The following is a 144,179-nucleotide window of genomic DNA, read 5'->3' on the forward strand; positions in this document are numbered from 1 at the left end:
ACCATGCGTTTTGATTTTTATCTAATTTCCAAGATAAACAAAATGGTCTCCATATATTTTTATCATGCTACAAAATACTGGGGAAAATTTCCAAGAATGATCCTTGAAAGAAGAAAAGTTTTCCACAATTTTTACATTGTGCTAATTAATTTTACTTACTGATGCTTTCTATGCTTAGCCAGAGTAAGCCTATATTCAAGTGTATTAGTGAAAAGAAAATTACCAGACCCTTCTGCCTTGGTGTAAGTGAAGGACAAATTTTCATGCCTTTTTATTGTCTTTTGAAATATCATTGCCTATAACAAAACTTAAGGTACTTCATTTCTGGTAAGCTGCCTACATCATTCCTATGAGTCCACACCAATAAATAAAGTTTACTGGTGATGAAGGTCATTACCCCTCCTACCTTCTCCCACTGTATCTTCTCCCCTGGCCACTCCCAGGCTACTGAAAAAAGGCTTGAGATGGCCCTCTGAAGCTGTGCTGTCCAATAGAACTTTCCATGATGGTGAAAATATTCTATATTTGCAGTGTCCTATATCGTAGTCCCTAGCCAAGTGTGGCTACTGAGCATGTGAAATGTGGTTATTGCAACTCAGAAACTAAATTTTAAATATCATTTTATTTTCATTAATTTAAATAGTCCATACGTGGCTAGTGGCTAACACAGACAGAACATTTCTATCATTGCAGAAAATTTTATTGGACAATGTGGATCTAAAGTGTCTATACACGAGCAAGAGTCTTGAGATTTACCCCATACCTGACCATGAGCCTGGCTTCATCATTTGCACTGAGCTGAAAGGGGCCTCCAAGAGGTTTTGTTTCTGTTTTTAAATACTATAGCATCAGGATAAAAGGAGCTGGGACAGGGTAGGGGCACATTTCTAAAGCGTTGACATCTGTAGTCGTCTCTGACCACATCAGCATTTTCATTGGCCTCTGTACCATAGAGGCCCAGAATATTTAACCAGGAAGGAACCATAAGGACTTCCAGTTCAACTGCCCCTCTTTACAGAGTAGCAAGCTGAGGAGCAGTGACTTAGTGACGTGGGAAAGCTAACACCCCAGTTAGTAACTGAGTTGGTCTGCTAACTCCCAAACCAGCCAGTCCTCTTACCTGGCTGGGTGCAGACCCATTCTGGGAGGCCAGGGCAAATCATTTTTTTCTTTCATTCCTTCAAAACGTATGTATCGTGTGTTTCCTGTGTGCAAGGATTGTCATGTGTAGGGCAGACAGGGTGGAAGACATGAGTTGCCTCTTGGTGGAGGGGGTGGTGTTTGTCATCTGGTCAAAAAGGGCCATATAGTGTGTGACCCATCATCCCAGTTTGCCCGGGACTGTGCCAGTTTTAGCACTAAATGTCCCACATCCCAAGAAACTCCTCATTTTCAAGCAAATCAGGATAGTCCATCCTAAGATTGATTGATAACATCACTGATCTCCTGGCATCCAGATGAAGCAAAGACTCAAGTCAAGTACCACACTTGGGTGGGTGGCTCATGCTTTCGCTTTATAGACCCGAAGAAAAAGATGTTTCCTGGGGGTAATGGCCTGGCATTTTCTCCTTCATCTGCATTCAATTGTTCTCATCAACCAGCAACCTGCTGGCAGCCCTGCTTTTAAATGGACCATGCCTCCTTGCAGAACATTACCTCTTAAAACATACCTTTAAAAAAACCAATAACATGATTTTAAAGAGAGATATGAAGTGATTAATCCACAATGTAGGACTCTGTTCTGGAGGCTGAGAATGGCTGTTACAAGGTAAAGGCATTTATACTGTCGTCAGTCGTCTGCATCGAAAACTGCTTTAGTTGAGGTCTGGGGATTTCTAATGGCCTCTTTAAGAACGTCCTGTTTCCACTAGAGTTGGTCCTAGACAGAAGCACTATTCAGATGCCCATTAAACACCTGGCTACAACAACAAATGGCCAAACCTCAGGATGAGGGAGACGGCAGCGCATAATAGAAAGAGTCCTAGGTTAGGAGGCAGGAATCTGGGTGCTAGTTTTAATTCTGCCGTTAACTGGGCTGTGTGACCTTGGGAAAGCCACTTGCACTCTCTGAGCCTCAGTTTCATCATCTTTGAAAGGGAGATACCAATACCTGCTCTGGCTGCTCTCAGAGGGAGATTGTAAAGAGCCAGTGAAGGAAGGAATGTGAAAAGGCTTTGAAAAGTACAAATTATTGTACAAGGGCAAGATTTATAGAGCAGGTCCTCCATTAGGTGAATCTGACCTTTGGAAAATGTACTGGTGAGTGGAGATGAGGCACAATTACTGGGCCTTGAGATAAATCTTCATTTAAATCACTCACCTTGCTGAAGGGCGAGAAAGGAGACATAAGAAGGCAGAAACGAAACAGCATAAACAAGCACGAGTTTAGAGAAAATATATCGACCGTTTGCATGAAGTCCATACGACCACCATGTCTCATCCTGGCATTTTCTTTTGTAAAAAAGATATAACCTTAATGTAGGCCATTTAAAACCAAACACCAGAATGAGGATAAGATCCCAGAAAGGCAGAAATATGCATTAGACACAGGCTCTGTTAGTATGCGTGTGTCTAGATTCCCTAGCATTGGAATATATGTCTCGAAGTGACGATAAGATATTTCTTTCTTGCTATTTTTGCTTGAATAACAGACATCACAACAATCAGATCATCCTTATCTGAAGCTCAAATCTAATTCCTTTTGCTATATTTTTTTTTACTGATAGTCCCTGTGTCCGTTAGCTACTGCCACGATAATAATACTGCATACCAACCAACCGCCAAACCTCAGAGTCGTGCACCAATAAATATTTACTTTTGCTGTTGAGCCAATGGGTGGTTCTGATGGTCTAGGTTGGGCTCACTCATACGTCTCAAATGGAGCCCAGGTGGTACAGTGGTTAAGCATTCCACCGCTAACCAAAAGGTTGGCAGTTGGGATCCATCAGCCACTCCTTGAAAACCCTGTGGGGCAGTTGTACTTTGTCCTATAGGGTTGCTATGAGTCAGAATTGACTCGATGGCAATGGGGTAATGTCCCAAATGTTTGTAGAATCTAACAGCTCTATCTGCGTATCTCTCCTTTCCCTCTAGCAGGCTAGCCCAGGCATGTCCCCATGGTGAGCAAGGGAGTGATCAGTGAAGACATGCACTGCCTCTTGAGGCCCAAACCAAGAACTGGCACTTCCATTGTGTCCCATTGGCCAAAGCAAGTCACAAGGCCCAGCCCAGATTCAAGGATTATAAACTCACATTGAGAAGGACATGAATATAGGAAAGGGGAAAAATTAGAGCCATTTTTACAATCAATCTACCACAGCTCCCAGTGGCAAAATCCCATCGAAAGATGTAGGCACAAAATCTTAAAAGAAAATGTGCTCAAATGTCACCTGTCCATTCTATCCAAAGACAGAGAGTGGCTTAATGGAGTGTTATGGGCACATGCCTGTGGGGGCGAAGACCTAAATTCTAGCCTGGATTTCATAAATAATTTCCTTTGTGTTCTCGGGCAGATCCCTCGTTCTCTGAGGCTCAGTTTCTTCATCTATAAAATGGTAAATTTGTACTCTTGGGGCCTTACGGCTCTAGGATTCACTGTTCTTGAATATTTTAACTCAAGCAGCTTGGATTCTTCCATCATTTCCCTACAGCAAACTCTTCGAGGCTAATCGTCTTTATGACTATATTAGCAATGGTATAATTTAAAACAGCCCATTATGGTCCTCATTGACTGCGCCTGTATTCAAAGTAAATTTAATCACCAATACATACCCAGTAAAAAAATGGAAATCTCCAGGCCAAGGGGACATCAGCTTCTGGTAAGGAACAAGCCTCTTGAATAAATAAATCTGCTTTGCCCAATATTTCCCCCTTTTGATTTGAAGAGAGACAGTAACCCTTTTTCTGTCATTGAATTAATGTGCTAGAAGTGGCTGTAATTTCTATATAAATCCTGAGATTGCTTCTAATTTACATGTTATATATGAATGTTTATGCATGTGGTGCCGGCCTAATGTTCTCTAGGGATACTCTTGGAAACTGCATGAATCATGTAAACAAAATTAGGCTGAAATAAAAAGAATGTATGATATTTTCTTCACTAGCACTAATTTTTTTTTTTAAGTTTGGTTTTCTCCATAATGGTCTTCCTGCTAACTTTAATTATATTTATGGCACAATTATCCTGTGCCGGGCACATTTTCATGTGCCCACTGCTCATCTGGCAACTGTCTGGCTTGGGGGATGCCTTGAGAGGTGGTGTGCCCCATATGCTATTTGTTGTCCTTGGGGGTGGTAAGGAGGAAGGGGGATAGAAGTATTATAGTGGTATCTGCATGGCCTTTTCTCTCTCCCCTATCCCACCTCCTTTCTCTTCTATGAGGATGAATTCAGGTCATGGGCAAAACTAAAACCAGGTCCAGTGAACTTCCTTTTCCTGTGGTCTCCCCAAAGCACTACTGGAAGACCATTACAGCTGTTAATTAGTGATTTGCCAGCTATCTGCACTAATTTATAGTATAAATGAATGCACATGCATTCTGCTTCTGTCTGCTTTAGCAAAGCATACAGGCTCCATTCTAAACCCAACATGACAAACGTCAAATATGAATTAATTTTTCCCGTCTCTGTATTCAGCCAAAGGTCTGCTCAGTGAGAAGGTTCTGTCTGTGCAGTCACAGTGTGGCCTCTGCCCCATCACACATTGGCAGGGACATCTCCTTCTGAAGCTCTATTTTTCTGGAAGATTCCATCAGAACCAGGGCCTTGAAGGGAGCAGGCTGTTGCTCTTATTCCAGGGGTAATTATCAGCTCAATAGCCTCAATGGTAAGGCCACAGTTCTTTTCAGAAAATTATTGCATTGCTTAACTGTTCCGGGTTGCCTTCATTTTTGTCACGAGAAGATGTCAGAATCTCCTTGGGGCCCCATCCTTGTCTGAATCTCATTTCTACATTAACTGTGTTTGTGATTGCTTTCAATAAGTGAGGCCAATCCCTTCCACAGTTCATCCTAGAGACTACAGATACGCAGGAGTAGAAGTTTGGATTGGCTCATCTCCAAGGTCTAACCTGAGATTCCATTTTGGGGGATATTTTATCATAAATAACTTGCTTTCCATCACTTTCCTTTCAAGCATCACTTCTCTAGGCTAATTCACATAAGGACCAGTTAGAGAAATCTGCCTGTCGTAAAGTAGGATAAAGTTTAAACCAAGTGCTGCTGAATTGATTCTGACTCTGTCAGTGATAGGATAATATCCACACGCCTACAAGGAAGACCAGTTAATACATCTATTATTGAAATTTACACGCCAACCACTAAGGCCAAACTGAAGATTTTTACCAGCTTCTGCAGTTTGAAATTGATTGAATGTGCCATCAGGATGCATTGATAATTACTGGTGATTGGAATGTGAAAGTTGGAAATGAAGAATAAGGATTGGTAGTTGGAAAACATGGCCTTGGTGATAGAAATGATGCTGGAGATCACATGATAGAATTTTGCAAGACCAATGACTTCTTCACCTCAAATACCTTTTTTCACCAGCATGAACGGCGACTATACACATAGACCTCACCAGATGGAATACATAGGAATCAAATTGACTACATCTGTGGAAAGAGACAATGCAAAATCTCAATATCATCAGCCAGAACAAGGCCAGGGGCCAACTGTGGAACAGACCATCAATTGCTCACGTGCAATTTCAAGGTGAAACTAAAGTAAATTAAAACAAGTCCACGAGAGCCAAAGTACAACCTTGAGTATATCCCACTTGAATTTAGAGACCATTCTAAGAAAAGATTTGACATGTTTAACTGTAATGATGGAAGACCAGATGAGTTGTGGAATGACATCAAGGACAGCATACATGAAGAAAGTAAGAGGTCACTAAAAAGACAGGAAAGAAAGAAAAGACCAAGATGGATGTCACAGAGATTCTGAAACTTGCTGTTGAACATTGAGCAAGTAAAGCAAAAGGAAGAAATGATAAAAGAACTGAACAGAAGTAAAAGTAAAAGAACTGAACAGAAGATTTCAAAGGGTGGCTTGAAAAGACAAAGGAAAGTATTATAATGACATGTGCAAAGAGCTGGAGATAGAAAACTAAAAGGGAAGAACACGGTTATTTCTCAAGATGAAAGAACTGAAGAAAAAAATTAAAGCCTCGGTTGCAATAGTGAAGGATTCTACGGGGAAAATATTAAACAATGCAGGAAGCATCAAAAGAAGATGGAAGGAATACAGAGTCATTATATCAAAAAGAATTGTTCAATGTTCAACCATTTCAAGAGGTGGCATATGATCAGGAACAGATGGGACTGAAGGAAGAAGTCCAAGCTGCACTGGAGGCATTGATGAAAAACAAGGCTCCAGGGATTGAGGGAATATCAATTGAGATGTTTTGACAAATGAATGCAGCACTGGAAGTGCTCACTCATCTATGCCAAGAAATCTGGAAGACAGTTACCTGGCCAACTGACTGGAAGAGATCCATATTTATCCCTATTCCCAGAAAAGGTGATCCAATAGGATGTGAAAATTGTCGAACAGTATCATTAATATCACATGCAAGCAAAATTTTGCTGAAGATCGTTCAAAAGCAGCTGCAGCAGTATATGGACAGGGAACTACCAGAAATTCAGGCCGGATTCAGAAGAGGACGTGGAACCAGGGATATCACTGCTGATGTTTGATGGATCCTGGCTGAAAGCAGAGAATACCAGAAAGATGGATACCTGTGTTTCATTGACTATGCAAACGCATTGGATCATAAAAAATTATGGATAATATTGTGAATTCCAGAAAACATAATTGTGCTCATGAGGAACCTACACATAGATCAAGAGGCAGTTCAGACAGAACAAGGGGATACTTCGTCGTTTAAATTCAGGAAAGGTGTGTGTCGGTTGTATTCTTTCACCATGCTTATTCAATCTGTATGCTGAGCAACTAATCTGAGAAGCTGGACTATATGAAGAAGAGTGGGGCATCAGGATTGGAGGAAGACTCATTAACAACCTGCTTTATGCGGATGACACAGCCTTCCTTGCTGAAAGTGAAGAGGACTTGAAGAACTTACTCATGAAGATCAAAGGCCACAGCCTTCAGTATGGATTACACCTCAACATAAAGAAAACAAAAATCTTCATGACTGGACCAATAAGCAACATCATGATAAATGGAGAAAAGATTGAATTTGTCAAGGATTTCATTTTACTTGGATCCACGATCATGGAAGCAGCAGTCAAGAAATCAAAAGACGCATTGCATTGGGCAAATCTGCTGCAAAAGACCTCTTTAAAGTGTTGAAAAGCAAAGACGTCACCTTGAAGACTAAGGTACACCTAACCCAAGCCATGGTATTTTCAATCACATCATATGCATGCAAAAGATGGACGATGAGTAAGGAAGAACGAAGAATTGATGCCTTTGAACTGTGGTGTTGGTGAAGGGTATTGACTATACCATGGGCTGCCAAAAGAACGAACAAATTTGTCTTGGAAGAAGTAAAACTGGAATGCTCCTTAGAAGCAAGGATGGTGAGACTGAGTCTTACATACTTTGGACATGTTATCAGGAGGGATCAGTCCCTGGAGAAGGACGTCATGCTTGATAAAGTAGAGGTGAGTGGAAAAAAGGAAGACCCTCAATGAGATGGATTGACATAGTGGCTACAACAATGGACTCAAGCATAACACCGATTGTGAGCATGGCGCAGGACCAGGCAGTGTTTTGTTCTGTGGTACAGGGTCACTACGAGTCAGAACCAACTCTACGGAACCTAACGACAACGACATGGTGACCCCACGTGTGTCAGAGTAGAACTGTGCTTCACAGGGTTTTCAATAGATGTGATCTTTCAGAAGTAGATTGTCAGGCTTTTCTTTCAAGGCACACCAAAATCCAGGGGTGTTTGGAGCTTCATTGCAGCACACACTTCAGCCAGGAGTCTGGCTGGGTTGAATTTGGGGTTTGTTTGCATCATTAGACTTTGTGCCACTAGATAAAACCTTGGACTTCTAGAACATTATTGAATTTTCCATCATCGTTACATACCCTTTTTCATATGTGGATATTTGTGACAAGTTTCCATTTTTATTAGCCTCTTCTTCTAGAAAGATTTAGCCTTCCAATCATTCGCAGTTTTTAAAAACCAGTTCCTGGAGTTTTCATGAAATTTTAAAGTACCTATCAAGTTTTTTAACTAGAAAGGTCAGATGTAAGATGGAAATGGAAGAATCCATTAAAATATCACCATAGGAAGAGAAATTCTCGGCACTTTTTCCAAAGTCTACCCACCAGAAATGTAATTGCCCTCCCCTGCCCATGTCTAATTATGGCTCCCTATCAAAACCCACCCACCCAGTGACTCTGCAGCAGAAGGTCCTGGCAATTTGCTTCCGTAGATATTATAGCCAAGAAAACTCTACGGAGCACAGTTCTGTGTAACATACGGGGCTGCCAAGCATGCAGAATTGACTGGATGGCAACGGATATCAAGATCCAAGGGCAGACAGAGAGGTGTCAGGGGAAGCATAGCCTGACAGTCCTAGTCCTCAGCGTTGGTCGTGGGTACATACATACATGCAGTGGTCTAGTGCTCCCAGTCCTTGCAGGCCACCCCCACCTCAGCTTCATCCCTGCCCAATCCACCACCCCACTGCCTTGGAGAAACGGAGTACTCACCCCGAGCCTCCTAAATCCTTTTTTTTTTTTTTCGTCAAAATTTAGACATTTCCACAACCCAATATCTTTCAGACCACGCCAACTTTCTTTTAAGCTCCAGGTCTGTTCTCTAAGACTGGCTAATTAGCCTGCCTATACCAGAAGTACCCGTTTTTTATGACCTTTAGAAAACAAAGCCAGGTTTGAGGAAGTGTTGCATGTAAGCTGTCTCCAAAGCCTCAGGAAGGGAACCCCCACCTTCTATACCCACCCCCTCCATCCCAGTGAGATTTGTGGTCTGGTTAGAAGGACCATTTAGATGATGAAAGAAACCAGTGGACAGCCCTTGATTTATAACCAGTGTGATTTTTTTTAATATCCACCAAATTAATATTTTTATGTCTCTTCCCCCATCAAGTTGCTTCGGTTTGAATTTCAACAAGGGGAGCCTGCCAAGATCATGTAGTAAAATACAAACTGGATCATAAATCCCAGCAGGGGTGGGAGAACGTAAGACAGATTGCTAACACCTTAAAAAAAAAAAATTAAACAAAAAAGGCAGGAATTTGCTTTTAAGTATGCCAGGCCCAGCAGGGACTGGGAGAGACAGAGCCTCTGAACGTCTGAATGTGGTTGCTTGGTTTGCCTTCCCAATAACACTTTTCCAAGGACCCTAACCCACAGAAAGCCATCCTGGCAGGCATATCAGGCCCATGGACATTTCAGTGAGTGCCAATGCTGTCCCCTGAAATGTGTGGTAGAGATAAGGCAGAAAGACTCTCCAATGAGCACCTACCAAAAAGTCATCTTTCTGCATCCCTCTCTTTGGAGTTCCCACTCACACAGCTCATCAAAGTCCCCTTTCATTAGTGCCAGGCCAAGGCAAATAAAGGCAGCTGGCAAGAGGGAGTTTGAAGCTGTAAGAAGAAAGCCATGTGTTTCCTTCCTAAGGTTAAAATCATTTCCCGACGAGGCATAAAGAGCTTTAAAAACTTTCTGGATGAATATGCCTTGGAGGGAAACAAGTTGATTACTCTCACACCCTCACTGGGTACCAGCAGGAGAAACAGAAGTCCTTATTTGGTTGGTTTTTATAACAGGTTTACTCTATTTGAGCATATATGGCAAAGTAAACGCCCTTATAACCTAGCTTATTATTACACTGATTTGGATAAACCACAGGTCAAATCATGTCAGCCGAAACATAACCACCACCCAGAGCAGAAGTCTGATATAACTCGGTGGAGAGCCTATAAAACAAATGTTAGTCCTGACTGTCACCACCAGTGTTACAAAGGTGTTTCACTAATCCTCCTCGGTGGACAACACTAAATCCTTGGGCGATGTTGTCTTTTCATACTGTGACTTGCGTATCGCTGGGTCTTAGGACACACAATTTGATCAGGGAAGCCAGATGCCCGACACTTTGCAGCTGTAATGCATGACATCGCCAGCTGTACAACTTCTCCAAGAATGGAGTTTCACAGGGCACACTGATGGGCCGAATTGCCCTATCTCACAACCATGTTGAGGGATGGACTCTTGTTTTACTCACCCTGGTTCCAGAGCGGAATCCATCGCTGAGACTTTTAGAAACTTTGCAGGAAAATAGAAAGGTTCAGCTCCCAGGAAGAACCAAAGGGGTATGTGAAGAGAATTAAGCTGAACTGAAACGCATAGAGGAACTAGGAATCTTCTTTTACTTTCAGGACATAAACATTTCAAATTTACCAGTTATGGCCATTTAGTTACAACTTTAGAAAGAGACCACCACTCGTCTGTCCATTTGTTGTACTGTGGTGGCTTGGTTATTGCTGTGATGCCGGAAGTTATGCCATCAGTATTTCAAGTACCAGCAGGGTCACCTATGGTGGACAGGTTTCAGTGGAGCTTCCAGACTGAGAAAGACTAGGAAGAAGGTCCTGGTGGTCTACTTCTAAAAAAATTGGCCAGTGAAAACCTTCTGAATAGCAGCAGAACATTGTCTGACGTAGTGCCAGAAGATGAGGCCCTCGGGTTGGAAGGCACTCAGACAATGACTGAGAAAGTGTTGCCTCCTCAAAGTAGAGTCGGCCTTAATGACGTGGGTGGGGTCAAGCTTTCAGGACCTTCGCTTGCTGATGTGGCACGACTCAAAATGAGAAGAAACGGCTGGAAACATCCATTAATCATCAGAATGTGGAATGCACAAAATATGAATCTAGGAAAATTGGGAGTCATCAAAAATGAAATGGAACTCTTGAAGATGGATATCTTAGGCATTAGTCAGCTGAAATGGACTGGCGAATTGGCTATTTTGAATTGGACAATCATATGGTCTTCTATGCTGGTAAAGACAAATTGAAGAGGAATGGCATCGCATTCATCATCAAAAAGAACCTTTCAAGATCTATCCTGAAGTACAATGTTGTTAGTGATAGGATAATATCCATATCCCTACAAGGAAGACCAGTTAATACAACTATTATTCAAATTTATGCATCAACCACTAATGCCAAAGATGAAGAAATTGAAGATATTTACCAATTTCTGCAGTCTGAAATTCATCAAACATGCAATCAAGATACATTGGTAATTACTGGTGATTGGAATGCAAAAGTGGGGAACAAACAAGAAGGATCAGTGACAGGAAACTATGGCCTCAGTGATAGAAATGACGCCAGAGATCAAATGAGAGAATGTTGCAAGACCAGCAACTTATTCATTGGAAATGCCTTTATTCAACAACATAAATGGTGACTATACACATGGACCTCGCCGGAAGAAATGCACAGAAATCAAATCAGCTACATCTGAGGAAAGAGAGAATGGAGATGCTCGATACCATCAGTCAGAACAAGGCATGGGGCCAACTGCAGAAGAGACCATCAATTGCTCATATGTAAGTTGAAGTTGAAGAAAATTAAAAGAAGTCTGCAAGAGCCAAAGTGTGACCTTCAGGATATCCCACCTGAATTTAGAACTCATCTCAAGAATAGGTTTGACTCATTGAACACTAAAAGGCAAAGACCAGACAAGTAGTGGGATAGCATTAAGGATATCATACATGAAGAAAGGTCATTAAAAAGGCAGGAAAGAGAAAAAAAGACCAAAACGGATATCAGAAGAGGCTCTGAAACTAGCTTTTGAACGTAGAGTAGCTAAAGCAAACAAAAGAGATGAGCAGAGAATTTTAAAGGGCAGCTCAAGAAGACAAAGTAAAGTATTACAATGAAATGTTCAAAGACCTGGAGTTATAGAACCAAAACAGAAGAACATGCTCGGCATTACTCAACCTGAAAGAGCTGGAAAAAAAAATTCAAGCCTCAAGTTGTAATATTAAAGAATTCTACGGGCAAAGTATTGAACAATAGAGAAAGCATCAAAAGAAGAGGGAAGGAATATAGAGTCACTGTACCAAAAAAAAAAAAAAAATTGGTTGGCGTTCAATCATTTCAGGCGATAGCATATGATCAAGAACGAACGGTATTGAAGGAAGAAGTCCCAAACTGCACTGAAGGCACTGGGGAAAACAAGGCTCCAGGAATCAATGGAATACTAATTGAGATGTTTCAACAAACAGTGCAATGCTGGAGGTGCTCACTTGTCTATGCCAAGAAATTTGGAAGACACTTACCTGGCCAACCAACTGCAAGAGATCCATAGTTACGTCTATTCCCAAGAAAGGTGATCCAACAGAATGTGGAAATTATCGGACGATATCATTAATGTCACACAGAAAGATCATTCTGGAGATCATTCAAAAGTGGTTGCAACAGTACATTCCCAGGGAACTGCCAGAAATTCATGCCCAATTCAGAAGAGGACATGGAACAAGGAATATCATTGCTGATGTTAGGTGGATCCTGGCTAAAAGCAGAGGATACCAGAAAGATGTTTACCTGTGTTTTATTGACTATGCAAAAGCCATTTGACTTTGCAGATCATAACAAATTATGGATAACATTGTGAAGAATGGGTATTCCAGAACACTTAATTGTGCTCATAAGGAACCTGTACATAGCTCAAGAGGCAGTCATTCAAACAGAACAAGGAGATACTGTGTGGTTTAAAGTCAGGAAAGATTTGGTCAGGGTTGAATGTTTTCAGTATATTTATTCGATCTGTATGCTGAACAAATAATCCAAGAAGCTGGACTATATGGAGAAGAATGGGCATCAGGATTGGCGGAAGACTCATTAAAAACCTGCTCTTTGCAGATGACACAACCTTGCTTGCTGAAAGTGAAAAGGACTTGAGGCACTTACTGATGAAGATCAAAGACCACAGCCTTCAGTATGGATTACACCTCAACATAAAGAAAACAAAGATCTTCACAACTGGATCAATAAGCAACATCATGACAAATGGAGAAAAGATTGAAGTTGTCAAGGATTTTGTTTTACTTGGATCCACAATCAACACCCATGGAAGCAGCAGTCAAGGAATCAAATGATGTATTGCGTTGGGCAAATCCGCTGCAAAAGACCTCTTTAAAGTGCTAAAAAGCAAAGATGTCACTCTCATACGCATGCAAACACTGGGCGATGAATAAGGAATAACGAAGAAGAGTTGACGCCTTTCAATTGTGTTGGTGGAGAAGAATATGGAATATACCATGGACTGCCAAAAGAACAAACAAATCTGTCTTGGAAGAAGTATAACCAACATGTTCCTTAGAAGCAAGGATGGCAAGACTACATCTCACGTACTTTGGACATGTTATTAGGAGGGATCAGTCCCTGGAGAAGGATATCATGCTTGATAAAGGAGAAGGTGAACAAAAAAGAGGAAGATCCTCAACAAGATGGATTGACACAGTGGCTCAAGCATAACAATGATTGTGAGGATGGTGCACAACTGGGCATTGTTTCATTCCATTGTACGTGGGGTCTCTGTGAGTCTGAACTGACCTGAGGGCATTTAACAATAACAACAAAACATGCATGCAAAAGCTGGACAATGAATAAGGAAGACTGAAGAAGAATTGATGCACTGAATTATTGTGCTGGTGAAGAATATTGAATATGCCATGTACCACCAAAAGAATGAACAAATCTATCTTGGAAGAAGGGAAGATGGTAAGACTTTGTCTCACATACTTTGAACATGTTATAAGGAGGGAGCAGTCCTTGGTGAACGACATCATAGTTGGTAAAGTAGGGGGTCAGCAAAAAAGAGGAAGACCCTCAATGAGATGGATTGACACAGTAACTGTAACAACCGGCTCAAACATAGCAAAGATTGAGAGGATGGGGCAGGACTGAGCAGTTGTTCTGTTGTACATAGGATCACTATGAGTCAGAACCAACTTGACAGCACCTAACAACAACAACATAGAAAGATAATTTTATAATTAGCCTATGTATATATAAGTTACACATATAATAATATAGTATATATATTAATATATATTTATGTATTTTGAAAAATAATTATGTTTAGTTTTTAGTTTAATAACCTGAAACTTCAACACACTCAGCTCTCTCACATAAGTCTCCAAATCCGAATGCAGGTGAAAAAAAAATTTTTTTTTTGTTATAAAGGACATTAGTAGGACAATTATTGAACTGAATAAGGTCTGTAAGTTAGATAATAATATTGTGTCAATGTTAATTTCCTGAAATTGATAACAACACTATGGTGATGTAAATGAACTTGGGAAATACACACTGAAGTATTTAGTTAAAAGTGCAGCATGTTCACAAAAAAAAAATAATAATAACACACCCACAGAGAAATGATAAAGCAAACATGGTAAAATGTTAACATTTGGGGAATGTAGATGAAGGGTATACAGGAATTCTTGGTACAATTTTTGCAACTTTTATGTGGATCTAAAATTATTTCTAAATAAAAAGTCTTTTTTTTTTTTTTTTTTATGTCTTCCTGATCAGGCCCTTGAAGCCACTGTCTCTTATTTAAAATCAGAGTCTGTACTGTAGACTGTATCTGTAAGTTCCTCTGGTTGCTTCCTCATATCAGTCTAAAAAGGATTTGATGTAGGTTCTTACTATTTCAAATATCATTTAGAACCCTGAAATGTGAAGGAAAACAGAGGGGTGGGGAGCCAGCTACAAGACTGGAACCATACCAGTTGCTGTCAGTTAAGTGAATGCCCAGAGAAGATTCGGGAAGCAGAAGACCTGGACTCTAGACCTCTGGAGTTCCAAACTATAGGGCATTTACCTCTATGGACCTCAATTTCCTCATCTCTAAAATGTTGTTGTTAGTTGCGGTCAAGTCGCACCCAACTCATGGTGATCCCATGCACAGTGGAACAAAATGCTACCCTATCCTACACCATCCCCATGATGTTGCCAATTGGACTGATGTGATCCATAGGGCTTTCACTGGCTGATTTTTGGAATTAGATCACCAGGCCTTTCTTCCTAGTCTTTCTTAGCCTGGAAGCTCTGCTAAAGCCTGTTCAGCATCATAGCAACACGCAAGTCTCCAGTGACCAACAGGTGGTGGCTGTGAATGAGCTGCATTGGCAGCGCACAGAACCTGGGTCTCCCACATGGAAGGCAAGGATTCTACCACTGAACCACACAGCCTCATCATCTTTAAAATAAGGGGTATAAAAGCAGGGCACTGAAGACCATCAATGTAGGATGTTTTGTAAGGTGGCTGACCATTAACACATGCTTGGTCAGTGGTTTCTGGTCTCAGCTTTGCCACCTCTCCCAGCCTCAGCTTCCTCTCTGGAGCAATGGGACATGGTAGGGGTCGAAGTCAGCTCTGCATTTTCTGAGTGTCTACAAAAGTCCAGTGGGGAAGGCATTGACCCCCAGGGCTCTGTGTGGACACCTGGAGGGACCTTCTTCACACCCTTCATGCAGTCTCTGTGTGTTTTTCTTCCGTAATGGAAACATCCCAACCGCACTCCTTTCTCCTGATCAAATCCCATTTGAGCTGAAGGCCTGCTGACATTTATAGCCCAAATCTGCTTTTCAGAGGGAATATACCATGGCTTTGAGCTAAACATGTGGGCTCCAGCCTTGAATTGAAATGAAGATTGTGCTTTCTTCTTTCTCTCTCTGACCGCAAACATTCTGCCGCCATCAGAAATGGATGCATCTGAGTGCAAAATGTCTGTTCCCTGCACCCTTCAAACGAACATGGTCCAGGTTGTGAACATAAGTGCTCATGTGTGTCACACAAGCACGTTCACACACATACACACCCGCACATTCTCAGCACAGTGGATTAACCAGTAAGCAAGTTACGCGTGGGCTAACTTGTGTATTTACTGGTCTGTAGTTCACAATTTCAAATGGTTTTTTTCCACCACATTTAACGTGGTGAATAAAAACATGAATTTGGGCACTACGGATTAGTAAATAAACACAAGTAAGCCCAAGTGTACCTTGCATATTGGATCATCCTTCCCGGATTCTCAGCTTGTAAAAGTCAACCACCCCGTTGAATACCTGAACACCGGCTGCTCAGCGAGCACGGTCCCCTTTCTGTAACTTTTGGGGATGCAGACAGTGGCCTGTCGTTCAGCACGTGTGTAGCTTGAACCGGCGATAAACTGAGGTGTTAATCCTGATGCAGGACAGCACCTGCAGCACGGGGAAGAACGTCTCGGTAGACGACACACATATAAATCACATTTATTTTCATAGCACATTTAAATAACGTTTTGGCCCTGGGGATTTTTTGCCAAGTAATGAAGCATCATCCAATGAGCATCTGCGACGTTGCTGAAATCTGCAGTGCACCCTCACGGCAGAGGCACAAACCCGTGATTTATACGGATGTCGTCGGGTGGTACAGGGGCTTCCTTTCCTTTGCAAAAGACATCGCTGTGCATCCGGATTAGAGATGAGATTTATCTGCAAAATAAACAAAGACCAGGTCCCTGTTTTCTCCCTTAATCACACAAGACATGAAGCACACCCATGCGGTCTCCCGCACCACACACCCGCTCCACCACGCAAGCAAGCACGCACGCACGCACACAACACAGGCGTACTATGAGATTAAAAAAAAATCAAATCCGTTATTGTTAAGTCGGTTCTAACTCATAGCGCTCCCATGTGTTAAAGGAGCAGCACCGTTCCATTTCTTGGCTGCAATCTTTTCGGAAGCAGAATGCTAGGCCCTTCTTCCATGGCACTGCTGGGTGGGTTGAATTGACAACGTTTCAGTTTGCAGATGAGTGCAAGCCATTTGCACCACCGAGAGACCTTTGTTATGAGATAAACCAAAAACCAAGCCAAACCCATTGCCCTCCAGTCGACTCTCACCCATACCAACCCTACAGGACAGAGTGGAACTGCCCCCACAGTTTCCAAGGAGCGCCTGGTGGATTGAACTGCTGACTTCTTGGTTAGCAGCCTTAGCCGTTAACCACTACGCCACCAGGGTGACAGGAGAGCAAAAAATAATGATAAAAGATGATCATATGTAAGTTGATAAGGAATTCTTTTTTTTTTTTGTTTTCCACAGCAGTTCCTTGGAGGAGGGTTCTAGTTTCTGGGCCTCAGCTGCACCTCTACACGGATGCTCGGCACACATGAGCGTGGACCGCAGCCTCCAGATGTTTGAAAGGGCCACAAAGCGGAGAGAAATCAAATCCCTTCCACACTTTGCAAGGTGGTGGTGCAATTCTAGTTCACCTGCCACTTTCTATTTTGTTGTTTTGAGGAAAAATATGACCTCATTCTAACAAGATTTCCCTTCGGAAGATCATGTGGGCGGTTGCCCTGACCCACTTCTATGATGAATTGCAAACTGTTCTGTTGAAACCCTCCTGGGTTCTTGTGAAATCAATCTCTCTCTGTCTTTCTCCATCTCCCTCTCTCTCTTCCTTTCTTTTCCTCCTGCCTTCTTTCCTGCCTTCCTGGGCAGTCATTTATTCTCTAGGGCTCACCAGGACTTCGTAACCTCTTAACTTGAACCTACCACCTACCTTACTAAGCGTAGGTGGGTTCTGAGGGTTAGAGGAATATGTAAACTATATTTCAGTGGAGAATAACCCTGTTAAAACATGATTTATCATACATGGATTTAGATATGCTACAGTTCAATCCGCAACTGCCAAAAAACTTCAACTCCATCCAGAAGACACCGAAATGAGAATAATAACTCACGGTGATACAGCACTTTACAGTTAAGAAAATTCATCCCACAAACCTAGGTGGTTGGTAGGGCAGTAGGTAGTAATCTTAAAAATAAGATTACTTTTTACTGTTCAATCACAATCTTAAAAGTAGTCCTTGTGCTTAGAGAAATCACTGCTGCTCCTTGGGCAGAAGGCACTTTACTTTTTGCCTCAAGTGCAGGTGTTTTGGGATCACTGGAGAAGGCAAAAGCAGAAAGTCTCGTGCTTTAATACGGAAGACCACTCCTTGGCTAGCCAAGAGCGGATAACGGACGGCTGGGGGCAGCCCCGAAGGCAGGGATACCAAGCAGCCAGTTTCACTTGACTCAGCCTGGAGTTGAGGTCAGGCTCTCTGCACACCACCTGGATATTTCCAAATAAGCCTTATTTCCGAGAAAACCAAGTTCACATATTTACTGATGTGTACTCCGTTTTCAAGCCAAAGGGTGAACTTTTCATTTGCTCAACCTGACTTTTGTAGAATGGAGAGAGCTTATAATATTATTTTGTGCAAAGTTTGCTGTGCCTTGGGTGAAAATCAGAAGATTTTCGGTTTTTTGTCCAGGTTACAGGTTTGGAGTAAAGAAATGCCAGCCCAAATTTCCCTGTAAACTTTGCAGAAGCCATGTCAAAAAAAGCCCCAAGCAGCCACATCTGTCTTTACATAAATATACGTTTTGCTTCTTGTCATTTGAATTTCACAAATTTCCTCCGGAGAGGCACAGCAGCAATCATACAGCAAGGAAAAAATTAATTTAAGAAGATTATTGCCCTAAATTAACATTTCAAAAATAAATAAATAAGGAAAGCAGCATTGCCTAGCAAGACTAACCCATGACTAGTGGAGAGGGGTTGGCTTGCCCCTAAAAGTAGGGTGACCATGCTTTGCGGTTTGCCTGGGGCAGTTCTAGCTTATGGTGTTGCCCTGGTTTAATTATTAACAGCCTCCTTTTCACACTCACAATTGTCCCAGTTTGGATGCTAAATTACATAGTCACTTTACCTGACAGCTGTGCGAACACTCAGTTGAAATAGGTCTAATTCTTTTAAGGACTTTGAAGACAACCTGAAAGCGAAACTGGAGAAGTTGGAAAAAAAAAAAAAAAGAAGAATTTGTTCAGTCAATTCAATTGTTCAGCCATACAAGATTTGGTGAGATTGTATCTGTTTTGTTCATGTAATTCTAATTATGAACTAATAATGTGGAATAGAACTAATTTTATTATAGCCACTAGTATGCAATAAAGCGAATGCACAAAATATAATTTGTTGATTCATGAGGCCCAGAGATAGATTAACTCAAGGCCTCGTGTGGGCAGTGAGAGGAATGCCCATCACTTCCCATCTCACTGAACATCATGTGGGTGGAGGGCAGAAGAGAGCCTGTGTGCAGAGCTTGGTTGGTGAACTGCAAGGAGACAGAAATGCCATCGTAAATAGATCCTGGACAGTGTGAAAGTCAGGCCAATGGGGATGAGTGAGCAATGGACACAGCACCCCACTCAGCTTGAACCCAATGTGGCAAACACATACTGTCCTTGGCGATGGGTGAACCCTGGCCTACTGCCAAAGAAATGGTGTTATTTCTCAATTATTGGGTTTGGTCTCCTTTGTGCAAAGTACAGCTGTGCCTTTTCACACCTAGTAGCATTTGATGCCCTGTTTAAGCAAAAAAAAAAAAAAGCTACTCCATTATATCTACCTTGGTGGCAGGTGAGAAACCAGCATGCCCCAGACAGGAAGTCTGAGATTACAGAGTGCAGCATCTCTGCCTGGTAAGCCCCAGGTTGTCCTCCAAGACTCAGCTCAGACCAGAATGCTCCAGGGCACCTTTGCTGACCACGTTTCTCCTTATGTGGCCCCACTCAAGCCTCTCTCCACAACAAGCACACAGAACTTAAAGCTCTTCCTCAGGATTTCCATATCCTGCTGTTGACGCTTCTGCCATAGCTCTTAATACCCTCAGTGGTGACTGTTTCCTCCTCTGTTTTCCTTTCTAGAACCTTAGCTTCTTGAGGCCAGTGATGACATTGCTCTTCTCTGCACTTCCCTTGTCTAGCCTGGTGTCTTGCATACACGCACTTGGTCCTTATTTGTAGAATGAATAGACGGACCGGCTGAGAACCCATCTGGAAACAAAAATAGCAAGTGTTGTTAGGTGCCAGCCCCAATCCATGGCAACCTTACATAGAACAGAACAAAACTTCGCCATGTTCTGCACCATCTTCATGATCGTTGATATGCTGGAGTCCATTGTTTTGGCTATGTGTCAGTCCATCCCACTGAGGGTTTCCCTCATTTTCGCTGACCCTCTGCTTTACCAAACATGATGTCCTTTTCCACTGATTGGTCTTTCCTGATGACATGTCCAAAGTAAGCGAGTCAAAGTCTTGCCATCCTTGTTTCTGAGGAGTGTTCAAGTTGATTTTCTCCTAAGACCGATTTGTTTGTTCTTCTGGAAGTCCACGGTGTAGTCAGTATGCTTCATCAACACCACAGTTCAAATGCATCAATTCTTCTATCTTTCCTTTTCATTGTCTGACTTTTACATGCTTATGAGGAGACTGAAAAGACCATCCATGGCTTGGGTCAGGCTCACATCATTAGTCATCAAAGTAACATCTTTGTACATTTACTAAGCACTTAGTACACGGCATGGTATATTTTAAGTGTTTTATACACATATCTCACTTAAGTCTCACAGTACTAGAGGTAGGGATAATTATTTTCCTCATTTCGAGATGACAGATAAGAAGTTAAGCAACATTCAAGGTCACACAGCTAGTCTTCATTAAACTCTACTTAACAGTTTTACACCAAGGAAACATTCCATAAAATCTTAGATTTAAAGAGATTGCAGATTTATGCTTCGCCTTCTGCATTATCTTTGTCTTCTAAACACAGTGTTAAGAGGTTTGGTGCAAAACAATGTGAAAAAAATCCGTGTCCTTTATGAAGTTCATTATCTGGATCTCAGAAAAATGAGATGGATGTCCTATAAGAATGGTGGCTGTAGATAGTTCACAGTTTTAGCAAAGACAGTCACCCAAGAGGCAAATGAACCCAGCTCCACAATTTTGTTATTGGTAGCTGCCACCAAGTCAGTAGATGAGCAACCTATTTTGCTGATGAGCAAATCAGGGCACTAGAAGTGGGTGATGGAATTGGTTCAGCTCAGGTCTTTCTGACTCCAAAGTCACTTCTCTCAACTGCTACTTTGTTCTCCCACCTGGCTACTATGCCCCTGCTTCAACTGCATTTTCCAAAACAAATTATTATCAGCCCCAGAATCACAGGGTTCTCGGAAATATTGGCCCCAAATGGAGGGTTCCATTAACATTGTTAGTTTTGTTACCATCCTAGCAGGGAGATGTTTGACAGAGCTGCCCACATGTACAGGCTACCTGCTAGGTGCCAATCACATTCCATAGGTCTTCTTCAGCCCTGTAAGGTAGGTAGTATTATGCCCATTTTACTGGTGAAAAAACCAAGGCTGAGGGAGGTTATGTGACCTGCCCAAGGTTGGCAGTGGCCAAGTCAGGGTTTTAACGAGGTCCTGTCAAGCTCCAGAGCTCAGTCCTTTTCTTTCTGCTATGCCCCCTCCTCATATTTTGAGGATCTCCATAAGCACCAGTGACTGTTCTCACAAGTCAAGAGAGATCATTTTAGAGGGCACACTGTCATTTCACTGAAAATCTGTTATCTGCCTCAGCTGGTTCCCCTCCAGCCCACCTTCCATAGGCTGCCAGGCTGCTCGTGTACCTATCCTACCTAAACCCTTCAAAGGTCCCCAAGGCTCTCGATATGAAACACCTCAGCTAGTACTGCGTGCTGGAGTCCCCACTGACCTCTCTAGGGGCTCATTCCCGGTCACCACCACCACCCCCGCCACACACCCTTGCTATAAAGAAGCTTTTGCTGTTCTCTTTGCCTATGACAATTCCTGTTCCCTTAACGCCCTTGCTCCTTTTTCACACGTTGCTAACTCCTGTCTTCCAAGATCAAGGTCAAGAGCATATCCTCCAGGAAGCCTCCCCTGATTCCTCCGCCCACTGGAGCCTCCCTTAGAGGCCTCTCCTGCTGCACCCTGCTCTCTTCCAGTATCCACCCCACTGATTGGGATTCCACTGGGTGGGAATTGTGGGTGTTGCTGCCATGTCTCTCCCTCTTGGGCCTAGAGCTCCTGAAGTTCAGCAACTTTTCCTATGCCAGGGCCTAGTATAGTACCTGCACACTTTAGCCATACATTCAATGTTCATGAATGAAATTAAATTGACTTTTATTATCATAGAGGGGAATGGAAGAAGAAAAGTGCCCCCCCCTTCATAACATTTCACAATTTTGGCTGCAGCATTTAGAGCTAAGCCAGATTTATCAGTAGATTCTAAAGTCTAAAATTCCCTTTGATTATATTTCACCATTTTTACTTCCCTAATCAGTATAATTTAACTAGTTTTCCTTTCCTTGGAGTACTAATATCCTTATTGAAATACATTTCAACAATACTTTTTTAAATGATAAAATTCTGTCTTTTGGAATATTTTAATTTTTCACACAATCTTCATTCTTATTTCAAAGACCAGCTCTGTACATCTTTTACTTAAGTGAATGGGTTTCAAGAAAAAAATAATGACTCAATTATTATGTGCAAAATTAATCTCTAAAATTAAAAACGGTCCTTTGTCCAACTGATTTACAAAGACCATCTTAATGAGCAAAAGAGACTGTATAATCTCCTTCTGAAAAATAAAAAGCCAATAATTTTGGGGGGGTGGTGCAAAAGAATTTCTTTTCAAGATAACACATGGTTTCAGTTTTAAAACAGTGTTAATGTTCAAATTTATTTTGACATTGTGGCAGTAACCCATCTGATAAACAGATGGAAGAAAAGAGTTCCAGACTATTCCACCCCCCATCCTCCTCCAAATAAGACTGGCTCCCAAAGCCCCAGACTCATAAATTAATGAGGGATGATGCTAATATCTAGAACAGGACAAAATTTCAGGCCTCGACAATTCCACGGAAGAGGCACCAGGGGGCACTGTAGGACCACGTTTCGTGATTTCAGGCGCCATTTTCCTCTCGCGGTTGGAAAATCATTTTTTGGAAAAAATTGTTAACCGTCTCAGTCCCGGACGTCATTTTATTTATTACTTTCGATATGCTATCGCTGCTAATCTTAACAAGCCAGGATTGGAAGGTTATTTTAAAGGACAATACCCTAAAAAGAGACCCACGATCAGGTTTCCCGTTCCTTTTATCTCCCTGTAGAAAAAAAAGAATATCGCCCTGTGTGTGTGTGTGTGTGCGCGCGCGCGCGCGCTAACGTTTTATTGTTAGCAAACATTTATAATTGAAGTAACCACTCAAGGAATCTATAACAAAAGGCAAGCTCTTCCCCCGCCCCCCGCCCCATCTTGATATTTCAGGCAAAAAGATTGTTTTCATTGTTATTGCCTGTGTGACTGTCTTCATGCATTTTTTCACTCAGTAGGCAAATATTTGTTGAAGCTCTTTAAGTGCCAGGCCTATGGCAGGCCCTGGGGATGCCGTGGTACAGGAGCCCTGGCTGCTCCTTGGGGTCATAACCCTGGTGAGAAGGCAGTTCTTTTCTTTCCTGCAGGCTGTAGTCTTGTTGGAGCCCTGGTGGTGCAGTGGTTAAGAGCTACATGCTGGTAAATAGGCGTTGGCAGTTCAAACCTACAGCTGCTCCTTGGAAACCCTGTAGGGCAGTTCCACCCTGTCCTATAGGGTCACTACCAGTTGGAATCAACTAGTGGGCAACGGTTTCTTTTCTTTCTTTCTTATTTTATAGTCTTGTTGTTAGCTGCCTTCCAGTCACCTCTACTCATGGCGATTGCATGTGTTCCATAAGGTTTTTCATTGGCTGATTTTCAAAAGTAGATCGCCAAGCCTTTCTTCCTAGTCTGTCTTTGTCTGGAAGCTCTGCTGAAACCTGTTCAGCCTCATAGCGACACACAGCCCTCTACTGACAGACATAGGTGCACTGGCCAGGAATTGAACCCAGGTCTCCTGAATGGAAGGGGAGAATTCTACTACGAAACCACCACTGTCTCCTGGTTTTAGTCTTAGAGCACCAAAATCTGTGAGTGTGAAGTGACACTCTTGTTTAGATCATTTCTCTTTTCACTGCCCTCTAGAAACATACATTTTTCAATAGCAAGTAATAAAATCCCTGCTTTCTAAATGTGGGGGTCTTAGACTGAGCATGGAGGATTAAAACTCTCTTGCTGAAACTGTATGCTAAGTTGCTGAATTTTTGTTAATCAAATACAACGGATGCTTGTGGGGGTTTGGATTTGTCCACCTCTTTCAAACTGAAAGGTTGGCAGTTCAAATCCACCAGCCACTCCGCAGGAGAAAGATGTTGCAGTCTGCTTCCGTTAAGATATGTAGCCTTGAAAACCCTATGGGCAGTTTTACTCTGTCCTATTGGGTCGTTTGGAGTAGAAGTAGGCTTGACATCAGTTGGGTTTTTTGGTTTTCAAATTCCCATGTCAGGGTCAATTACATCAAAGTTGAGCGATAGACTAAGCATACAATGGTCGTACAGTGGCATAGGATGGAGAACTTCTCTTGACCCAGCTTGTTCCTACTCGGCAGTCCTGACACCAGGGCTGGTCAAAGTGGGACACTGGACACCTGTTTATTTCTTCACCTTTCTCCCTACACTCTCTGACTTCATAGTCCCGATGGTTTGTGAAAACCCAATGAGAACATACTGTGATATGGATATTTACGTTCATTATTATCTCATTTAATCCTCACAGTGACCCAACAAGATATCCCCATTTCCCAGCTGAGCAAACTGAGGCTTGAGGAAGTTAATTCCTTGCCCAAGATCACACAACCAGGATCCAGATCCAAGTTTGTTCACCTAAAAAGGTCTGCGCTCTCTGCTAAACCAAAAACTCGTTGCCATTGAGTCAATTCCAACTCACGGTAACCCTATAGGGCAGGGTAGAACTGCCCCCATAGAGTTTCTAAGGAGCAGCTGGTGGATTCAAACTGCAGACCATTGGGTAGCAGCCGAGCTCTTAACCACTGTGCCATCAGGGCTCTCGCAGTCTGTTACTCAATGCAAAACTGTCAAATAAAGAACCCAAAGACTGAAAATGAACCACTATCAACTGACTCGCATCAATGCTCAGTTTGAAGGTGGTGTGGCAGATACAGTTATATATATAAAAAAACAGGAAACCCAGTTCCGTGGAGTTAATTCCCACCGTATAAGACAGAGTAGAACCACCCGATGCAGTTTCCAAGGAACGCCTAGACGGATTCAAACTGCTGACCCTTATGGTTACCGGTGGTAGCACTTAACCACTACACCACCAGCATCTCTGTAAAGGCTTGCCTAAATCCATCCTATCTTCTTTCTGCACACACAGCTGGACTACATTTCCCAGGCTTCCTTGCAGTTAGGTGTGGCCATGTGAGTGGCTTCTAGCCAAAGGCAGGGGAGCAGAAGTGGGCACCCCACTTACAGGGTTGCCCATTAAAATCTTCTGCACAATCCTTCACTCTCCCTGTTTTTACCTGTCTTGGGTAGATGCAGAGGAATCAACAATGAACTTCAAGACCCTAGGGGATGGTAGAGCCACAGAATGAAAAAAGATTGGGTCCTCGAATCATTGAAGGAGCCCTGGTGGCGCAGTGGTTAAGCACCTGGCTGCTAACTGAAAGGTTGGCAGTCGGAACCCACCAGCCACTCCAGGGGAGAAAAATGTGGCACTGTGCTTTCTTAAAGATTACAGGCTTGAAAGCCCTATGGGGCAGTTCTACTCTGTGCTATGGGGTCGCTATGAGTTGGGATCAACTTAAGGGCAATGGGTTTGGTTTTGAACCGCTGAGTGGAAGGTGCCCACCAAACACTGACATTAAATGGTCCCATAGCAAGATACAAATTTCTATTCTGTTAAGCACCTCCTTCAACCCCTGGAGGCCCTGCCCCCTCCCACGCATCATTATATGCAGAAGCTAAACCACCTGGACCAGAAGAGATGTGGCCCAAACTCTTGCCGTCCAAGAATTTTTCACATAACACCTTTCCTCCACTCTGCTTGGCAGCTAGAGACAGATATGCCCCTCTCAACCATGGCGGCGCCATGTAAGATGCACCAGTCAGGAGGGTGGGTGTCTTCCAGTGCCTCTGCCCTGGCGTGTCACAATGCCCTCAGGGCTGGATTAAGGCATGGGAGGGCCTCAAGCACTGATACTCTGTTTACTCACACAGTCCCTCGGAACATGTGAGTTAGATATATGCAAGCATATATATGTGTGTACATGCCTTAGCTACCCATGATGTAACCTCATTTTAAATGTGACTATAATACAAGGGTGGAAACCCTGGTAGCGGAGTGGTTAAGAGCTATGGCTGCTAACCAAAAGGTCAGCAGTTCAAATCCACCAGGTGCTCCTTGGACACCATATGGGGCAGTTCTACTCTGTCCTATAGGGTCGCTATGAGTCAGAATCGGCTTGCCAGCAACGGGTTTGGTTTTGAATAATACTAGTGATTGAATGAAAAAGTGGCATATGCCTTTTTAGCAGAATGAGATGAACTGGATTCTAAAATTTTTAGTGGATATGGGGTATAAAGATTTTTACTATAGACCACATTTTCTACAGAAAGAACATTCCATATATTCTACAACAAAGCAAATGAATCTGTGAATTGGTTCAACAATCAATGTAAAATTCTGTTGATCTCCCACAATGGAAAATGAAAACTTTCACCAGTTTTGCTTTCAACGGCTAATACTTCAATTTTGAGGCTTGTTTCGTAATAAATGCTATAATTATAAATGAATAAATAAAATGATGCCATAAAAGATCTAATGATTAGAAAACAAATATTACAACAAATCACTTATTTTTAGATAGCTCTTTCATCTCTACATGTTATAATTAAGAACATTTCTTTCTAGTCTTTGCTCTTAGAAATTCTTCAGTGATTTTGTCACAGCTAAGCTGCTGAACAATATTGACTTCCATACATAATAGGGATAACGAATTGAATCTTGAATCATTGTTGTACACCTGCTTTACCTTGTGTCTTGTCTGCTTGGCATCTATCGGTTTTTGCTTTGGACAAGTGGTGGCCCTGTTTTGTTGACGCTCTAAGCGTGTGCTTATGTTGCTTATTGGGTAATCTGCCCCTGCCTGCCCTCCTCCTGACCCTTTGCAGTTTGGGTGGGAATATAGGCATTCTCCACCAAGACCTAGAAAATAGTTAGGAATCAGAAGAATAACTAGGAGGAACTCTACTCTGACAGCACTACCGCTTCAAACGGTGCCATTAGACAGACTTGAGATATTATTATAAAATTTCTTTGATTTCTCCCAGTAGTGTTTGATTGCAGATTAGAAATAATTCAGGGCTAATGAAGAGAAGGACTCAGAGCATTTCAAGAAATTACCAAGAAGCTGTTGAGAATTAATCACATTTCACCTTAAACGAGGTCAGGGCTGGAACTCAAGCTTCATATCTGCTGAAGAACAGGGCAAAGGAAGAGCAGTGATTTGGGGTTGGGTTCTTGGAGAGGGCAGGACCCCACAATGAGTGTTGTGTGTTTAAGTGTGCATGCGCACACTTGCTTCTGTGTTTGGGGGGCCCTGGAATGTCAACTTTGGTGCCGGTTTTACCTTTGGTTGGTCTCACATGAACTGGGCGTTTCCTCTCGGGACAACAGCAGAGCAAAGGGGAACGGTCATCACAGGGGCTCACTGAATTGTTCCCCTGCCCTCAGGAGGGGGCAGAACTCCTCACACTTCCTAGGAAGACTCCTTTGTTGGCTTGTCTACTGCAAGAGAGACATTTCTTTGAAGTCATGCTTCATCTAAAAAAATCAATTGAATTTTACATTCTATTCCATAATTTTATACTCTATTCCACCAATATGAAAATAATGCTCTTCCCCAAGCAGGGGTTGAAAACAATGCTTCGGAAAGATGGTCATACTGGTTGAGTGTATGGATGTAGGGAGAATATTCTAGATTTGAAACCCACAGACCTGCGATCAGATCTCACCTGCGGAAGCTCATATAATCCCTCTCAGCCTCAGACTTTTCATATATAAGGTGGAAACCACAGTATTTTCCTTAAATCCCTAATAGGGCGGCTATGATGGACATCAAAATGAGATCCTGTTGGTGAGATGCCTTTGGAAATAAACGTCTAATTGTGAAATCTTTGTTATTATTAGCAGTCAATTTGTGGTTCATGTGGTATCATTTTCTGTTCATTGAATATAATGTATTCAAAATGAAGATACTGTTAATATAGAGAAATGCAGAACTGAGAATTTAAATCACACAGAAAAATGCCTAGCTAAATCAGGAAAGGAGTACGCTGTTCACAGCATTTGTGATTCCAGCTGGGTCCCTGTAGTAGCCCCCCAAAAGATATATTCATGTCCTGGAAACTTATTCAGAAAACAGATCTTTGTAGATATTATTAAGTTATGGATCTCAAGATGAGATCATCCTGGATTATCCGGGGGAGCTCTAAATCTAACTACAAATGTTAGTATAAGAAACACAAATAGGAAAGGCAGAGAAGAGAAGAAGACCAGGTACAGATGGAGGCAGAGATTGGAGCGATACAGCCACAAGCCAAGGAATGCCTAGAGCCACTAGAAGCTGGATGAGGCAAGGAAGGTTCTACCTTAGCCCTGCTGACACCTTGATTTCAGACTTCTGGCCTCCAGAACTGTGAGGGGATAAATTTCTGTTGTTTTAAGTCACCAATACAGCCCCCTATGCCGAAGTTAATTTCTCCTTTTTCTGGACTCCTGTGGTTCTTCCAGAGAAAGACATGAGTATGATGTATGATGTGAGTGTTTATAAATTGCCCTTGTCACTGCTTCCCAGGCTTTATGTGTTTTGCACCTGAATACGTGCCTTGCCGTAAACTCCCTGATGGCAGGGAAACTCCTTGAGGGCAGGGAACTTGGCTGTGTCATCCCTGTGGTGCTCACAGTGCCCATGGCAGAGGTTTGTTGAATTGAACACCAGCGGAATTTCTAGAAAAACCAGTAAGGGTTGAGACCTGAGTTTTGAGAGTTGTGACAAATTGGGTAGACAGATGTAAAATCCAGGACTCAGCTGCATATGGTGGCAGTATTTGGCTGTCTGGATGTGTCTGAAAATGAAGAACAAGACAGTTGTCAGCAGAAGACGGCCATAGTACATGCTCTTGGTATTAAAACTGATGAACCATTATTGTGGACATTGTTTGGGGCTGCCCACTGTCTTCCCTCCTTCCCCCCTTTTTCTGTAATAGACCCTTCCCTCTTTGATCTTAGGAGGTGGAGTTGGGTTATGTCATGGATCGAATTGCGTATCCCCAAAATACCTGTCAACTTGGCTAGGTCATGGTTCCCAGTATTGTATGATTGTCTACCATTTTGTCATCTGATGTGATCTCCCTATGTGTTGTAAATCCTGTCACTAGGATGTAATGAGATGGATTAGTGGCAGTTTTATTGATGAGATCTACAAGATTAGATAGTGCCTTAAGCCAAACTCTTTTGAGAGATAAAAGAGAAAAGCGAGCAGAGAGGCGTGGGGACCTCATACCACCAAGAAAGCAGTGCCCGGAGAAGAGTGCATCCTTTGGACTGGAGGTTCCTTCTAGAAGAAGCTCCTAGTCCATGGAAAGATTGATGACAAGGACCCTCCCCCAGAGCAGACAAACAAAACATACCCCTGAAGCTGACACCCTGAATTTGGACATGTACTGTACTGGACTGTGAGAGAATACATTTCTCTTTGCCGAAGCCATCCACTTGCGGTATTTCTGTTATAGCAGCACTAGATGACTAAGACAGGGTGTGTGCCTGTCCCAGACTTGGCCATTTAGAATCTCTCTCTCCTGTAATAGTCATTAGCCAATCCTAGGCCAGAATTTTCTGCTGAAGCTTACCCAATCTACCTCCATCCTTCCATGTTGCTTTTTTTGTCCCTTGTAAACCAAAGAATCCTGACTACGAAGGCTAGGGACAAGATCCACAGTATGGATTGCTCTAATGTGCTGGCACCTGACTCAACCCAAATTATAAATTACCATAATTACCAAGGGTAAAATCCAAGGTTAATGATGAAACAAATTAATGCACAGTTAAAAAAATATATAAAAGTGCTCAATAACTACAACAAGATAAGATAAGGTTAATTAAAGCAATTTTCAAAATATTAAGAGAACCATAGTTCCAGCGAATATAAGAACATCATCAGCACATTTGAATTGTTAAAGGACTTAAACAATTTAGAGCTGTAGGTACAGCACTTAGATTTGTGAAGGTCAAAAAAAAGGAGATTCTATTTAGCTTTCTTTTATTTTATGAGCCTAGTTTGTTCCCTACATACTGTGGTATTATTATATGGGAGATTTAAAACCACCTTAAGAATTATTTGTAGATTTCTATTTATGAAAGAGGTTATCTTGCTTATAGGAAAAATACTTGATTAAGTTTAACCATTCACAAATGGACAGTTATTTGTAGGTACTTAAGCATGAAGATCTAGCCGAGCAGAGTAATTTGTTATTTTTAGTGCTTCTTTGACCGCCTATAAGAGCACGATTGAGTACAAAATAGTGATATTTCTGTCCTGCTACTGCTACTTTAATTGATGATGAGAAGACACTGCTACCATTTTTAATTTTTAAAATGCAATATGATCCTGGAGGATATTAACCTAATCATGGCGCCCAAGTAAATTAATGACAGCTCATTACCTAAGAGCAAAAATAATATTAACCTAAAAAAGAATCTAAACCCACTTCTGACACATATTCAATTTTTATAAAGTTACGTTGGCAGTTTTTCTGGATTATACGTGGTGGTTTCCAGCGTTAGCTTCTCTGCTAAATGGAAATGTTGGGAGTGAGAACACAAATATTTCTGTGGTGTGGGAGAAGGTTGGCTTCCAGAATTGACTTTGCTGTATTACAGTTCGAACAGCACTCAGTAAAACACCATTTGGTGTTTTACATGGCAACCCTGTCGTACACTCATCTGGAGAGAACAGATCAGGGCTCTCACTCCCATGGCACACATGGATTTTTTCCAAAGTGGCCCAGCAGTTCTGCTTTGGAGAAGTCAGCTTTTCCAGCCCTCACTTCCCCAGTCTGGCCTGTGAGAGCCCAAACAGTGCTGGTACTGTCTGTGGCAGCATTTTGTGGGCTGCTGCCTATGTTTTCCCCAAACAGGGCTAAAAGTAGTTAACACAGACTGGAGAAAAGGCCCTAAACTCACAAAATGTCTCCTCTGCCTTCGCGGCTTTTGAAGTTGGGAAATTTATGTTGCAACCTTGAGACAGGCAAAGTAAACACAGAACGTGCCAGCTGTTTGTTTGCCTGTTGATGAATTCTCCAAATTCAGACTGGAAGCCCTCCAGCGACTGCAGTCTCCTCAAAAAGCCAAGTGTTGACCCTAAATCCTTCAGCTGCTTTTCCTACCAGTACTGTACTTCTTTTCTTCCCCATTTAGAAAGTTCCAAAATGTCTCTGTGCCTTTGCTTGCTATTTATCTTGCTCTCTGATGAGTCTGTTCCTGTTTATCACCCAGGACAGTCCAGGGCCGAAGACAGTGAGGGAAGAACCCTGGGCTGTTCTGTGTCGGAAACGACGGCATGGTATCGGGAATTTCCAAGGGCTGCTTGTAGCAAGCTTCCTAGAGTCCACATGTTTAGCAAAAATTGCTTAAATCATGGAAGTGCCTTAACTGTTTAGAACCAAACTTTTATAGCTTTAAATATTTGCCACAAGCTCTACTGCAATTGTGGGTTTCATCCTTAAATCCATAAATTCTTAAGCTTTCTCCTTGGAAAAGTAACAAATTAGTACTAGGTTTGTTTGTTTGTTCCCCAGCGTAAGCCACACAGTTTGCAGATTAGTCGAGGTTTTATTCTTATGACAATTTAAAATTCCCTGGGTGGTGCAAATGGCTAATACGCTCAGCTGCTAACTGAGAAGATAGAAGATGGAGTCTAGCCAGAGCATCTTGGAAGAAAGGCCTGGTGATGTACTTCCAAAAATTAAAAAAAAAAAAACAAAAAACCAGTAATTGAAAACCCTATGGAGCAGTTCTTCTCTAACAGACGTGGGGTCGCCATGAGTCGGAATCAACTCAACAGTAACTGGTTGATTACTGTTTATTTGTAGTGTGTAGTCTAACAGGTTGCTTTTACAGTTTTTAAAGTTTTAAATATAATCTTCTTTAAATTATGAAATTACTATATCCTCATGGGAAATGGGTATAATATTTGAAAAAAATATTTGTAATCTCGTTATCCTCATCTAAGCTTTGTTAACACTTTGGGTATAGTTCTTTCTAGTCTTTTTTCTATGCTAAACTATACTATCTGGATACTGATTTTTTTTGTTTTTTTTCAGTTGATTTTTTCTCAGCATTTATTTACTACCAAGGAGTAACCTTGAAAAACAAGATTTTTAATGACTTCAATAATAATCGGCCATTGGAATGGACCATAGTGTTCTTGTGTAACCTCCTATTGTTGGCTACTATAAACAGCATTCCAGAAAACATATTTCTACATAAACCTTTGGCCACTTCTCTCATTAATTCCTTAGGATAGCTTCCTAGAAGTAGAATTACTGGGTCAAAGTGTATAAAGAATGTTAAGTCTCTCAACACATTTTGCCAATTTTTTTTTAAAAAATAGTATTTTATTGTGTTTTTGGTGAAAGTTTCCCAGCAAATTAGGTTCCCATTTAACAATTTCTACACAGTTTGTTCAGTGACATTGGTTACATTTTACACGGTGTGTCAACTTTCTCATTATTTCTCTTCTGCATGTTCCTTTTCTCGTAATCTAGTTCCCCTGCTCCCCTTGTCTTCTCGTCTTTGTTGTAGAGCCAGTGTTGACTGTTTGATCTCATATAGGTGTCAAATTGCATTTGTTTGTTTTAATAAAGGATGCTTATCAATTTACACCCTCACCACAGTGAGTAAGATGTCCTGGCTTGCTGCATTCTCACACACATTCAGGACTGTGATTTTTCCATCTTTGCCAAGACAATAGGTGCCTCTGTTGGAACAGGTGGTATGGCCAAGGAGTAAAAAAAAAAAAAAGAAGTAGGGAGGGCTTTATACGGGGAGTCAAGAGACCTAGGCTTGAATTTGGGCTTTTCCTTAATATAGCTCAGTGACTTTGTGGAAAACCATTAGCCTCAAGGATAAAAACTGGCCATAGTAATGAGCGCAAGGGTGCTTTGTAAATGCAAAATGTTAGGTTTTATTATTACCTCAAAAGATGTCTACCCATTGCTACTGGTACCTAAGAAAAATGAGGAGCTGGGCATGTAAATTGTAAACCAAAATAGAAAGAAAATTTACACAACTTTTATGTACTCACCAAAAAAAAAAAAAAAGCAGTATCTGAAATTCCAGGTGAGGCTGTCTGACTTAATGTACGAAGTAAAGCTGAATATTCTCTTGGGTTATGCAGACTCTATCAATGGTTAACGCTTTTGTGGACAGTGGATTCAGGTATAATCGATATTTAGGGGGAGGTGCCATAAATTTTAACAGCCACAACCCAATACAAAGCCTTCCCTCCAATCAGACCACGCAGTTTCCATCGTTCACACACACATTAATGTTGTTTTAGGTGCCGTCGAGTTGATTTCGACTCATACTGACCCTATGTGACAAAGTAGAACTGCCCCATCGGGTTCTCTAGGCTGTAATCGTCACAGGAACTGATCACTAAGTCTTTCTCCCACAGAGCAGCTGAGTGAGTTCAAACCACCAGCTTTTCGGTTAGCAGCCAAGCATTTCAGCCTTCTGGTTAGCAGCCAAGCATTTAACCATCACACCCCCAGGTCTCCTTACACACATTATACTGCAGCCATTTTTCTCTCTCTCTTTTCCCCACTGATCTGTACCTGTACTTCCTCTAAGGCTTACCCAAGGTCTGCTTTCTCTTGAAGTTTTTCCCAGCCACCCCAGAGTGACACCTCTCCCTTCTCTGGATTTGTGCTTGTGAATCCCAGAGGCTCGCTCTGGACTACCAGTGGCTTTGTATGCTCAGTCCTTTCATCATCTCCAGTATGGAAATATGTTTTTCCCATCCAAGCTACAAACTATTTGAGGGGAGAGATCCTTCCTTTGCACTTGCAGCTCTGGGCACACTCTTGGCCCTATATTAACTTGTCCCTGAGGTTGATAAAGAGGGAAAGATTTACCCAGGGCCGTTTTCCCAGTAACTCTCACTGGGGAAATGTTCTCTTGACTTTGTCCTTCTTGCCTGAGGGAGATGGAGGGCAGGTCAGTGCTGCCGCCCCCATTTCTTCTAGGGACTCTTTTTCCCTCATTAATGGTGTTCACAGGGTTAAGAATAGCTCACAACCCCCAAACAACGGCTACTGTGGACAATTTTGTTCTGTCTTCATGTTTTTATTCCTCCAGAGTCACCCTCCATCCTCCTTGCTAAATATATTTTCTCCTTTTTGATTAAATACCACTGATTTTTAAAACAAAAACTATAGAACAGACTGCATTTCACTGTCGTTAGTATAATTTCCCAAAGAGATATTATCATTGTGAGGGCAATCAAACCATATTCACTCAACAGCTGGAGAGGTGGAACTCGATTACGTTTAGCGACGATTCTAGATACTCTCTGATTTCCAGAGGCTGTCAGAACATGTTTGGCTGCAAGAAACAGAAACCTAAATTATTCAAATTATTCAATTTGTTCAAAGGGATAGAATAGAGGTTGAGGGAGCCATATCAGCCTGTCTTGTACACCAGGCATGAAGTCTTCTATGATTTACAAATGGGAACATTGATTCTGAAAGCATTGAGAAGGACCGTGCTGGACTAAGGAATTGCTGCAATTACAGAGAAACTTTCTTTGCTTATCATTGGCAACTGTTGGGGTTCAGGAAAAGTTTTTAGTTATTGAGCACTGTAGGAAAAGGTTTCAGAGGCCTGGTTTCAACTGTAATGGAATATAAAGATTGTAAACATGTCCATCTACAACTGGGGCATTAGGCCCTGGGCGATGACCCAAGGCAACTTTCCTTGGACTTTACAACATGGTTACAAAAAGAGCATTTGGCAAGTGTCCCAAGAAGAGGTTCTGAGAAACAGCTCAGCGATCCAGCCAAATATAATCTCCTCCCAAAATTAGGTCAAAGTTGTCAGTATGAGCTGAGGCCTTAGAGGCTCAAGTCAGAGCTCTGATCAGCTAAAGATGTAAACAAATTCATCACTGGCCTCTTCAGAAGCCATTCTGTGGGATTCATTTGCCCTATTGGCAATAATGTTTCGAGAAAGTTCATTAGGGGAAAAGTTGAAATCTGAATTTGACTCTTTTCCCCACACCCAAAAGGATACCACTCCATCCTCCAGAATTTTGAACTACTCACTTTTTTCCTGCCATTTCACATTTTATTCCCACTGTGTTGTTGCTATTGTTCTTAGTTGCTGTTGAGTTGGCTCCCAACTCATGGTAACCCCATGCACAACGGAACGAAACACTGCCTGATCCTGCACCATCTCCTCAATTGGTTGTGATTGGATGTTGTGATCCATAGGGTTTTCTTTGACTGGTTTTCAGAAAGAGATCACTGGGCCTTTCTTCCTAGTTCATCACCTTGCTTCCTAATCCATCTTGGTCTGAAAGCTCCGCTGAAACCTGTTCAGCATCATAGCGACATTTAAGACTCCACAGATAGATTGGTGGTGGCCATGCTTGAGGTGCGTTGGCCAGGAATCAAACCTAGGTTTCCCACATGCAAGGCAAGAGTTCTACTACTGAACCATGGAATTCTCACTTTAGCTCCCTTTTCATTTTAGAATCATCTCATAACTAACAACAACAAAGATACTAGTTAAGGTCATGAACAGCTGTCAACACCAGGTTTTCCACAGTGTCTGAAATGGTATAGCTTTACTCTGGCCCCCAGAGTTGGCAAGTGCTATTCCATCTACCTGCTTCCTGCCTCCATCTTCTCGGCCTTCACAAACACAAGTAAGATAAGCTAAGCCCCATTATTGAAGCTAATAGTGAACAGAAGATGAGGTAATAGTCTGCCAAAATTTACCATGTCTGACCTTAACCCTTGCAGTAGGCCAGTTCCAGGGGTTGAGCTAATAGAATCTACCTTCAGCTGTAGACCTTGCTTGGCAGGTACCACAGCTGTTGAACCTGAGAAAATGAAAAGGAAATAAAGCAATTCCCTTGACGAGAAATTCTCTTTCCACCAGGATTAAATGAGATAAAATGGGAAAGGGCTTTGAAGATAACAAAGTACTAAGGAATTGTGAGCAGTAAAAGAAGTATAAGGGGATATCATGTCACCTGTTTCAGAAAAAAAGTTGAATAGATACTATCATTAACACTTTGAATTCTAGGCTCAAAAAAGATTAAAAATCAAGCCAAAATCAGTCTGTGGAAGAGGTAACAGTGCTCTGTAATGGTCCATGAGCTTACTGACAGGTGCAGCCTCCATTGCAGTTAGACTATTGTAGTTGGCCATGTGGCTACCCCTGGCCAATAGGCTGTGAGCAGAACAGCTGTGTATTACTTTGGTCCAGAGGATGTAGGAGCACGGATGAGTTCCATCATACTCACTTACCTCCTGCTTCACTTACCCTGGAAGCCACACGTTAAATGGAGGAAACCTAAATCCCTGAGTCACCAGATGGAGCAGTGTCCTTCCACCCAGAACATAAAACTTAGTTTAAAAGCTAAGCCAAGCAGATTTCAGTGTTTATTTAATACCACAGCTTAATCAACCCTATCTTTAAAAATACACTAACTTTTGTCTTTTTAATTCAATTTCTTTAAGAACTTAGTGAAGAACTTCATAGGTACTCATGATAGAAAGAAGTGATTGTGAATGTATTGTTCTTATACTAGTTTTATACCATCAGTGATCTAGGTATTAAAGAAAGAAAGAGTCAATCACTGTCATAGTTATCTAGAGCTGCTATAACAGAAATATCACAAGTGGATGGCTTTAACAAAGAGAAATTTATTCTCTCACAATTTAGAAGACTAGAAGTCAAAATTGAGAGCATTGGCTTGTGGAGATGGCTTTCTCTCTGTCTCCTCTGGGGAAAAGTCCTGGTCACGAATCTTCCCTGGGCCTAGGAGCTTCTCAGCCCAGGGACTCTGGGTCCGAAGGATATGCTCTCCTCGCAGTTCTTCTTGCTTGGTGGTAATGAGGTCCCCCTCCTTTCTGATCACTTCTCTTTCATATCTCAAAAGAGATTGACTCAAGGTACAACCTAATCCTGTAGCTTGTGTTCTCCGTCATTAACATAACTGACTCTAATCCAGCACCGTTAACATCACAGAGGTAGGATTTACAACACATGGGATAATCACATCAGATCACAAAATGGAGGTTGACCACACAATACTGGAAATCATGGCCTAGCCAAGTTGACACACATTTTTGGGGGACACAATTCAATCCATAACAATCCCCAATCTGATAATGCTCTATATGGTGAATAAACTTCTAGCCTAATGGCTCTATGGATTAAAACAGCTGACTTTGGCACTCAGAGGTCTCATTCTGATCCAGTCATTTATTCTCTATAAGACCCTAAGTAATTTAATCACTTTGCTTTGGTTTTAAGAGGTAGAGAAAGCCCAGTTTGGAGGGTTTTGGTGAGCAATAAAAATAACTGTAAAGCACTTTCCCAATACAAAGTGCTACATAAATACTTAATGATTTCCTTTAATGATTTATGGAGAGGGGCATTGTGTTTTTAAGTGAAATATTTTCACTTGAGTTATAGAATGTAATACTCAAGATGCCAAGGCCTGATGCCATGGCTGAAATAAGGATTTTTTGTTTCGCTGGTGTCCAGATAATTTAATTATTTTTCCTTCACCTCCAAAAATCACCTCTGATTAAACATATGCAGGATTCAGATATCACAGTGGAGGCCAAGATGGCCTATATAAAGATAGGGGCCTTCGTGGGACACCATGAATGATATGGTCTTAAAAAAAAAAAAAACTCGTTGCCATTGAATTGATTCTGACTCTTGGCAGCCCCTTGCATTACAGAGTAGAACTGCGTTTCATGGGGTTTTCTTGGCTGTAATCTTTATGGAAGTAAATCGACAGGGCTTTCTTCCTTGGTGCTGCTGGGTGGGTTTTAACCACCAACTTTCATAGTCCAGTGTAAACTGTTAGCACCACCGAGGGACCATGATACGGTCTTAAGGCCATCAGATTTGTTCATTCATTCTGCTTTGGAGGAAAAACACTTAGTTGGACTTTTTTTCTTTTTTAAACTTACTTTGATTCAACAAATCATAACCCTATATTTTACTGGGCCCAGGTGAGGGTCTCAGGGGACCAGGCATTTATTTTCTAGGGGAGGTGGGCATTTTGCTCTCAAGCGCAGGAAAGAGAGCATCTTGTCAAATATATCCATTTACCCTGGAGATGCCACGTTCTTCTCGGTGATTATTCTGGGTAAAGAGTAAGAAGGCAAAAGGCAGGGACAATTCTTTGAAGAGAATGGTTTTCTTTTTTTTTTTTTTTTCATAAAAATATAGAGTTATGAAACCCTCTTATTTTCTCTGTGTGCTGTAAAATAAATGAGTTTGAGAAGCTCTGCAGGTCAGTTTGCAAATCTCTTTAACTCTATTCACATTGAGGCTTCACCTGTGGGCTATTGCAACTCTCAAATACCAGACATGTCCTCTCTCCTTCCCGTTTGTCTTCTCATAATAGCTATTGTTCGCAGAATGCTTTCTTTGCAGCAGATTTTGTACAATGCAATTAGCATGATCTCATGTAATCCATGCAACAGTCCTGTAAAGTAGGAATTACTTATCCTATTTTTCAGATGAGAAAATGATGCTCGGAGAAGTTAAGTAACTTACTTAAGGCATACTGCTAGTAAGAGGCAGCTCCTGGATTCAAACCTAACCTAGCTGCTCCCTCAGTCTGGGCAATTAACACCTACTCTAATAGGCCTTTTCACATAGTCTCATCCTGCCCCTCAGTTGTTGAGGAAGGGAGTGGGCAGGGAGTGAACAATGTTCCTGCTGCATCTTGATCTTAGAAAGAAATGATGTTGGAAACACTCTGCCAACCCTCCTTGTTTTCCAGCCACTTTCCACACTTTTTGGAAAAGGCAAGAGATACTCCAAATGAAAAAACCAAACCCAGTGCCGTTGTGTCGATTCCGACTCATAGCAACCCTATTGGACAGAGTAGAGATGCGCCATAGAGTTTCCAAGGAGCGCCTGGTAGATTCGAACTGCCAACCCTTTGATTAGCAGCTGTAGCACTTAACCACTATGCCACCAGGGTTTCCAAGAGATGCTCAAAACCACAAAAAACCAAACCCAGTGCCGTTGAGTGGATTTCGACTCATAGCGACTCAGACAGGTTAAATGGCTTTTACAATGTCGCATAGTACAGCAGAGTAGCATTGGGGCTGGAACCCGTATCCAAAATCTCAAATTCAAAGCGTATTCCACCTCCCCCTCCCCGTTTTTTTTTTTTTTTTAAATAACTGACTTTAATGGATTGACATCTTAGTAATTAAAATACAAGGAGCCCCGGCGGTGCAGTGCTTAAGAGCTTGGCTGCAACCAAAAGGCCCGCAGTTTGAGTCCACCAGCCGCTCTGAGAGAGAAAGATGTGGCAATCTGCTTCCGTAAAGATTACAGCCTTGGAAGCACTGTGGGGCAGTTCTAATCCGTCGTGTGGGGTTGCTATGAGTCAGGATTGACTGGATGGCAACAGAGTTTTGTTTTTTTTTCTTAAATCAAAATAAGAGTGGTTCAGTGGTAGAATTCTCACCTTCCATGTGGGAGAACTGGGTTTGATTCCCAGCAATGCGCCTCATGTATCACCACCACCATCTGTCAGTGGAGGCTTGTGTGTGGCTATGATGCTAAACAGTTATAGCAGAGCTTCCAGACTTAGATGGACTAGGAAGAAAGACCTAGAGGACTACTCCCAAAAATCAGCCACTGGAAACCCTAAGGATCACAATAGTCCGATCCTGTTGTGCACGGGGTCACTATAACTCAGTGGCCGACTTGAGGGCAGCTAATAAGAACAACAACAATTAAAACATATAAATAATTTTAATTGTTTTAGTGACTTAAAGTAGCAGTCTGTCATAGGCATTTACATGGAGTGGAAAGGCCAGCCCCTAACTTTGTTCACTCAACAAACATTGTAGCTCTAACAAATCTGAAAACTTAGAAGAAATGGACAAATTTCTAGAAACACACTGCTTACCTAAACTAACACAAACAGAGGGTGAGCTTAATAACCCTATAAGAAAAGAAGAGATTGAAAAGGTAATTAAAAAACTCCCAACAAAAAAAATTCCTGGCCCTGATGGCTTCACTGGAGAATTCTACAAAACTTTCAGAGAAGAGTTAACACCACTACTACTAAAAGTATTTCAGAGTATAGAAAAGAATGGAATACTCCCAAACTCATTCTATGAAGCCAGCATTTCCCTGACACCAAAACCAGGTAAAAATACCATAAAAAAAAAAAAGAAAAGAAAATTACGGATCTATATCCCTCATGAACTTAGATGCAAAAATCCTCAATAAAATTCTAGCCGACAGAATTCAACAACATAACAAACATTTTAGGGTGATGACTGTGTGCAGAATTCCTCTCCCCACTGGTCTGTGTCAGGGGTCAGAATTCAGGGAGAAACTTGTCTGATGGGTCCCTTCCCACATAAGGAGTTTCCAGTCTAATGAATCTCATGGTTTAATGGATTTGACTCTTTTCTCAGACACATGAATCAAGTGGAAAAAAAGTGAAGTTGATTCAAAACGTTGAGTCTTATAACAGTACCCTCTCTATACTTGAATATTCTGTTTTTCCAGTACCTGATGTATTTTTTAATGTGGTGCTTAATTGTGAAGGAAGGTCCTTCATCAACTATTTGTTGCATATCTAATACGTGCAAGGAACCTTCTGGGTAGCTGGGATGTGTCACTAAACAAAAGAGATAAAAATTTCTGCCCTTATGGGAATTATATTTTAATGTGGAGATAGACGATAAGCAATACATGAATAAGTAAAATGGGTGTCATGTTAGAAGGTGATGTGGATTACAGAAAAAAATGGCAATGGGTGAGGGGGATTTGGAGCTCAGAGGGAAAGAGGCACAGATTGCAATTTTAAATAGGATGATTGGAAAATCTGGTGTATGGCAGAATGTTTCCAACATCCTTTCTTTCTAAGATAAAGATGGAGCAGGAACTTCGTGCGCTCACTGCCCACTCCCTTCCTTGACAATTGAAGGACAGGATGAGGTTATATAAAAAGGCCTATTAGGGTAGGTTTTAATTGCCCAGACTGAGGGAACAGCAAGGCTGAGTTTGAATATTTGAACATCTGGGAGATGTGGGTAGTTAGCATTGTGGATATCTGAGGGAAAAACATTCCAGCGGAGTGAACAGCCAGTACAAGGCCATAAGGTAGGAGCAGTAAGGAGGCCAGCATGGCTGAAGCAAAGCGAACTAAGTAGTAGGACATGAGGTCAGAGAGCTAAGGCGCAGTGGTGTTACAGATAGTGCAGGGCTTTGTAGTCCACTGAAAGGGTGTGAGCTTTTCCTGAGTGCAACAGGGAGCCACTGGAGGATTTTGAGCAGAGGGGTAATATGATGAGACCTAGTTTTAAAAGAATCACCCTGCTGTGTTGAGAACTGACTTCAGAGGTCAAGGGTAGAAGCAAGGAAACCAATTAGGAGATACTGAAATACCTAACTGAAGTCATCCAGGTAAGAGATGCTGGTGGCCTAGATCAGGGTGGTAGCAGAGGAGGTGGAGAAAGGGTTGGAATATGGATATGTTTTGAAGAAAGAACCATAGGTTTTCCTGGAAGATTGGATGGGGGATGTGAGCAAAACAGAGAAGTCCAGGATGATTCCAAGTTTTCGGGCCTGAGTTGCTGGAAGGCTAATGTTGCCACCTCCTGAGACGTAGAAGACTGTGGGTGCAGCTGACTTGGGGTGCGGTGAATTCAGGAGTTCAAATGTGGTCACGCTATGTTTGAGATGTCTGTTAGCCATCCAAATGGAGGGGTTGAGCAGATAGTTAGAGACATGAAGCTGGAGGATGGGAGGCAGGCCTGCGCTGGAGATGTGAAGTTGGGAGTTAGCCCCCCTGAGATGTGAAAGCCATGAGCCTGGACCAGAAGGCTAAAGTGCGTGCGCCACCCGGTAAAAGCTGGTGATCCAGATGGAGAATTTTACTTTCCCAAAGATGCAAGAATAGAAAAAAGTGATTCAGAGCAAGAGGATTGTTTGACAATTATTCATTTTGAAAAAGGTCTCAGAAAGAGAAAACAAAATCAAGGAAACGTACCTAATTTTTAAACTTATTTTTCTCAATTACAATAACAGCTTTTGCCCCGGGGGCCCCAGGGCTCTGTACAGAAATTCCCAAGTGTTTGGGTGAAGAGGAAGCACGGAATTTCTTGTCTGCATGAAAATACTGGCACCAGACAAAATCAGGAAGCGCTGCAGAGTCCTCGAGGCACTGCTCTCTGTTACTGTCACTAGGAGACTAAGTTTCATGTCTACAGAGCTAGCCCAGCATCGTATTTCCCTAGTCATGAAAGAGGGAAACACCAGAGTTCCCTGTGTCGCCTCTGTTGTAGGGGCAGATATTTGTTAGAACCTTTGCCCTTTTGGGATGGGAGACTGAGGATCTCCCACTACCCGAACCAGTAAACCAGCTGTCTTCAAGTCAACTCCAACTCGTGGTGACTCCTCGTGTGTCAGAGTAGAACTGTGCTCCATAGGGTTTTCAATGGCTGATTTTTCCTAAGTAGATCGCCAGGCTTTTCTTCCGAGGAGCCTCTGGGTGGACTCGAACCTCCAAACTTTCTGTTAGAACCAAGTGCATTAACCATTTGCACCTCCCAGGAACTCCCCCACTACCTAATCTTTTCAAAATGGGTAAAAATGTTTGAATTGTGAGGTTGCTGTGCAAAGTCATTCATTTACTTCTTTCATTCAGTATAAGTAGCTATGAAAAGGCATTTTAGCTCCACTCACATACAAGTGAGAAGTGAGCCCGCCCTTCAGAAGGCAGCTAGTGACTATCCCCAGAAGACCCCTACAATCCTTGCTTCGCAGAGAATTCCCTTCCACAGCCTCCTTCCCACTGGCCTCACCTCTGCATCCTGGCCCTCCATTCTGACAAAACTAATGGGAACTTTCTGGCAAGGAAGCCGGCAGCATTTGGCTAGCCCTCCTAAAGTGAACGTGTTCTTGGGACCCCGGTGTATTGCTGCAGTTGGTTAACAGCCGTTACATGTCCTCGCTTTATTCCCCAAAGATTTGCGTAGCACAGGGCCATGCAATTCGATCCCAGCATTCTCCAGCTTTGCACCCTCCCCCGAGCAGCCCTTGGTCATTTCCTTCCCCCTACAATGCTCCAATTGCTATCTATCAAAAACGATCTTTTTTTTTTGGTCGTATCATACAAGCCTATGAGTACCCAATTGCACAGATGTTGTGTGAAGATGGGTCAGTCTTCTCGATTCCCGGCTTTAAATCCCCCTGGAAGCTACAGATGGGGACACCAGTGTGCCTATTCCTCTTCAAGGCATTCTTCTGTTTCCAAGCTGTCCTCCAAGGAAGTTCTTATTCTGTAATACGGCTGCTATAATTGCCCATAAAGCCATCCATGGGACTTCGTGGCAGGAGCCTTTACTAAGCTCTGTAATTAATTCTTGGAAAGCCATAGAAGGAGCTTGTTCAGAACATTGTTAAAAGCAGCCTTCCTGTTGGCCCACTCAGATGGAGCCCTAATATTTTAAAATAGGTAATAAACCAGGCTAAAGAAATCTCCTAATGATTATTCATTCCTCCAGTAAAATCTGTGTGCCACTGAAGACATAAATAGTGTGTGGGGGTCATACACGTATGCAGAGGTCACCGTGTGTAGGGGGTAAAGAGAGACCTCGGAGCATGGACTTGAACTATGAGACAAGCCCTTGATTGCTTCACATTATTTTCTTTAACTTTTTTGTTGGTTTGCTCATGGACACTGACGTTGTTTCCCTCTGTTTCATGTGACGATAATGATGATAGTAATAATAATAAGGCATCCTGAGTCCTTGGTGCTCAGGTCTGCTTCTGACCTGACTGCTGTGTGGTGTGGCTTCCCAGTGGGACCTGGTACTGGAGGCTCCATGTCCACCTTCACCTCCTGGCTTACACCTGCCAGGTGAGTACTGCCCAGGGCATTTCAGGAAAACATTTCAGAAAAATGCAGGTGTGGCATGTCTCATTAGCTCAGGGGGAAGACTACTCAAGCTGGTTGATGATTCCCTGGTTAGAGAACTCAATGAACTTCTCTTTAATCCTCATTGTGTCTTTGCCTACATCTATATGCATGAGCTCAGTTTGGATAACAATAATGGTGTTGCTGTTGTTTGTTGCCATCGAGTCGATTCAGACTCATGCTGACCCCATATGTGCAGCGTAGAGTTATTCCATAGGGTTTTCAAGGCTGTGACCTTTCAGAAGCAGATCACCAGGCCTGTCTTCCAAGGCACCTTTGGGTGAATTCGAACCACCAACCTTTCAGCTAGTTAGCTATTTGAGCCACCGAGGGGTTCTGTATGATAATAATACAAGCTACAATTTGTTGAATGACAGGTATGTTCCAGCAGTATTTGGCCCTTTTGCACACATTCTTAAAAGAGCTTTAAGATGTCACAGCGGTTGTCCCCACTGAAGCCAGGTTTTATAATGTCATCAGGTACCATAGATGGCTTCATGAGAATACGGTGGGTTACATCTTTCTTTCCCCATGTCTAAATAAAACTGCTTCTGTAAAAGCACAATGTCTTGCACACATTACAGACTAAATAAACCTGCTTATTTGCTCTGTGAAACCCATATTCTACAGTCATTGTTCTCAACTGTGTGCAATTTTTCCCTCAGGGGACATTTGGCAATATCTGGAGATATGTTTGATTGTCACAATTTGGGGAGAGGTTGTGCTACTGGCATCTAGTAGGTAGAGGCTAAGGATGCCACTAAACATTCTATAATGTACAGACAGCCCCCACAACAAAGAATTATTCAGGTCAAAATGTCAAAAGTGCTACGTATCCAAGGTCAACCAATAAATCATCATTTGTTGGTTTATATTTGTTATAAAATGGTTAATCCCATGGAACCTGACATTAGATTGCACAAGAGAACTAGCCAAAGGTGAGTCTTTTACATTCTAACATCCAGACAAGAATCTAGCGCTGATATTAATACCATATACCTTAGGTTGACGGAGATCTTAAAAAAGATGGGAACTCTAAACCCGATCTGTATAGGAGTTAATTTTACACTATCATGTGAAATGAAAGTCTAATCAATACGCCAGCATAAAAAGTGGTTGTTCCTAAGGCCTGAACAGAGACATTACCGAAGATTCTTTGTACGAAACCTCCACAGCAACATATGTACATAAGTCCTGCAGGAACTAGTGCCTATGCAAGACGCGACTATATCTTAAAAGTATACGAGGTAGTCAAATACCAAGAACTACTCTACAGCCTCAACAAATTGTAAAATTCCAACCCACAGAACTAGAGCTAAAAGAGCAATGTTTCTAATTTTCAAAAACTGAATAAGTGTTTAGAGAGATTTAAAAAAATACTGTAAATTAAAAAGAACATGGTTTTATTAAATTAGAATGGGTTAATTTGAAAAAAACCCTACGATTTAAAAATAATCAGTTAATAAACTTAACAGATGACTTAAACAGTAGGCTAGATATTACTGAAGAGAAACCGTGAATTGGGAGAGAAATATAAGGAAATTATCCTGAATATAGCCCAGAGATGAAGAGGTAGAAAATACAAAACAAAAATTAAAAGACACAAAGGATGGATTAAATAACTCTATTTATTCACTTAGTAAAATGCAAAGATTCCCACATAGGATTTAAAACAAAAATTCAGTCATATGCTGTTTATAAGAGATGCACTCCAAATAAAATGATCCAGAAAGACTGAAAATAAGGAGAAGGAAAAATAAATTATATGCAAATAATGACAAAAAGCTGGTGTGGCAATATTAATATTAGTAAAAATATAATTCAATCAGTAGAAATGGAGAGCAACATTATTGAAAGGAGCAGTTCATTAAAAAAATTTACCAACCACTAACTTTCATATACCTAACAAATGTACCTGAAGTACGTAAAATGAAACTGGATGCAATTACCAGAAAAAAACTGGCATATCTACAGTGGTACTGGGAGATTTTCATACACTCCTCCAAGAAACTGAGAGATCAAGCAGGCAGTAAGAGTATAAAAACAATATTTTTTTGATAGGCTTAGTTTAAGGTACATACCCACTCACACTTGCATGTAAATATATGGGCATGCATATACAATATATATATATACGTATTTGCTGTTAGGTGCCTTTGAGAGTTGGTTCCGACTCATAGCAATCCTATGTACAATAGAACGAAACACTGCTGCATCCTGCACCATCCTCACAATCGTTGTTATGCTTGAGCCCATCGTTGTAGCCACTGTGTCAATCCACTCTGTCATTATATATATATATATGTGCATATATATACACACACACATACACATAAATATATATTTGTGTGTTACAGAAAAATCAAAGTCTATATATATTTATAGAAGTCTTTGGTGGCACAAATAATTAAATGGTTGGCTACTAACTAAAAGATCCACCCAGAGGCACCTTGGAAGAAAGGCCCAGAGATCTACTTCCAAAAGATCACAGCCATTGAAAGTCCTATGGACTTTCTTTGCTTCGGAGGTTTTTGATCAAGATTTGATATCTTATCTTGTTGTGGTTCTTTTGAAACTTTCTATTTCCTCTTGAGTCTGTTTGGGTAGGTAGGTTGTGTGCTTCAGAGAATTTGTCCATTTCGCCTAGGTTATCTAGTTTGTTGCCATACAGTTGTTCACAGTATTCTGTCTTTATTCTCTTTATTTCTGTCAGGTCAGTTGTGATGTCTTCTCTTTTGTTTCTTATTTTGTTTTTTCTATCTTTTCTCTTTTTTACTTTGTCAGTCTAGCTAAAGGTTTACCAATTTAATTGATCTTTTCAAAGAACCAACTTCTGGTTTTATCAGTTGTCTCTATTGTTTTTCTGTTTTCAATTTTGTTTCTTTTTGCTCTGATCCTTGTTATTTCCTTTCTTCTGGTAGATGTAGGATTAGTTTCTTCTTCTCTTTCTAGTTCCTGGAGTTGGCGAGTTAAGCTCTTGATTTGAGATCTTTTTTCATGTAAGCATTTATTGCTGTAAGTTTCCCTCTGAGTACTGCCTTTGCTGCATCCCATAAGTTTTGGTATGTTGTGTTTTCATTTTCATTTGACTCTAAGAAATTTGTGATTTCTCTTTTGGCTTCTTCCATGACCCATTGGTAGTTTATAGTGTGTTGTTTAATTTCCATATGTTTGCTTTTTTTTTTTTTTCCTGTTATTGATTTAAAGCTTCACTGTGGTGTGGTCAGAGAAAATACTTTCAAAATGGATTAAGAAACTAAATGTGAAAAACCATAAAATTCTTAGAAAGACAAGCAGGGACAATGCTGTCGGGCCCAGCTTTTAACAGTGGATTATCTGATATAATAACAAAAGTATGAACAGCAAAAGACAAAATAAACAAATAGGATCTCATAAAAATGAAAAACTTTTGTTCATCGAAAGACTATCTAAAAAGTGAAAAGATAAGCTACCAACTGGGAGAATGTCTTCAGAAAACATATATCCAATAAGAATCTAATAACCAATATATACGTAAACCTTCAACAACTTAACAAGAAAAATACAAATAACAGAATCATAAAATGGTCAAAGGACTTGAATAGATATTTCACCAAAGAGGACATTCAAATGGTCACCTGACACATGAAAAGATGCTCAGTGTCACTAGCCATCAAAGAGCTGAAAATCAAAACCACAATGAGATATCATTTCACTCCCACTAGGATAGTGAAGAAAAAAAAACAGAAAATAACAAATGTTGGTGAGGACACAGGGAAATTGGAACCCTTATCCATTGCTGGTAGGAATGCAAAATTGTACAGCCATTAGAGAAAACAGTGTGGCAATTTCATAAAGAACTAAAATCGAACTACCATATGACCCAGCAATTCCACTCCTAGGTACATATCCAAAAAACTTGAAAGCAGAAGCTCAAAAAGAGACTTATACATCAATGTTCATTGTAGCACTATTCACAGTAGCCAAAAGGTAGAAACAACCTAAATGCCAATCAACATATGAATGGAATAACAAAATGTGGTACAGTGGAATACTACTCAGCCAGTAGGAGAAATGAAATCTTAATACATGCTACAGTATGGATGGAGCTTGAAGGCATCATACCTTGAGTGAAATAAGCCAATCACAAAAGAACAAATATTGTATGACCTCTCTTATTTAAAAAGACAAGAAAAGACAAATGTACAGAGACCAAAGTTTATCAATGGCTACCAGGGGTGGGGAGAGGGAAAAAATGGGGGTTAACTGTGATGGAAAAATCACATTGATTAAGGGTAAGGTCACGTAGTTGATTACTATAATTGCTGTTAATAAGTTGTATACCCGTAAAAAGTTGAATTGGTAAAAGTTGTGTGATAGACATATTTACAATAATGACAACAAAAAAAAAAAGAGTAGCTGCTGAGACTGCTTATATACAATCACACACCTCATGGGATTTAGTTCCTTGGTTTGGAGGTTTAGTGTCATGGTTTCATGGGACATCCCAGTTAATTGGCCCAATAACGTGTCTAGTACTTCTATTCCACCTTTTAGTTCATTGCGTAGTGCCTGGGGTCTTAAAAGCTTGCAAGCAGCCTTCCAAGGCACGACAACTGGTCTTTATTCACCTGGAGCAACAGAGGAAGAAGGAGAGTCAGAAATAGAAGGAGGATATGGAATGTGTGGCTAATTGCCTCCATGAACAACTGCCTCCTTTGCCATGAGACCAGAAGAACTGGATGGTGCCTGGCTACCATTACTGAACATTTTGATCAAAGATTCCATAGAAGAATCCTGATCAAAAGGGGGAAGATGCAGAACAGAGTTTTGAATTCTCATGGAATGCAGACTTTCTGGATCCATGGAGGGTGGATGAACCTCTGAAACCATTGCGCTGAGATAATCTTTAAACCTTAAACCAAAAATACCTCCTGAAGTCATCTTAAAGCTGAACAATAGTTTAGCTTAACTAGTGAACAAGACCTGCCTTGAGCATTGTAAGAATGGTGTGACAGCAGAATCTGACCTCCTCTAACTTCACCAGGGAGATGGAGAATCAAGATCAAAGCCCAAGGCTGATTCCTACTAGGTGGAGTTCAGACATGCCTCCTCTCTCCACCATCTTTACCAAAATGATGCCAGTCGTCCCTCCCACGGCACTCTCTACTTCTCTGCTGGGTTTAATAATTCATTGCAATGGCCACACAGAACTCAGACCATACTCATGATTATGGAGTTTATTAGGTTAGCAGGTTATAATTCAGGCTCAGGAACACTCAGGATACAGTTTTTCCATCAGGACTGCCTCTTCACAGCCATGCTCGCAGGCACACATCTTCCTAGCCCCTTGGCCTCTTCTCAAAGGCACTCAGCTTTCTCCCCCCATGGGCTAGGAAGCCAACCACACTAACTCCTGCTGCCAGGTCTGTGCTACCAGTTCTCACCATCTTCAGGGTTATCGCTCACTCACTGTCTTCTGGGTCCAGGAGCTTCTCAGTGCAGGGGCCTCGGGTCCAAAGGGTCTGCTGGCTCAGGTTGTTCTTCCTTGGTGGTGGTGGGATCTTCTCCTTCCCACCTCTCGGGTGGCTCATTTCAAGCCCAGCGGGATGGCAAAGCTGACCAATCCCTTTCGTAGACCACAATTACCCTATTACATAGTCTTGCCCAGTCACTTGGGTGGGAGTTACAAGATCATGGCTAGAAAGACCACACAAAACACAAAAGTGATTCATTACACCACAAGCAGTATGCTCTTTTAAGAACTATCTATATGGGATCAAACTGACAACAGCAACTCAAAAGATTAGATAGGAACCTTATGAGGCAGTGAGTTTATATTATGGAGGGAGCAACAACTCAGAAAAGGAGGGTGAGAACGTTTGCACAACTTGAAGAATGTAATCAACGTCACTAAATTGTACATGTAGAATAGTTGAATTAGTGTGTTTTGCCGTGTATATTCTCAACAACAACGAAATAAATAAAATAGAAAAAAAAAAACTCTAGGGAGCACAGTCCTACCCTGAAACACATAGGGTCCCCATGAGTCAGAATCAACTCCATGGCAACTGGTTTTTATATACATTCATATGTATACACATATGTGTATTGTTATATAATACATATTATATTACATATATAGAATCCTGCACCAAACAAATACAAAACACACATTCCTCTCATGAGGAATTTACATTTACAAAAATTGAATTTGTACCAAATCATAAAAGAAATTTCAATAAATTCCAATGAACTGATATCATACAGGCCATGCTATCCACAATAATACAAAATTATAAATCAACAATAAAAATGAGAGTACAAAGAAAAAATGAATGTGTTTGAAAATGAAAAAATACACATCTAAATAATTCATGGATTAAAGATAAACCATGCTACTTTATTAGTTGCTTTTGTCCCTTAAAATATACCATAAACATTTCCCCCATATCTTTAAAATCTGTTTTAAAATGACTTTTTCGGATATCATAATGCTCCAACAAATGGATGGTATATAATTTATTTAATCCCTTATTTGGACACATTTACATTATTCTCAACTTTTCATTATTATAAATAACACTATAATGAACATGAAACATTAATTTTTTACTTCATTGCTCACGAATGTACTTTGTGACTTTAAGGTCTTCCTGTGTTTCTTAATTAGAATGGTCCCAATTGGACGTCAGCCTTACAACTACGTCATCTGAAGGAAGAGTAGCCATAAAAAGAAAAAAAAAAAGAAGAAGAAGAAAGCCTACATCTTAGGTCTTTCTACGAATATCAGATTGCTCCAGGAAAAGGTCAAGTCCAATGATAGAGGTTTGTGTCACCATTTCATAAACGAGGAGGAAAAGGGCAGAGGAGATATTTCGTTATCAGCCACCATGATTATAATTTGCAGATCTCACACATCACTATGTAAATAGTTGCCGAATTATTTTCTCTTCGGGCTGCATCTAAATTGAAATAAAAACTATACTACTGAAGCTAGGCAAGCCAGAACAGCGAGGGCAATAAACAAACAACGATACGAATTTCACTTAATACTAAGAAAACAAGCATTTGCAGGTAACTACATATCGGGCAAGACAAACACTTCCGGAAATGGGAAATAAACGGGTAAGGCAAAACCAAGTGGAAGAAAGTTGGAAGGAATTCCTCAGCACTAAAATACTGGCAGTTTCAGGGCAGGACTATTAGATGAGCAATAACGTGAGACGTGTGTGGGTATTGACACAAGTCTACCTTGCCTGCATTCCGAGGGAGGCAGAATGGAAAGTCTGCCTGTTAAAGGCTCACCCTGGCGTCAAACTGCCCTGGCTCAGTTCTGGCCCTAGAGCTGGGTGGCCTTGGACAAGTTCTCCAAGCCTCAGTTCTCTTATCAATAAAGCAGTTGTAATATCAGCTTCTACCTCATGGGATGCTGTGATAATTAAATGCAAAATGCCAGGTAAATAAGAGGTTTAGACCAGTGCCTAGAATGTCAGTACCTGTGCGATAACTATTAGCTATTATTATATGAACATCAGAAGATTAAGAAAAGCCTGATGGCCTGTTGAGAAAGCAGAAACGGGGACTAGATATTGTCACCACGCCCCTGTGACAAACTCCGTAGTTGGTTTTAACACAAGGACATAAATTTTGTTTCATGAACCGTTTTTGAACCAGTTGCCTTCGAGCCAACTCCGACTCATAGCAGTGCCAACTCCTGGCGACCCCACGCGTTTCAGAGCATGACCGCGCTCCACAGGCTTTTCCATCCAGGCTTTTCTTCCTCGGTGCCTTTGGGGAGATTCAAATCTCCCGTCTTTCAGTTAGTAGCCGGAGCTTAACCATCCCCACCATCCAGAAATCTGTTTTTAGAGCATTCGAAATTCTAAATTTGAATCTAACGTATTATAAAAATCTGTATGCAACTTTCTGACATAGAGCCTAGTTACAAAAATATACATTTAGTTTATCACGGCGAGACTTATTGCTGAACTGAGACCATTGGGCATGGGTGTAGGCACACCAGCCACTTTAAGAGATCCGGTCTCTCTGTGCCTAGCTCCTTCTGGGCATTGACAGGTGCAGAGAGAAGAATCTCCCTTGGCTTAACTTCCACTGAGCTTGAATTGGGTAAATCTGGAGACGTTTCCAGCTGTGTCTTGACTCCAACTTTGGGCTTAACTGCGCTTAAAGAAGGCTGCTTATAAGGTGGCATGAGGAGATTTGTGGGGAGAATACAATTGCTATGCAAACCAGTTCCCTTATAGCAGTGATGGCGAGCACTGTGGCTGTGTTTGGAGCTGCATCCCATGCAGGAGGAGAACCAGCGTCCTTCCCCAGCCTCCAGGCAAACCGTTTGCTTGGGAAGGCACCATTCACCAGCCTGGGCCACCACACATAAGTTGCCTCCTATTGGAGGTTGATCAGACACTTTCAAGTAGTGAGTATAAAGACCCATTCTTCATGATTTGGCAAAAAATAATAAAATTGATTCATATTTGCCAAGTTCATTTCCTTGATGATGGTTGGCTGCCAGATTTTTTTTTTTAAGTTGGCTTTGGAACGCGAAATTCCCAGAATTTGATCCCACTCAGCAGAGACTGATGACCCCTGAATAATTATCAACCTCTGAGATTTTCTCTCCATTAAGTCCATAAAACCCTCACAGCTGGCTTGAACTTCCTTTTAATCAGAATTTGGTCCCTGGGTGTGCAAATGGTTAACATGCTCACTGCTAACTAAAAGGTTGGTGGTTTGAGTCCACCCAGAGGTACCTTGGAAGAAAGGTCTAGAGAGCTACTTCTGAAAAATCAGCCTCCAAAAACCCTATGAAGCATAGTTCTACTCTGGCACGAATAGGGCCACCATGAGTCAGAAATGACTCAATGGCAACTAGCATGGTTATGGATGTTTATTTGACTTTATCCTTTCCCCAAATAGAATTTTAAAGCATCTTATGCATTTACAACACACACATACTCTGGTGGTGCAATGGTTAAAGCTCGGCTGCTAACCAAAAGGTCGGTGGTTTGAACCCACCAGCGGCTCCACGAGAGAAAGACCAGGCGATCTGTTCCCATAAAGACTATATACCCTAGGAAACCATGTGGGACAGTTCTACTCTGTTTTACAGTGTCGCTGTGAGTCAGAATCAACTCAGTGACACACAACAAAAATAAGCATTTACGAAATTAACCAACAGATACTCATCTTCCCCTTTTTGAAAGCAAGTCTGAGTTCTTCATTCTCAAATTCCAAATATAATAATCCTAGAAATTATGCACGGGTACGATTTATATTTCCAGAGATTTTACCTTCGAAAAACGTGAAATGTCTGACTGCTACTTATGACATGATTGTCTCCCCATTAAAGGGGACTCTTCCTCAGGGGAAGTGAAGTCTCCACTCTGGTGCTTTCTCTTGGGCCCCTCAGTGCAGTTAGCTTGGTTTGTGCCTCTGCTTAGATACTGGGTGCCTTGCCTTGGCAGAGAAATGTATCATTTATTTTAATGCTGACCTGTGATGTTTTAGTCACATTTCAAATCTTTTATGGCCTGCGGCTCCCATGAGAGTTTCCCTTTTGTTAGCATTTTTTCTGATTGGTATTGATTCTCTATCTTGCCAAAGGTTAAGAAACCTACTGTCCTGTTGGCACAGTTGCAAAGACTCCGACTGCTGTTTTCCTTCCCACAGAAGAAGTATCTATAGCCACTTAATTATATAGTTTATTTTTAAAGCAAGAATGAGAGAGCCAGAGATCATCTTTCAGTTAACTTCAGCTTAGCATGTTCTCAGGATGTTTAAACACTCTCAGTGCCTTCAGTTATTGAAATGGATGTCCTTATCTAAAAGAAAATGGATTCATTTGGTTTTACCCAGTCTAATGTCAAATACTGTGTGGTTTAAAATCAGGAAAGGTGTGTGTCAGGGTTGTATCCTTTCACCATACTTACTCAGTCTGTATGCTGAGCATACAGCTGAACTGTATGAAGAAGAATGCAGCATCAGGATTGGAGGAAAACTAATTAACAACCTAAAATATGCAGATGGTACAATCTTGCTTGCTGAAAGCAAAGAGGCCTTGAAGCACTTACTGTTGAAGATCAAAGACCACAGCCTTCAGTATGGATTACACCTCAACATAAAGAAAACAAAAATCCTTACAACTGGACCAATAAGCAAAATCATGATAAATGGAGAAAAGATTGAAGTTGTCGAGCATTTCATTTTCCTTGGATCCACAATCAATGCCCATAGAAGCAGCATTCAAGAAATCAGACGACCTATTTTATTGTTACTTTGGGAAAATCTGCTGCAAAGGACCTTTTTAAAAGGGTTAAAAAGAAAAAGATGTCACTTTGAGGACTAAGGTGTGCCTGACCCAAGCCATGGTATTTGCAGTCGCCTCATGTGCATGGGGAAGTTGGACAATGAATAAGCTGAACAGATTTCAGAGTGTGGCTCGAGAAGACAAAGTATTATAATGAAATGTGCAAAGACCTGGGGTTAGGAAACCAAAAGGGAAGGACACCCTTGGCATTTCTGAAGCTGAAAGAACTGAAGAAAAAATTCAAGCCTCGAAATGCAGTGTTGAAGGATTCTGTGGGAAAATACCCCATGTGTCTGTGGGTTTGTCATACTGTGGAGGCTCTTGTGTTGTTGAGATGCTGGGAGCTATACCAGGGTCAGGCAGCGCTTAGTCCTGCTGTACAGAGGGTTGCTGTGAGTTGGAACTGACTTGATGGCACCTAACAACAGCAACAGTGGCTAAAATATTGAACGACGCAGGAAGCATCAAAAGAAGATGGAAGAAATACAGAGTCACAGTACCAAAAAGAACTGGTTGACGTTCAACCGTTATAATGATATCTGCAAAAACCTCAAGATGGAAAACCAAAAGGGAAGAATATGCTCAGCATTTCTCAAGCTGAAAGAACTGAAGAAAACATTCAAGCCTTGAGTTGCAATATCGAAGGACTCTATGGGGAAAACATTAAACGACTCAGGAAGCATCAAAAGAAGATGGAATGAATACACAGTCACTATACCAAAAAGAATTGGTTGATGTTCAACCATTTCAGGAGGTACCATAGGAGCAGGAGCCAAGGGCACTGAAGAAGCCCAAGCTGCACTGAAGGGATTGGGAAAAAACAAGGCTCCAGGAATTGACGGAATACCAATCGAGATGTTTCAACAAATGGATGCAGTGCTAGAAGTACTCGCTCGTCTATGCCAAGAAATTTTGAAGACAGCTACCTGGCCAACTGACTGGAAGACATCTATATTCATGCTTATTCCCAAGAAAAGTGATCCCACCAAATCCGGAAATTATCGAACAATATCATTAATATCACATGCAAGTAAAATTTTGCTGAAGATCATTCAAAACGGCTGCAGCAGTATATCAACAGGGAACTGCCAGAAATTCAAGCCGGATTCAGAAGAGGACAGGGAACCAGGGATATCATTGCTGATATCAGATGGATCCTGGCTGAAAGCAGAGGATACCAGAAAGATGTTTACTTGTGTTTTATTGACTATGCAAAGGCATTTGACTGTGTGGATCATAACAAAATTATGGATAACATCGCGAAGAATGGAAATTCCAGAACACTTAACTGTGCTGGTGAGGGAACTGTTCATACACCAAGAGGCAGTAGTTCAAACAGAACAAGGGGATACTGCATGGTTTAAAGTCAGAAAAGATGTGTGTCAGAGTTGTATCCTTTCACCATACCTATTCAATCTGTATGCTGAGCAAATAATCTAAGAAGCTGGACTATATGAAGAAGAATGGGACATCAGGAATGGAGGAAGGCTCATTAACAACTTCGTTGGGCAGATGACACAACCTTGCTTGCTGAAAGTGAAGAGGACTTGAAGCACTTACTGATGAAGATCAAAGACCACAGCCTTCAGTATGGATTACATCTCAACATAAAGAAAACAAAAAATCCTCACAACTGGACCAATAAGCAACATCACGAAAAGATTGAAGCTGTCAGGATTTCAATTTACTTGGATCCACAATCAATACCCTTGGAAGCAGCAGTCAAGAAATCAAAACACGCATTCCATTGGGCTAATTTGCTGCAAAAGACCTCTTTAAAGTGCTGAAAAACAAAGATGACACCTTGAAGACTAAGGTATGCCTGACCCAAGCCATGGTGTTTTCAATGGCCTCCTATTCATTGAAAGCTGGACGATGAATAAAGAAGACTGAGGAAGAATTGATGCCTTGAATTGCGGTATTGGAGAAGAATATTGAATATACCACGGACTGCCAAAAGAATGAACAAATCTGTCTTGGAAGAAGTACAACCAGAATGCTCCTTAGAAGCAAGGATGACGAGACTACGTCTTACATATTTTGGATGTGTCAGGAGGGATTGATCCCTGGAGAAGAATATCATGCTTGATAAAGTACGGGGTCAGCGAAAAAGACGAAGACCCTCAATGAGATGAATTGACACAGTGGCTGCAACAATGGGCTTAAACATAACAACAATTGTGAGAATGGTGCGGGATAGGGCATTGCTTTGTTCTGTTGTACATAGGGTCGCTATGAGTCAGAACCGACTTGATGGCTCCTAACAACAACAATAGGCAAAATATTGAAGGACACAGGAAGCATCAAAAGAAGATGGAAGAAATACAGAGCACTGTATCAAAAGAACTGGTCGACGTTCAACCATTTTGGGAGGTAGCCTATGACCAAGAACTGACGATAGTGAAGGAAGAAGTCCACACTGCACTGAAAATATTGGTGAAAAACAATGCTCCAGGAATTGATGGAATAGCAATTGAGATGTTTCAACAAACAGATGCAGAGCAGGAGGTGTTCATTCCTCTGTGCCCCAAAATTTGAAAGACAGCTACCTGACCAACCAATGGGAAGAGATCCATATTTGTGCCCATTCCAAGAAAGGTGATCCAACAATATCATCAATATCACACAAAAATAAAATTTTGGTGAAGATAATTTAGAAACAGTTGCAGCAGTGTATCAACAGGGAACTGCCAGAAATTCAAGCTGGATTCAGAAGATATGAAAAGAGGGATATCATTGCTAACGTTAGATGGATCTTGGTGAAAAGCAAAGAATATCAGAAAGATATTTACCTGTGTTTTACTTATTATGCAAAGGCATTCAACTGTGTGGATCATAACAAATTATGGATAACATTGTGAAGAATGGAAATTCCAGAACACTTAATTGTGCTCATGAGGAACCTGTACATAGACCAAGAGGCAGTCATTCGAAAAGAACAAGGGGTACTGCTTGGTTTAAATCTGATTTAAATTAAATCAGGTTTAAAATCAGAGAAGATGGGCTTCAGGGTTGTATCCTTTCACCATACTTATTCAGTCTGTACGCTGAGCAGATAATCTGAGAAGCTGGATTATATGAAGAATGCAGCATCAGGATTGGAGGAAGATTTATTAAGAACCTTTGATATGCAGATGACACAACCTTGCTTGCTGAAAGTGAAAAGGACTTGAAGCACTTACTGATGAAGATCAAAGACTACAGCCTTCAGTATGGATTACACCTTAACATAGAGAAAACAAAAATCCTCACAACTGGACTAATAAACAACATCATGATAAACGGAGAAAAGATTGAAGTTGTCAAGCATTTCATTTCACTTGGATCCACAATCAATGCCCATGGAAATAGCTGTCAAGAAATCAAACGACATATTGCATTGGGCAAACCTGCTGCAAAAGACCTCTTTAGAGTTGCTGAAAAACAAAGATGTCATTTTGAGGACTAAGGTGTGCTTGACCCAAGCCACGATATTTTCAATTGCCTTATAAGCATGTGAAAGCTGGACAATGAGTAAAGAAGATCAAAGAAGAATTGATGCCTTTGAATTATAGTTTTGGTGAAGAATATTGACTATACCATGGACTGCCAGAAGAACAAACAAGTCTGTCTTAGAAAACAGCCAGAGCGCTCCTTCAAAGCAAGGATGAAGAGACTTCATCTCATGCACTTTGGACATGTTATCAGGAGGGACCAGTCCCTGCAGAAGGACACCATGCTTGGTAAAGTAGAGGGTCAGCAAAAAGAGGAAGACCCACAACAAAACAGATTGACACAGTGGCTGCAACAATGGGCTCAAACAGCAACAATTATGAGAATGATACAGGACTGGGCAGTGTTTTGTTCTGTTGTACGAAAAGTTGGTATAAGTCAGAACCACTGTGATGGCACCTAACAACAACAACAATAGATAGTCCTTGAAAGAGCATAATGCTCAAGAACCAAAAGAAAAAAAAAAATCTCTTGCTGTCAAGCCGATTCCAACTCGTGGCAGCCCTATCGCGCAGAGTAGAACTACCCCATAGAGTTCCCAAAGAGAGCCTAGCGGATTTGAGCTGCCGTTCTTTTGGTTAGCAGCCATAGGACTTAACCACTATGGCACTAGGGTTTCCATAATGCTCAAAACAGAACTTATTTTACTAGTTTAGCTAAACTATTGTTCAGTTTTAAGAAGACTTCTGAGGATGTTTTTAATTTAAGCTTTAAAAATAGTATCAGAACAATAGTTTTAGGGGTGCCACCACCCTCCATGATTCCAGAAAGTCTGGAGTTGATAAGAATTTGAAATTCTGTTCTGCGTTTTCCCCTCTTGATCAGGATTCTTCTATGGAATCTTTGATTAAAATGTTCAGTAATGGTAACTGGGCACCATCCAGTTTTTCTGGTCTCATAGCAAAGGAGGCAGTTGTTCACGGAGGCAATTAACCACACATTCCATATCCTTCTCCTATTCCTAACTCTCCTTCCTCTGTTGCTCCAGGGTAATAGAGATTAATTAGTGTGGCTTGGATCGCTGCTTGCAAGCTTTTAAGAACTCAGGCACTATGCAATGAACTAGGAGGTAGAATGGAAGCACTAAACTCATTATTGGGCCAATTAACTGGGATTTCCCATGAAACCATGACTCTAAATCTCCAAACCAAGGAGCCAAATCCCATGAGGTGTTTCGTTATACATAAGCAGTCTCAGCAGGTTTTTGGTTTTTTTTTTTGTCATTATTGTAAATATATCTATAATTGTTAAGGTTGTGTGCCAACTTGGCTGGGCCACGATTCTCAGTTTGGCGATTATGATGTAGTTTGGCAGTTGTATGATGATGTGATCACTTCCATGATGAGATTTGACATAACGTGATCACCTCCATGATGGGTTCTGCTGTGAGTAACCAATCAGTTGAAAGGGAGTTTTCTTGGGGGTGTGGCCTGCATCGAATATAAGTGGCAAGGCTCAAGTGCTTTTGCTTGCTCTGGATCCTGCACTTGGCTCATATTCATCTGACCTCCAGTCCTTGGAACTTGAACTAGCAGTTTACCTTTGGCCTTGCCTGCCAATTTTGGAATTTGTTGGTCTTCAAAACCTGTGAGCAAGAGCCCTGATGTCTGACCTGCTGATCTTAGGTTTGCTAGCCCCTGTGGCTACATGAATCAGGAGAAGCCTCCAGCTTGACCTACAGATTTGGGATGTTCCAGCCTCTACAGCCTCATGAGCCATTTCTTTGATGTAAATCTCTTCTGTAGATGTTTATATGCTTTACTGGTTTTGCTTCTCTAGGGAACCCAGCCTAAGACACCAACTTACACATGTTTTGTTTTTGTTGTCAGTTGCAGGTTGAGTTGATTCTGACTCATGGTGATCCCATGTGTGCAGAGTGGAGCTGCTTCATAGGGTTTTCGAGGCTGCGACTTTTCGGAGGCAGATTGCTAGACCTGTCTTCCGAGGCATCCCTCGGTGGGTTTGAACTGCTGAACTTTTGATTAGTGGTCCAGCACTTAACCATTTGTGCCACCCAGAAACTCCTTACACATGTTGTTGCTGTTGTTGTTAGGTGCCGTCAAGCCTGTTCCAACTCGTAGTGACCGTATGTACAACAGAACAAAATGCTGCCTGGCCTTGTGCCATTCTCACAATCATTATTTTGCTTGAGCCCATTGTTGCAGCCACTGTGTCAATCCATTTCATCAGTGGTCTTCCTCTTTTTCACCAGCCCTCTACTTTACCAAGCATGATGTCCTTCTCCAGGGACTGATCCCTCCTGATAACAAGTCCAAAGTATGTGCGATGTAGTCTTGCCATCCTTGCTTATAAGGAGCATTCTGGTTGTACTTCTTCCAAGACAGATATGTACACATGTTTAGCCTAGTCAATTTCAGAGTTAATGAGTAGCTACCAGTTGATGAAAATGAATACAGTGGAGACCCTTAGGTGTATGGATAATGATTCCATTTTTCTGATTATGGTATTTGCTCTTCATGATGGAAACACTCTTAAGGATGATTGTTGACAACAAGAGTGTGGTATGAAGTCTTATGATCAGAAGAATTCCTTCTCCAGATCCCTCACAGAGAAACCCCCCTTGGTTGATTAGCCAGTCCCTCTCTTTTCCTGAATCAGAGTTGGAGAGAGGGAATGTGGATTTGCTTGTGGCTGACCAAAGGGGAGGCAGCCTCGTGTTGCCTATAGAAGGCAAAGGTGGGAGCAGCGCTTCTGTGCAGACCTCATTACCACCATGAAAGAAGTGCCAGGAGCAGCACGTCCTTTGGACCTGGGGTCCCTCCACTGACAACCTCCTAGACCAGGGGGAGATTGATGACAAGGACCTTCCTCCAGAGCTGACAGAGTGAGAAAGCCTTCCCCTGGAGCTGGCACCTTGAATTCGGACTTCTAGCCTCCTGACTATGAGAGAATAAATTTCTCTTTGTTAAAGCCATCCACATGTGGCATTTCTGTTATAGTAGCACTAGATAACTAAGACAATATCACACAAGTTTTGCCAATTCAAAAGTTTTGCCAACTTTTTGTAATGGTGGTAATTTAACTCCCAAGCCTCACCGGTTTAACCACAGGTGAACATTAATAATGAACCCAGTAACTGTTAGGCCTAAAACTGTCCAACTGGAGGACCTCAGATCTTTCTCTGTTGCAGTTAATTCTAGATAATCACCAATGATTATCCCCCTTGCTCAGAAACAAGCCCACCTGGGTCTTCCTGGGTGCCGCTTCATTGTGGAAAACCCACAAACCACTGGGTAGAGGAACCACATCCCCACCTCGTCTGCTTTGCCCTTGAGAGGGAACACTTTCCTGCCACGCTATTGAACATGGTGGGCACCACCATTGCTCCTCAGTCCACCAGACACTGGCCCTTTAGACCCTGCAGAAATCTACCCAAAACCCAGTGCCGTCGAGTCGAAATCTAGAGATGCCCATTTCTCCACTTATGACCTAATCCTCACAAAGACCCACATCGAAAAACAGCCCCTTCCACATCTGCCTGCACATACTCTCATTATAGGAGTCTCTGAAGTTCTCGGACTTTGGTGAGCATGGGATTCACCTGGGTGAGGGGGCTGATTAGAAATGTAGATTCCTGAGCCCCACCTCCAGAGACCTTGATTCGATAGATTTGATGAGAGGCCCAGGAAACTGCTTTTACACAAGGTCCTCAGATGATTCTGAAGCAGGTGGTCTGGGATGACACTAAACGTGGCAGAGACCACATAATGATGAGTAGCAATATACACTAGGTTTTATATGGATCCAGAGAGCATTTGGGGGAACTCCATGGTAGAGAAGGTGATGGGTAAAAATTGGTAATACATACAGGGCTAAGAGAGCAGAAAAGAAATATAGAACACTGAAATAGTAACCTGGGTAAGGAATCAGAACTGGTAAGGATTGGACAGGAAATTAACGCTGCACCACCCCTCTCAGCTTCTTCCCATCCTGAGATAGGGGCTCCAGGGAAGAGTCCACCAAACACCCCTTCCCTCTTAGCAAGCTCTTCTATGCTCTTTTTCAAGCTGGCCAAACACAGCAAGAGGAAAGGCAGTATCTAACGAAATGATCCATCCTATCAAGGGGGAATGGCAAGTTTAATGCAAAGCAGTTTGGACATAGCATTTCTGACATGTCTTTTGACTTTGTGATAGGACTTTATGCATTTGTGTAGTTAACCCTCTACTGCGCTCCCCACCCTGCCACCTTCCCTCTCCCTGTCACTCTTTCAACATATTTTGACCGCCATGACCCAGGGTAAGGAATGGCCTTATGTAAACTACAAAATAGCTGAAAGAAGGGGGAAAAAGGACTGAGTTTAGAAGGGTTTGCTTTGTTTAAAATTTCAGAGTAGATAAAATTTACTGAAAATTCTTTTCCACTCCAGCCAGCCCTAGATGAAGGATAGAGACACACAGTTCTCCTCCACCCCTCACCCTTGATGGTGGGCATTGTCATTGACCTTACCACACCAATACTCATCCAACCCCCAGATGATTAGTCTTAGCCAATTAGCTCATGACATTCCTATCCAGTGGGTATCCAAATTGTTTCCCAAGTTGTCCTCATCAGACTAGAACGGCACCGCCCAATAGAAACATAATGTGAATCACATATGGAATTTAAATTGTCTAGTAGCCACATTTTATAAAGTAAAAAAAAGCAGGTGAAATAATTTAAAAATATATTTTATTTAACTCATATACCCAAAATATTATCATTTCTATATGTAATCAAAATAAAAATAATTAATGAGCCATTTTACATTCTTTTTTTCATGTTAAGTCTTCAAAAGTTGGTGTGTTTTTATACTCACAGCACATCTTAGTTCAGAATAGCCACATTTCAAGTATGCAGTAACCACACATGGCCTGTGACTACCATGTTGCACAGCATAGGACTAGGCAGTAGGACTTAAATTCCATATTTTTGAATTGGGTAGAGGCAAGGCAGTATTGCCACATCTTCTTCCTTTTCTTGTTTTTCCTTCTTCTCCCCTGGAGATGAATAAGGAAGCACATTGCCCCTGTGGCTGCAGATAACCATTTTAGGACCATGAGGTGATCCAGACTTAGGCTGAAGCCAGCACAGTGGATAGCACAGTGGGGACATTGAGAAGCTGGATCCCTGATGCTATAACTAAGCTTTACTAGTCCAGAGGTGGCCCTGCTTCTGGACTCTCTGTGATGGGAAATAAAACATTTCTCTACTATGTAAACCAGTGTAAGTCTAGCTTTCTGTGACACACAACAGAAGACATGCTAATCTACACACTTATCTCATCCATATTCCAGCCACAAAGGAGTATTTCCAGCCCTCAGTATGAATGGGTTGGCTTGCCATATCATCAAGCAAGTGGACATGAGCCAAACACACTTCTGCTTCAGGCTGCAAATTGGGAGAGCCAATAAAACTCTAAGCCACCTAACTGGCAGAAGAGTTACTATTGTTTTTACTCTAGTTCGAATATTACTGAGGTCCATCTATTCCTAAGGAAGTTAAGATGGCACTTTATATTAAATATTTCAGAAGCACAAGTAGACTCATTTCCTCTAAACATAAATAATTTGGGTCTAAAATAAAATTGGTTAGGGCAAACTCGTTGGGGTTATGTAAACAAGAAGAGCCCCTCCAAAGTCTCAGATGTGGAAGTTGCATGGAATTCTAAAAGTGGAATACGAGCAGTGGCAAGTGATAATAAGGTGCTTCACTGGGGGGAAATACCATCAACTGCAAAAGATACCAGGATAATTACATGTAGGCAGCTCTGTTTTAAAGTGTTCAAATTTTGCTGATCTTACTCCCCTTAAGACTCATTCATAATAATTCAAGAAGTTCATTTTGAATATGTACCTTGCTTTTTATCTTAACCCATAATCAGGGCTAAACCCAGCCCAAGCACCTCGTTAAATATGAAGGAGCCCAAACAGCATGATTTTTGCAAACTCTAGAGGGATGCAGTGTAGTGCCCAAACCTGGACTCTTTTCTCAGGAAAATTCCTGATCTCCAACTCATCAATATCTCCCTTGATAGATCCATGCAATTTGTTCAGTCCTTTACTGCAGGCCTACTGTGTGCTGGGCATCAAAGATACATTGAGAATCTTGGTTGAATCTATAAGGCCTCCTCACAGTAAGCACCTACACTTGTGCTAGATCTTTGAAATTGAGTAGGAGCTTGCCAAGTGGCAAAAGATAGGAAATGGCATTCTCAGAAGTAGTTGTGAAACAGTAGGGCCCATTCTCGGAAATGGAAGAACTTTGAATGTAGTGGCAGCACTAGGTGCATGGGGTGGAGTGGAATAGTATAAAGCCAGGGAAAACAGGTTTCTTGCTCTCTGTCCTTCCATATTCTCACTTAAATCGGCTTCCTTTCCAATAATGTGGAGTTTTCTCTTGGTATCGTGCACCCAGTTTAAGATATATTGAGGTCTTTTTGGTGTTGGGTAAAGCCATGAGGATGAGCATTTTAGACCTGCATACATGGCACCACTTCCTACTCCCACTCCACAGCAGGCATTACTAATCAATCACTGCACTTTTTCCTTCTTGAGGCTGCATGCAGCCTGTGTATCCCCAACACAGCTCCCAAGCAAGCACAACCAGTGGATTGGTATGGCACATGAGATGAAATGTGTGTAATATCCCTGACCTAGGGAGTAACATTTTACATGGTTTGGTTGAATCACGTTAAGTGTGCAGCAAATAAAAGCTTTGTTGCTTGTCAGCTCTAAGGAGTTTATGGCTGAAAGCTAGAAAACGTAAGTAGGCCCAAGATGAGTCTTCTGAAGCTGGAATTTACTTCCAGATTTTCTAAACTTAAATGTTTGAGTGCCTATTCTATCCCAAGTATCTAGTACGTGTCATACATAGTCTTACTACTCACGTTCTACTCACCACAGCTTAGAAAATCAGGCATTTTTATTCCTATTTAACTGATGAGGAAAATACGATAGAAATGTTTGAATAATCTCCCCAAGATCAAAAGGTTATAAAGAAGTGAAGGGATAATTTGAACACGTATAGGTGTTCTTTCTACTATATCATATTGCTACCACATTATGCTAATTAGTTACATAATAGAGATTACTTTAGATGAAGGTTTACAGAGCAAATTAATTTCTCATTAATACAGGTATTGTTTTGTGGCATTGGGTGCCAACCCCGTGATGTGTCAGCACTCTCCACTTTTTGCCCTTGGTTTCTCCATTTCCATCCATCCAGGTTTCCTGTCCCCTCCTGCCTTCTTGTCCTTGCCCCTGGGCTGGTGTGCCCATTTAGTCTCATACACATGGTTGAGCTAGTGTATTATTATTTGTTTTATGGGCCTGTCTAATCTTTGGCTGAAAGGTGAACCTCGGGAGTGACTTCAGTGCTTAGTTAAAAGGGTGTCTGGGGGCTGTACTCTCAGGGTTTCTCCAGTCTCTGTCAGACCAGTAAGTCTGGTCTGTTTTTGGTGAATTCGAATTTTGTTCAGCATTTTTCTCCAGCTCTGTCTGGGACCCTGTATTGTGATTCTTGTCAGATCAGTCAGTGGTGGCAGCCAGGCACCATTCAGTTGTGCTGGACTCAGTCTGGTAGAAGTTGGTGGTAGCTGTGTTCCATTAGTCCTTTGGACTAATCTTTCCTTTGTGTCTTTGCTTTTCTTCATTCTCGCTTGCTCCAGAGAGGGTGGGACCAGTAGACGTATCTTAGACGGCTGCTCACAAGCTTTTACAACCCCAGACACTACTCACCAAAGTAAGATGTAGAACATTTTCCTTATAAACTGTGTTACACCAGTTGACATAGATGTTCCCTAAGACCATGATCCCCAGCCCTCAGTCCAGTAACTTGCTCCCTCAGGGAGTTTGGGTGTGTCTATGAAGCTTCTGTGACTTTGCCTTGGTCAAGTTGTGCTGACTTCCTCAGTATTGTGCACTATCTTACCCTCACCAAAGTTACCACTTATTTATTGTCTAGTTAGTGTTTTTCTCCTTCTCATAACCATCAAAGATTGTTTCTTTCTGTGTGTAAACCTTTTCATGAATTTTTATAATAGTGGTCTCATATAGAATTTTCCTTTTGTGATTGACTTATTTCACTTAGCATTATGCCCTCCAGATTCATCCATGCTGTGAGATGTTTCACAGATTCATTATTGGTCTTTATCATTGTGTATTATTCCATTGTGTGTATGTACCATAGCTTGTCCATTCTTCTGTTAATGGGCCCTTAGGTTATCTCCATCTTTTTGCTATTGTGAATTAATGCTGCAATGTACAAATGTGTGCGTGTGTCTATTTGTGTGATAGCTCTTATTTCTCTAAGATACATTCCTAGAAGTGGGACAGCTGGATCATTTAGCATTTCTGTTTCTAGGTTTTTAAGGAAGTGCCATATTGTTTTCGAAAATGGTTGTGCCACTTTGCATTCCCACCAGCAAGTGTGTAAGAGTTCTGATCTCTCCGCAGCCTCTCCAACATTTGTTATTTTCTGTTTTTTTGAAAATAAAAATAAAATGATTAATGCCAGTAATGTCAGGGTAAGATGGTGTCTCATTGTAGTTTCAATTTACATTTCTCTAAAGGCTAGTGGGAGCTCTGGTGGCACAATGGTTATGCTACAGCTGTTAACCAAAGGTTGGCGGTTTGAATCCCCCTGCCGCTCCTTGGAAACCCTACAGAGCAATTCTACTGTGTCCTATAGGGTCGAATCAACTGAATAACAAGGGGTTTGGGTTTTTTGTTTGTTTGTTTTTTGTTTTAATGCCTAGTGAGCGCGAGCTTTTCCCCATGTGTCTGTTAAAAAAAAAAAAAAAAAAAATTTTTTTTTTTTTAGCTACCCGAATATCTTCTTTGGTGAAGTGTCTGTTCATATCCTTTGCCCATTTTTGAATTGGATTGTTTGTCTTTTTATTGTAGAGGTGTTGGATTTTACTATAGATTTTAGAGATTAGATCTTTGTCAGATATGTCATAGCTCCCCAATTTTTCCCAGTCTGTAGGTTCTCTTTTTACTCTTTTGGTGAAGTCTTTTGATGAGCATGTTTAATTTTTAGAAGATCCCATTTATCAAGCTTATCTTCTGGCATCTGTGTATTGTTAGTTATGGTTTGTATCCTATTTATGCTATGTATTAGGACCTCTAGTGTTGATCTTATTTTTTCTTCTATGATCTTTATAGTTTTTGGTTTTATATTTAGGTCTTTTATCCATTTTGAATTAGTCTTTGTGTGTTGTCTGAATTGTGGGTCCTGTTTCATTTTTTTGCAGATATACATCTGGTTTTACCAGCACCATTTGTTAAAAAGATTGCCTTTTCCCCCACTTAATGAACTTTGGGCCTTTGGTGAAGATCAGGTAACCATAGGTAGATGGATTTACAGCTACGTTTTAGATGGATTGGTCTGTGTGTCTGTTGTTGTACCAGTACCAGAGTATTTTGACTACCGTAGCTGTATAGTAGGTTCTGAGATCAGGTAGTGCAAGGCCTCCTACTTTGTTCTTCTTCAATAATGCTTTACTTATCTGGGGCCTCTTCTCTTTCCATATAAAGTTAATGATTAGTTTTTCCATCTCATTCAAGAATGCTATTGGTATTTGGATTGGGATTTCACTGTATTTGTAGATTGCTTTGGGTAAAATTGACATTTTCACAATGTTGAGTCTACTTATTCATGAGCATGGTATGTTTTTCCTTTTATGTAGGTCTCCTGGTTTCTTGCAGTAGGGTTTTGTAGTTTTCTTTGTATAGGTCTTTATGTTCCTGGTTAGATTTATTCCTAAGTATTTTATTTTTTTAGGGGCTATTATAAATGGCATTGTTTTCTTGATTTCCTCTCATCGTTCTCGTTATTGGTGTATAGGAATCCAATTGCTTTTTGTATGTTAATCTTGTATCCTGCCACTCTGCTGAATCTATTAGTTCCAACAGTTTTCTTGTGGAGTGTTTTGGGTTCTCTATGTATAGTATCATATCATCTACAAATAAGAATAGTTTTACTTCTTCCCTACCAATTTGGATGCCCTTTATATCTTTTTCTTGCCTTATTGTTCTAGCTAGGACTTCCAGCACAATATTAAATAGGAGTAGTGATAAAGGCCAACCTTTTCTTGTTCCTATTCTCAGGGGGAATACTTTCAGCCCTTCTCCACCGAGAATGATGTTGGCTGTTGGTTTTGAATAGATGCCCTTTATTATGTTGAGGAATTTCCCTTCTATACCTATTTTACTGAGAGTTTTTATCAGGAATGGGTGTTGTACTTTATTGAATGCCTTTTCTGCATTGATTGAGATGATTGTATGATTCTTTTGTTTTATTTATGTGGTGGATTACATTGACTGATTTTCTAATGTTGAACCATCCTTGCACACTTGGTATGATTCCCACTCGATTGTAGTGTATTTTTTTTTTTAATGATGCTGAATTCTATTGGCTGAATTTTGTTGAGAATTTTTGCATCTATATTCATGAAAGATATTGGTCTGTAATTTTCTTTTTTTGTGGTGTCTTTGCCTGGTTTTGGCATCAGGTTTATGCTGGCTTCATAGAATGAATTTGGAAGTATCCCTTCCTTTTCTGTGTTCTGAAATAGTTTGAGTAGTACTGGTGTAAGCTCTTCTCCAAATGTTTGGTAGAATTCTCCAGTGCAGCCATCTGGGCTAGGGCTTTTTTTTGTTTTTTAATTACCTTTTCAATCTCTTCTCTTGTTATGGGTCTGTTCAGATATTCTACCTCAGTTTGTGTTAGTTTAGGTAGATACTGTGTTTCTAGAAATTTGTCCATTTCCTCTAGGTTTTCAAATTTGTTGGAGTATAGTTTTTCATAGTAATCTCTTATGATCCTTTTTATTTCAGTTGGGTCTGTTGTAATGTCCCCCATTTGATTTCTTATTGGGCTATTTGCTTCCTCTCCTGTTTTTCTTTTGTCAATTTGGCCAATGGTTTGTCAATTTTATTGATCCTTTCAAAGGACCAACTTTTGGTTTTGTTGACTCTTTGTATTGTTTTTCTATTCTAATAGAGATTACTTTTATTGTTTCATTTGCGTTTAGAGTGGATGTAGTCAAGAAGTCAAGAAATAGCTAAAAAATCAAGAACGTTCACAAAATCAAGAAACAGAGGCTAAAGGGATACTGGCCACAAATTCTAAGGCTATTTTATGCATAAAAATTCAACAAAATTCAGCCAGTATGAAGGTCATACATTTCACATAATCACTGGTCTTAATAACTTCCAGTGGGTTATGGGATTTCCATCTTAGCTAAGTATCAAGTGTTGACCAGAATATCAACATTTTTTTTCCTCTGCACCTAGTCAAATAGCACATGGTGCTGTTTCTAGTGTCGGGCATTCAGTAAGCAGTTCAGCTCATCCCAGGGGGCCCTTTCTTGTGCAAAAAGGGAAACCACAGAGGGCTTTTGCTACACAAGAGTAATTTCTATTACATGCACTTGAGTCAAATTGATTTGAGTTCAGTACCTGTCCATTACTCAGGAAAGAATTCCCTGTCAAGTGGAGAAGGCGAAGACGGTTCTTTCTTTAGGTCTCATCCTGGGCAAAGCTGACTTTCTCAAAGTGCCTATTGTAGCTTGTATGTTTATTGGACAATAACTGTGCCTCTATCTTTTTCAAGTCTTCGTTTTAAAGATATGGTTTATTTAGCAGAATTATTATCTAATGCCTGCACTGAATTTTCAGTTCCTAAAACAGTGTTTCCCATAGCCTACTAAGTAAGGCACTGTTAATGTAACATCTCCAAAAATTTAGAGTATCATCCAAGTTGTTTTTTAATTCCCATTCTACACAAACATTCATCATTACAAATAAATAAATGTGTTCCTCAACATTTTCTCCTTCTTACTATGAAGACATTAATGTGTGTTTGGCAGGAAAGCAACAAACTTACATTACTTTCCTTAGTAATGTAAATACTTTAAATATTTTCCACTGTCCAGCTCCACAGTCACAATGAAATCCAGAAGCCACTAAATCCTTATTTCAGAGCTGATTAGAACATGCCAATAAAGTAGTAAGGAAGACTGGTTTTCTTGCAGAGATGGTGAATATTATGTGAAACTTCAGGGAGTCAAAATAAGACGGGTCAATGGTTCACTTTAAAGCCAACTGCAGTTAGAGTGTGTGTTCCCAGGTACTGGGACATCCCATGGACTAGGAACAGAAAACTTGTATCCACTCCTAGCTCTGGAGTACCAGGGTGGTACAAACAGTTAACTGAAAGGGTGTAAGTTTGAGTCTACCCAGAGGAGCCTCAGAAGAAAGACTTGGTGATCTACTTCTGAGAAACCAATGACTGAAAACCCTATGAAGCACACAGTTCTACCCTGACACACATGTGGCCGCCATGAGTTGGGGTCAACTCAGTGGCAACTGTTTTTTTACTCCCACTCCACCTCTCTTGATCCGAGTGAGTTTGAACTCTGAACAACAAAATGGAGATGAAAACATCACCTCATCTATCCTAAACCTATCTAGGGTTGTTATGAAGAGCAAATGAGATAATACATATGCTCTGAACTCTATAAGCTACTCTATGGAAGGCAGAATTAGACCTTTGGAAATGTTGTTCACGCTTACATTACATTAAGGAATGCTTGAATTTTATATGTCCATCTTTTAGTAGTTGGCAGCCTACCCTCAATCTCTGTGTGCCCTGACACCTTCTAATGAATGTCTCAACTTAGAAGTTGTTGGGTTATGGATATAAAGTCACAAATAACATAGAAAAGAAATTGTGACATTCCATGTCTGTAAGTCCTATCTCCCATACTCGACTTTGTTTACACAACAGATTCTCCCCCAAAAATTGCCTATAAAAGAGATCATTTAAAAATCAAATCATATTTTAAAACATAGGGTTAATTCACTTCCTAAGGGCATCCAATGGTAAATCCTTTGGAAAAGTGAATTACTAATCTATCTGTGTGTAAATACAGATTTTTATATTCTGGGTTTGCTTGAACTATATACAGAAAAACCTGTGAAAGCCAGAAACTGTGTAAGGCAGAAACCTGTCAGATAAGGGAAACTCAAATATTTTCCACTAAAACAGGCAATAGAATGGTGGCTGTCAAAGGCGGAAAACTTGTAAGACTTAGAAAATCGAGGCAGTCCCACTGAATTCCAGCTCTCACAGTTTTCACTGTGTATACTTGACATTAATGGGCCCCAGGAGTAGTTTATTCCTCCACTTGAGCTAACAAACTGCTGTTCTTGTGCATGGTTGCTTAGGCAGCCCATGCCGGTTGCCATGGAGTCCACTCTGACTCATAGTGACCCTATAGAACAGAGTAGAACTGCCCCATAGAATTTCCAAGGCTGTAATCTTTACAGAAGTAGACTGCTACATCTTTCTCCCCTGGAACAGCCAGTGGGTTCAAACCACCGACCTTTCTGTTGCAGCCTAGTGTTTAACCACTGCACCACCAGGGGTCTTTACCTAGGTAGCAGCAATCAGCAACAAGAAGTAACACAATGGCTCAGGTCTCCAGGATGGTGCATGGTGATGACTCATTCAAGCACACTATTGTGGCATTCAGCAAGAGAATTTCTCCCTTTTAAATGAAAGGCAATCTTAGTCATAACCACCTAGTATATTATATTAATTCTAAATAACATAGCTTTCTTAACTACAAGCTCCCAGGAACAGATTTTTATTTCTTATTAAGCATATAATTTACCTGTGCAAAAGTACTACATGCAGTTTATAAGTGCTACATAAACATGAATTAATAGAACAATATTAAGAGAAAAGAAACAGCACCTAGAGGATTAAATAATATTCCTTTATTAATAACTAATTAGGCATCAAATCTACAACAGGAAGGCTCAGCAGTACTGAATCATCACTTTGGTAAACCAAATGCCATGAATATGAATGAACATCATTTTATTGGGTCCTCTCCCTCTTGCATCCTTCTCTTCCAAAACCCTTTATCAGTGTGTCCTGCTGCAGAGTTGTGCACTCCCCATTTTTCAGCCAGAGCTATCCTGGTAGGCAGCAACTGAAATTCTCTGAAATGATTCAGGAAGTCAGGGAAGGGCCCAAAGGTACACTTCGCTATACTCCTTACTTCTCCTGAACCTAGGAATACTCTTGCAGAGAATTTGTACAAATGAAAGCCAGAGAAATGGAAATGAAATCTTATCTAAGACTTTTCACTGAATAGCCATATAATACAGGGCAGAACTCAAAGTATGTATCAACCCTACATCCTTGAGTGGTGCAAATGGTTTGTGTTCAACTACTAACCCAAAGGTTGGTGGTTTGAACCCACTCAGCCACACCACAGAAGAAAAGCCCTGGCAATCTGCTTCCGTAGAGATTACAGCCAAGAAAACCCTAGGGAGCAGTTCTACTCTGTAACACGTAAGGTTGCCATAAGTCGAATCAACCCCAGAAGTGATGATGTCAATTACAGTTAGGTTCGGTTACCTGTGTCAGAAAATCGAATTAACGGTCATCTAAACAAGATAAAAGTTTTGTATTTCTCATATAGATGAAGGCTGGAAGCAGGCAGTCCAGGGCTTATAGGCACTCTGCTCCACTAAGTCTTCAGGGACGTAGGCTCCTTTGAGCTCAGGCTGAACTGAATCTAGGTCCTCTTTTAGTCTTCAATGATCCAAGATGGTGGCAACCGTGTTCCAAACAGCAAGATGGAAGAAAGAACAAATAAGAGAGTAAGAGCTACTTGCCAGCTGTTTTTCAAGGAAGACTCTCAGAATTATCACATAACACTTCACTTTTATCCCATTGACCAGCACTTAGTTCGATGGACACATCTAGATGGAAATAGACCTGAGAAATGTAGGTGTTATTTAGCTCCGCTAAAAACCAAAGAGTCTATTGATCTAAGAGAAGAAGAGAATGGATATAGGAGACAACTAAGGGTCCCATAGCAGAATTTCACATATATTTTCTGTCACTTGCCATTCTACATCCCCTTCGCTTTTATTCCATCACCACGACGTCCTAGAGTGGTAGACTAGAAACTTTTCAGGTCAGGAATCTGAGTGTCATCCTAAACTTCACTTTTTCATTTACTCTCCACATTCAGGCTAAAACCAAGTCTGGCTTTTTTAAGCCCAGGTGATGCAACGGTTAAGAACTCGGCTGCTAACCGAAAGGTTGGTGGTTTGAATCCACCCAGCAGCTCTGCGGGAGAAAGACCTGGTGATCTGCTTCTGTAAAGATTACAGCCAAGAAAATCCTATGGGCTTTTTCACACATGGGGTCACTACCAGTCAGAGTCGACTTGATGGCACCCAACAACAACAAATCTCTCTTGAACAATTTCATATATGGTTACTACCATAACCATCTATCTGGTATACCATCCTCGGCTTACTGTCCACCTCACCCCCAAACAGTCCATACACTCATTCCAGTTTATGATCCTCTTTGCAGCAGGAGCCATCTTTCCAAAATGCTTATCTGACTATGTCCCTTCCTGCCTGGAGCCCTTCAGAGGCCCCTCATGGCCTTCAGCATAAAGTCCAAATACACTGGCATGGCATAGAAGGCCATCTAGTATGTGTAGTCCCTCCCTGTTTCTGTTACCTCATCCGCTGACTCCCACACATACAAGCCCACCCAAGAGCAGCCATACAAAACCTCAAGCCCACCATGCCGCTCAGTGACTCCAGGCATTCCTACATGCTGTGCTCTCTGGGATGCTATTCTCCACCCTGTCTGTCTAGGGGTTCCTGTTCATCCTTCCAGGCTCATCATTAGGAAACATTCTCTGACCCTCAGGCTCCAAACCAGATGAGGATCTGAGTTTCTGCAGGACAAGAACAGCATCTTACTCTTCTTTGTAGGTCTAGTGCCTAATACCAAAAAAAAAAAAAAAACATATGCTGAGTAAAAGGTCCTCAATGAATACTCGTTAGGTAAACAGATCCTTGGCTGAGGGAGAGATGTTCTCCATGCCTGCAGTTTCATATCTCTTTGCTCTTGAGTGGCAGTCTGGCTGGTGTCTCCGGCCAGAATCTCAAGGGTGAACTGAGCTATGCATTGCTTAGCTAGGGCCTGGCCCCAGAGGCAGCTATTTGGGGACACATCTATTTACTTGTGCCGAATGCCACCATTTCATACCAAATGTTTCAAAGTCAAATTATGACCCTCGTAGAAGAAAGAACTGGCTTCAGTTTTCAGCATGTAATTTTATTGTGACCTCACCCTAAAATGTGCTGTTGTGAAAACATCCACACACCAAAGTTTATGATTTCAGCATTAAGACTCAGATCATTTTCTGTGGTGCACCTCCCCGTCATTAAGGCAACTGTGGGACTTTTTCAATCCCTTTGGTGACAGTGAACTGAAGATTTTTAAGTAGGAGGGGCAGAAGCTTACGTTAATGGTGTGTTATGATGCTGTGGCAGCTTCTCTGATGTTGGGTAAGCGACCAAGTGAGAGGTGGCCCAGGAAGACCCGAAGAAAGGCATCTGGGAGTCCTAGCTGTGACATGGTCATGAAGGATGGGAGTAGCTATGGGCACCGGTTCCAAGCCTGCTACTGAGCTCTCCAACATGATCTCGGGGATCTGGGTCAGGATCCCAGCCCCACATCTGGCTTTGCCACTTGCCATCTTTGCAATGTTGGGCAAGATACTCAACTGCCATATGCCTCCGTTTCCTTTTAAATTGGGAATAATGCACCAGGGATACTTTATTGTAAAGATTAAGTTACCTAAGTTATGTTAAATGGTTAGGGGGATGCCTGACCCAGATTAAGTGCTTGATAAATGTTAACTGTAAATTCTATTATGATTAAGAGAGGAGGGGCAGTATCATAGAATCGGACTAACTGGAATCGAATCCTGGCTCCACCATTTCATAGCTGTGTGTCCTTGAGCAAGTTATTTAACCTTTCTGTGTCTCAGTTACCTCATATGTAGAATGGGGATAATACTAGGTTATCCTGAAAAAAGTACATAAAGTGCTTACAACAGTGCCTAGCACACCTTAAGGAGATACCTCCAGCTTGGTGGTTTTTCCAGTGGAGTCTTTGGAAATAAGATATACAGGACCTGGGTAGTAATACTGGTGGCAGTAATTAGGGTTAGAGTTAATATTAGTAGTGCTAGGAATAGTAGTAGTTGTTGCAGCTTTTTATTAACTTTACTTTTTACCAATTGGTAATAAAAAATAGCTAATATTTATACAACGATGGACTAAAAAATACTGGGGATTGTGAGGATGTTGCAGGACTCGGCAACATTTTGTTCTGTTGTACATAACGTCTCCATGAGTTGAAACTGACTCAATGGCAGCTATCTATATCTAATACTTATTACCATCACCAGTCTGTCAGTTTATCTACTGTGGTGGCTTGCATGTTGCTATGACACTGGAAGCTATGCCACCAGTAGTCAGCAGAGCTTCCAGACTAAGAGAGACTAAAGAAAGGCCTGGTGAGCTACTTCCAAAAATGAGCCAATGACAATTTTATGGATCACAATAGAACATTCTCTGATATAGTGCTGGAATATGAGCCCGCTAGGTCGGACGGCACTGGGTAGGTTGGACGGCAACAGTGGACTCAAGCATGCCAGTGATCATGAGGATTGTGTGGGACTGAGAGTGTTTTCTTCCGTTGTACGTGGGCTCTCCATGAGTCAGAGCCAAATTAACAGCAACTAACAAGGACAATATGTACTGAATAAGAGTAAGTTCTTCCTTACCTATCTTTTCCACAAAGCTCACCTGGTCCTCCCCCAGGAGCTGATACTAAATCCAGCTAAGGACAGGTAATGTCAGCCTAAATGTTTTCTTTTCACTCTCGCTTCCCTGACTCCCTCTCCACCTTCCCCCACCCCTACAACCTCTATGCATTCTAAATTAATTATTCCCCTTCAGTCTTCTTTCATAACACTCTATTCTTTTCCTTCATAGTGCTTCTTACGATTTTAATTATACATTTCCTTATGCCAGACTTTCTTTTAAGTCAGCTCCCCCCATTGCATTGTGTGATCTGTGAGGATAGGGGCCATATTTGTTTCACTTACCAGTCTATACCATCACTTAGCAAAATGCCTGGCACATAGTAGGTGCTCAGTAAGTATTTGTTGCAGGAATGAATTACAACAGGGCTGCCATGTTGCACAAAGCAGGAGCCCGTATATGATGAGCATTCTGTTCCTATAACAAGGTTCTGCTGAACTTCACCTTGAGTTTGCATAGTTCCCTGCAAAAGGAGAGGCTATATTTATCTGTGCTGGTGGCTGAGTGTGAATTGTTTCAAGATTTTAGCTGCAGAGTCGTTCAGTATCTTCATTATGTTATCATAACTTCCTGGCCTCTAGAGTTGACAATGGAAAATGATTGCAAAATCTACTCATTTTTATATGTTGGTCACTTAAAACCAGAGATTATTATGTTAATATTTAATAAGTGATCATTACACTTTTTGTCCTATCCCTCCAGGAAAAGCTTTAGTATGATTCTGTGAAAAATCAGTTACCACTAGGCAATATTGTCACATTTTTTCTGCTACTCCACTCACCACCTCCCTTTCCAGAAAACATAACTTATACTTTACCCTTCAAATGTTTGTTTAGCTAGCCCCTCAACCAAGAACGTTGAAAAATTATATGCCAGGAGCACATTTGAAAGTAGACACAACATTTTTCACCGAAGTTTAAATAGTTGCGAAGGACACAACTTCTGGTGATTATAAATATTGAAATTTTTTAAAAATTGTTACATTACATATATAGGTAATACAGCAATACACATATATATGACCTGTACATGTACACACACGTATATATCTATAGCTCCAATGAAATTTAAATGCCATAGCAATTTGATACCCACCATTATCTATTTTAAAAAGGTGAACAAACTCTTAATAATTAGAATATTTATGTTGTCGTTGCTGTCGTTGTAGGTGTTGTCAGTTCTGACTCATAGCAACCCTATCTATGTACAGCAGAACAAAACACTTCCCAGTCCTGCAACATCCTCACAATCATTGCTATGTTTAAACCCATTGTTGCAGCCACTATGTCAATCAACCTTATTGAGGGTCCTTCTCTTTTTTTGCGGACGCTATACTTTATCAAGCCTGATGTCCTTCTCCAGGAACTGGTGCCTCCTGATAACACGTCCAAAGTAGGTGAGACAAAGTCTCACCAACCTTGCTTTCAAGAAGCACCCTGGAACACTCTGGAAAAAGCGTTCCATTTTTTCTTGAAACTAAAATTCATTCTCCTTTCCCCACAGAATTTTTATCAAGATGTAATTACTATATTTTATACATAAAGGTTTTTCTTCATCACCCTATTACACTTCTCTGCAATCAAAATACATATTTGAATTATGATTTATATTTATTTTTGCATGACCATGAGGTTCCAAGTGTTAAATAATTTTTGTACATTGGGTCTTCATTACAGCTATTATACAATTGAGAAAATTAACGTAGGTATATTCTAAATTTTGACAAATAATCACTAAGCATAAGAAGGACAAATTTCCTTGACATCCATTTATTTGTGGGTTTAATGGAAAGGTTATGAGGCCTTAATTAAAGGAATCCCCTTTTGGTATCTTGACCAACTCCTCCTACTAAAATGGAAGGTTCTCGGCGACCGATAATTTTAACTGTTGTGTTCACTGCTGTAGCTCATCACCTAGAACTGTACCTGGCACCTATATTAGGTGTTCAATAAATATGTGCTGTCAAATGACACTGTCCCTTTACTTGAGACCTCAGAGATTTCTATACCCCAGGCAAGGCAGCTTGGTAAGATAGAGTGGACAAAGGCTGATGGGAAAAAGAGAGGTAGGAGAGGACAAATAACCTTGAGCCCAGATGGTTCTGATGCAGGTCAGTTTTAGGAAATCATCAGTAGGGAAGCTGAGGACTCAGAATCAATGCCCTTGAAACTTCAATGCCGGAGCACTCCTTATAGAAGCTTCATATATCTCCCAGGGTGGGCATGCCCTCGTCTAAAGATACAGTATGTCTCTGAGCTATATAGCATTAATCAAAGATGCAATGCTATTGTTTTGAAAGACAGAAGAGGTTGTGTCAGCATCAGGAAGAATAAGGAGAGAAGCTTCTTTTAACTGAAATCATTCCAGGCTGGAAACTTCCCAAACAAGGATCACCCTAAAAAGAAATGTTGCAAGAGAAATTTAATCTTTAACTCAATTCCACAGAAGAAAAACTTGAAAAGCAGCTGTGTAGAAGGACATGGTTATCTCAACTTCATATCAAACATCTAAGGAGCCAGTAGGAGTTAAAGTAAATTGAGATTATGTGTTGACTCTCAAAGTAAAGATACTTACACACATAAAGACACACACACACACACACACACACACAGGTTAGGACCCACATACACACTTATAATTCAAATATTTTTAGAATGTCCGCTACATGCTGGGGGTTGGGATATAGCACCACACTGAGCACACCTCAGTCCTGCTCTCATGGAGCTTAGAATTGAAGCCAACGTGGTCAATGTTCTAGGCATTGGGCTATAATTTATTTTCAATAAATCATATTTCTAGAGCAAAAAGAAATCTCATGATTTGGATTAGGGAGGGAGAAAAAGCCAGGAAAGGGTAAAAATTTCCTACTATTTCCTGTTTTTCTATTCAAATATAGCTCTTAAAGGTAAATTATCCACAATTCATTATGCAGTAAAGTGCCTCCAGTGATTTCAAATTTGCTATTTGGAGGCTGGAAAGACAAAATGAATTCAATTTTCAGTCTTCACAGGGTACAGATAAATCCTGATCAATTGTTAACATCAGCCAGTTTAACAGCCCAAGCTGATCTTGGTTAACCACCCTCTTCCTTTTCTCTAATCCCCACAGACATCACAACACCCTAACAAACCAGTTCTCAATGGCCTTTTGAAAGCTGCATTGTTTTCCCTCTCCTCTAACACACACACTTAGGAAGACTGAAAAGACTGAAGGCGTATTTTCCATAGCACTTCTGCTCATGGTAATAACTTCAATGTAAATGTTGAATCATAGAAAAATAGTAGCCAACTAGAGCAGTAGCTTACGAAATGAAAGACAAAGCCAGGCCTTATCTGCAGATACCAGTTCCCTTTCTGGGTTGCTGCAGGGCTTTATCCTCACCACTGAGGGAGTACATCTTTTTGACAGCGTGCAGCACAATCAGGAAAACAATTCTAAAGCTTCTCTAACTAAGGGTGCATTTCCATTCACGGGGGCAGTGGTGGTTCAGCGGTAGAATTCTCGCCTCCCATGCAGGGGACTAGGGTTCGATTTCCAATCAATGTACCTCATGTGCAGTTGCCACCCATCTGTCAGGGGAGGCTTGCACACACCAGCTATGACGCTGAACAGGTTTCAGCTGAGCTTCCAGACTAAGAAGGGCTAGGAAGAAAGGCCTGGCAATCTAATTCTGAAAATCAGCCAATGAAAACCCTATGAATCCACAACCAATCACGGGGATGGTGCAGGACTGGGCAGCATTTCATTCTCCATGAATCAGGGACTGACTCAACAGAAAAAAGCTAACAACATTTCCACCCATAAAGATGAATCTAGGTCTAGCCCAAGAAGGACCTCTGACAGACACACACAAGCACACACACACAAAACAAACCTGTTGCCATCCAGTCGATTCTGACTCATAGTGACCCTGCAAGACAGAGTAGAGCTGCCCCGTAGGGTTTCCGAGGAGCAGCTGGTGGATTCGAACTCCCGACGTTTTGGTTAGCAGCCTGAGCTCTTAACCACTGTGCCACCAAGTTCCCCTCAAATGCATGAGTGAAAATGTCTCAGCCGTCCATCACCTCCTCATGATTCTCCATAATAAATGTCTCCAGTTATTCATACCCTTTTCCATGGGCCTCCCCACAACAAGCATGGGGTATGTGTAGCTGAACCTTCAAGCAGAAACATATGACGATTTTTAACTTTGATTAGAAGCTCTTGAAGATAGTTGTCTCTTCCTGTTTCGTCCTCTAGTGAGAGCTCTCCTTCTTTAACTGGGTCACAAAGTGGTTTCCTTTTAAAAGAAGGACTATTCAGATTTTGGAAATCCCACAAGAAGAAACTGGGAGAATTCACACACCACAGAAAATTGGGCACGTGGCTGCTAATAAGCTTCATTGTCTTCTCATCTCCAGTGCCCCCTTCACAAACAGAAAGAAAAGCAAGAAAATCTGACATTTTAGAATCCTTTTGAATCAGTCAGCTCTCATGGAAAAGGGGAGCAACAGGCTAGGCATGGTGCAAGGATGCCAGGAGAAGGGTTAATTACTTAGTACTGTCCACCCCCAGCCCCTGCCAAAAAAAAAAAAGTCATCCATAGATTAAACACCAGGGAACACAGGCCTTAGAATCAGACCTGGCTCTGACTCTCCATCCTGCCCCTTCCCATGTGGTGGGGGGAGCTCTACTTCACTTGTCAAGCCTGTTTTATCCATAAAATGGCAGTATGAGGACAATGTGCAGCATTTAGTAATTAATCAATGCTGGTAGAAATGTTCCTAATAACAATGTTAACAATGTTATTGTTGTTGAGTCAACCCCCAACTCCTGGTGACCCCATGCGTGGTGGAACTGATGGGTTGCAGACTGGGTCATTGTAATCAGTAGAGTTTTCCTTGGCAGATTTTTTGGAAGTAGATTACCAGCCCTTTCTTCCTAATCTGTTTTAAGCTCCACTTAATCTGCAAGACCTGCTGCACTTGATGTGCAGTGGTGGCAATCGAACCTGGGACTGTTGCATGGAAGGTAAGAATTCTACCACTGAGAATATTACACAATGATTAAGAACAGTGATGAATCTGTGAAACATCTCTCAACATGAATGAATTTGGAGGGCTTTATGATGAGTGAGGAAACCCTGGTGGCATAGTAGTTAAGTGCTATGGCTGCTAACCAAAAGGTCAGCAGTTCGAATCTGCCAGGTGCTCCTTGGAAACTCTATGGGGCAGTTCTATTCTGTCCTATAGGGTCGCTATGAGTTGGAATCGAATCAAACTGGGTTTGGTTTTGGTTCTGGGTGTGATGAGTGACATAAATCAGTCACAAAAGGACAAATACTGTATGAGACCACTATTATAAAAACTCATGAAAAGGTTTACACATAGAAAGAAACAATCTTTGATGGTTACAAAGGAGGAGAAGGGCAAGGAGGGAAAAACACTAACTAGACAATAGATAGTGGTAACTTTGGTAAGGATAAGACAGTATACATATCGGAGAAGTCAGCACAACTTGACCAAGGCAAAGTCACAGAAGCTTCATAGACATATCCAAATGCCCTGAGAGATCAAGCTACTGGGCTGAGGGCTGGGGACCATGGTCTTGGGGGACATCTAGCTCAACTGGCATAACAGTTTATAAAGAAAATGTTCTACAGCCTACTTCGGTGAGTAGCATCTGTGGTCTTAAAAGCTTGTAAACGGCCATCTACGATACATTTACTGGTCCCACCCTGTCTGGAGCAAGGAAGAATGAGGAAAACCATAGACACAAGGGAAAGATTAGTCTAAAGGACTACTGGACCACAACTACCACAGCCCCTACCAGACTGAGTCTAGCACAACTAGATGGTGCCCAGTTACCACCACTGACTGCTCTGACAGGGATCACAATAGAGGGTCCTAGACAGAGAGAGAGAAAAATGCAGAACAAAATTCAAACTGACCAAAAAAGATCAGATTTACTGGTCTGACAGAGACTGGAGAAACCCTGAGAATACGGTCCCCAAACACCCTTTTAACTCAATATTGGCATCACTCCTGATGTTCACCCTTTGCCCAAGGACTGGACAGGCCTATAGAACAGACAGTGGCCCATGTAGTTCGGCCAGGTATACGGGGCTGAGTGGGCACACCAGCCCAGAGGCAAATACCAGAAGGGGAGCGTGTTCACACATGGCACACTGGAAACCAAAGTCACAGAGCAATATGTGCACTGATTGTTTAATGAGAAACTAATTTGCTCTGTTAACTTTCACTGAAAGCACAATTTAAAAAAAAATAAATAAATCCTACCACTGAACCAGCACTGCCCCCAACAATTAACAGGTAACTTTATTGATGATTTTCCATGTGTCAGGTACTAAGTAAAAATTTTAATGGGCTCAACAATTCTGTAAGGTAAGTAATATTATCCCCATTTTAAAAACTAGAAAACTAAGAAACAGAGGTTAAGTACTTGCCCACAAAGCCATATCGCTACAAAGAGACTGAGCCTGTACTTGAACTGTACTTGAACAGTCAGCCGGATTTAGAACAGTACTGCTCAATGGACCTTTCTGCAATGTTAGAAATGTTCTGTAATCTGTGCTGTCCAACACCATAGCCACTGGCCACATGTGGCTGTTGAGCACTTGAAATGTGGCTAGTGCAGAAACTGAATTTTTTATTTTATTTAATTTTAATTTAAATAGCCACATGTGACTCGTGGTTCCTATATTGGGCAATGCAGCTCAAAAGGCTACATTAACCCCTAAAGATTAGGTACATCTACTACAGGCATGAAACTTCGAAGGTGACTGAAGACATGGGGGCTAATGTATTTATACGTGTAGCTGTAACGGAAACCCTGGTGGTGTAGTGGTTAAGAACTATGGCTGCTAACCAAAAGGTTGGCAGTTCAAATCCACCAGGCTCTCCTTGGGAATTCTAGGGGGTAGACTACTCTGTCCTACAGAGTCGCTATGAGTTGGAATCAACTCGACAGCAATGGGTTTGGTTTTTTTGGGTAATGCAAGAGAGGGGTATTATCTCATCACTAGCAATCTAATACTTCCACTGTCATATATGATTTGCCTTTTTCCCATGCAGCACATTTTCTTCTAAATGACGAAAGTAATATTAAAAAAAAAAAGCCAAACAATCAAAAGCATGTAACTTCTTTACTAAAAATACATCGCATTCATCCTTCCATGTTGATGACATACATATCTACCTACTCTTACCTAATAACTATTCTGTTGCATGGTTGTGCCATAATTCAACTAAAAAAAAAAAACCAAACTTATTGCCATCAAGTCGATTTCGACTCATAGCAACCCTAGGCCTTTATTACAGGACATTTTTATTAATTTTTGCCTTCAAAAACACTGCAATGAGTGCACATTCAGCATGGAGGTACAGTTTGGGAAGACTGCTCCCTAGAAGTAGCTCAGCAGATGCTGTTGCTTGCTTACTGGAAAGATATTCTCTCTTTGATAAATGAAACAATTTGGTTCAGGTCCACCCCAACCCCTCATGACTCAGAACTAAGTCCTGATTGGTCTATGCCAGTCAGACAGAGCCATTCCCACTGGCCATGATTGGTTTATGCCTGGGCTTGTAATGTAAGTCTGGCCAAAGGGAATTAACAGAAAGTGGCTGGACACCTTGAGAAAAGCTAAAAGAGGCACAGAGATGTCCTCTGTGAGAGCATCACTCCTAAAGTTGCTGCAGCCATCACACAACCACGGGACAACCTAATTTGAGGATGAGAATGAAGCTGAGGATGGCAGAGGGAAAAGATGGAAGGAACTAAGATCCTTAATGCACTGTGAGCTGCTGAGTTAACCAACTACAGAACCTCCGTACTCTGGGCTTCTTGTAAAGTGAAATAGATTATTTTTCTTTCAAACCAATTGAGTTTGGGTTTATATTACTTGGAGCTAAAATTATCCCAGCCAATACAAATGGAATTGCTGGTGCAAAGGGTACGCACAGGTTTTATTCTGATAACCAATTGCCATCAAGTCAGAGTAGAACTGTGCTCCATAGAGTTTTCAGCACCACTAAGTGGACTCAAAGTGCCAACCTTTTGGTTAGCAGCTGAGTGTGTTAACAGTTTACAACATCTAGGGACTACTTTATTCTGATAAAAACCAATAAACATGTTTCCATTGAGTTGATTCCAGCTCATGGCAACTCCATGCATGTGAGACTAGAACTGCCCTATAGGGTTTTCTTGGCTGTAATCTTTTACAGAAGCAGATTGCCAGGCTTTTCTTCCTTGACACCTCTGGATAGGTTTGAACTGCCAACCTTTTATTCTGATACTCATTGCCATTCTGGCTCATAGTGACCCTACAGGACAGAGTAGAATTGCCCCATATGGTTTCCAAGGCTGTAAATTCATGTGGAAGCAGTCTGCCATATTTTTCTCCCATTGAGTGGCTGGCAAGTTCAAACTGCCGACCTCTCGGTTAGCAGTCGAGCACTGTAGCCACTGTACCACCAGGGCTCCTTTTTATTCTGACAAGTACCCTCAAATTCTGAAGTAAACTTTTAAAGTCACATCTGTTTAACCTTTTCATAACATAAATGCAGGGGCTTCTTCCACCCTCTGGTAGCAGCTTTACTGCTACACTAGTCCAAACATTTGCACAGCTCTCCCATGAGGAACTCTGCTTTGTAATGCACACAGATGATACTGTATTAAAGATAAAATCAGAAATCTAGGCAGAATAACCATGGGGATCTTCCAGAGCAGTGCTTCCTATTCTTTTTCATACCATGTGACACACAGAAATGGTAATGTCTTAGGGCAGATTGGGGTAAGTGGTTACATAAGGCTATACTCAAAGACAAGGTTTCCAGCCAAGGACTCCAGCTGCCCTAGATCCTGCCTGGCCTCCCAGAGTGCAAGGAGAACAATATTTTGGCCTATCTGAACCCTATTTCTGAACACTGGTTCGGAGCTCTGAGAGGGACTCATCGTATTTCGTTGATCCTAAGCAGCACATTTTTCTCTACATTTTAATATCTCTGAAATTAGGATACGTCTTACAATTGGCTACACCTTATAAGTGCTGTCAGCCAGGCAGCAGGCATGATGCCATTGACATTTCCAAATATACACAAACTCAGCCTGACCAAACTTCCGTTGGCCCCTTCTGCTAAGGTCAAGAAAGGCCCAGCATCAAACCTTGCAGGAGGAGCATCAGGGGCTCAGATGCGGAAATGCTAGTGGAGCATTCTTTTAAGAAACACAGCACTACTGACATTTTTTTTTTTTTTGTAATAGTGACATCACAGTGTTTTTTTTTTTTTTTAATTGTGCTTTAGTTCAAGTTAATTTCTCATACAAAAATTTATACACGTATTGTTTTGTGACATTCGCTGCAATCCCCACAATGTGACAGCACACTCCCCCTTTCCACCCCGGGGGTTTCCTGTGTTCATTCGACCAGTTCTTGCCCCTTCCTGCCTTCTCATCCTGCTTTTTGACAGGAGCTGCCCATTTGGTCTCTTATATCCGACTGAACTAAGAAACACATTCCTCAAGTGTATTATTTTTGTTTTATAGTCCTGTCTAATCTTTGTCTGAAGAGTGGGTTTTGGGAATGGTTTCAGTTCTGGGTTAACAGTGCATCCAGAAGCCATAGTTTCGGGGGTTCTTCCAGTCTTTGTCAGACCGTTAAGGCTGGTCTTTTTATGTGAATTTGAGTTTTGGGTTCTACTTTTTTCTCCTGGTCTGTCCAGGACTCTCTGTTGTGTTCCCTGTCAGGGTGCTCATTGGTGGTAGCCGGGTACCATCTTGTTCTTATGGTATCAGGCTGGTGGAGTCTCTGGTCCATGTGGTCCCTTAGTCCTTTGGGCTAATACTTTCCTTGTGTCTTTGGTGTTCTTCATTCTTCTTTGTTCCAAGTGGGGTGGGAGCAACTGATGTGTTTCAGATGGCCACTCACAAGCGTTTAAGACCCCAGACACCACTCACCAAAATGGGATGTGGAACACTTTCTTAATAAACTTTGTTATGCCAATTGACCTAGATGTCACCTGATACACTGGTTCCCAAGACCCCAGCCCCAGCTACCCTGTCTTGTCTCAGATCCTTGTCTCCTACCCAGTTAGTGATTTCTCCTCCCCCTCCCTCTCCATCTTTGTAACCATCAAAGAATGCTTTTTTCTGTGTTTAACGCTTTTCTTGAGTTTTTATAATGATGGTCTCATGTAATAGTTGTCCTTTTGTTACTGACTAATTTCACTCAGCATAATGCCCTCCAGATTCATCCATGTTGTGAAATGTTTCACGGATTCATCATTGTTCTTTATCACTGCATAGTATTCCATTGTGTGTATGTACCATAATTTGTTTATCCATTCATCTGTTGATGGGTATTTAGATTGTTTCCATCTTTTTGCTACTGTGAATAGTGCTGCAATGAACATATGCATTTGTGTTTTTGTGTGACAGTTCTTATTTCTCTAGGATATATTCCAAGGAGTGGGATTGCTGAATCGTATGGTACTTCTATTTCTAGCTTTTTAAGGAAGCCCCAAATTAATTTCCAAAGTGGTTGTATCATTTTACATTCCCAACAGCAGTGCATAAGAATTCCAATCTCTCCACAACTTCTCCAACATTTATTATTTTGGGTTTTTGGATTAGTGCTAGTCTTGTTGGGATGAGATCGTACCTCATTATAGTTTCAATGTGCATTTCTCTAAGGTGCGAGCATTTCCTCATGTGTCTGTTAGCCGCCTGAGTGTCTCCTTTGGTGCAGTGTCTGTTCATATCCTTTGCCCATTTTTTAATTGGATTATTTGTCTTTTTGTTGTTGAGGTTGCAGTATCTTGTAGATTTTAGAAGTTAGACCTTTATCAGATATGTTGTAGCCAATTTTTTTTTGCCAGTCTGTAAGTTCTCTTTTTACTCTTTCCACCAACGTTCTTGATGGTACAGAGGATGATACTATGTGAAAAAACACAGACATCAAAGGACTCTGAATTCAACAGTGATTCAAATGACTGGACTCTGAATATGAAGAAGTTTAGAAATTCTTCAATCAATTTATTTCTCTTGTATTTTTCTCATTATGTATGCATAGGAGTGACACGTGATAAAAATCTATTCTGGCGATTCTTCATGTGACCCTCCAGCTCCATTCTCCACCCCATTTTGAGGCCCTAGAAGAGCTCAGCCTTTCATGGACTCTATCAGCTGGGCGCCTTGTCTCTGGCTTCTAGTTACATTCAACCAGTGGGAAGCAGTGGCAGGAGACTGGTGAGCAAGAGGAGAGAGAGTATTTATTCCTCTGGCTCCCTGCGTGCTAAGCTGTGGGTTGACAATGGCTACCTTCTACCAAGGGTCATGATTCCATTGGGAAGCTCTCTCCTATAGCGACTGCATCCTCCAGAAATTGTTCTCACCCTTCACCCCTTGACACCTGGGGGTGGCAACAGCTTCCCACTGCTGCCAACCCAAGAGTGCTTCATTCTTCCCTCTTGGTTTCTCTTAACCCTGCCCAGATACTTTGTAAGTATGCCTTTCATCAACCTCTCCAGTTACCCCCTTTTTGAGTGTGCTTTGTTTTTTGCTGGGATTCTGTCTGGTTAAAAAAATCTGTATCTCACTGACTTGATTTGTAAACTTTCACTTAAAGCACAATAAAAATTTTTTTAAAAAATCTGTATCTCAATAATCTAAAGGGGATCTTTCTAAACACATTTTAAAATGTGATATGTAAACATTCAACATAGTTCACTTGGTAGCACTTTTTCTTTCTTGTTATTTTTAGCTGCCTTTGAATCAGCTCCAACTCATGGCGAACCCATGCACAATGGAACTAAGTGCTGCCTGGTCCTGTGCCATCCATATGATGGTGGCAGATCAGACCAATGTGATCCATAGGGTTTTCATTGGCTGATTTTTGGAAGTAGATTGCCAGGCCTTTCTTCCTAGTCCATCTTAGTCTAGAAGCTCTGCTGAAACCTGTTCATCAACATGCAAGCCTCCACTGACTGCATATGAGGTGCACTGGTCAGGAATCAAACCCAGGTCTCCTGCAAGGAATGTCAGAATTCTACCACTGAACCACCAATGTCTCATTTTTCTTTCTTACCCAAACCCCAAAACCCGTTGCCATTGAGTCAATTCCAACTCACAGAAAGCCTATATGACAGAGTAGAACTGCCCTGTAGGGTTCCCAAGGAGTGGCTGGTGGATTTGAAGTGCTAGCCTTTTGGTTAGCAGCCATAGCTCTTAACCACTGCATAAAAATAATGGTGCATCCTATAATTGTTGAATTCTTAGATTTGATGAGCTAGGGTAACATTTCCAATATGCCATAGAGGGTTAAGAGATGTTTCCCATGTTATGCTTTCACAATTAATTTGAGATTAAGGTCAAGCAAGTTTAATATTTCAAACTCTCATACACAATACAGTTTAGGGCCAATTTTATACCCTGGTCAGCACCACCAGCAAAATGTATGAAAAGGCCTCAGCTCTTACAGTTTTCTCCACGTCAGCTGGTCTTCCTGCTCTCATCCTAAACCCACCTACAGCCCTCCTGCCCATCCGCACTGGCTTTCATCGTTTCTTCCCTGAATTACTCTAACGGTTTCGTAACTGGCTATTCCATCTCTGAAGGGTTCACCCTTTTCCCGGCTGCTAGAATACGTTTTCTAAAAAAGCAGAGCTGACCAGGCCATTCCTCTGCTTAAAATCCTCCAGTTGCTCCCGAGAACTTTCAGGACGAAGTTCAGATTTTTAAACGTACCATACGAGGCCCTTCCTGATCTACCCGTGCCTATTAGCCTCACTTCCTGCCATTCACCAGCACATGCCCTCTACTCCATCCACCCGCAGGATTTACTGATTCCAAAACACTTCATACCAGGTGCAGTGGAGCTGACTTTGACTCATGGCAACTGCATGTGTGTCACTGTAGAACTGTGCTCCCTAGGGCTTTTGTTGCTGTTGTTGAGAATCTACACAATCAAACATGCAACAATTCAACAGTTTCTACATGTACAATTCAGTGACACTGATTACATTCTTCGAGTTGTGCAACCATTCTCACCCTCCTTTTCTGAGTTATTCCTCCCCCATTAACATAAACTCACTGCCCCCAAGGTTCCTATTTAATCTTTCAAGTTCCTATTGTCGATTTGATCTCATATAAATAGTTCCTAATAGAGCATAATGCTCAAGGCAGCTCTTGTTCGCTAGTTGAGCTAAACTATTGCTTGGTTTTAAGAAGACTTCAGGAGATATTTTGGGTTTAAAGATTATCTCAGGGCAATAGTTTCAGGGGTTCATCCAGCCTCCATGGCTCCAGAAAGTCTGCATTTCATGAGAATTTTAAGCTCTGTTCTGCATACTCCCCCTTCTGATCAGGAGTCTCTGTAGAATCTTTGATCAAAATGTTCAGTAATGGTAGCCGGGCACCATCCAGTTCTGGTCTCATGGCAAAGGAGGCAGTTGTTCATGGAGTCACTTAGCCATATATTCCATTAAAACCTACTGTCATCAAGTCAATTCCAGAGCATATTCCATTGTTGTTGGGTGACATTGAGTCAATTTTGACTCAAAGTGACACTAAATGACAGAATGGAACTGTCCCTTAGGGTTTCCTAGGCTGTAATCTTTACCGGGAGCAGATTGCCAAGTCTTTTCTCCCACGGAGCCACTGGGTGGGTTCAAACTGCTGAACTTCTGGTTAGCCACTGACGTCTTAACCATTGCGCCACGAGGGTGTTCATCATATTCCTACCTCCTATTCCTGACTCTCCTTCTTCCTCTGTTGCTCCAGATGAATAAAGACCAATTGTTGTGCCTTGGACTGCTGCTTGCAAGCTTTTTAAGACCCCAGGCACTACGTAATAAACTAGGAGGTAGAAAAGAAGCACTAAACACGCTATGAGGCCAGTTAATTGGGATGTCTCATGAAATATGACCCTAAACCTCCTTAAGGTGTTTGGCTGTACATAAGTAGCCTCAGCAGCTACTTTTTTTGTCATCATCGTTGTAAATATGTCTATCACACAACTTTTGCCAATTTAACAGGTGTACAACTTATTGACAGCACTTACAAAAATTGGCTGTGCAACCCTACCCTTAATCGATGTGATTTTTCCATCACCGGACACTGAAATTCAGTGCTCCACAAACAATAAGCCCCCCTTTTCGTCCTCTAATAAACTTTGATCTCTGTACATTTGCCTTGTTTTATATGAGAGGACATAGAATATTTGTCCTTTTGTGATTGGCTTATCTGGCTCAGCATGTCTTCAAGCTCCATCCATAAGTCACGTACCAAGACTTCATTTCTCCTACTGGCTGAGTAGTATTCCACTGTATGTATGTACCACATTTTGTTTATCCATTCATCTGTTGATGGACATTGTCATGGATTGAATTGTGTCCCCCCCCCCCAAAATATGTGTCAACTTTGTTAGGCCATGGTTCCCAGCATTGTGTAGTTGTCCATCATTTTGTCATTTGATGTGATTTCCCTATGTGTTGTAAATCCTGTCACTATGATGTAATGAGATGGATTAGTGGCAGTTATATTGATGAGATCTGTAAGATTAGTGTCTTAAGCCAATCTCTTTTGAATATAAAAGAGAGAAGTGAGCAGAGAGATGGGGGAAACTCGTACCACCAAGAAAGCAGAGTCAGGAGCAGAGTGCGTCCTCTGCACCCAGGGTTCCTGTGCAAAGAAGCTCCTAGACTAGGGGAAGATTGATGACAAAGACCTTCTTCCAGAGCCAACAGAGAAAGCCTTCCCTTGGAGTGGATGCCCTTAATTTCACCTTGTAGCCTGCTAGACTGTGAGAGAATAAATTTCTCTGTGGTATTTGTTATAGCAGCACTGGATGACCAAGAGAGGCATTTAGGTTGTGTCCACCTTTTGGGTATTATGGATAGTACTAATATGAACATTAGTGTACAAGTCTCTTTCCGAGTCTCTGATTTCAAGTCTTTTGGGTATATACCTAGGAGTGGAACTGCTGGATCAAATATAGGGTCACTATGAGTCGGAATCGACTCGACGGCAATGGGTTTGGTTTTTGGTTTTTTTATGGTACTTCTATTTTTAGTTTTTTGAGGAACTGCCACACAGCAACTGTACTATTTTGCATTCCCACCAGCAATGGATAAGGATTCCAATTTCTCCACATCCTCACCATCTATTTTCTTTTTATTTTAGCCATGGGAGTAAAATGGTATCTTACTACAGTTTTGATTTGCAGCTCTCTGATGGCTAACATTGAGTCCACAGGGTTTTCAATGGCTGATACTTCAGAAGTAGATTACCAGGTCTTTCTTTCGAGGCACCTCTGGGTGGACTCAAACTGCCAACCTTTCGGTTACTACTCAGGGGCTCCAAACACATCATGTTGCAGATTTCCATGAGTTTTTACTTGCTGTTCCCTTGAACTAGAATGCCCTTCTCTTCCTTCCTTCAGTTACCTCCTACTAATCTTTTAATATGCCACTCAGTTATCACCTCCTCTGGGAAGCCTTCCTGGATATTCCAAGTGGATTTAGCAGTAGTTCATCTTCATTCACCCAGGATTCTGTATCTCACACTACAATGAAACTGCTTAAATCCAGGGTTTGACATGTGATAGGAACTCAAAGATTGCTGAATGAATGCATTAATATAATTTATTTTCTACTTCTACTGCTTTTGTACTAGTTAGCCAGGACACTTTTTGAAGAAATATCTATTTTTTTCTCAGCATGCAATTCTGCCCAATGGCAAAAGTGACCAATAGATTCAAAGTAGTTAAATAATTCCCAAAGCAGTGCTATCACAGGGCCCTGGAAGCTGACCTCGCGTGACTGAAGATATGGATTGAGCTAAATCCTTCCTAATGATGTTCAGTGGGTTTAACTTTGAAGACTCTCAGGCTTTGTGCTATGCTGTAGCCAATTAGGCAACTAAATGGTACACAGTACAGCATAGCAGCTAAGACCACAGACTCTGAGCCAGACTGCCTGGCTTTGCACCTTGCTCCATAACTGATTTGCTGTGTGCCTTGGGCAAGTTACTTAACCTCTCAGTGCTTCAGTTTTCTTATCTGTAAAATGAGGATGATATTAACCACACTGACCTCATAAATGGCTTAACATACGCAATGCTTAGAACAGTGCTCTGCACAAATTAAGCAGTGTTTACTAGCTATTATTTTTATTTTTCCTATGAACTGGGGAGAAGTGACATATCCAAGAAGCAAAACAGAGAAGTCATTTGAGAGTGGCCTTTTGCTGGGGTGTAGCCACTGCTAGCTTTCCAAGCGCCCATTTAATGAATTCATAGATCAGAATCAAGAGACCTAGTATTACCAGAGGTTTGCTGAGGCGACATCATCTGCCTTCTTCCTGCTCCTCTACAGCTACCAAAGCGACACAAATTTTTATCCCTTACACATCACAAGTAGCAGTGTGAACACTGAGTTCTGCCTTTTTCTTTTCCTGCCTGTAGCTTTTGTATCCGTAAGGTTTCCTGTGTGTCTGTAGTGATTATCCTATGAAAGCTCCCTGTATGTACTGCCCACAGGAATAAGAAATTTTTAGCCAAATAACGAGAGGAGTTTAGCAAAAAGTACTTCCTGAATATCACATGCAGACTAGATGGTAACACTCCTGTGGCTCCTGAGGTCCCGAGAAATGATGTCCTCACACACCCCAGCCCCCAACTATTTAAAGCACATTTTGGAGCACTTGGATATTCCTTAGAATACTCTTTAAATGCAAGGTTGCTTAGAATCCTAGAATGTGGCTGCTGGAAGATGGGGTGGACACCACATACACTGAGGAATCAGAGGTCCTGCGATGTGGTTCCCCACCTCCTCACCAAACATGTTCTAGTACTCCCACACTTCCCAGCCTTTGCATTTGAAAATAAAAATGCACATTAAAAAAAAAAATGAAAAGCTAACAGCCTTTCATGATATATAGTTTCCGTTGCCCCTGTTGTTTATTCACTTGAAAAGTCCAAAATAAAGAGAAGAGGGCCTGGGCCATGCAAAGCAGGCTGCTGGTAATGGTGTCCTTTGGCCTAAGGACCGAGGTTACAACAGCACTGGCCTCCCCTGGGCACCCACTTTATCTCCACCACGCTTAGCTCCCTCCCTCTATGACATAGTCTTATTGCCTACCTCCTGCATGAGAATGTCCTAGAGGCCAGGGATTTTGGCCTCTTGTTCACTACTGTACCCTTAGCACCTAGATTAGGCCTGATGCGCACTCAGTAGGTGACAGTACACTGGTTGCTGAATGACTGAAGTACTTCCCACCCCCATCATCCTCAGAATCAGATTAATCCACAGCCCCTATCTAGTTTGACCCTGTATCACCGGTGGTCACAGGCAGGAGGCCAGGCAAAAGATTTCTAAGCAAATCATTTAAGCAGAAAGACAAACCGGACGTAATCGTATCAGGGGCTCCATGCTTATTGTTCCTTAGGGTTGGAGCCCTGACACTGCTTTGCTTGGATAACCACTCTCCCAGTCCATCGGTCCCTCTCTTGCATTCTCTTACAAAAGAGCCACATGTGCTCTTTTGCAAAGTTGAGTTTAAGTTTTGTTGGAGATCAGTATTTTCACAATATTCCAAACTGTCACAAAAATCAGAAAAAAGAATCTTCTTTACAAGTAATCAGAGCTTTCCATCTCAAAGGAATACAAGAAGTACATAAATTTGAATCACTTTATTTTGTTGCCAACAGTAATAACTCACCCATCCTTTTGGGTAAAGGACTGAGGCACTGGAGCAAAACAAACACTCTGGTGGAAAAGTCACATAAAAGGGAATACGGCTACCTGAGGATGAGGTCACAGCATTCCTGTCAAAAGCAACCAGCCGTCTTACCATTATGCTCTAATGTGCAGCAACTGAAAATTTCTTTCCCCCAATTGATCCTTCCTTCGTTTCCCCCCTCTCCCAATGATAAACCTCTAGCCACCTGTAGTATAGTGAGAATATATGAGTCAGAATCAACTCGAAGGCAATGGGTTTGGTTTTTTGGTATAAGTAAAAAGTATGGCAAGTAAAAAGATGACGGCGTTTTTTTTTTTTAATCAAGGACCTCGCAGAGACACAAAGAGAAAACCCATGGCCCCTGGAGCACCCCACAAACGATATCAAGGGGTCCTTCACTCTGGGTTTTCACTCACTTAACTGTAAGCAGCACAGGCACAGGGACCCTTTCCTTTTTCTCACCACCCTGAGCCCTGCCTGGCACTCAACAGACACTGAATACATATCTGTTGGATAAATGCTTTTGTTAGTTAGGAGTTTTTATAGTTCTTTGGATCAATCTGCTCCGCTGCCAAAAGTTCACAAAGCCAAAACTGGGCAACGTTGAGGTGGCAGGACTAGAATCTGGTGCCAGTCCCTGGCCCAATGCACAGAGCAGGCTATTGATAGGAACTCACCAACTGGAGCTTGCATTCCATCAGGAAGAAGAGCAGCGTGTCTAGGTAAAGTCCCTCCACAGCCTACTGCTCCACGAGGAAGCCCAAAAGGGTAAATGCCACTCCTTCTAAAGTGTCTTCCAAAAGGCTTTCTTGGGGGGGGGGGGGGCGGGGGTAGGGGGGAAGCACTCCCTTTCCATCAATAAAACCTATTTAAGAAAATAAAAGTGATCTTGACCTGAATCAGAAAACAGAACTGAGAAAAGATTTCCAAACTCAATCCTTGCAGGATCTCATTTATCTAGCAAGGTCACTTGAGTAAAAGGACTCCGTGGCTTTTGTATTAAGTAACATTTCCTTCTTCAAGGGTAGGGAGTTTAAATTCCTGCAAGGCATTGCACACCAACACACCAATGAATAAACCTGTGGCTCTCCTCGTTCAATAAGTGAAGCTGGTCTTTGAGTGCCTACTAAATAATCTTTAAAAACCCAAAGCTTTAGGAAAAAAAAACAACCCACAATCAAGAATCCACCAGAGTAAGCTCAAGTAGGGAGACTTGGGGAGAGGTGATTCCAATTTATGAGGTTTAACCCACCGGCTTGTAGGAGTTGGCCAAGTTCCTGGTGCAGCACTTGGACCCCCTCTGGCCTCGCCCCTCCCCCATGGGAAAAGCACAGCGACGTGGCTACCGGGGCCACCCGGCCTGGCGTCGGAGCCTCGCGGTGGCGGTGACCACAGCCTCTAGAGACAAAGTTCTGTAGTGCACTGACTTCTATCATACTCAGAGTCGGAGTGTCTCAGAACTTTGCCTCAAAAGACCAAATAGGCTGTCTTCCTCCAGAAGTTTCTTCCTGCAGGTGTGCCCGCCCCCCACCTCCAGCTAAGACAAAGAAGAATAACTCGTTAAAAGCAATTTAGCTCGAGATGCGACCGATAATGGAATGAGTCATTAATTATGGAAAGTTACTGCCGCAGTCAGCAGGAGCAAATGCCCAACAGAAATGGTGTTTTAACAGCCCGGTTCGACCAACCCTGGTTGCAATGTCACAGCAAACGGGCTGCAGAAATCACACACCCGCCCTCTCTTTCGCACCCATTCCCACAACAGAACCCATTCCTCGTCCAACCCCCTCCTCGGAACCGTTATTTAAACTTTTGCAAGCAGCTCATTCACTCCATCTAACTTGTGGCAACTTTTTACCTTCCTATCTGTAAAGTTGGTGGGGAGGGCGCTGCATGATGACGAATTCCCGGAGCTGGAAGAATTAAGGGGTGGGGGGGAGGGTAAATACAGGCCCGGGAAATGCCCTGCAGATAAGACGGCCCAGAAAAGCCAGGCTTTGCGGGGCCTCCACTCTGTCTCCCCTTCCCCCGGGCATTCCCACCACTCTATCCCAGGCTTCCAGCAGCCCGCGCCCGGCCCCAGGAAGTCCCGTCTCCGCAGTCCTCGTCCCTCCACTCCACCCACCCACTCTGGGGTTCTCCCTGCCCTATTAGGCAGACAGCTTCCCGCGGACCTCGTCTGCACATAACCTGCCCCCTTGCAAACAGCCTCCAACATCGCCCCCGCCCGACACCCCCCACCCCAACAGTGAAGGCAACCACTCTCCCTCTCGACCCCGACAGAACCCTCCCCCCACACACCGCACCTGAACAGCTGTTGCGCCCGTGCAACAGGTCTGGAAAGTGCCTGGCCCACCTTCTCCACCACCAACCCGCCACCATCCCCTCCCCAGCGACCCGTCCAAGAGCCAGGGCCCGAGGTGCAGTGGGCTGGTCCCCCGGGCAGGGGTGCACAGGCGGCTAGCGAAGTGCAGGGCTACAAAAGCCTCCCGGGGCTAGAGGCGGTGGTCGCGCTCCGGCCTCCCCCGGCTGGGGGGCCCTCCCGTGTGCCCTCTTCTGCGCCCGCCGCAGGCTCCCCACCCGGTCCCTCCAGCGCCGGCCGCCAGACATTCCCGAACGGGCTCCCCCCTTCGCGCTCCGCTCCGCTCCCTTCCATCTTGACTTTTGCCGACGTGGAAATTTTGGGTTTGGAGACGACCTGCGCTCTTATTGGCTGCTGGCGGGCGGGGTCGGAGGTCACGGCTGCTCTCGCTATTCCGCGCCAAGGAGAGCCGCACAGCGGCTCGTGTCAAGTCAGCAGGTTCCCTCCGCCTCCCCCGGGGTCACGTGCGCCCCGGGCGGGCCCTGGAGACGCCTCTTTATGCAAATAAACCGGCCGCTCGGGGCTGGGGGCGGGCACGGGGGCGGGAGTAGGCGGGGGCGCACGGGGCGGGCGGGGGCGCGGCTCGCCAGCCGAGCTGGGGAGGGGCCGGGAGGGGCGGGACGCTCCAGGTGGCCACTTGGCTAGACGTCCTGCCTGTCCTCTGCCCACCCCCTTTTGCCACCCTACCCATTCTGCCTCCAGCGACTGTCTGGTGGGACACTCTCCCCGGCCAGCCCAGCTTGGCCCTAGGAACCCGCGTTTTGCAAGTTGCCCCTGAATGCCTGCTTCCCCCAGAGTCCCCTCCACTAGTCCCTCCCCGAGCCTAGGTTGGGCCCCGGGTCTCTACTAGGCAGGGAAGAAGAGGAGGCGACTCTGTCTGCAGGGCAGAGAACGAAATGGAAACCTCGGGAAGGACAATTTCCTCCCTTGGCAGGGAGCTGAGAAAACTAATAGCGAGATTCTCGGTAAGAGAATTCTAAGACAAAGCAAATTCAAGGATTCGCTGGAGTTAAAAATCTTCCCTTTTAGTTAATTGTCCACTCCCCCAGCTCCAACCCCCAATAAAAAGATGCCAAAGAGCTAACTAAAAGTAGCAAAAATGCCAGCTCTGAATTTTTTTTTTTTTTTTTTTTTTACACGTCTGCAGGGACGGACCAAAAGGCCGGTCGGTCTCCACCCAGACATCTGCTGGGTACTGGGCACCGGAGAGTGGAACCCAGGGGCACGTTCCCCTTCCCACATCGGGGTGGAGCTGTGACTCAGGGGAGCTCAGAAGTCCATAAGAAGTCACGGGGCGTGTAAAAGGAATCAATCCTTAACGTGGTTCCCAAGCACGTCAAATAAGTGCTTTTCTAGAAAGAAGGGGAATCGATGAATGACCACATGACCAGGATGTTGTCTCCCTTCCCGTAAGGGGGCGGGGAACAAAAGCATGGCAAAGGTAGAGGCAATGTTATAAACGTTGACTCTTTGACGGCTATTGTAAGACCTGCCAGCCCCAAGAAAAAAAAAGGGGGAGAGGGCTGCAATTTTTAAAATAAAAATATTTCTTAGAACTGGCCTAGTTTTCTGTTTTTGAGGGTTTTTTTTCCCCCTTAGTGTAATGAACTGTGTCATCTTTATAATTTTTCCATCGTAAGTCTGGCCGAATGATACAGAAAAACAAAAGAAATTTTCATGGGGAGATTCTTACCTGTAACATTCTTCCCATCCTCTCTTCTTAATTTACTCTTCTCCCCTTTCCCCACTATGGAAAGATAAATCATTGCTCCTTCCAACTGTTTTATCCTCAAGGATCTTTCTCTCCACTCTCCTTTCTCTTCACTCTCCACACTGGGTTGCTTATCTGAACCTTCCTGGGTTTGCAGAGGCCTTTCCCCCGGCATTGTCTCCTCCAGCCTCCCACCCCCTCCTCAGCCAAGGCCTGCCGGCAGTGCTTGCTGGGACTCGGAGTTGGTCCCAGCTCTGCCTCCTGTTCAGTTGTGTGCACTGGAATATTGATTTTTCAGTGTGTGTGAGCAGGCTCTGTAAAAATCAATATTTCAGTAGCTCGAGCACAGCGTAGGGCAGTGTAATGGAGCCAGCCTGCTGATGTAACGTGCAGGGTCCACCCTCAGTGACTGAGGTCAGTGAGAAAATGGCAGTGTTTTCTAATTTCATTGTCTGCTTCAGAGAGTGTCAAGGAGTTTGCATACCGCTGTGTACATCAAATCCCAGGACGAGGTAACCTTAGTGTTGTTGCGTAACACCTGAACCAAGTTAGAAAATAATACATGTTAGTCAAAAAGGTGATGATGGAAAACCTCCAATTATGCATTCTAAGAACCCTTGAAGTATCAGAGGGAGGGGGGAAGTCATTGTCTGCCATCAATCCTACCAAATTTCACAAAGGGAAAATGAAAATAGGCTCACGCCAGGAAATGGCTAGACTCTATCTTCTAATACTGTATATCTGGAGGCTTGTTATTCTACATCCCCTGAAATGTGCATATGTTTACTAAGGACAAGAGATTTCTGGCATGATTTGATGAAAAAATAATCAATAATGGTACCAGTATAGGAGTATCTTCATGACGTTTGCAGCAGACATAGAAAGACCACTAGAGGTGGAGTGTGGCCACTGGACTCTAACCAGGCGCCCTACTAGGTGAGCCTATATTCTAGTCAGTTCACCTTCCTGGGCCTCAGGGACTTTATCTATAAACGATTAGAGCAATCACCTCCAAATACCCTCTAGCTCTAACACCTGTGATTCTACACAAGAAATAATGTTATAGCTAGAACTTTGAAAAACAATAATGCACTTAAATGGAGTGTGTACCATGGGTAAAATAAACAGATTAATGCCAGAAGTATTGCAGAAACAAAAGGTAGGTACAATCCTACTCTAATTTTATGTTTTATTTTGTTTTAACTTACATTCCAATGTAATCTTTCTGGAGGGTAATTTAGCCATATTTTTAAAATACACTGCTTTTGACTTAGCATTTCTAAGAATTTTTCCTAAGGAAGTAATTGATATAACTGGAGGGATGCTTATCACTGCCAATTTTATAATATTAAAACATTAGAAACAGGTTACCTAAGTATCCAGCAATGTTTTTGTTATTGTGTGTCATCGAGTCAATTTTGATTCATAGTGACCCTATAGGACAGCGAAAAACTGCCTCATAGGGTTTCCTATGCTGAAGTCTTTACAGGAGCGGATCACCAGGTCTTTTCTCCCCAGAAAGCGATTGGTGAGTTCAAACCACCTACTTTTCAGTTAGCAGCTGAGTGCTTAACGATTGTGCCACCAGGGCTCCTTATCCAACGATAGGGCATTTATTAAATAAAATATCGTATTGGTATATCTATTCAGTGGAACACAACTATTTAATTTAGTGGTGATGAATGGCTATTAAAATAATATGGAAGATTTGCATATATTGAAATGTATGTACTTTTTAAAATCTATCTATATCTCATAGTGGTAAAGGACTGGGCTCTGGAAATCCTGTCTTGACCATTAACCGGGTGTGTGACTTTGGTCAGCTATAAACTAAGCATAGGAGCCCTAGTGGTGCAACAGTTAAACATTCAGCTGCAAACCGTAAGGTTGTTGGTTTGAACCCACCCAGCAGCTCTGTGGGAAAAACACATGGCAGTCTACTCCCCTAAAGATTACAGCCTAGAAAACCCTTTAGGGCAGTTCTGCTCTGTCACATGGGGTCTCTATGAGTCAAAATCAACTCAACGGTACCTAACAACAACAGCAACAACAAACTAGGTGTATTAGTTTCCTATTGGTGCTGTAACAAATTACCACAAATTTCATAGCTTAAAACGACACAGATTTATTATCTTACAGTTCTGTAGGTTAGATATCCAAAATGGGTCTCACTGGGCCAAATCAAGGCCACGTTCCCTTCAGAAGCTCAAGGGGAGAATCCATTTCTCTGCCTTTTCTAGAGGCTTCCTGCGTTCCTTGGCTTGTGGCCCCTTCCTCTATCCTTCAAAGCTCATCATTCCAACCTCTACTTATATCATTTCATCTCCTCTCTGATTCTTACTCTCCTGACTCTCTCTTAGAAGGACCCCTGTTATTACATTGGGCCCTCCCAGATAATCGAGGATAATCTCCCCATCCCCAAATCCTCAATCACATCTGCAAAGTCTCTTCTGCCATGTAAGGTAGCATATTCACAGTTTCCAGGGATTAAGATGTGAGCATCTTTGGGAGACTATTATCTTACCTATCACACTAGGGGTAATGATGATAATCTACATCATATTGTTGCAGGGGAGTTTAAAGCAACTGATATGCATAAAATGTTCAGAACAGTGCCTGGCACATAGTAAGCACTCCATAATAATTACCACATAGTAAGCATTCTGTAATAATTATCTTTTTAAGGTTATTATCCAGAAAGAAAATACAGACTATAGATAGTAGTTGCCTCCGGAAAGTGGGATTAAGCTTTATTTTTCTTCCTTTTGCTAATGTTCATTTTTCTTTTTTCTGTAACGAACATGTATTGCTCAGCCAGTTTTAAATTTTTTTAATTAAAATGAGATAAATCAGTAAGGCATTCAGGATAGTATAATAGGAAAATAATTTGGGGTTGAAAGACCCAGATGATCATGCCAACACCACTGCTAACACAATTGGCAATTTAAACACTCAGCTGCTAACCAAGAGGTTAGAGGTTCTAACCCATCTCGAAGCTCTTTGGGAGAAAGACCTGGTGATCTGCTTTCATAAAGGTTACACCCGAGAAAACCCTATGGGGCAGTTCTGCTCTTTGGCACGAGGTTGCTATGTGTTGGAATCGACTCTGGCACGCCACAACATGAGGGAGATAAATGATACATTGTGTTTGTAAAGATCTTTCCGGTTCTAAATGCTGTAAGTCTAAAATTTTAAAGACCAACAAATTGATAAATGCCCAAGAACACTGCTTAGTATATAAAGAACTACAAAATCAATGAGAAAAAAGACAGCCTTACAGAAAAAAAAAAAAAAGGAGGGAAGCAAAAGGCATCACCAGGGATTTTACAGAAGACAGACAAAGGGCAAATACGCACAAGGAAAGACATTTCAGCCTCAATAAAACCCATTGCCGCCAGTCGATTCTGACTCATAGCGACCCTATTGGGGCAGAGCAGAACTGCCCCATAGGCTTTCCAAGGCTGTAAATCTTTACAGAAGCAGACTACCACATCTTTCTCCCGAGGAGCTGCAGGCGGGTTTGAGCTGCTGACCTTTCGGTTGGCAGACAAGCTTAACCACTGTGCCACCAGGGTTCCTCTCAGCTTCATTAGTAACAAGGAAATGCAATTTAAGACTTCAATTGAGATAAAATTTTATACCTACTAGGTTGGCAAAAATTCAGGAGTCTGACAAACAATTGGAGATGGTGGGAATCAATGGGAACACTTACACAATGCTGCGGAGAGTATTAATTGGCCCAACTACTTTGTTAAACAATTTGACATTACCTTGTATTGTTTATTATGTGAAGTTGAAGATTCACAAATGCCGTGTCCAGCTTTTTCACACAGAGAAACTCTTGCAGGTAGGCACCAGGAGACAGGTATGAGAATGGTCATACCACATTGTTCATAATATTGAAATGCTTTTCAGCCCTGGTTTCTATCGATGGGAGAGAACGGATAAGCCGCAGTCTGTTCACACAATGCATTATTATACAGCAGTGAAAAGAATGAACTACAGCTCCCCACAAGGTTATGGATGAAGCTTGGAAACATGACGTTGAGTGAAAAAAACAAGTCCCAGGACAATGCAAACATTACGATGCCATTTGTATGAAGCTCAAGCACAAGAAAAGCTAAGCAATATATATCTTTAGAGACAGGAGATGGAAATGATAAACAGAAAATCCAGGATAGTAGTTACTGATGGGGGTGAGGGCTAGGGAAGGAGCATGGGGAGGGCCCCCAAAGGTATATACATGTGGTAATGTTCTGGTTCATAGTTCTCATATGTGTTCACTTTATTATACTTCATAACTTACATATATGTGAGATATGTATTTATATATATATCACATCTTAGATTAAAATGACTTTTTTTTTTTTTAAGAATACTGTTTAAGAGTTTCCGTATTCTCGTCCAGGATGCTTTCTTTATTTCCTGTAGTAGACACTAATCACTTAGGTTCCCTCCAAAGTCATAAAAGCCAACTCTTTATTGCCAATTTTCTATTTTGCAATCCCGCTAGTTAAACAGGCTTCCTAACAGCCACGTGCATCTGGGCTGGGGGCACAGTTGTTTTCAGTTTATGCTCCAAATGAACCTCCTCTTCTCTGAGGTCCAGCCTCCCCAGGGGGGTTTATACTGGCTGGAGCAAGACCTCTGAAGTTTCTTGCAGCTTTGCTTCTGCATGCCCACTTTGTCCAGAGAACCCCTCCTTCATCTCACCTGCAACCAGACACTTGGCACCTTTGGTAGCAGGGACCCAGATGTATAGTTCATAAATATCCAGCCCAGCCCAAGTGAATTGGTTACTGATCCCATTCATTAGTTTTGATTTCAGTGCTGAAGAAACATTCCTTGTTCTCCCGACTTGTCTTCTGTTCTTTCAGAAGGCTTGTCCATCCAGCCAAGACGTTGTCCAGAGTGGCTTGGTCTCACATTGCTCCAGCAAGCCTGGCATTAGCATTACTTTGGACTTCCATCTTTGATTCCATGGTCTCCCAGACAATAAACCAGCTTGCTTGATTTGGTTCTCTATTTCCTTGACTCGAAGTGAAGCATTTGGAAGCAATTATCAGAACTCAAGATTGACTTAAATATGTGTTTCCAATGAGAGGATTTGCTTACATTTAAAAAGAAAAAAACCATTGCCATCGAATCGATTCCAAATAATAGTGACCCTAAAGAACAGAATAGAACTGCCCCATAGGGTTTTCAAGGGGCGGCTGGTGGATGCGAGCTGCTGACCTTTATATATATATATTTATTTAAACTTTCTATCATGAAAAATTTCCAAAAATATACAAAAGGAAAAAATGTAGAGAATATACCCTATAAAATAGATATCAAGGGCAGGGGCCTGGGGACCATGGTTTCTGGGGACATCTAGGTCAATTGGCATAACAAAGTTTATTAAGAAAATGTTCTACATCCCACTTTGGTGAGTGGCATCTGGGCTCTTAAAAGCTAGCAAGCTGCCATAATATAAGATCCATCAACCTGGAACAAAGGAGAATGAAGAACACCAAAGACACAAGGAAAATATGAGCCCAAGAGACAGAAAGGGCCACATAAACCAGAGACTCCACACACCTGAGACCAGAAGAACTAGATGGTGCCCGGCTACCACCAATGACCCCCCTGACGGGGAACACAACAGAGAGTCCCTGACGGAGCAGGAGCCAAGTGGGGTGCAGAACTCAAATTCTAGTAAAAGACCAGACTTAATGGTCTGACTGAGACTGGAGGTACCCCAGATGACATGGCTCCTGGACTTGCTGTTAGCCCAAAACTAAAACCATTCCTGAAGCCAACACTTTTTTTTTTTTTGTACTTTAGATGAAGGTTTACAGAAGAAACTAGTTTTTTACCAAACAGTTAGTACATATATTATTCTGTGACACTGGTTAACAACTTCACGTGTCAACACTCTCCCTTTTCAACCCTTGGTTCCCTATTACCAGCTTTCCTGTCCCGTCCTGCTTTCCAGTCTGTGTCCCAGGGCTGTTTTGCTCCATGGGCCTGTTCAATCTTTGGCTGAAGGGTGAACCTCAGGAGTGACCTCATTACTGAGCTGAAAGGGTGTCTGAGGGCCATACCGTCAGGGTTTCTCCAGTCTCTGTCAGGCCAGCAAGTCCGGTCTTTCTGAGTTAGAATTTTGTTCTACATTTTTCTCCAGCTCTGTCTGGGACCCCGTATTGTGATCCCTGTCAGAGCAGTCGGCGTTGGTAGCAGGGCACTGTCTCGTTGTTCTAGACTCAATCTGGTGGAGGCCATGGTAGATGTGGTCCGTTAGTCCTTTGGACTAATCTTTCCCTCCTGTCTTTAGTTTTCTTCATTCTTCCTTGCTCCAGAAGGGGTGAGACCAGTGGAGTATCCTAGATGGCTGCTCACAGGCTTTTAAGAACCCAGACGCTGCTCACCAAAGTAGAACGTAGAACATATTCTTTATAAACTATGTTATGCCAGTTGAACTAGATATTCCCCGAGATCATGGTCCCCACAGCCCTCAACCCAGCAACTTAGTCCCTCAGGGAGTTTGGATGTGTCTATGGAGCTACCATGACCTTGCCTTGTACAGGTTGTGCTGGCTTTCGTAATATTGTGTACTGTATTACCCTTCACCAAAGTTTCCACGTATCTATTGTCTATTAAATGTTTTTTCATCCCCACCCCTCCGCTCCCTCCTAACCATCAAAGATGGTTTCTTTTTGTATGTAAACCTTTTCATGAGTATTTACAGTAGTAGTCTCATACAACTGAAGCCAACTCTTCAGACAAAGATTAGACTGAACTATAAGACATAAAAGGAAACTCGTGAAGAGTGTGCTTCTTAGCTCAAGTAGATATATGAGACTAAACGGGCAGCCCCTGTCCAGAGGAGAGATGAGAAGACAGAAGGGTACAGGAGCTGACTGAATACCAAAAAAAAAAAAAACCAAACCCAGGGCCATCGAGTCGATTCTCACTCATTGAATAGACACAGGAAATTCGGAGTGGAGAGCAGGAGTGTGCTGTCACATTATAGGGAGAGCAACTATGGTCACATAATAATGTGTGTATAAATTTTTGTATGAGAAACTAATTTGAGCAGTAAACTTTCACTGAAAACACATACACAGAAAAAGAAATACAAATAAAAGTTAGTATCCCACGGGGAAAAAAATAGGTATCAAGAATATGTAAAGAAATCCTCACCCATAACCCTGTTTCAATAATTACCAGCTTACAACCAGTCTTGTTTCGTCTTTATGCTCCCCTCCTGCCCCCCAGGATTACTTTGAAACAAATCCTCAGTATCATGGCATGTAGATGTTGTGAATGGATCATTGTGATAAACATTCTGAACACTCCTGAGAGGACAATATTAATGGCAGTGTTGAGTACAATCCCTCTCTTTGCAACACTACTACAAACTATTTGCTTTAATCAATTAAATAAATAAAAAGAAGGCCAAAGTTCTTCACACATAAAACTACCTTTGACTTTTCAGTAGAGGGCTTACTTGGATAAATTCAGCATACAGGAAATTACTACAGGACTTTATAGTTGGGGTGGGGAACAATAGATGATTTAATTTTTTTAAGGTCTATATTTCTTCAGTCTCACCATCAACAAAATATTCAGAGTCAGTGAAATAACTTCAGGTCCATTATAGTAGTTTTAACTGTAGTACCTAGGTGGTACAGTTAATGCACTCCGCTGCTAACTGAGAGGCTGGAGATTCAAGTCCACACGGAGGGGTCTCGGCAGAAAGGTCTAGAGGTCTACTTCTGAAAAATCAGCCGCTGAAAACCCTGTGGGGCACAGTTCCACTCTACTATGCATGGGATTGCCATGAGTCAGAGTCAACTCCACGGCAAGTGGTTTTAACTGGTCTCTGCTCTACAATCCGTCCCACATAAATTGCTAAAGTTATCTTCCTAGAGCCCACCTTTGTTCATTCTTTTAATAAAAGTGAGTGCCTACTATGTGCAAGGGCTTGTACTAGGCACTGGAGGGGATTGAAAGATGAATTGCATATCAGTCTTACCTTCAAATATTTATACATTAGTAGAGGAGATAAGGCATATGCATATTTATCCAACATAAGAAATGTTCTACAGCAGTTCCAGATGTGTTGTGGGAAACCAGAGAAAGAAAAGAGAACGTTTAATTAGGGACACTGGGGAGGACTTGACAGAAGGTTCTCCTTGTCTTGAGCCTTGAAAGATAAGCAAGATTTGGACTTGCAGAAATAGCAATAATAAACAACATTTATTGAGTGTTTACTCTGCACCAGACACTTTTCTAGTGCTTTTACTTATAACAAATTCATTAATCCACACAACAGTCCCTATGAGGTTGCACTATTATTGTCCCTCTTTTATAGGTGAGTAAATCAAGACACTCAGAGGACAACCTGCTGGGGACTACACAGCTAATGAGTGGAGAGCTAGGATTTGAACCCAGACAATAGGAGTCCAGCACTCACACTCTTAACCACTACACTTGACTGCCTTTGAAGTGGGAGGAAAAAATATTCCAGGAGGAGAAAGCAGAGGCATAAACATAAGTGGAAAAAGAATAACGTGGGGAAAATAGGCTAAGGCCAGACCACGGGGGGCTTTGGATGCCAGAGTAAGAATGCTGAACATGGCTCAGGAGGCACTGAGGAACCAGAGGTGCCTGGGGATAGGGCTTTGTGGACTTCAAAGTGCTTCAAGATGTAAGGAGTTAACAATGAAAGCATGTTCCACTCATCCAAGCTGGGTGCTGCTCTCCCCAGCCTAAGAGCAAATCACTTTCTATGTGATACTCAAGTTGTGGTGTAGTTAAACTGGGGGCTCCAAGGAGGAACACTGTCCTTCTCATTTTTTTAATCTCCCAGGTCAACTGGCCTAATACACGCTGCAGACACTGAGCATTTGCTGAATGAGTGGACATTAGGCTGAACCATATCAAATTGCCAATATTTGACATCTTCTAATCTACAAAAATGACAATTTGTTATGGTTTCAACCTATTTTAAGACATTGTATTATAATTATGTTACAGAGACTAATGTTAAATTCAGGCATACTCCTGTTAAAGGCATTAAAGTAGAAATTAGAAACTTAATAAGGGACTATTGTTTGATTACCAAGTTAACGTTGTACAGAATTTAAACTAGAATATTTGTATTCTACAATGAACTAGAATATTCTTGTATATTTATATACTAGAATACATTTATCTCTCCAAGGACTCTTACCCATGCAGTCTGATCCTGATGTCAAATCAGAAGCTGGGAGAGGGAGGACTTGATCAAATTCCATTTAAATTGGGTTTATAAACTTGAAGTAAGGCTCAGTGCAATAGAATAAATATGAAGAGGGGTATGATCCTGAATGTGTATGCACCTAACAACACAGCATCAAAATACCTGTGGTAAAAACTGACACAACTGTAAGAAGTAGACAAATCCTCTGTTATAGTCTAAGACTTCAACACCCCTCTATCAATAGTCGACAGATCCAACAGGCAGAAAACTAGTAAGGATATTGTTGAACCAAGCAGCACCATCAATCAACTGGATCTAGCTGACATTTATAAAATACTTCATCCAACAACAGCAGAATACATATTCTTCTCAAGCTCACATGGAACATTCTCTAAGATAGACCACACCCTGGGCCATAAAACACACCTTAACAGATTTAAAAGAATAGATATCATATAAAGCATGCTGTCAGACCACAATGCAATTAAACTAGGAATCAATAACAAAAAGACAACGAAAAATCCCAAAATATTTGGAAATTACAAGACACGTGCAAGTAACACGTGGGTCAAAGAAAAAGTCTCAAAAGAAAGTTAGAAATATTTTGACCTAAATGAAAATGAAAATACAACTTATCAAAATTTGTGGGATGCAGTGAAAGCATTGCTTAGAGGGAAATTTATAGCATTGAATGTATATATTAGAAAATAAAGATCCAAAATCAATAATCTGTATGCTTCCACCTTAGAAAACTAGGGAAAAAAAATTAAATCCAGAGTAAGCAGAAGAAATAATAAAAATTAGAACAGAAATCAATGAAAATGAAAACAGGGAAAATCAATGAAATAAGAAGCTGGTTATCTGAAAAAAAAAATCAATAAAATTGATAAACCTTTAGCCAGGCTAACCACAAAAAAAGAGAGAAGATAAAAAGTACTGTCAGGAATGAAAGGGGGGCTATCACCACTGGAGTCACTAAAGGAATACTATGAACAACCGTATACCTGCAAATTCTATAACTTAGGTGAAATGGATTAATTCTTTGAAAAACACAATCTATCAAAGCACACACAAAGAAATAGTTTGAATAAAAAAATATATCTATTAAATAAATTGAATTAATAATTAATAGCATTCCAAAATAGAAAGTACCAGGCTCAAAAGATTTCACTGGTGAAGTCTACCAAACATTTAGAGTAGAAATGATACCAATTCTCTACAACTTTTTCCAGAAAATAGAACCCCCCAAACAACCCAAACCCAGTGCCATCAAGTTGATTCCAACTCATAGCGACCCTATAGGACAGAGTAGAACTGCCCCATAGAGTTTCCGAGGAGTGCCTGGTGGATTCAAATTGCCGACCCTTTGGTTAGCAGCCATAGCACTTAACCACTACGCCACCAGGGTTTTCAGAAAATAGAAGCATTACCCAAATGCCAAAACCAAGCAAAGACATTACAAGAAAGAAAAATTATAGACCAATATCTTTCATGAACATAGATGCAAAAACTCTCAACAAAATATTAGTAAATCAAATACAACAATGTATAAAGAGAACAGCATACCATGACCAAGTGGGATTTATTCCAGTATGGAAGCAGGCTCATCATTTGAAAATTCATTAAGAAGAAAAAACATATGATCATATCAATAGATGCAGAAAAAATGCTTGAAAAATCCAACACACATTCTTCAACTTGATACAGAACATTTACAAAAAACCCTACAGCTAACATTATACTTAATGGGAAGAAACTAGATGCTCTTCAAGATCAGGAACAAAACAAGGATGTTCCCTCTTACCATCCCTATTCAACATCTTACCAGAAGTCCTAGCTAATGTAATTAGACAAGAAAAAAAAAAAAAGGTGTACGGATTGGGAAGAAAGAAATAAAACAGTCTTTGCAAATGATATGATTGTCTATGTAGAAAGCCCCAGTGAATCGACAAAAATACTGCTGGAACTAATAAGAGATTAAGAAAGATTTCAAGATACAAGATTAATGTACAAAAGTCAATTGCTATTCATAGAGACAGAAAATAGAACAGAGGTAACGAGGGGCTGGAAGGGTAATGGGGAGTTATTATTTAATGGGTATAGAGTATTTGTTAGGAATGATAAAAAGATCTGGAAATGGATAGTGGTGATAGTTACACAGCATCATGAATGTACTTAATAGCACTGAATCATACACTCAAAAATGGTTAAAAAGATAAATTTTACATTATATATATTTTACTATAATAAAAAAATTGTCAATTTTACTATGTACTAGCAATGTCCTATGTACTAGCAATGACCAATTGGAATTTAAAATAAAAACATAACACTATGTTAGCACAAAAAAATTAAATATTTAAATATAAATCTAATGAAATATGTACAAGATTTTTATGAAGAAAACCACAAAACTCTGATGAAAGAAACCAAAGAAGATCTAAATAAATGGAGAGATATTCCATTTTTGCAGATATGAAGATTCAACATTATTAAGATATCCATTCTTCCAACTTGATCTATAGATTCAATGCAATTCCAATCAAGTCCCAGCAAGTTATTTTGTGAATATTGACAAACTGATTCTAAAGTTTGTGCAGAAAGGAAAAAAAAACCCAGAATACCAACACAATACTGGAGAACAAAGTCAGAGGACTGACACCGTGTGACTTGAAGACTTAGTATAAAGCTATAGTGATCAAGACTGTGTGATATTGGTGAAAGAATAGACAAATAGGCCAATGAAACAGAATAGAAAGCCCATAAATAGACCTACGCAAATACAGTCAATTGATCTCTGACAGAGGAACAAAGGGAATTCAATGGAGGAAGGATAGTCCTTTTAATAAATTGTGCTGTGACAACTGAATACCCAGATGAAACAAAATTAATCTGGACATAGACATTATACCTCTCACAAAAATTAACTCAAAATAGATCATAGACCTAAATGTAAAACTAAAAACTTTAAAATTTCTAGAAGACAGCATAGGAGTAAAAGTGACCTTGGTGATTTTTTTTTGGCTAAAAAGCACAACCCATGAAAAAAAAATTGATAAGTTGGACTTCATTAAAATTTAAAATTTCTGCTCTGTGAAAGGCACTGTTAAGAGAATGAAAAGACAAGCCACAGACTGGGAGAAAAATTTTGCAAAACACATATCTGATAAAGGTCTTGTATCTAAAATATACAAAGAACTCTTAAAACTCAACAATAAAAAAACAACCCAAAGACAAAATGGGCAAAAACTCTGAACAGGCACCTCACTAAAAAAGATATACAGATGACAACTAAGTATATGAAAAGATGCTCAACTTCATGTATTATTAGGAAACTGCAAATTAAAAAATAATGTGATACCACTACACACCTATCAGCATGGCTAAAATCCAAAACACTGACAACACCAAATGCTGGAGAGGACGTAGAGCAATGGGAACTCTCATTCACTGCTGGTGGGAATCTAAAACGGTACAACCACTCTGGAGGATAGTTTGACAGTTTCTTACAAAGCTAAACATAGACTCATCATATGATCCAACAATCACACTCCTGGGTATTTACTCCAATGAGTTGAAAATGTATGGATATCTGAAAAAGGCAATATTATTCAGTGATTTAAAAATGAACTATCAAGCTATGAAAAAATATGGAGGAACTTTAAATGCTAAGTGAAAGAAGCCAGTCTAAAAATGTTACATATTAGATGATTTCAACTATGACATTCTGGAAAAGGCAAAACTATGGAGACGTAAAAGGAGGAGTCTTTGGAAGTATGCAAGAAACACGATTCAAGGAGAATGAGAATTTAAGGTAGATTTAAAACCAACTCAAAATCCTACCCAGCAAGTCTGTCTTCATTTAATTTGTTTGTTTAGTTTAATTGAACAGGACGTTCTAGAAGACAGTTTATTCCTGAAAGCAGCTCAGACCTGCTTGTTGTTTACTGACCCTCCTTACCACAGGGAAAGATTTTCCTAAAGATTCTTTTCAAACTGAAGCATTCTAAACTAAATATTCTATAGCGATAGAATATTGGTAGATAGCTAGAATAAAAGATGTAGAGACTAGATACAGATATGTGGACTACAAATGTGAATCATGTAGCTTTTGATTTGCATACAAAGGGTGCTCACTCTCAAGATCTGAAGGAAGGTAAGACCCAAATGAAAGTGCAAAAATTTCCACCTAAATGAAAAAATATTGTTCAAAAGGTATTATACATATTGTACATTTACAAACCACTGGAACATTCTCTTACAAGTCTCAGGCTATTTAACTTTTCTAACACCACAGATGAGACCCTCAGTGATGCAAATGGTTAAAGCGCTCTCGGATGCTAACCAAAAGGTGGACTCCAAGGAAAGCCACAGAGCACAGACCTCTAAACCCGCTGCCAGTGAGTTGATTCCAACTCATGACAACCCCATTAGTGCAGAGTAGAACTGCTCCACAGCGTTTTCAAGGTTGTGACCTTTCAGAAACCGACTGCCAGGCCTTTCTTTCCATACCACTGCGTGGGTTTGAACTACCAGCCTTTCAGTCAGTAGCGAAGCACCTAACCATTAGCATCACACAGGGACTACAAGCAGAGCTCAAATACCAAGCTCTTAGAACCCTCTCCCACAATAGTCAGCGTCTTACTCACCTAGTGCTGCTATAGCAGAAACATCACAAGTGGGTGGCTTTAACAAAGAGAAATTTATTTCCTCACGGTAAAGTAAGCTAAAAGTCCAAATTCAGGGCGTCAGCTCCAGGGGAAGACATTCTCTCTCTGTTGGCCTTCTTATCAATGTTCCCCCAGACTAGGAGCTTCTCCGCACAGGGACCCCGGTCCAAAGGACATGCACTGCTCCCAGCACTGCTTTCTTGGTGGTATGAGGTCCCCCCCACCACCCCATCTGACTGCTCCTTTCTTTTACATCTCAAGAGATTTCCTCAAGAAGCAATCCCATCTTGTAGATTGAGTCCTTCCTCACTAATGCAACTGCCGCCCATCCTCTGTCATTAACATCGTAGAGGCAGGATTTACAACATATGGGAAAATCACACAATACCTGGAATCACGGCCCAGCCAAACTGATACACACATTTATGGGGGACATAATTCAGTCCATGACAGTCAGTACACCTGATGCCTCATTTCCTCCTGTTCAAATTTCCACTGGGGCTAAGAAGTCTAGGCAAATGCCTACTATCACAACCTTTACAACTCCCCCCCCACCCCCCTTGTTTCTCCCCGCTCCAAAGAGCTTTTTCTTCTTCTTTAGCACTAAAATGATGTGGTATAGCCACCACTTCTGGAACCACGCCTGGAACTACCGTCGATCCGCGTTATTTGCAGATTTTGTATTTGCAAATTCACCTACTTGCTAAAATTAATTTTAACTCCAAAATCAACGTCTGCCATGCAATCACAGCTATTTCAGGCTATGCACTGAGCGGTGAAAATTTTTAGTCACCTGATGTGCACATTCCAAGACGGGGCTGACCAAGACGACACTCTGCCTTCTTGTTTCACTCACATACTGTAAATTCGTGTCCTTCTTGCAGTCTATTTAGTGCCACATTTTTTTGGATTTTGACGGGGTTTTTTTTTTTTTTTGGTGATTCTGCAGTTTAAAATGGTCCCCAAGCATAGTGCTGTCTAGTGTTTGTAAGCTCAGGAAGGCTGTGATGTGTCTCATGGAGAAAATAAGCATGTTAGATAAGCCTTGTTCAGGCCTCAGTTATAGTGCTGTTTGCCATAAGTTCAGTGTTAATAAATCAACAATATATATTAGATGTTGTTTTTGCTGGCTGCCATGGGGTTGGTCCCCAACTCATGGTGACCCCTTGCACAATAGGATTGAACCATTGTGATCCATAGGGTTTTCACTGGCTGATTTTTGGCAGCAGATTGCCAGGCCTTTCTTCCTAGTCTGTCTTAGTCTGGAAGCTTCACCGAAACCTGTTCAGCATCATAGCAGCACACAAGCCTCCACTACAGATGGGTGGAGGGTGCGCATGAGGTGCCCTGGCTGGGACTCTAACCTAGGTCTTTAGCATGGAAGGCAAGAATTCTACCACGGAACCACCACGCCCTCACGTTATAAATAAGATGTCTTTAAACACAAACACATATAAAACAAAGTTCTGTATTGATCAGTTGATAAAAATATTGTCGCCAGAGGCTCATAGGAACCTAACCATGTATGTATTTCCCCTAGGACCAATGGTTTAGTATTCATGAATTCAGTGTCCGTGGAGACGTTCCAGAACATAACTACCATGAATAACGAGAATTATCTGTGTATGAAATACATGCCCACCCCAGTGCTCAGTGTCCCACCTCCCTTAGCTCACTTCTTATCATTGAACGTAGTGTATGTTTACTTAATCCCCAGCCCAAGACTGTAAGCTATATGAGGGCAGGGACTTTGACTTTCACCGCTGTCTCCCAGAGCACAGCGCACACACGCACACACGCACACACGTTGTAGGCATTCTATAACAAACATTCAGTAAATATTCTATAAATATTTGTTGAACGAATGAGTAACTGTGCCAGGATTGTACTATATAAACAAAAAGAGTAAAGAATAAACTTGCTTAAAAGAAACTTTTCTAATACTTTCTCATGTAACAGTGTGGTAAGTGTGGTAAAGGGTTATAGAATTTCCCAAGGAGTGTTAAAACTCTCCGAGGAATTCTGCCAGTATATTAAGAAAAGAGCCACTTTTGCTTTCAGTTACATATTGTAGCTTGGCATCCTTTGTGAGGGCTTTTTTTTTTTTTTTTTTAAGAAAGACTCTGTTAGACAGATATGTGAAATCTTCGTATTTAAAACATAAGGTTCTGAGTCAAATTATCAAACTCAGTTTTTCCTTCCTTTGTATGCACAACCATCACCGACTTGATATACCTTTTAAAGTAATTTGATTATCTTTTTGGAGAAAAGTCACTTTCATCAAAGATCTATAGAAACAGCACGTGTACCTTTTTTTAAAGAAGGTCTAGTGGTGCTATGGTTAAGCGCTCAGCTGCTAACTGAAATGTCGGCAGATTGAACTCACCAGCTGCTCCTTGGGAGAGAGGACCTGGTGAGCTTATCCCGCAAAGATTACAGCCTTGGAAACCCTATGGGGCTGTTTTTTTTTTATAGGGTCATTATGAGTTGGAATTGACTTGACAGCACAAAACGACACACCGTTTTAAGCAATATTCTTTAAAATATTGACTACAGAATCATATAAGCCCAAAATCAAACCCATTGCCATTCATTGTAACTCATAGCAACCCTATAGGACAGAGCGGAACTGCCCCATAGGGTTTCCAAGGAGTGGCTGGTAGATTCGAACTGCCAGACTTTATGGTTAGCAGCTAAGCTCTTAACCACTGGGCCACCAGGGCTCCACAGAATCATATGGTACTTTCTATAAAGCATTCAGAACTAGTCAGAAAGCTTACTCCTTTAAAAAATGAAAGAAGGTAGGGAGGAGAATTGGTTAGACACTCATTTAATCCTCCAGAATGAGTCACTTTTTATAACATTATTTGTCCATATATTGTCACTGTCACAGTAAAGTGTTTGATTTACTCAGGATCAGGGAATCTCTTATTCAATCAAAAGCCGTTGAGTGCATTATAAATGCAGCTCAGTTCAAATTTGTCAGCCTATACAGGGATAACTCTGCTCTGGATTCAGATTCACTTATTAAATAATGAGTTGCACTATCAGAGTTGGTACTAATCCTCAGGCTTATTCTACTCACTGATGGGATTTTGTTTGCAAGAGTTAATGGCATCGACACTCCAGGCAGTGGAAGAAAGCCTTTTGTGTGAGGCGGTACACCAGATGTTCCGCTGTTCTGCTACTTCTGCCTAGAAATCCAACTTCCTTTCGACTTGCCAGTCACCACTCAGTTGCTTTCTCCTTTAAGCTTCAGTAACACTTTCAACAAACATCTTTATAAGCACCTATCAGAGTTTTTTTTTTTGCAAAAGTTGTTCACCTTTTCTCAAAATCATGTAACCAATGGCGCTGTGTTGCCATTTTTTGTTTTTGTTTTTTTTTAACATTTGATGTGGTAGATTTTTTTTTAATTGTACTTTAGATGAAGATTTACAGAACAAAGTAGCTTCTCATTAAGCAGTTAGTACACATATTGTTTTCTGCAATTGGTTACCAACCCCACAACCTGTCAACACTCTCGCTTCTTGACCTTGGGATCTCTACTACCAGCTTTCCTGTCCCCTTGCCTTCTAGTCCTTGCCCCTGGGCTGGTGCACCCCTTTAGTCTCATTTTGTTTTATGGGCCTGCCTTTTAGTCTCTGGCTGAAGGGTGGACCTCAGGAGCAACTTCATTACTGAGCTAAAAGGGTGTTCAGGGGCCTTACTCTTGGGGGTTCTCCAGTCTCTGTCAGGCCATTAAGTCTGGTCTTTTATTATTAGTTAGAATTTTGTTCTACATTTTTTTCCAGCTCTCCCTGGGACCTTCTACTGTGATCCCTGTCAGAGCAGCTGGTAGTGGCTGCCAGACAGACACCATCTAATTGTGCCGGGCTCAGTCTGATGGAGGCTGTGGTAGTTGTGGTCCATCAGTCCTGTGGACCATTCTTTTCCTCATGTCTTTAGTTTTCTTCATTCTCTTTTCCTCCAAATGGGGTGAGACCAGTAGCGTATTTTAGATGGCCACTCATAAACTTTTATGACCCCAGATGCAACTCACCAAAGTAGAATGTGGAACATTTTCTTTATTATGTTATGTAAATTAAGCTAGATATTCCCCGAGACCATGGTCCCCACAGCCCCCAACCCAGCAATTCTGTCCCTCAGGGAGTTTGGATGTATCTATGGAGCTTACCTGACCTTGCCTTGTACAAGCTGTGCTGACTTCCCCAGTATTGTGTACTGTCTTACCCTTCACCAAAGTTACCACCCGTCCATTGTCTATTTAGTGTTTTTCCATCCCCTCCCCTCCTCTCCCTTGTAACCAGCAAAAATTGTTTCTTTCTGTGTGTAAACCTTTGCATGAGTTTTTATAGTAGTGGTCTGATACAATATTTGTCCTTTTGTGATTGACTTATTTCGCTCAGCATATTTGTCTTCCAAATTCATCCATGTTGTGAGATGCTTCGCAGATTTATCTTTGTTTTTTATCGTTGCATAGTACTCCACTGTGTGTATATACCATAGTTTGTCTATTTATCTGTTGATGGGCGTACCTATCAGAGTTTTGTAATCAATAGTTTACACCTAGGACCACTACTAGCCCATATGGCACCTTTGTGTGAATTAAAAAAAAAAAAAAGACACCTCTCAGATGGAGTTTGGATGATGCAAATGGTTTATGCACTCAATTGCTAACTGAGAGGTTGATTCTACCCAGAGGCACCTTGGAAGAAAGGCCTAGTGATCTACTTTTAAAAAAGCAGACATTGAAAACCCTGTGGAGTACAGTTCTACTCTGACATGCTTGGGGTTGCCATGAGTCGGAGTAAACTCACCAGCAACTGGTTTTTTCCTCTGAGTGAGTCAGAGAAAGATGAGTTAACACAATTATTTTTAAACTTTAGGGAGAACTCTCTGGCAGGAGAGGGCACTCATCTTTTGCCCTCCTTCTGGGGCCACACCTCCACCACCTAACAGGAGAGGGATTTACTAAGAACAAGATTTGTTTGACTTTTAGTTTGGTTGCAAGATACATTTTGGTAACAATAGTGAGAATTTTCCTGTAAGGACCAAATTCCTTCTGGAAGAAATGGAACCAGGTCAACATTTTGTCTGAGAAAGACTTTTTTTTAGAGACAAGGCACTTGATTTTCAAGTGCATGCTTTGCAGGGTGTCAGCCATTCAGTGATTTCTTACATTTTTAAGGATGGTCTTATCTTCTGGGTTTTCAATGAGGACAAGAAGAATAATGGAATAAGGCTTTCTTCTTGTTTCCTGAGACCTCTCCAAAAATAACCTTGATCATTTTTCTCCCCTTTACATGCTATTTTGGGTCGGAGGGAGACAGAGGAGGTGGAAATGAAAGCAAGAATGGTGTGAGAAGGGAGGTGAGGGCAGTTGTTGCTGGGATCTCAGCAACAGCCTGGTATACACAATCAGGATGAACTGGCGAACTGAATGCTTTTCTCCTTGGTGTTGGGCAATAATGTCGATAGGGTATGTACTCCTTCTCTTGATAGTCCCCTTTTCTGTAGGCTAAAGGCTCATCCCGATGACGGTGGGCTACACACACTCCTCCACTCCCATCTTCTCCACCATGCTCTAGGCACTTTCCCTATATAAAAAAACAAATAACTAACCAAACCCCTTGCTGTTGAGTTGATTCCAACTCATGGCGACCACATGTGTTACAGAGTAGAACCTCTCCATAGGGTTTTCTTGGTTGTAATCTTTATGAATGCAGATTACCAGGCCTTTCTTTAGCAGCACTGCTGGGTGGGTTCAAACCACCAACCTTTAGGTTAGTTGACGAGCTGAAACTGTGCTTTCCAAGGACCTTTGTATATATGTACTGGTGCTTATGGCTAAGAGTGCCTATTTTAGGGTGTCTTAGATTTTGAACCTGAAGGAACCCTAGAAATAATCTATTCCACTGTTTTCAAACTTTTTGACCTCAACCCATGATAAAAATATTTCAAATTGCAATCCAGTACACACATAACTATATAAACATATATTTAATGGAAACAAAAGTTTTATGAAACAGTATTTAATCTTGCAACATGTAATACACTCTAATATTTTCTCTTCTTTTTTCTTTTTTAATGCTGATCACAACTCAGTAAATTGATTTCATGATTCACTAATTGGTTGAGGCCTGCAGTTTGAGAATCACTGCTCTATTTTAATCCCTCCCCTATGACTGTAGGAAACCCTGGTGGTGTAGTGGTTAAGAGCTACAGCTGCTAAACAAAAAGGTTGGCAGTTCGAATCCATCAGGCGCTCCTTGGAAACCCTATGGGGCAGTTCTACTCTGTCCTATAGGGTCACTATGAGTTGGAATCAACTCCATGGCAACAGGTTTGTTTGTTTGTTTCGGTTTTTATGACTCTGTAGGAGAAAAGACCTGGTGGTAGGCTCTGGCAAAGATTACAACCTCGGAAACCCTATGGGACAGTTTTACTCTGTCCTATATGGTGACTATACTTCAGAATCTATTCCACAGCACACAACAAAGACAATGTTATAGAACAGGAAACCAAAGCCAAGAAAGGTTAAGTGACCTGGCCACGGTCACACAGCTACTGCCTGGTGGCAAAGCCAAGACTAAAACCCAGGTAGAGAAATCATCTAACTTAGCTAGTTATTAATAAACACTCTTCTTGAGTGTTTATTAGTAATAACGAACAAAGGGGATGCTGGTAGTGTGAAGGGTGCATGCTGTTATAAAAACACTTAGATTTTTTTAAATGGTGGGAAATTAAAGTCACTCAAAGGAAATCTGATGAGAATGTCATCCCCCAAATTCTCACAAACATCATTTTCAGTCTCAAACTCCAGTGTCCAGGGGGCTAACTCTCTCTCTCTCTGTGCATTAACAAAAATTTTGTATTATGTCTGTAATTTGCTTCCAACTTGCTCATGCTGATTTCCCTTCACTGACCTCCATAATGCAATAGAAAAAACTCGAGCAACCAGTCCTTCCAAAGATCTTTAGTTATACCTGCTTGGTTAAAAAAGAGTCAGTGGCCACCTTTGTGACCAAAGAGGGCTTCTCAGATTTATATAGGAGGCTCATCTGAGGTATGAATAAGAGGGTGGGAAGCACCTGGAATAGAGTGAACTAGCAATAGTACTGAGTCTAGAACATTCTCAGCAAAGTTCATTGACCCCACAGCCCATTATCCTTGGATGGTTCGCCCTCAAGGGCTGCGCCTGCGGTATCCGCAGTAGACTCTGACCTCGCTACTTCTGTAAGAGTGATATTTCCATTAAGATAAGTTAGTCTTTAAAAATTTAGCACCTAAATTTCAGCAACCAGTATACTTTCCTTTAATAAAGGCACGCATGCCTTCCTGTTCCACCTATTTTTATCCTGTTAAAAAAAAATAGTCAGTTGTAGCCAAAGCAAATACCACCTCTCTCTCTCACCAGCAGCACGCCTGGCCTCAAACCCGCCCGCAGTACAGAACTAAGGATGCAGTGTGCCTGATCTCGCCTGTTTTTTTTTTTTTCGTTGATATGGTACCTGTGCACCAGTTCATGTGTCAGCTGATGAAAGCAGCTATGACCTTTTACAACAATTGGCCTCTGTCTTTACATTGGCTTTCTTCACTTTCCTGGGACGCATGACGATCACCTCAGGGGCCCCTTTCAACCTATTCCTGGGAAATGGCAGCAGAACAGAAAATGACACAAAAGTAAACATACAACGTTTGTGGATACACGGCAGGATAGATATTGGTACTTTTAGCTTGTGAATGTGAAAATGTCACCAGTCATTTCCGAGAGTGTTCCAGCTAGGCAGAAAAATACTTTGGGGTGAACATATGGACCGCATGTGTAAAAGCACTGAAAATTAGGCATGAAAGTTATATATGCAAAATTACCACAAAAATCCCTGCTGTGATCATTATGAAATTGCCTTGGAGTGTGGGGTTTCTGGCTCACTTTCCAAGCTATGCAATTTCTTTCCATAAAACCCCTAGGCAGCATTACCCCCCTCTTGGGCTACCTTACCTCAGCCTAAAGCAGCAAATGTAACCCCGTTCCAAGCCCTAACTACTAGGGCAACTGCATAGGAACTTATTCCTTCTTTAGGGGCAAAAAGAAGAGATCACAGGCTTGATTATAACCTTTAAAAATCAAATTTAAAAAATTCGTATATTCCTGCACTTTCTAAAGACAGACTTCTTAAATAGAGCCTGACCATGTTTGTTTTGGCAGACACACGGGTGACTCTTACAATGGGCAGGCTTCCATATCCGTATTTATGACAAACGTGTCAGAATTGAATCCATACCAGTGTCTGTGAAGAGATCAACAATTACAAGTTATCATTTGTCTCTCAGTATATTGCTTTACTTATTTTCAGAGACTGGCACAGACATTTTCATGAGATGCGGAATAATCAGTCCTCAGAGAAAATAGCCCACCAACCCTTTCAGCTGGATAGGAGGATGGTATGTATGATGTTTGTTTTACTTCTCAACTCCCCTTTGAGTGACACAATGTAGCCCCCCACAAATCAATATTATTAAGAGGTGGCATTTCACAGGAATGTTGACTAGCATAGGGAGGTCCATAAGCTGGTTTTACATCTGAACAACACCAGCAAGTCAGTGGCATTAGAAAAAAAAAAAGAAAAAGAACCGAGTATCATGCTATTTCCACAAAGGATAGGTACCTTTGAAGAAATAATATTGCCCTTTCATTGACTTTCATGCTTCAGTTCATCTCTAACAAATAGGTGCAGTGAAGAACCTGTGCCCTTTGTCTAAAATGTGAACAATATACTTCCTTTAATATCAGTCTCAGGTGAAATGAAACCAACCAGGAAGATCACAACAATCTCTTCCATTTTAACAGTCAATAGGCCTCCAAAAGATAGGTTCAAGATTGTTGTTATTCCAGCAAGCTGGCTGTTTACAAATGGATTATGTCCAAAAATTCACTTGTATGTTGCGAATTTGGACTGTCAAGTACAGATTCCCACATACACAGTATTACAAATAATGGGTTCCCAAACTAGCCCACAGAGGTCTATTTAATTTTTATTGTGCTGGATGGTGTTGGAGAAGATAAAGGCGTATGCAGGATTCAAAGAGTAGGTGTCTGCTTTTGGAGACAGGTCTGTGGCACAAGATCCCAAAATAATCTGTATGATTTCTACCACCTCCAAAAAAGAAAGAAAGGAAGAAGGGAGGGAGGAAGGGAGAAAGGGCCAGTGTCTCTGAGATGGCCCCTAATAATGGCCCCTGCTGGTATTCACACCCTTGTGTAATCTCCTTCCCTTGAGTGTAGGCTGGACTTACTAACCTGCTTCTAACAAATAGAACACAGCAAAAATGATGGGATGCCACTTCTGACGTTAGGTTAAAAAAGGACTGTGGTTTCATCTTGGATTTTCTCTCTCACTCTCTCGGATCACTTGGTGAAGGCCAGTTGCCATATTGTGAGACAGCCCTGTGGAGAGGCCCGTATAGCAAGAGACCAAGGCTTGCCAAGTGAGTGAGCTTGGGAACAGATTGCCCCTCACTGTCAAGCCTTCAGATGAGACCGAAGCCCTGGACAATGGTTTGACTGCAACCTCATGAGAGACCTTGAGCTAGAGGCACCCAGCTAAGCCACACCCAGATTCCTGATCCACAGAAGCTGTGAGATAATACATTCTTATTGTTTCAAGCTACTAAATTTTAGGGTAATTTGTTACACAGCAATATATAACTAATCAGGAAGAAACAGAGGGAGGGAGGGAGGGAGAAAGGAAGAAAAAACATTAGCCATGGTCCAACCAGAAAACAGTAACCACTCTGAGTATTTTGGTTTTTCAGGAGATGAAAGAGCTGAGCAGCTATCAGATGGTGAGGCAACTCAGAGATCAGCAGCAGCAAGAAGCCACTACCAACCCTAAAGTAAAGAGTCAAAAGGAGGAGCTGGTGTTATCTGAATCCAAAAGGCATATCATGCCATGGAAGCTGGAACCAGAGTGGGCCTATCCACTGTGCCATAGATACCACCCAAGACAGGGAAGGACAAGGAGTAGTGCTGTGGTTTCTCCCCTCCTTCCAATGTCCAGTTTCCACTGGTGCCTTCCATTGGCCATACCCAGCCAGAAACCAGCTAACAGACAGAGGACTCTGGGGAATGTAACCTGCATGGGCCAGCCTCCTGCAGCACTGAGCAGAGCAGGGGAAGGGTGAGGAATGGATCTGAGGGTTCACAGGCCAGGCCTGGCACACTGGCTACCTGACAAGAAGGACAAAACCCCAATTTCAGTCCTTAGCAGATTCAGCAGAAGGGGTTGCTCATTAGCTTTAAGGACAAGGACCATGTACTCTCTACAGGAAAAGTCGAATTACAATACCACAAAAGTAACACTACCAGATAACAATATGAAAGATGCCACTAGATAACCATCACATCTGCCAAATGAATGATTCAGAGAGTGGAGAGATCACCATGGCCTAGACTGATTGGGTGTGGGAACTGAAGAGAAGGAAGATCAGGGTGAAACCAAGGTTTCGGGGATCTGAGAGAAGAATGAGGTGGCAGAACCGGATGTCAGAAGGGAGCGGAGGAGGGAGGAGATCCACCATCTGTGGAGATACACAGGGGTCTTACTGGGTCAAACACTACATCACAGTCAAAAGACAAATGTATACCCTGATCGACAAACTGTATCCTGTCTCCTGGGTTGTTCCTGTTACTTCCAAATTGACCCTGATCCAGTTGTAACCTATTAGTTCCCTAGTAAACCACATAATAATGAAAAAAAAAAAAAAAGTAGACTCCTCAGTGCGGGGAGGGGAGCAGGTGTGAGTGACCCATGATCTTACAAGGACCCTTGTCTAGGCTAGAAGCCAGACTGACTGCAGGGTATTTAATGCCTAGGTAGCGGTCACATTGCAGAGTTTGACAATGAATGGAAAGACAGAAACAAGCACGTAGGCAGCAGTTTTCGGCAAAGGATCTGGTTTGAAAAGAGAGGAAAAGGAAAGGGCCAAGAACCTGCAAGAACCAAAGACAAAGAACCCCACAGCCTGAAAGGTACCCAAGGGAGTTGTTTGCACCTAATTTGTCTTGGTATTTCCCAGGCCTTGATTGGTGCCTGGCACATAATAGATGCTCAGTACATAATTTTCAATGAATAAAAGAGTTGAAGAGTAATGTCAGTGATTGGAGACAAAAGAACCACATGGAACCCAGAGAAGCTGCTCTGCTGTGACGTGGCAGCAGTGGCCTGCTGGAAAACCCCAGCGGCAGCCAGACCAGCGTGGGCAGCTGCAGTCAGTAAATGAGATGGTTCTTCTCAACCAAATATGCAGAGTCATAAATAGCACAAGCCTATGCAAATTGCCACAGCTGCACAGCAAAGGGCTGGAGGGTGTACTCAGGGTGTAGAACACGCTCCTGGCCACTAAATTCTTTTCAGCTATTTGCCAGGTCACGGTGGGGAGGGGCTCACAGGCAGGTGGTGAGACCCGCCAAATAGTAGCTCTGCCAGAAGCAGGGACCATCAATGTTGTATTAACCTTTATGAAGTCTGCTCCAGAGACGTTTGCCCTGTTGACCCTTAAACCCAAAAATAACCCACTGCAGTAGAGTCGATTCCCACTCATAGCAACCCTATAGCACAGAGTAGAACTGCCCTGTAGACGTTCCAAGGAGCGCCTGGCGGATTCCAACTGCCGACCTTTTGGTTAGCACCTGTAGCACTTAACCTCTATGCTACCAGGGTTTCCTGATGAGCCTTATACTTCAAAGATTACCGACTTATAAAATTGTCCCAATCATCGTGCTGGTTTCAAAAAGTCCTTAGGAAATGACTGGTAGGTAAAATTCTCAGGCAATGTATAACATCTTAAATTTAGGAATTTTTGGTGTGACCATCTATCTTTAAGTGTACCAAACCTCTTTCAGAGGGGAGCTTTAACAGACCAAAGTGCAACAAATGATCCTTTCTAGTTGGTATGGCCTCCTTAAAATCCCTCTCCAGGGCGAGGATTAGGGTGACCCCTTAACCAAACCAAAGAGAAGGCAGTGCTGCTTACTAGCATTTTTAGATAAAGAACAACATCTTATTTATATTTGTCCCTAGTTTCTGTTCCTATAACCAAGAACCTAGCCCAGTGCTTGCTTGACGCAGACACTCAAATATTTGTCGAATGAAATTGCCTCATTAGAGAAGTTACGACAACTCTCTAAATTAAACCAGTGCTGCTTATTAGAAATATAATGTAAGCTACATAAGTATTTCAAATTTTCTGGCAGTCACATTAAAAAAAAAAAGAGCCAGGTGATATTAGTTAATAATATATTTCTTTGACCCCAATATATCTAAAATATTATTACTTCAACATGAAATCAATATAACAAATTATTAATGTTACATTTTATGTTCTTTTTTAAAAAATATATATACTAAGTTTTTGAAATCCAGCATATGTTTTACACTCACCCAGAAAACCAAAAGCGCTGCTTATGAGTTCATTCCAACTCATAGAAACCCCATAGGGTTTCCAACACCTTAAACCTCTATGGAAGCAGACTGCCACATCTTTCTCCCTCGCAGCTGCTGGTGGTTTCGAACTGCTGACTTTTCAGTTAGCAGTCGATGGCTCTGACCAATTTACCACCCTCACAGCACATCTCAGTTTGGATTAGCCACATTTCAAGTGAGCACCAGCCACGTGTGCAATGGCTACTGTATTGGCCAGTGCGGGTCTAACGAGATTTACTTCCTGAATGCTGGAAAGGAGGTCCAGTCTCCTCTGAAGTCATGGCCCTCAGAGGACTGTAAGCAAAATTGGGGTTCTTTTAGCAAGGAAGAGGAGTGGAAATGGCTGATGGGGTGGCAACCAACCTCATCTTCTCCCCAGTCTGTACCTCTTCCCATATCCCCTTGCTTGGGGAATGGTACTACTACGTACTTAGTCATCAGCAGAAATATGGAATCATTCTAGACCCTTCTGTTTTCTTCACCCCTCTAATACAATCATTTACCAAGGTCTGTCCATTTTGCCTTCTAAATAACTCTAAAGCACACTTCCTCCTCTCCATCCCCTTTGCCGTAGCCATGATCCAGGCCCTATCACTATCCCACCTGGATTAAAGTAGACTCCTACCTGGGCTCCCCATCTCCCAGCTCACCTCACTACTGCCTGTTCTCCTACCATGGTGAGTTTTCTCAAAGATATGCCATCTGATCATGTCATAGCCTTCTGTGAGGTTCCTCAGTGGCTCCCCGAGCTTTCAGAATACAGTCAGGCCCTTTAGCACAGCACATATCAGCATACCCTCTGTCATGGATTAAATTGTGCCCCCCCCCAAATATTTGTCAACTTGGCTAGGTCATGATTCCCTTGTATGATTGTCTACCATTTTATCTTCTAATGCGATTTCCCTATGTGTTGTAAATCCTATCACTATGATGTAATAAGATGGATTAGTGGCAGTTTATATTGATGAGGCCTAAAAGACGAGATAGTGTCTTAAGTCAAAATCTTTTGAGATATTAAAGAGAGAAACAAACAGAGAGACGGGGGACCTCATACCACCAAGAAAGGAGCGCCAGGAGCAGAGCACATCCTTTGGACCCGAGGTTCATGTGCTGAGCTGTTCCTAGATCAAGATGCATCACAAAGACCTTCCTCCAGAGCCGACAGAGGGAGAAAGACTTCCCCTGGAGCTGATGCCCTGAATTTGGACTTGTAGCCCACTCAACTGTGAGAGAATAAACTTCTCTTTGTAAAGCCATCCACTTGTGTTATTTCTGTTACAGCAGCACTAGAGGACTAAGACACCCTCCCTTATTTCCACAAGCATTCTTCACTCCAGCCCTGTAGAGCTTCAGGTAATTCTTGGAAAGTCTTTGCTGTTTCATCTTCCATCATTTTTATATATGGTTCCCTCTCTTTAGACCACCCTCCTCCTTCTTCCTCTCCCTCCTCCGAGTTCCTCTTCCAGGGAGCCTTCTTTTCCCCGCTCTCACCCCCCACCCCAAGGTGGAACTAAGTGCTTCTGCTATGAGCTGGACTCTCTCCATTAGATGGTGAGCTCCCTGAGGGCAGGGGCAGGGCTTTGATCTCCACACACAGTGAAAACTGTCAGAGCCAGAACTGCCTTGTTTTTCCCTATCTCAAAAGTTTTCCACCGTTGACAGGGTGCAGTCTTACCACTTTTCTATCACCTGTTTTAGTGGAAAATATTTGAGTTTTCCTTCTCTGACAGGTTTCTGCTTTACACAGTTTCCGACTTTCACAGTGTCTAAGTTTCTTGTGAACATATAATATTTTATTTAATTTTAAAGAAAAGCGATGGCAATAAGCAATAATCGGAAGTCACAATTTCCACAAGGATGTTTGCGACAATATAATTGTTTTGAGAGCACTTTGTATTCATGAAATATACTCTAGTGACCATAGTGGTGACTGAGGTTCATGATACCCGGAAGACACGCAGTTGGAGGAGCAGCGGGAGCACGACCGTGCTGGAAGAATCACCCCAGGCCTTGGGCTCTTACCTGGAAATCTGGGCTTTGACTCAGATCTGAGTTTTTAGTGTGAAATCTTACCATGAGAAGGAATCAATCCAAGTTCCCTTGAGACTTGTGTACTTTTCCATTAAAATTCTATGTGACACTCTTTTTTCCACTTGCATATCATTTCTCTGGGTGACATTTCTGACTGATAACATTTGATGAGTTTACTAACCTCTTTCATATTGTGGTTACCCCCCAAAAAACCCGTTGCTGTCGAGTTGATTCCGACTCATAGTGACCGTACTGTGGTTACAATGATATAATTCAGGATCTATTTATAGATATGAAACTTTTGCAAGAAAAAACAATTTGGTGACTAAAAACCAAACCCTTTGCCATCGAGTCAATTCCAAATCATAGTGACCCCATAAGACAAAGTAGAACTGCCCCACAGGGTTTCCAAGGAGCAGCTGGTAGATTCGAACTACTGACCAGTAGTGACTGGGCAGATTTTATTTTACTGGAAAGCCACAGTGAACTGTCATTTCAGGTATTTATGCACATTAATATACTACCAATAACTAAGACTCAGCTAGATAATACATGCATTTTTAAAAAAGAAGAAAATGATAAAATTATTATAGTGTTTATGTAATACCAAAAAATCGGGTTTTGATGCTAAAAAATGACAGATTTATCACTAGGCATTTGGCGATACCTAAATTTTTTTTTTGAGTCCCTGGGTGTTGCAAATGGTTAACATGCTGGGCTGCTAACCAAAAGGCTGGAGGTTTGTGTCTACCCGTCTGCCCAGAGGTACCTCAGAAGAAAGGCCTGGTAATCTACTTCCAGAAAAAATCAGCCATTGAAAACCCTACGGAGCACAGTTCTACTTTGACACACATGGGGTCACCATGTGTTGGAGTCCCCTAGACGGCAACTTTTTTTTTTCTTAAATATTAATCTCACTGTTGTGTCATCCCCCAATCAAAATGGCATTACCCTTCCTCTCCCAGTTCCCTACCCACACATCATATAGAACAGAAAGGAAGTAGAGAAGATGAGTTGAAAGGGAGGAATGTTTCTTTTATTTGAGAACATCTGGATTTGGTTATAGGCAGCTCTGGGGCTCAGCTTTCCAGCTTTCAGCTGCCATTTTCTTTAATGGGCCAAATCCGGTGGTCCTGAGCCTACCTTACATGCGGAGTGCTTCTCCCTTCCTCCACCTCCACCCCGTGTTCATTTCTCCTTTCCACACATTAGGCGGTTAAAGGATAGAACAGTGTCCTGGATTCTATCAAATTTATGTCCTATGGTGGGTGAAAAGTTTTCATCTTTTCTCGATGATGTTGTTAAGACCAGTCCTCCTCCACTTTAAAAAAGTTTACCATAGTCCTAATGGAGGCTTTGTAAATTTGGGAGCTGAGATTTAAGGACGATGTAAAAAATTCATCAAAGCGTGGAGTGTTTTTTTTTTTTTTTACTTTTTCTGAATGCCAGCTTAGAAAAATTCTTACTGCTAAAGGCATGAATAAATGTTAATGATTCAAAAGAAGGAAGAAACGGTTGACACATTCATTAATTAGGTTGCTCTGTAGCTCTACTGTGAGAAACACTTGTTCACTGGAATGAAATCTTTGACTGGTCACAATTTTTTCCCCACAAAATGCACCTAACTTTTCTTATTGCTGATTTTTAAAAGTGGTTCTTAGTCATCCGTAAGCTTCAGATTCACCTGGTGAACTAGTAACCCTGCAGAGTACTAGCCCCAGAGCATCTGATTCAGCAGGTCTTCGGTGAGACCTGAGATTCTGGATTTCTAACCAGCTCCAAATGGCACAGAAGAGCATAAAGGAGAAAGTTAAGGATTGCATTCAGAGCAGCAATGTGCCCAACTGAGCAACCAAATCCTGAAGGCTTCCTTGCAGAGAGGCACAGTCATGTGACACCATTTTGGCCAATGAAATGTAAGAAGAACTCTATTGGGGCTGGGAAGGTTTTATTAACTGTAATCTTTACAGAAGCAGATCTCTTGGACTTTGTTCTGTGGCACAGTTGGGTGGGTTCAAAACACCAACCTTTAGGTTAGTGGTCAAGTACAAATGTTTGCACTTTGTTGTTGTTAGGTGCTGTCAGGTTGGTTCTGACTCAGAGCAACCCTATGTACAACAGAACAAAACACTGCCTATCGTCCTGCACCATCCTCAGAATCATTGTCATACTTGAGCCCATTGTTGCAGCCATGTGTTAATCAATCTTGTTGAGGATCTACCTCCTTTTTGCTGACCCTCTACCAAGCATGATGTCTTTTTCCTGGGATTGGTCCCTCCTGATAACAAGTCCAAAGTATGTATGTCCAGCTGTCATATGCATATGAGGCAATTGAAAACACCATATGGCTTGGGTCAGGCACACCTTAGTCCTTAAAGTGACATCTTTGCTTTTTAACACTTTAAAGAGGTCCCTTGCTGCGGACTCAACCAATGCGATGCGCCATTCATTCTCTTGACTGCTGCTTCCATGGGCGTTGATTATGAACCCAAGTAAAATGAAATCCTTGACAATGAGAATTTATCATGATGTTGCTGATCGGTCCAATTGTGGGGATTTTTGTTTCTTTATGTTGAGGTGTAATTCATACTGAAAGCTGTAGTCTTGATCTTCATCAGTAAGTGCTTAAGTCCTCTTCACTTTCAGCAAGCAAAGTTGTATCATCTGCATATCTCAGGTTTTTAATGAGTCTCTGTCCAATCCCGATGCCTCATTCTTCTTCAACCTCTAGGTTAGTAGTCAAGAGCAAACCATTTGCACTTAGGATTGTTATTATAACTATACCCTATATTTTTCCGGTGGTCTCATTCCCTTACCAAGGTAAGGGTTTAGGTAAGTGTGTTCAGGTGATGCCATTCTGATCAATGAAATTGGGAGTCAGTGGCAAGGCCCTGGGAGAGTTTTCCTCTCTCTTAAAACAGAACATTAAAAAAAAACTGTTTCCATCGAGTCAGTTCTGACTCATAGCGATCCTATAGGACAGAGTAGAACTGCCCCCACAGGGTTTCCAAGGAGCAGCTGGTGAATTCGAACTGCTAACCATTTGGTTAGCAGCCGATCTCCTAACCATTGTTCAGTGGAGAGGTATTCTCTTTACTGCCACTGGGTATGGTCACACAGTGTGCTGACTGGAACAATGACAACCATTTTGGGACCTTGAAGACAGCTGACTTAAGAATATAAACCAGAGTAAAAGGGTGGAGAGAAACTGTGTCCTTGATGGCACAATTGAGCCTCTGAATCTGCAAACCCACACTAATCTGAGAACTCCTTTTCTGTTACATAAGTAAATATATTGGTAAAGTCAAATGTAATTGGCTTCTTGTTACTTGCAGACAAAGGCATACCAACTAGTCCATCTAGTGACAACGGTGTCTGAAGGCTGTTCTGTGTGTGTTATCCCTGTACTTCATTTTTATTTAAGTTTTCCTCTAAAAATTATGGAGGAAAATTGGAGAAGTACTTGGATAATGCATAGGCACAAAAGATGCCATCATCTTTTGTGTCCATGAAAAAAAAAATCCTCAGTACCTGGTTATACGATGCTTTTTGTGCTTTATTCTTCACTTTTCTCTTTTTCTCAATACATAAATAAGAATTAGGCCAGGGTCAGACAATAACACTCATGCAGTTTTCCTGAGTTCTATAAACAACAGGGAGGGAGCCATTTCTCTGACTAGTGGCTAGTCTCCAAATCATGCAGAACTTGGTGGTCATTGTCTTTGAAAGCAGCTTTATGTGGCTTCACTGAGAAGAAAGGTTAATGTGATAATCACAGTCTACTCCATTTTTGGAACCAGTATTCAAAATCTAAATTTCACAGGTCTTTTCTCTAATATGAAAATTTTCATGTATATGACTTTGATCCACCAATCAACTGCTTTATCCATCTGTCCTCCCCTCTGTATTGTATAAATACAATAAATGGCCAACATCAGAAGTGAGAAACACTGGGAACCCTGGTCAATGTCTGGACCATATAAGAGAAGTAAGGAAAAGGAAGGAACTTCTCAAGCAGTAGAGAGGAAATAGAGAAGGCATGGGAACACACTGTTGAAGTTGAAAGGGACCTTTGAGCTCATTTGGTCCAACTACTTCCCTTAAACATGAGATCATGGGACCCAGAGAGGTGCTCTTGGCTTCTTCCTTCCTTCATCCCACATGTCCTGAATGCCAGCCATGGACCCGGTCCTCGGCCATACACAGGGCTTTGAGAGTGGGAAAATACCCGTGGCTCTGTCCTTCCAGGGCTCTGTACACCAGCTGGTATAGAGTCAAGATAAAATCCAAGTTAGGGTGTTTTTTGTTTTTGTTTTTTTCCTGAAAGTCACTGCCGCCCTGTATTCCAGATATGAATCAGTACTGGCTCTCAAAATAGTTCTGCTTTGTGTCTATGCTTGTGGGGCTTGGTCATGATTAGTTTAAGAAAATAAAGCAATAAATTTTTGCTCAGATATTATTCTAGGGACAGTCTCTCTCTCATCCTCTTTCTCTGTGTGTGTGTGTATATGTCTTCTTTCCCGCCCACCCTTTCTTCCAACATATATTGTTTCTCTGAGCTGATTTGCATTCTCCCTGACCTTGAGAATGACAAAGAAATTTCTTGGTTGGAATCGCAATCCAAATAGAACTACTACAAGCTTAGCACACAAAGGATTGGTGCTACCCACTGACCCTCTTCTCACTCTTTTCCGAAATTTTCACTGGAAATGTGGAGTCCGTGTGTGGTACAAAACATAGGTTACTAACCAAAAAATCAGCAGTTCAAACCCACCCACAGTTGCCTTGGAAGAAAGACCTACAGATCTATGAAAACCCTATGGAGCACAGATCTACTGTGACACACATGGGGTCGCCATGAGTGAGAATCAATTCCATGGAACTTTTTTTTTTTCACTTGAAATTTAACAACCACCCAGAGAAATACAAACCAGAAGAGGTTTCCATCATCTACCCCTTCCTGGAGCCTGGAATGATAAGCTAAAGTTAGAAAGCTTAAGAAGAAAAATACCCAACCCATTTAGCACAACACCCTAGGGATGAGCCAAGAGGAAGCTCAGCTGTGGTGAAGGACTCTTTCCTCCTCTCCTCCACTAACCTTAGAATCCAGAGTCCCCTCTTCCCCAGCCCCAACCAGCAGCAAAAAGAAGGTCTGGAACCCAGGGGCTGAAAATCTGGTCTGGAGGAAGAAGAAGGATCATGGAGGATTGGGCAGGGTGGGGATGGAAGAAACACAGGAGAGGAGAAGAAAAGAGAAGGAGTAGAAAGGAAAGAGTTTTCCCTACCACGGACAGTGAGGAATCATCCTTGATCCTATGTGTGCCTCGCCCACCATACTGGGTCCATTAGCAAGTCCAGTGGGCTGTACTACATATTCCAAATCTGTCAGACTTGCCCTCCACTCATGACCAATGCACCAGCATCACCCATTAGAGGTAGAGTCTTCTGAATGGTCTCCCAGCTTCCACTCTTTCCTCCTTAAAATATATTCTCCATAGAGTAGCCAGAGTGATATTTTAAAGCCATAAATCAGATCAAAAAGCCTCCAGTGGCTTTCCCGCGCACTAACAAAGCTCTGGGTGATCTGGTCCCCCAAGTTCCTCCCTGGCCTTGTATTTTACCACTTGTTCCCCTAATACAGCCAGCTCAGCTTTCTTTTTGTTCTCTAAATGTCCAAGCACATTCTTGCCTCAGGGCCTTTGCACTTGCTGTTCCCTCTTCCTGGATTGCTCTCCCTTCAGCTCTTGTCAAGGCTGTCTCCTTCTCATCCTTTGAGTCTAGAGTCAATGTAAACTCTGCCAAGAGGCCATCTCTGACCACCTCGGATCAGCCACTCTCTTCTCTATTATATTCATACCACTCATCATTATTTGAAGTTATCTCGTTAACTAATTTATTTACCTACTCCTTGTCTGTTTTTCAATGAGACTGAAATTTCTAGGACAATAAGGTTAGTGCCTATCTTGTTTGGGGCTCAAACAGAGCCTTGTACAAACTAAATGCTCTATAAATGCTTGTTGAATGAATGAGTGAGTGAATTAATAGATGTGGAGTTGTCCCAAGAGTCCTTTATGAAGGGCTCAGACTAAGGTTACCAGGTTTAGTAGATAAAAATACAGGCCTCTTGGTTAAATTTGAATTTCAGAAAACAATGAATGTATACCATATTAAAAAAAAAAATTTTTTTTAAGTTAGTATAAATATATACCAAATATTACAGACATTCATTGTTTACTTGAAATTCAGGTTTAACTGGACATCCTGTATTTTATCTGACAACCCTACCCCATATTAGTTCAGGAGTTTGTGTGAATTGAACAGATCAAAGGAACCCCTTCAAGTCACTGCCTTGTAGACCCTTATGGGTTGGGATAGACATGAACTAAAGAGTTGTTTTGTTCTTCCATCTAGATTTCATGTGTGTCTGTTGGGCTAATAGTAAGGTGTTTTGGGTAATGGTTTGTACCACCACTCCCTTCTACCACAAAGTGTACAGAACACAATATGGAGTACATACACTGAGAAATAGCACTAGGAAGCAGATATAGGCACAGGAAGGTTTGATTTATAATTCATACTGACACAACCACTCTAGGCAGACCCTCTGCTAAAGGAGGCTTGTCCTTCCTCAAATCCATTCTCTCCTCACCAGAGAAACGGAAACCAGAAGGTAAGAGTTTTCAAAAATGGAATAGTTTTTTTTTTTTTTAAGTCAAATTTTCTTTCTTGGGCTTTATGATTAAGAGAAAAACTCACATTTTTCATAAAATCTGTTTTCAGTTATTTTAGTCTTATCTTAGTTACCTAGTGCTACTGTAACAGAAATACCACAAGTGGATGGGTTTAACAAAGAGAAATCTATTCTCTCATAGTCTGGAAGGCTAGAAGTCCAAATTCAGAGTGCCAGCTCTAAGGGAAGCCTTTCTCTCTCTGTCGGTTCTGGGGAAAGGTCCTTGTCATCAATCTTCCTTTGGCCTAGGAGCTTCTGCACGCAGGAACTTCAGGTCCAAAGGACACGCTGTGCTCCCAGTGCTGCTTTCTTGGTGGTATAAGGTCCCCATGTTTCTCTGCTCCCTTCTCTCTTGTATATCTCAAAGGAGATTGGCTGAAGACATAATCTAATCTTGTAGCTCTCATCGATATAACTGCTGGTAATCCATCTCATTAACATCATAGGGATAGCATTTACAACACATAAATCACAACAGATGGCAAAATGGTGGACAATCACACAATACTGGGAATCACGGCCCAGACAAAATGATACACATATTTTGGGGGGCACATGATTCAATCCATGACAAATCTCAACAATTACCGAATATGATAGGTTTATGAGTAACCAAAGTTATGTACACTCCAATATTATCCTCTTGTGTCCAAAGAAATGGCTTCAAATGTATAAAGCACTTTTAAAGGGTTGCATGTATTTCAATTTTCCCCCAAAAAAATCCCAGTCAAAGGAATAATTTTTCCCCTTGGCTTCCAAACGTTTGGAAATCACTTGAATCTGCTGAGAAGTGGTCCAGTAGCATGACTGCCAGAAGGCTAAAGAAAGGCCCTGGAGGTGAAAGGGGCTACCTGGACAGTAGACACTTTTGCACGTGGAACAGATTGGGTCAAGTCCCTTACAGTATTGAAGGAATTCAAAGCCTGAGGGGCTCTGATTTGCAAGGTTGCTGATGGACCAGGTTCTTTCCCTAGAGCCATTAGCAGCTGGTTTGGAGAGTTTTCCTGCATCTTTATGAATCTCACATTACTGAAAAATACCTTTAATTAATGCAAAATAAAATATTGTTAAATATATACCTGTGGTCATTTTGTTTTTGAGGCCAACAGGACTGTTAATTAACGACCTTGTTTGTTCCTTGGCTTGATATAGCCATTTCCGAGAACCTCAGAACACCTACATATCTCATTTTCTTCACAATAACTCTGTAGGTAGGGGGGGTTCTGATATTGACATCCACTCCTTGTAACTTCAGAGATTAGGCAGACTCTTGAAAAACTGAGTACTCTACAACAAATTAGGAACAAAAAGCCACCTCATACCCACAATCCCCTACTAGATGGAAAGCTATTCCATAATTCAGTTCCTCTGGGAATTCAGGGAGCTACAAAGGTGATAACACTCATTCTTCTTCCATATCAACCATATTAAACGCCTGCTCTTTCCCCATTAATACGTTGCTATGCATTTCTTGGAATAAGGTACATAAATAACACTAAATATGAAATGCATAGTGCTAAGATAGCACTGTTATGTAAGTACAAAGAAAAAAAAAAGCATAAATAAAACCAAACATTGGGGAAAATATGAATTAGAACAAACAGTATAAAAAAAAAAATTAGGCCAGAAGAAAAAAAGAAAATAAAATGAATGTAGACCAGCAGTGAATATTTTCCCTCAATGTTTTCTATATTTGGAGCATACTTTAAGAAAATGTTAATATTTGAAATGATGAGGTTGTCTCTTCTGCCTCATCTTAGAAAACAGGCTTAGTTTTCTCATACTATCCAACATTTTCTCCAGTAAACCCAAATCCTACTTCTGGTTAGTGTCTAGATTGTATAAGGCTTTTATTTTTTTTTTTTTAGTTGATGTAACAAAAAGAGCCATCAGTAGTAACTTAGTGGTTTAAATGAGCAGTTTATTTCTCTCTTACCTTACAGTCTGTGGTGAGTGTTCCAAGTCATCTGATGACACAGATTTCTTCCATCTTGTTTCTCCACCATATGTTGCCCCTTTTTCATGGTCACCTGGCTTGCCACCATGTCCTCATTGCCCCATGGAGAAAGCATGCCTACTGTCTTAAGGTGTCAGCTACAGATAGCACAGATCACTTCTGCTCATGTTGTAGAGAACCTAGTCCCATGATCACATCTGATTGCAGGAGAGACTGGGAGATTCATGAAGCTGGGCAGCCATGTGCCCAGGAACAATTCTATTACGAAGGAAGAGGGGGAGAAATGATTCATGTGGGCAGCTGGCAGCCTCCAGCACATTGGCTCGCTGTGCCCAGTGTAACCATATGTGTGGCTTTTCAGGAAATTCCCAGACCATTGCCAGATCATATTTTTGGTTCAGAAAGATGGCTGCTGGAGTCTAAAAGTGCATCTAATACTATTGTTCTTGGATCTAAGTACACAGAACTTTCCAGAACAGAGACTTAGTGAAGGGCCAACCTATAAAACACCAAATCAGCGCTCTGTTCATTATCAAGAATAAGGACCTCAACAATTGAACCCTCAAATCCAACTGAATGGAAGAATGATACAAGTAAAGAACAGACACACCACTAACAATAAGGCTGTACAAATACATTAAAAACGAGGACCGTTTCTTCATTTCATGAAAGAACTGCAGAGCTTCTGCTGGGCAACTGAACAGATAGTTGAGCCTGAGCCCATGTAGTGGGGTTCCTGGTAATGCTCATTTTGTTATCATTAACGCATCTTAGTTTTCTCATAATATCTAGCATTTTCTCCAATAACCCAAAAGCCCACTTCTGGTTAGTGTTGTTGGATAAAAGGTATGAGTACCACGGTGCGAAAATATATTTCTCCAAAATTGTCAACTAAAATTTTGTTCACTGAACTATGTTTTAAATGTCTAAGGTGAAATTTGGGAGGGGGAGTTTGGTCGGGAATGTACTGTTTAAAGAAACGCTTCAGTTACTCTTTTTATCCACAAATTTTAATATCTTATTTGATATTAATTTTTCTTAATGTCTTTAATTTCTTAAGTCAAAGAATTCAGAGAACTACAAATAAAAAGCTAGTAATCTTCCCACTCCCCCCAAAAAACGGTTGCTGTCAATTCGATTTTGACCCTATGTGCTTCAGAGTAAAACTGTGTTCAGTTCTACTGCAGGATTTTCAGTGACTACGTGTGACCTTTCGCAAGTAGATTGTCTTGTCTTTCCTCTGTTGGTACCTCTGGGTGGATTCAAACTGCCAACCCTTCAGTTAGTAGCAGAGCATTGAACTGTTTGTGCCACCCAGGGACTCCAGTCTTCCCACCAGCCCCCTAACATTGCAGCTACCATTACACTCCAAGTGATTAATACTGACAGTTTGATGTGGAGCCTTCCACACTCTTCTCAAGCAAATATGTACAAATATGCACATATGCGTACTGAGTTTTTCCTAAATTTTCAGTTTTAATTAAAACAAGAAAGTATAAAGTTTGCTAATGTGTTCAAAAGGAGCCTTGGTTGTCCAGTGGTTAAAGCGCCTGGCTACTAACCGAAAGGTCAGCAGTTCAAACTAACCAGCAGCTCCCCGGTAAAAAAGAGCTTGGTGGTCTATTTCTGTAAAGATTACAGCCTAGGGAATCCTATGGAGCAGTTCTACTCTGTCCTACAGGGTCACTATGAGTCGGAATTGACACACAACGACTTGTTCATAAAACTAAAAAAATAAATAAAGATATATAAATGCAAAAAATGAGTTATATTTTATGTACATTATCCTTTAAGTTTTTTTCATTTACCAATATAACACAGATGCCCCCCTGCCCCAGTTCAGTACTTATGGCTCTAGCTCATAGTGTTGGATCATTGTTGCAGATATCAAATAGTCTATAGTATTTACAATGATTCACTCAACCATATGCCTTTCCATGGACATTTGGGGTTTTTCTTTTCTTTTTTACTGCCACCAACGATGCTGCAGAAGCATTCTGGAACAGCGTTTCCTGTAGGACCAGTGACTCTCGTGCTTACCCTCTAAGTTTAGATTTTTGTATACCAGCTTTCCTTAAAATATTAAAATGAAATTAATAGAGAATAGAAATATCTTGGAGCAAACTACTCTTTTTTTTTTTTTTTTAATGCATGATTTGCATGGATTGAGCCCAGTCCAATGAACCACAAGCCAGCTTTCTGCCTCTAACTGGTGCAGCAGCTGCTCCTTGCTGGAGGCAGGAAGTGTTTATCCTGCAAAGCTTTGATCATCCCGTGGCCTTTTCACACTGGGAACAATTTTTCCCCGTCTTTAGGCTCTGTAACCGGTTTGTGAACTTTCACTCATCTGTTAGCTTACAGAAATGGTAAAAAATCTGGACATTCAGCCTGAAAATCATTGTAGCAGTGGAGTCCTTTGTACAAGTACAACCTATTTATTCAACTGGGAAGGTGAAACAACAGCAGATGTTTGTATACATGTTATGAACAAACATGCTGGGTGGCCACAGAGAACTAATGAGCTAAAAAAAAAAACCCTTATTTTGGAGCCGATACGCCACAGACAGTGATCATATTCCTGGCTGTGATAGTAGAATTGCAAAATTTAGGCAATAAAAATGCAGGATGTCCACTTAAACTTGAATTTAAGATAAACAACAAATAATTTCTCACTATATGTACCATGGTTTTACGCAAATAACACGCACCTTCTACATTTGTTTGCCCACCATTCCCTCCCCCCACGAAATATTTTTGTAAACGTCACTATGCCAATTTTTTTTTACGGGTTGCTGTAAAAAAAAAAAATTAGCATAGTGCTACGAAAAAACCTCACAAGGGAGAGACCAGTAGGCAGAAAAATGTACAAGGCATACGTTATTTGTGTAAAAATATGGTATGTTCCATGCAATATTTGGGACATTTTTTTCAGTTGCCACCAAGTTGATTCCAACTCCTGATGACTCCACATGTGTCAAAGTAGAACTATGTTTCATAGGGTTTTCAATGGCTGATTTCTTGGAAGTAGATCACCACGCCTTTCTTCCAAGGTGCAAACTCAAATTTAACTGGGCATCCTGTATTTTTTCTGGCAACTGTATGTGATAGAAGAAATTTGCTTTGCTTTTATTTCTGTGTCAGAACCACACAGCCAGGGGCTTCCCTGCAGACTTGGGTATGCAGTCTCAATATAATGGAAACTTCCAGACCCAAGGGAGAAGCTCTGATGTCACAACAGATAAGTGCTCAGCTGCTAACAAAAAGGTTGGCAGTTTGAATCCACCCAGCAGCTCTGTGGAAGAAAAGACCTGGTGATCTGCTCCAGTAAAGACTACAGCCAAGGAAACCCTGTGAGGCACTTCTACTCTGTCATATAGGGGTGCTATGAGTTGGAATTGACTCGACAGCACACAACAATAACAGTCCCAAGGAGTCCCTGGGTGGTGCAAACGGTTAACGTCCCTGGCTGCCAACTGAAAGATTAGAGGTTTGAGTCCACTCAGACACCTCGGAAGAAAGTTCTGGCAATCTACTTCCAGAAGATCATAGCCTAAGGAGCACACGTCCACCCTGATCACCGTGAGTTGGAATTGACTTGACAGCAGTTGGTTAAAATAAGCATATTGCGTGACCTAAACACTCAACACTTTATCTGAGATGATCATTGTCATGGGCAAAAATTCCTGATGGTGTAACTTACTGTGTAGTTTGTTATTTTAAATCAAGCTATTTACATAACAACACAACTGAATACTATATAGCTGTAACAACACTAGAATGTGTCAACTTTCACTATCTAGACATCTTTATAAGAAAATGTGACCCTGACCATACATTAAGTACATACTGTTTTTATAACCAGGCAAAATGTGTAAATACACACAAACAACAATCAGAAGAGAATTCAAAAGAAAATAAATGTGTTTTAAATTCAGAAATATTTAAAAATAAAATTGCTCGTATTCATAATAATGGTTTTTATTCCCACCAAATATTTAAAACAGAAGTTCTGTGGTGAAAACCCAGAGAGGCCAGTCTGATGAAGTGCTCCAATTCTGCTTACACTGTACCTTCCAAATCACAGAGCTTTTTTTTCTACTTATCTGAACGTTGTGCAAAAACATGTAGAAATTTATAACATGAAATGATTTATCCTTATAATATTTAACATTATCTCATTTAATCCTTAAAATAAAACTGTGAGGTAGGTATTACCACCTCCTTTTTACAGTGGAGGAAACTGAGCTCCCAAAAGGATAAAGCAGCTTGCCCACTGTAGTGAGTTGAATAATGTCCCCCCACCAAAATTCATGTCCACTTTCAGAACATGACCTTATTTGGAAACAGGGTCTTTACAGATGTAATTAAGTTATGATGAGGTCATATTGGATTAAGGTGGGTCCTAAACCCAATGACTGGTACCCTTGCAAGAGGACAAAAGGACACAGACACCTAACGAAGAAGATCATGTGACCACAGATGCAGAGACTGGAGTGATACAGCCACAAACCAAGGAATACCAAGGACTGCCGGCAAACCACCAGCAGCTAGGAGAGGGGCCTGGGACAGATCCTCCCTCAGAGACTCCAGGAGGAACCAACCCTGTCGATACCTTGATTTCAGGCTTCTAGATTCCTGATCTATGAGGGAATAAATTTCTGTCCTTATAAGCCATCTAGTTTGTGGTAATTTGTTATGGCAGACATATGCAACTAATATACCCACCTAACCAGCCCATAAGGAGTCCTGTAGGGCAGTGGTTAAGCACTCAGCAGCTAACCGAAAGGTCGAAAGTTCAGTGGTTCGAATCCACCAGCCACTCTTCAGGAGAAAGATGTGGCAATCTGCTTCGGTAAAGATTAGAGCCTTGGAAACCCTATGGCGCGGTTCTACTCTGTCCCATAGGGTTGCTGTGAGTTGGAATCGACTTGATGGCAACAGGGTTTTGGTTAACCAGTCCGTGGGAGTCCCTGGGTGGTGCAAACAGTTAACACACTTGGCTGCTAACCATAAGGTTGGAGACTTGAGTTCACCCAGTGATGCCTCAGAAGAAAGGCCTGGTAATCTACTTCCGAAAAATCAGCCATTAAAAAACCATATGGAGCAAAAAACGGTGCTAGGACAATTGGATTTCCGCATGCAGAAAAATGAAACAGGATTCATGCCTCACACCATACACAAAAACAAATCCAAAATGGACTAAGGACCTAAATGTGCAAACTAAAACAATCAAATTCTTAGAAGAAGAAACAGAGCCAATACTGTCAGGCCTAGCTTTCAACAAAAGGTTATCTAATGTAATAACAAAAGCACAAACGGCAGAAGACAAAATTAATAAATGGGATCTCATAAAAATTAAAAACTTGTTCATCAAAAGACTTTACCCAAAAAGTAAAAGACAAGCTACCCCCTGGGAAAATATCTTCAGAAACCACTTATCTGACAAGAATCTAACAACCAAAATATATTCAAAACTTTGACAACTTAACAACAAAAGACAACCTAATCATAAAATGGGCAAAGGACTTGAATAGACATTTCACCAAAGAGGACCTTGAAATGGCCACCAAACACATGAAAAGTGCTCAGCATCATTAGCCATCAGGGACATGCAAATCACAACCACAATGAGATACAATTTTACTCCCACTAGGATGGCAAAGATTAAAAAAAGACAGAAAATAACAAATGTTGATAAAGATGTGAAGAAATTGGAACCTTTATCCATTATTGGTGGGAATGTAAAATGATATAGCAGTTGTGGAAAGCAGTATGGCAGTTCCTTGAAAAACTAAAAATAAGACTACCATATGACCCAGCAATTCCACTCCCAGGTATATACCCAAAAAACTTGAAAGCAGGCACTCTAAAAGAGGCTTGTACACCAGTGTTCATTGCAGAACTATTCACAACAGCCAAAAGGTGGAAACAACCTAAGTGCCGATCAACAGCTGAATGAATAAACAAAATGGGTACACGCATACAATGGAATACTACTCAGCCAGTAGGAGAAATGAAGTCTTGATACATGCTATAGTATGGAGGGAGCTCGAAGACATGCTGAGTGAAAGAAGCCAATCACAAAATGACAAATATTGCATGACATCACTTATATAAAAAGAAAGGAAAAGGTAAATGTATACAAACCAAAGCTTATCAGTGGTTATCAGGGATGGGGGGTTAGGGGCTGGCGGGGAGGAAGCTAGCGGTGATGGAGAAACCACGCTGATTACAGGTAGAGTTGAACGCGGATTATCATAATTGCTGTCAATAAGCTGTACGCCTACAAACAGTTAAAATGGCGAAAGTTGTGTAATAGATATATTTACAATGACAGGAAAAAAAAAAAAAGAATGAGACTATGTGGGCAGCTCCTGTCTGGAGGAAAGATGAGAAGGCAGAAGGGGACAGAAGCTGGCTGTACGGACACGGGGAATACAGGGTGGAGAGAAGGAGTGTGCTGTCTCATTAGGGGGAGGACAACTAGGAATACATAGCAAGGTGTATATAAATTTTTGTAAGAGACTGACTTGATTTGTAAACTTTCACTTAAAGCACAATAAAAGTCAAAATAAAAAAAGTATACCTGCTGAGGATGCTCACGTACGACTAAATACCTCATGGGGTTTAGTTCCTTGGTTTGGACCTTTAAGGTCATGGTTTCATGGAACACCCCAGTTAGTTGGCATAATATCTTTTTTAATGCCTCTAGTCTACCTTCTACTTTGTTACATAGTATCTGGGGTCTTAAAAGCTTGCAAGCAGCCACCCAAGGCACAACAATTGGTCTCTATTCACCTAGAGCAACAGAGAAAGGAGAGTCAGGAATAGAAGGAGGATATGGAATGTGTGGCTTATTGCCTTCATGAACAGCTGCCTCCTTTGCCATGAGACCAGAAGAACTGGACAGTTATCAGCTACCATTACTGAACATTTTGACCAAAGATCCCATAGCGGAATCCTGATCAAATGGGTAAAATGCAGAAAAGAATGCCAAATTCTCATGGACTTCAGACTTTCTGGAGCCATGGAGGCTGGATGAACCCTGAAATGCTTGCCCTGAAATAATCTCTAAATCTTAAACCAAAAATACTCCCTGAAGTCGTCTTAAAACCGGATAACAGTTTAGCTTAACCAGTAAAAAAAAAAAAAAAAAAGGGTCTGCCTTGAGCATTATGTTCATTTAAGAACTATCTATATGGGATCAAATTGACAACAGCAACCTGAAAGATTAGATAGGAACCTTAGAGGGCAGTGAGTTTATGTTAATGCGGGAGGAACAACTCAGAAAAGGAGGGTGAGAATGGTTGCACAACTCAAAGAAAGTAATCAATGTCACTAAACTTGTACATGTAGAGACTGTAAACAAACGAACAAACAAAGGACAACAACAACTAGAAAAAATAGATAGGAACCTTAAAAACCAAACTCACTGCTGTCGAGTTGATTCCAGCTCATAGTGACCTTATGGGACAGAGTAGAACAACCCCATAGGATTTCCAAGGCTGTAAATCTTTGTGGGGGCAGACTGCCACGTCTTTCCCCTCAGAGCAGCTGAATTGCTGACCTTTTGGTTAGCAGTCCAGCACTTTGACCACTGCACCACCAGGGTTCCCTTAAGATAGGAAGGAACCTTAGGGTGCAGTGAATTTATGTTAATACAGGAGGAACAACTCAGAAAAGGAGGGTAAGAATGGTTACACAACTCGGAGAATGTAATCAATGTCACTAAATGGTTCATGCAGAAACTGTTGAATTGGTGTATGTTTTGCTGTGTATATTCTGAACAACAACAACAAAATTAATTTTTTAAAATGTTTAAACCCTATGGAGCACAGTTCTTCTCTGACACACGGGGCCATGATGATAGGTGTCAACTCAATGGCAACTGAAAAAAACAATTTATAGCAGAGCTGATATTCAAACCAGGCCCATTGCCTCTGAAGATCCTGATCTTTCCACTTCACAAGGTTGCCATGAGTAGGAATTGACTCAACGACAATGGGTTTGGTTTGCTTACTCTGCTTCCCAATTTAACAAACACCTGAGAGCTTTCTATGAACCCAGCCTAGTACAAGTCAGGAGGCACATTCAGATAGAGAGGGTTAGATCCCTGCCAATAGGGTTAGCAGTCTGTGGAAACGCTAACTCACAGAGCAAGCAAACACGTCAGAGGTTTGTCCATTGTGGCCAGTGCTGTTCTTCAGAGAGGCAACATACCAGAGAGTGAAGAACACAGACTCTAGTAAGAGACTGGCCAGGTACTAGCTCTAACACTCACAAGCTGTGTGACTCTGAGCTCATTGTTCATCCTGTCTGTGCCTCAGTTTCCTCAGCAGTAAAATGAAGATAATAATAACACCTACTTTATAGGGTTATTGTGAGGATTTAAATGAGATGATATGTCTCAAGCATTTAGGGAATGGTGCCTGCTAGGTACATGGTAAGCAAGATGTGAATGCTGGCTGTGGTAACTGTAACAGTCTCAGATAACCCCAGATGGTGATGGCATATCCTTCAGCTTGGACTGAAGAATGACCACAAGGGAGGACTAAACTGCCTGTCAGATACCTGAAGCTCTGTGGCTTGATTATCAGGACAGAGACTGTGGACCCTGCATCAACATGTCTTTACTATTTGTTCTGACTTGGGAAGATAAGGCTGTAAACCAATAAATAACTTCAAAAACTCATTTATCTGAACAGTAGACGGCACAAACAGTCCCCTTCATCTGGATAAATATTCTCATGACAATAGGTCACTCACCTGGGCATTTGCTTGCCTATCAATTGTTTATTTATCAAGACTCGTTTTAAAACTCTACTCTCTGTAGGGTTGCTATGAGTCAGAATCGACTTGACGGCATCGAGTTTGGTTTTTGGTTTACTCTCTGTTGTGTTCACCAACTCTATAAACTATTTTATCGTAAACTTTGTCCAGTTACAATTAGAGTCCTGAATTTAAAGACCTACCTTAAGCTTAAAATTCCCCTTCTGAGACACTACTAGGATCCCACCAAGGTGATGCTTTCCCTTATTTTATGGATTGAATTGTGTCCCCCCAAAAAGATATGTTTAAGTTCTAACCCCTGTACCTGTGAATGTGACTTTGTTTGGGAAATAGGGTCTTTCTTTGAAGATATTATCAGTTAAATCATACCAGTAGGGTATAGGGTGGGTCCAAGTCCTAATCTCTTCAGAGTGGTGTTGTCATTGCAAATACCTTTTTTCACCAACATAAACAGCAACTATACATGTGGACCTCACTAGATGGAATACACAAGATTCAAATTGACTACACCTGTGGAAAGAGATGGTGGAAAAGCTCAATATCATCAACCAGAACAAGGCCAGGGGCCAACTGGAGAACAGACCACTGATTATTCATATCCAAGTTTAAGTTGAAGCTGAAGAAAATTAGAACAAGTCCACAAGAGCCGAAGTATGATCTGGGCTGTTTTCCACCTGAATTTAGAGACCATCTCAAGAATAGATTTGACTCATTAAACATTAATGACCAAACAAGTTGTAGAAGGACATCCTATATGAAGAAAGCAAAACATCATTAAAAAAGACAGGAAAGAAAGAAAACACCTAAATGGATGTCAGAAGAGGCTCTGAAACTTGCTTTTGAACGTAGAGTAGCTAAAGTCAAAGGAAG

General features: G+C 41.5%; 1 long non-coding RNA gene across 2 annotated transcripts; it reads right to left on the minus strand.

Moving 5' to 3' along the window:
- Window positions 1-16,260: 16,260 nt before the first annotated feature.
- On the minus strand, window positions 16,261-94,768 carry LOC126081421 (uncharacterized). 2 transcript variants are annotated; one of them, XR_007518393.1, is made up of 5 exons: window positions 94,019-94,768; window positions 28,838-28,930; window positions 27,433-27,590; window positions 18,767-18,841; window positions 16,261-16,492 (listed from the first exon to the last, which is right to left on the minus strand). It is a non-coding gene; the product is annotated as an uncharacterized LOC126081421 (long non-coding RNA). The 2 variants fall into 2 exon arrangements; XR_007518392.1 differs by lacking the exon at window positions 28,838-28,930 and adding an exon at window positions 72,317-72,493 and having other exon boundaries at window positions 27,433-27,587.
- Between the last annotated feature and the right edge of the window lie 49,411 nt (window positions 94,769-144,179).

The sequence above is a fragment of the Elephas maximus genome, chromosome 8 (assembly GCF_024166365.1).
Source record: "Elephas maximus indicus isolate mEleMax1 chromosome 8, mEleMax1 primary haplotype, whole genome shotgun sequence".
NCBI lineage: Eukaryota > Metazoa > Chordata > Mammalia > Proboscidea > Elephantidae > Elephas > Elephas maximus.